Source organism: Chelonoidis abingdonii, chromosome 13 (assembly GCF_003597395.2).
Source record: "Chelonoidis abingdonii isolate Lonesome George chromosome 13, CheloAbing_2.0, whole genome shotgun sequence".
Taxonomy (NCBI): Eukaryota; Metazoa; Chordata; order Testudines; family Testudinidae; genus Chelonoidis; species Chelonoidis abingdonii.
In genome coordinates, this window is record NC_133781.1 from 28,369,499 (window position 1) to 28,513,677 (window position 144,179).

Here is a 144,179-nt window from a genome sequence, read left to right on the forward strand (position 1 = left end):
CAAAGCACCATCATTAACAATAGGTCGGCATGAGGCTGAATCAAGTGTGTTGGTTCTGTGGTGCCAACACCAATAAAATATTGCTTTTGTCAATCAAATATATTGATAGGCTTCCATGTCTGTGTTCTATAGCGATATTGCCTCAACCCCGATCCAAAAACCACTCAAGTCGGACTCCTATTGACTTTGACAGGGTTTGAATCAGGCCAGTAGCTCTGGGTTCTGACTGTGAAGGAAGCAGGAGTGCCGAAATACAGCAAGAAGAGCTGCTCTTGTGCTTTTCCAGGGCCAGCAGGAAGTGCTGGTGATCTCACAAGACAGCCTGATCTCACAAGAGGTATAGTCCAGTTCTGCAGACCTCTCAGGTTTGGATAAGCACCAGACTTACCCAAAGAAGACTGGGTTCCCAAAGGGTCCAAGCGGTTTGAGGATCATCCTGTAAACAGAAGCTGGTATTTTTTTCTTTCAAGCTGAATGGAAACAACCTGCTGTGACTTGAAGCTCACTCTATTCTCAGAGCACGGCGCACCAAGAACTCCGAGATGAGTCTCAACATAGTTTTCTTTCTTGTCATCCCTTAATTTCCAGGACACTCACTGACCCAGGTTCCTTTGCTAACCCCACATACAAATTCACCTGGATAAGTTCTCAAGTCCTGTTGAGTTAGGACACCATTGCCTGCAACCCTCTGTGCTCTTTTTAGACTGAACAGACCCAAAAAGATTCAAAATGGTCACAGGTCAAGAGTATGGAAGCTAAAGCTCACAACCCCTATTAAATTCAGATAAAATAGTCTCTAGTCAGAACTTATCTCCTCCAGAAATGAAACATACAGTAGGAGAAGAAACAAATTGCTTGGCAGCTCATTAGCAATTGTAAGCAGACTCCATTTTCACCCTGGGGCCTCATTGGAGTGATTTGTGAGGTAGTTTCTCTCTCCCTCTCCCCTTCTCCTTAATGGCTGGTGTTTTGAAGGAGTTGGAGGCAACACAAGAACAACAGTGATTATTTGCGTCCTTCTGGGACGCCCATTTTGCTGTCTAGTGCCGAAGTGTGCCTCTCTCTGATGTTGTTTCTGGAACCTGAAGCCAGCTCCATGTTGCTTCTGTGTGTGTGGCTGATTGTTGAGAGGACGTAGTTGGTCTAATGTGAGACGGCCAGAGCTGACATTTTCTCCCATGTCGAAAAACTGAGCAAAGCTCAGTCTTCAAAAGAATTGGCTGGCTATGTGCATGAGTCCCAAAGGATCCTACTAACATATGCCCTTCCCAAAGGACAAATTCTGGGGACTTAATTGAGTAATAACTTTCTGCATGAGTAGACTCATTGACTGACTGATTTCAGTGAAACTACTTGAGAGTTAAGGTACTCGTCCAACAATGGCAGAATATAGTCCAAAGAGATCAGCACAATATAGGCAAATATCTGATTTGTTACATAGTTGCTTATTTTTAATTAAACACCCCAAACTTCCCTCCTTATCACCTTCCCTCCCCAATTTGACCCTCCAACCTTTTCCTGAATACCAGTTTCCAGGTTTTTATCCCCCTTCTTCTCAAAATTCAACATTCCCTCCCTTCACACAGATAAGGAGCTTAGTGGTGAGATAAATGCCTAGAGCTGGCCTGAATTTTTCAAATTTAGAAATTTTAACAGAATTTTTGATAAAAAAAATTGAAAAAACAATTTTAAAAATAGTTTGTGACATTTCCTCCTGTTTTTCAACCAATTCTAATAAATACATGGCATAGATGTTAGAGAAGAAGAGGGTCTTCAGAAAAGATGTAAGTGAGAAGAGGGCAGTGGCTTTGCAGAGCAGCGCAGAAAGAACATGCAAGAGAAAGTTTGGTGGTGGTGTGGGTTTTAGCATTTTTCTTCTAAATCACCAAGCTAAAGGTTCTGGTGTTCAGAGCCATGGAGCCTGACGGAGCTCATCTTCATTCTATCTGGTTCCAACTGGGTGTGTGTAACAATAAAAAGACCTTCATAGCACCCCACCCAGTCTCTCCATCTGGGTAGCTCAACTCATAATGGTATGCAGGTAGCTGTCTTTCCAGGAAAAGAAAATTGTTGTTGTGTAGTGTTGTCTGGATTTGGATATCTTTGAAGTAGAAGTAATTAGAAAATAAGACCAACAAATCCATCCCTGTACACACAGAGAGAAACATTTTCAGTTCTATGTTTCATCAACATTTGTTTTTCATTTAATTTTTCCAACCAGCTGTGCCTGAGAAGAAGGAAAAACCTTCCCGTGTCCTCTAAAACCCAGTGAAGGAAGATGGTTTTCTGGGTTTAAACACAATCTTTGGAACTGTAGCAGATCAGCTCCTGCCAGATGTCTATTTGTCATAGCACACAGAGCTCTGAGTGGTGCCTTTTTCATGCTAAAGTAAAGCAGTGTGTAGTGACCAATGTTACAGGTCATCATTTGAACTGAACCAAGGATCTCCAGTGCTAAAAGCATGTTTCTGTATCTCTTGAGAAAAGAAGCAACTTCTTTAGTTGACAGCTGTAATGGACTTCCGTGGATGCTACCTAGTGAAAGGAGATATATAACATACACTGATATATAACATACAAGAATATTCCCTGAAAGAGATTTTTTAATTATAGATAGATAGATAGATAGATAGATAGATAGATATCTTGTTTGTTTGATGGTTTGCTTCTTTAAATGCTTCTCATCATGGTAACTCAAGCTATGTCCATACTGCAGTGTGTAATGTGATTCCCCTATGTACGTACACATACTTACACTAGCTTGATGACAGCTAGCATGAGTATAAATAGCAGTGTAGCCACAGTAGCATTGGTAGTGGCAACAGAGGCTCCCAACCTACCTGAAACCAAAGGGTATGTACTTGCCATGCCATGGCTGCCGCGATTCATGCTACCATGGTTTGGAGATATTTATCAAGCTAGTCCAAGTATGTGAACCCGAGCAGGTGAATCATATCCGTTGCTCATAATGTAGAAGCAGTGCTGTGTAATTCAACCTTGCAAACAGTAACAAACTCTCTTGTAAGAATATGCATAGAACAACATGATAGATTGTGTCTCCCTGAATTCTCTGTTTCTCTCCATCCTTTCCTCCTGCCGTTTAGCTGTAATGTGATTCCACCATTAAAATAATTTCTTGAGCAAATAGAGAAATGTTGCCTTGGATGAAATTCAACCACACAAATGTAGAGAATTTTCATTATGTTAGATGTGGCATAACACAATACAGATAAACACACTAAATATATTTCATCTCTTTAAATACTCTCAAAGATGGACTCAGGATCGAATAGACTTTCATCTCTCAGTATTGAAAATGACCAGATATATATCTCCCATCTGACTTGAATGAGAATCAAATGCATGCATCAGAGAGCAAAATTTGGCCCATACCTATTTTCATTTCCATCCCAGTCTGACTGTTTAATACAGCCTGAAACAAAGATGGTATCTAAATGAAATTCTGTTTAGAAAACAGAAAAGAGTTTTCCAGTTGGCTTTATTATATTTTTAAACAGAACGAGAACATGCCCCTGGTTCAGATAAGACAGATACTGGGTGATTTTTAACAGCCCTAAATAAAGTAGGTTAGAACTGAAGTTGCAAAAAGGTTGATACAGCAGCAAAAAAACAGCAGTGCTATGAATATATTAGCCTGGGATCTAAGGCAAATGCTTATTGTATTGGATACACTGTTCAATGTAAATCCATAACATTGAAATACTGCATATTTTTATGTACCCCAAAGCTGAAGACAGCTTCTATTTGATGGATTCCTGGTGATGAATGGCTTGTTTCATATGTGTAAATGAACTGTCAGAAACAATAGATGCACAGTACGAATTCTCTCCCTTTCCCCAAAGGGCAGGAAAGCTCTGTAATCAAAATAAAGTTGTATTTTTGGTTAAGTCTAGTGAAAGGGCCGATATGGCTAGAAATTCAGAAGGGTAGATGTGGATGGTCTGAACGTAATATTATCCTTTTACTGAAGATATCAGTACTGTGGGCAGATATGGTTAAAATCTCTGAAGGTAAATTCAATCTAGGCTTTCCAAGGGGAATAAGCTTACATCAAGATGCTTTCCAAGGACTTATAATGCTAGCCGAACTCCTGAGTGGGCAAGCAGGAGTGGAAAACAGGGGAGCTTGGGAGGGATTTTAGGCAAGGAATGGGGTTCCTTCCATTTAGGTTTGGTTCTATGCCTAGTAGCAGATATGGATGATGAGGAAACTACTGCTGTGACTTGCCTAGGGTGTGCTATTGTATTTTAAGCATATTAGGAAGAAAAGAAATCCTAGCAATGGTATAGGCCTATTACTAGGTGGAGATGGTAACATTGTTAATAATCATGCAGAAGTTTTCAATAAATATTTCTGATATGTATTTGGAAAGAAGCAGGATGAAGTGTATGTATCACATGAGAATGATGAACTACTTTCTAGTCTATCAGTAACCAAAGAGTATGTTAAACAACATGGAATAGGAGTAAACATTTTTAAATCAGCAGACCCTGAAAATTTGCCTCCAAGAGTCCCAAAAGAGCTGGCTGAGGAGATCTCTGGGATGCTGTGGCTAATTTTTAATAAATACAGAGTAAATTTCAGAAGACTGGAAGAGTGCAAATGTTGTGCCAATACTCAAAAAGGCAAACAGATGACCCAGGTAACTGTAGAGTGGCTACCTGACATAAGTAGCAGGCAAAATAATGGAAAAAATGATACAGAATACCTACAGAATGCAGGGACCATATCCTGGAAAGCAATGACTCTAAAAAGGATTTTAACTATAGTGGACAAATAAATGAACCAAACTCCCAGTGTGAACCTGTGACTAAAAAGACTAATGCAATCCTTGGATGTATAAACGGGAGTAGTGAATAGTAATAAGAAGGTAATTTTACCTGTGTATACAGCATTGGTGAGACCAATACTACATAAATGATTCAAGGGCTAAACGAAATGCCTTACAATGAGAGCGCTCACTCTGTTTATCTTATCAGAAAGAAGATTGAGAGAAAGACAAACTCAGAACCAATGACCAGAAGCTGAAGCAAGACACACTTAAATCAGAAACAAGGCACAATTTATTGGATCAAACTGTGGAGAGAATTGGTGGAGTCTCCACCTCTTGATGTGTTCAGACAAAGACTCGATGCCTTGACGGAAGATAGGCTTTAGTCTGCCATGCACAGGAGGTCAGATTAAATGATCTAATGGTCCCTTCTGGCCTTAACCTCTATGAATCAATGAAACGGTTTGCCTCCACGTCTGATTGCAGGTTCTCAGAGCGTGCTAGGTGACTTCAAGTATTTATCATCTCAGTATTTGTGAGTGCATTTTTCTTGTGACATCCCTTTGATATCATGATTTACAGAAGATGGCCTATACATAATTGACTACAATGTTTACTTGAAACTGGGATTGAGGTATTGGAAGAAGGCGGTGTGGATTTATTCTTCATAGACTCATAAACAGAATCCAGTCCAAATGCCAGATCAGAACTCAAACTTTAAATCTCTTTAGAGTGCCTTTCAGCCAGAGTACTGTTTCAGAAGTCTAAGAGACTAAGAAGCCTCCTGAGTTGCATGTGTATGTGTAAGCAAAACTTTGAAAGGAAATAGAATGCATATTATAAACTACAGGTGGTTTGTGAGATCAATGAAAGAGAAATATTCTTGGAACCACCTTTTTGCAGTCCAGGATGTAAGGGACTACACTCTGTAATTTCCATTTATTACTTAATAGTCCCTTTCTGAAATACTTCCCTGGATGTATCTATATCATTACTTTATCTACAGGGGAAAAGAAAATCTAGTAGCAAGTTTATGTTCTCCTTCAGAGTAACTAGATTCATCTTTAATGAAGTGCAACAGGCAGAGGTTTTCTTTTTTTCAGAAAAAAAAATCCCACAATATAGTGAATTAGCCTGGACATTGGTGATGGCCTTCTAACATTTTTTCCCTAAATAAAATTAATGGACTAGGAAGAGCTCACTTGTCTATGCAGTCATCGCTCTGCCAATATGTTTATACACAGGGCCCTACCAAATTCATAGCCATGAAAAACGCATCACAGTCAGTGAAATTTTGTCTCCCCCTGTAAAATCTGGTCTTTTGTGTGCTTTTATCCTATACTATACAGATTTCATGGGGGAGATGAGTGTTTCTCAAATTGGAGATCCTGCCCCAAAAGGGAGTTGCGGGGGGGAAGGAGCACAAGGTTATTTTAGGGGGTCATGATATTGCCACCCTTACTTTTGCGCTGCCTTCAGAGCTGGGTGGCTGGAGAGTGGTGACTGTTGGCTGGATGCCCAGTGCAAAAGGCAGCCGCCACCAGCAGCAGCACAAAGCTAAGGGTGGCAGTATTATACTATGCCATCCTTACTTCTGAACTGCAGCTGGTTGGGCACTGCCTTCAGATCTGGGCTCCCAGCCAGCAGTTGCCGCTCTCCAGCTGCCCAGCTCTGAAGGCAGCGCCCAGCCAGCAGCAGTGAAGAAGTAAGGGTACCAGTACCGCTTGTGCCACCTACAATAACCTTGCAACTCCCCCCCCACACACACACACACAACTCCTTTTTGGGTCAGAACCCCCTACAACAGTGGTCCCCAGCCTTTTTCATCTGGCGGGCGCCAGAGGACAAACCACGGAGGACCGTGGCAGCAGACAAGCATCCTCTGAAATTCCATCGACAAGCGGCAACGTCAGTAGGCATCGCCACCGGAATGCCACTGACAAGCAGCGTCATCCAGAGGCGTAGCCGCCAAAATACAGCCAAAAATGAGTGCAGTTCTCCTGAGGAGAGAACCAGTAATGGGCTAGCATGGAGACTGAAGGGATCAGCTCTGTTACCTCTGCAGAAAAAGATCTTCCCATCTTTCTTGCTATTTCATTAACAAGTCACTGATCCCTCCAGATACCTTTACCATGAGGGTCTGGTGTGTTAATTTTGGCCTGTGTGGCTTTAAGCACTGACAGACATAAGCAGGGAAGTTATCTTTTCAGTTCAGAAACCTGAAAATGCTTGCCTTAGTGCCTGATGTGCTTTTTTGCAGCTCTCCATTCCTAGTTCCCAGAGTGGGTTTTAGAACTGCCCCTTTAAATCAAGCATCATGAAAGCAGGATCAAGGAGGCAAGCGAGGACAGCAAATAAAATGCGAGCTTCTTTGGAAACTCTTGAAGATTTATGGCCTCTCTACAGGATGACCAGGGCCCGTGCACGCCAAGATTATTCCATATTCATCCCACGCTGCTGGTGCTGCCAGGAGGGGAGTCCGGACGGATGCAGCCAGATGGGCTGATCTCACAGCTGATGTCTGCCCCTGCTGGTAAGCTGGCAGAGGCGTTGGTAGTGGGGAGGGGCTCACATTCCCAAGAAGTGGAGTGGCTGAACAGAATCAGGCTAGCTTGCTTAGGTCACACATGAACCCCTCCTCTCTGTGAACTGTCTGTTTCACTGGTGATTTACAGGATACTTGGCTTCTACACTGTCTGCACCAAAAAATAAGGTCAAATGTTGCTGCGTACTGCTGAGGCATGACTGTGTCTCTCTAGACTGCCTGTCCCCCTGGCAGCATTTTCTAAATTCTCTTTGATTATCACAGGGACAATACGTTTTTTTCAAACTTTCCCACATCAGTTACACCAGTACTAACGGAGGAGCATTTTACAGAATCCCACTGCACAGCCATCAGCACAGGTACACTGAGGTAGTGTGTGGCCTAGTGGATAAGCCACTGGACTGAGACTCAGGAAACATGAGTGCACTTCCTGGCTGTGCCGCTGCTTTGCTGGAGGACCTTGGGCCAGTCACTTCACCTCCCCATGCCTCAGTTTCCCCATCTGTAGAGGGGGATGTTTCTTTTTTTTAATAGCGTTTTGACATATATAGATGAAACACTACATAGGCGATCACTATTATTCATTGCTGGCCTCTGTTTTGTTGATCACAGTGGCAGCTGTGTGAGCCAATGGTGAGAGAGCAAAGGACCAGCAGGCTGGAATATCCTGGATTCTCCTTCCAGTTCCAGTCACTCATTTGCTATGTGACCTGGGGCTAGTCACCTGACCTTCAGCCCACCTGGATGGGAACAGAAGCCAGGTCTCTGAGTCAGACCCAATGACTGAAATCCAGCAAAGGAGGGTGCTGCAGACCAGGCTGGAGTCACCTATGAGGGAAGAGCTTAACTGCATTGGCAGAGCTGTGTGAGAGTACGGTACTGAAATAGTGGGGGCATACTGAAGGATTGAGGCGTGCTGATAGATTAGTGTCGGCATAGGAATCAATGGTAAAATAAATATATAGGAAACAAATCAACATGAAAGTAAAAACTGGGACGATGATGTTACATTGACTCACTACAGCAACAAGAAGACGGACTGATCAGGGAAGGAGAGTTAGCTCTCTACGGCATGCAGTGCTCACACACTGTGAAAATGGGAAAAGATTTTGTAAACCCAAAGTACAGCTCTACAGCTTATCAGTGTCCCTAAAGTGGGCTGTATTGTGTTTGTACAATTACAGTCCCGGAAGCCGTTAACATTCTGTTCTATATCGCAAAGGAAATACTTGCTTACTGACTGGATGCCCTATCTAAAGCTGTCTGTAATACATTTCCAGTGGCAACATGAAAATATCTGCAAGGGCTGCAAAGTTCTGGCAAGGGAACACACTGAGTAGGACTCATGGAGGAACTGCATTGCTGGTCAAGACAATCTGTGTATGTGCTACTAAAAAAGAGGAAAAAAATCCATCGTGGGATGACAAATCTTTGTCCTGTTTGCATACAGGCGGACATGGGGTGCACAGCTCAGAGCACTGCTGTTTAGAAGTGCCTTGATTTCAACTAAGCGATTGTTTCTTTACCTTCTTCTTTAACTTCAGGGAAGGAGGGAGAGAGTTTTGGATTCTAAAGCCAGAAGGGACCAGTAGGATCATTTAGGCAGATCTAATGTAACAAGACGGTGGTTGGGAGAGAGACAGAAAGAGATAAGGATGTTGGGGCAGATGCACAGAGAGACAGAGAATGAGAGGAGCCAAAAAGTTTGACTAAGGCTCCCTACTGCCACCTCCTAGACCACTGGTTCTCAACCTGTGGCCCAGGGGCTGCTTGTGGCCCAATTGGCACCCAGATGTGGTCCATGTGACATCCTCAGGGCCATACAGGTAATGTCTATCTATCTATCTACCTACCTATTGTGTAGATGTGGCCCACATAACACACAGAGAGATGTATATGAGCCCTACAGTGGTAAATAGGTTGAGAACCACTGTCCTAGACCTAGAAACCCTCTGGCAGCTCTTGGACCAAAGGACAGTTGGAAGAAAGTCTGCATCATTCAGGGTCTACTTTCCCTTTCCTTAGTCTGAAACCAGAGGAGTCCCTTGGACAATGGTTATGCAGCACAGCGCATTTTGCCCAGGGGCTGATTAAACTTCATTGCTCTGTCAGTACAAGCTAATTGTGTGCCAGTCGGTGTGTACTAATGTCTAAATATTTGCAAGCAATCTGCATAGGAACGTAGTATTTCAAGGAACCTGACAGAGCTGCCATGATGGAGCAGACTCTCATCCTTTGCAAATGATTCAAATGCATCAATCCAGCATGATGCTCAGATTATTATATTAGGGATATTTGAGTTGTTAGGGGTCCCTTTTCCTTGATGGAATATGAAACCCAGGAATAGACTTAAACCTATCTTCTTACCTACAGGAAGGGTTCCTTCACATTTGGGTGGTGTCACATTGCCAACTGCTTTATATATGATATATCAGATGTAATTAGGATAACTATTAGTTATTAGTATCAGAGGGGAAGCTGTGTTAGTCTGGATCTGTAAAAGCAGCAAAGAATCCTGTGGCACCTTATAGACTAACAGACATAGAATATTCTATATTATATATTAGATAATAGGTATGGCTAATTTAAAATGAGTTATAAATGTATGAAGTACATTAAAAAAGCAGTATTGATTGATGTACTTATCCAGTCTTCAGCACCCTAATGTATGAATGCCTCACAATGGATTTATCCTCACAACACCCCTGAAGTTAGGGTGGAATTATCCCCATTTTACAGATGGGAACTAAAGCACAGGAAAATGAAGTGACTTGTCCAAATTCACCATTCAAGTCTGCAGCTGAGCCAATAAAGGAGCCATGCTCCTAACTCCCAGTCCAGTGCTCTGTTCACTCCTTCCACTCCCTCCGACCAGTAAGGAATGCTCCCATCTACTAAGAGCTTGCTGTTTCAGAAACAGACATCTGAACTCAGGCTGATCCATGGATCTAAGGAAGCATGTCTAGTTCACTCCAGCACTTGGATGTGCATGTTTGTCATTCGGGTGCATGCCTATTTTGCAGATGCTTTCATAAGATTTTTCATCCCTTTCTTTCTGGAGAAGCAGAATGGGGCTCATGCTTTGCTTTCCAGAAAAAAGAAAATCCGTAGTGGAGTGCGCCTGGAGTCTTTGCACTGCTTCAGAGACACAAGCCCAGAGAGGTCTCTCGCTGTCGGAGGAGCCATCTGAATAACATATATTCACCCTCTTTCCCTTTCCTGCTGCTGCTGGCTCCCTGAAACCTGCCGGGCTGTCATTGGCTTATAAGGGGGGAAAGGTGAAAGTGGGTGGAAGGGAGGGAGGGAGCTTTTCTCAACTTCTTCTACGGGAAGAAGCTTCTCCTCCTAAGTTTCTCCTCAGCTCCCAGTTGGGTTTGCACAGCCGGCTTTTCAGAAGCCCCAGACCCTGTTGTGACTCTCCCTGATGAAAACCCACCTTGCTGTGCAGCAGGAGAAGCTGGAATGCTAGCGTGGAGCAGACACAAGGTGGAGATGCTGCCTGGTTTATCTCCTTCAGCTTAGATCATGCACCCATCCCCGGTGCACACTCACTCCCACACACACACACACACTTCGTTTGTAGTTGTGGTTTTCTTTTTACACCAGGGCCTGAGATCAGGGCTCATTCTGTTGGGACGCCTTCCAGTTTCCTTTCACCCCATTCTCTCAGCTCTTTGGTGCGACAGAGACACTTATTCTCCCTGGGCTCAGAATAAAACTGCACAGAGGCATGAAACACAAAACGCTGACTGGGCTGGGTTGAAACGTTCAATTATCGCTCTGGCAAACTTCAAAGGGAGTCTATATTCATTTATTGCGTTTCCCTATCTTCTCATTTCTTGCTATCAGTTTCGGGGCGTGTTATTATTTTATTCTTCCTCCTCCAGTTTTGCTGTAAGCACAGCCTATAAGTGTTTTCAAAAAGCACCTCCTGCAAGACATGGAATGATCCAGTCCCCCTAAGAAGAAAAGGATTTGCCTTCCTCAAAACCCCTTCCTATTGGAATCGGAAACAAACAGACCAAACCCATCTCAGGTGCAAATCTGTTGACTTCGCAGAATTGCAGCAAGGTTGAATATGACCCATTGCCTCCTAGGCCAGCTCTTGGTTGCAGCTCCTTTATGGCAGCTCAGCCGTCCTACAGAGGCTGCAAAGCTGGCTTCGGTGGCTCCCAGGTTAAACATCCTCACAGTGTTGGGCTGGTAGAACAGCTGTGCACTGGCACCTGAGCAGCCAGGGACAGAGTCGTGTGTTGGGGCAAAGCCTATGTGTGAGGAAGGGTGTGCCCAGGGGCGTCTGTTTCCTTCCATTCCACAGGAAGACTTTCAAAGCGACCATAAATTAGAACAACTTCTGGAAGGTGCTGACTGGCTTTGGTGCCAGGCCTAGAATTCAGGAGGTGCACACTCTGGGTCAACCCATCGCTCATAATCAGGGCCAACAACCTTCAATACTGGTAAGCCTAAGAAAACAAAGGCTGAGAGGAGATCTGATTCTGCTCCCTAAATGCCTCAAGAGGGTAAACAGGAGGCAGGGAGATAAGGTTGCCAGGCATCCAGGTTTCGACCAGGTCCAGTCAGCGGCGCAGCAGGGGCCTATCTCCGCGTGGCTCCCAGAAGCAGCCACCAGGTCCTTGCAGCCCCTAGGCACATGGTCGGCCAAGGAGGCTCTGTGTGCTGCGCCCACTCCAGTGCCGGCTCCGCAGCTCCCATTGGCTGAGAACTGCAACCAATGAGAGGTGTGGAGGTGATGCCTGCAGAGCCTCCCTGGCTGCCCATGCACCTAGGGGCTGCAGAGACCTGGCAGCCACTTCCTGGGAGCTGCGGTAAGTGCCACCTGGACCACAATCCCCCTCCTGCACCCAAACTCCCTCCCCGAGCCTGCCGCCTGCACACCCTCCAACACACCAATCCCCTGCCCCAGTTCTGAGCCCCCTCCTGCACCCCAACTCCCTCATCCCCGGCCCCAAGCCAGAGCCCGCACCCACAGCCAGAGCCCTCATCCCCCCACATACCACAACCCCATCCTTCACCCCAAACCCCTCATCCCTGGCCCCACCCTAGCACCCATATCAGCAACCAGAGCCCACACCCCTTCCCGCACTCTGAACCCCTCAGTCCCAGCCTGGAGCACCCTCCTTCACCCCAAACCTCTCATCCTCAGCCCCACCCCAGAGACTTCACCCCCAGCTGGAGTCCTCACCCGAGCCCAGAGCATTCTCCTGCACCCTGAACCCCTCATTTCTGACCCCACCCAAAGTCTGCACCCCCACCCCAGAGTCCATAGCTCCCCCACATCCCAACCCCCTGCCCCAGCCCAGAGCCCTCTCCAGAACCCCAATTACTCATCCCCAGCCCCACTCCAGAGCCAGCACCCCCAACCAGAGCCCACACCCCCTTCCTACACCCCAACCCACTGCCCCAGCTCGGTGAAAGAGAGTGAGGGTGGGGGACAGTGAATGACAGAGGAAGGGGGGATGGAACAAGAGGGGTTGGGGCCTCAGAGTAGGGGTGGGACAAGGGCAGGGCCTGGGGAAGGGGTGGGGGCAGAGTGTTTGGTTTTGTGCCATTAGAAAGTTGGCAACCTTACTTGAGGGAGAAGAACTATTTAAGCAAAAAGACCACATTAGCACATGGATATGAACTGGCCATAAATACATTTAGGCTGGGAACCAGAAGAAGGTTTCTCATTGTCAGAGGAGTGAAGTTCAGGAACAGCCTCCCAGTAAAACTAGTGGGGACAAACAACCTAACTAGATTTAAGAAGGGGCTTCAATCTATGAAAGGGATTATATGACAGGCTTGGACAGGGATAGATCAGGAGCTGGACTCAATAACGCCAGAGTACACTTCCGGTCCCCCAGGTTCCTAATTACTCTTATTGGCTGCGTTATTTTTTTTTACCTCTCACTAATCAATTCAAATGAAGAAAGAGAAGGATTCACATCACCAGAGACTGAAGCCCTTTTAGAACTTGCCTCTTGACATCTGGCTTGTGGAACTCTCCCTTCAGCTGACCCTGGAGGACCACCCAGGGTTACGGTCTATCTTCTAAAAACCCACTGTAACAAGGTGTGTTCACCTCGGAGGTGGATTCCCAATTGCAGCCTGGGCTGACGATGGTAACTCATCTCCCTTGTGACCTTCCTCCTCACACATTGAGGCTTTCATCTGGCTCCTGGGATATTTTGCAGAGCTAAATGTCACCAGAATAAAGAGGGAGGGACCCCACCTTTCTGAAACAAAATAAATAGGCTGTGTTGGCATCAGCGAGGATTTTCCCCAGCCCTTTAAAATAAAAATGTGTTTTTGGAAAGCGTCTACCAGGATAACTCATGTCTTCATCAACAGAACAAATTTGTCTCTAAGAAAGAGAGCACAGTGAGCAAGAAAAATATTGTGGTCCAGCAAATGACGTACCGGTCTGCAGGGTAATTACAGCACCTATAATCCTTCTGCTATTTGAATGGAAAAGGGGGGGGAGGGAGAAAGGTTGGAGTTAATCGGAATTTAAGGTAGCTCAGTCAAATTACTTTTCCTCCACTCTCCCTTTTGTTGGTTGGAGGTGTAGTGTGAATTCCTCTCGCCCACCCCTGACCACAAGAAGAAGAGATCTAATTTTGGCATAAAGTAGAACAAAGAGCTAATTTTTATAATTTATTAAATCACAGGGCTTTTAAAAAAAAATCTGTTTTCTGATGATGCTGTGGAAAGCCCAGGTAGACAGGCAGACACTTCTGCAGTCCATTTAGCTCAATTTGCACCAAATTTAGTTTGGGCATAGATTCATAGATTCCAAGGCCAGACGAGACCCCTGTGATCACCTATTCTGACCCCTGTAGAACTTCCCTGAAACAATTTCTGTTTGAACTAGAGTGTATTTTTAGGGGGAAAAAATCCCAACTAGAATTTAAAATTACGAGTGTGGAAGCAGGGGCTTCTTTCTGTCCCCCCTCCCATCAGGTCTTAATTTGGTCTCTTGCATGAGGTTTTCATGCTTATAAATATGAGTTTACAAAATCCTTTCAAATATTATTTTTAAAAATACCAATATTCCCCTGCTTATTACCATGCTGTGGGGCCCCATGTGGGAAAACATTCCTTTCTCATAAAATTATTCAACAATTTTTCAAAAGTGTAGCGTTTTATATTAAAATATATAAAATGTGCCTGTCACTGAGATTTCTGGGCATGCATTCAAATATAAGAGAGCAGCATATTGACCAGTGCCAGTTAAATTACACTCCTTCAGCACCACTTCAGTGTGTTTTACTATCAACCTTCGTAGGCATAAGACTGCGGATGTGAACTTTACACCTGATGGTCAAGAAACTCCCTGGCTGTGCTGGACCAATGGGAGAAGCAGTTCCAGAGCCAAAGGCCCTTCCCCGGGGATGATATATCCGTTGCTAATGCCACCATCTTCCCTGCCAACAAACATGTGCCTGTATGAGGACTGCATGGCTTGGGTGACTGAAGACTTGGGGTGGAATCCTGGCTCCACTGAAGTCAGTGGCAACCCTCCTGTTGACTTCTGTGGATGTGTCCACACTGCAAAAGAAAATCTGCTGCAGCGCATCTCAAAACTCAAGTCTACCTACTCAGGCTCATGGGAGTCATGTTATCATGCTAAAAATAGCCATGTAGATATTCCCATTCGTACTGGAGCTCAGGGACTGATACCTGCGAAAGGGATGGGTTTCAGAACCCAAGTTCCAGCCTAAGCAGAAATGTCTACATGGTTATTTGTAGCTCAAGCCCTGCAAACCTAAGTCTGTAGACCAGGCTCTGAGACTCACAGCTCTGGGTGTTTTTGTTATTTTTTTTTACAGTTTAGACATTCTCAGTGAGGCCAGGATTTCACCCATGGAGCTTTCCACCTCACCAGGTTTGCATGCTCAAATCCAGCCTGGGTTGGCCAGTGAGTGCCAGAAATCAGGATAGCTATTTGGTAGCCTATATTAAATGATTTATTTTAAGTCTAGTTTCTAAAAAACAAGGGTCCACATCACCGCTAGTTCACAATACTGACACTTTGGGGCCTTTGACTCCCATAGAGTAAACGTTTTGCAGACTGTTTGCAGAAGGATCCCTGCTGATATCAGCTTCTGCAATGATAAATAGGGAGTAACATGGAAGCTGAAATTTTCAAAGTTTTTTCTGGAAATGGGGTACACAATTCCCACTAGAAATTAGTTAAACTGGTGCAAACTATAGTGTGGGCACATTTATATCAGTTTAAAGTTGTTTAAATTACTTTAAACAGATATAAAAGTGCCCAGACAGGGTTGTGTTCCCGTTGAAGTAAACCAGTTGAAAAACGCAGCTTGAGTTAAATCAGTAAAACTTCATGTGTAGACCACACCTAAGATTTCCAGGACTCAAATAATGAGAGGCTTTACCAATCTAGATACATTTGGATACAAACTGGAAACCAATACAATCTTGGGACAATTGTTCCCTACAGCTAACACCATTGAGGAAGAAGATACCTACTTTCTTTACAAGCTTGAAGCTTCTGACCAGTTCCAAGAGGTCTCCACACAGAGCACACTGCAGTAGCATAACCTTGCGAGCATAAGAGCCAGACAACTGTGGCACAAGGAGTTTTCTTCCTTCTGGTCAAATTCAGATGCCAAATGCACGAGGACCCAGCCATCGATTAGAAGATTCATGCCCAGATGATCACAGCAGACAATCCAAATTCCACGCTGCTGTGGAAGAGAAAAAACTCCAGGGTCCCTGCCAGTATGACTGGAAGGAAAATTCCTTCCTGATCCCAAATCTGGAGACCTGTTGGATCCTGAGTATGTGAGTTAGACACACCAGCCAAGCATCTAAGAAATCATCTGATGATACCTCTTTCTCCCTCCAATCTTCGTGGCAATTCTCTAATAGACAACCCCCACCACCACCACCACTAGCTACGGGTGCACACAGTTTGCCCCAGTCCTGCAGTTCGGAAATTGGGGCCTTCAGTGGTATTGGGGGATAAGCAGTAACTTTGGAGCACACCTGTCATTACTACTTCCCATGCAGTGAACTTTCACCTGCCCCAGGGAAATGAATTAAGTTCCTTCTGCAACAGAGTAGGCGTAATTCTCCTTTTTGACCCATGGCCATATTGCACCCAAGTACCGGAGAGACCAGGTGGGTGAGGTATTGGACCAACTTCTGTTGGTGAGAGAGAGACAAGCTCTCTAGCTTAGTCTGTCCATAGCTACACCCCTGTCACCTAACTTTCTACCCCCATTTCCTCCTGCCAGATGAAGTTCTACAGGTGTGAACCAGGGGCTCAGCAGCTGCAGTGCCTCTTTATTAGCTAGGATTAGTACAACTTCTCTGTTGTGCAAGATGGGACCAAAGAAACCTGAAACTAGGCCACACTCACCTGTGTTAGTTTCATGACAAACCCAGACCCCATTCCTCAAAAGATTCACTAATGTCCATGGAGATCTTGCAGATAAAGTCACATGACAGTTAGTATTGACACTAGACAAATGTGTGGCATTGCTTAGTGCTGATGAGAAACAGCCTGAGGGAGAAACTCAGTGGATTGGGGTCTGATATCCAGCACCTGCACATCCCATGTACTTCAAGTCATCGGCAGATATGGGATTAGAATCAGGGCACCCTGGCTCCCTCTCCCTGGCTCTAATCTCTTTTCACCTAGGGAGTTGTTCAAACCTAACCCTCATAGCAAACCTATATACATCAAAGTGGACTGAAGTGTTTTCATAAACTCTTGCAAAGTGAGTGCTGAGTGCAGCCCACCAATAACTCTCTGTCCCCTTTCTCCAAGGGAACCATTTTTTACAGTGGGGTCCATTAAAGGAGAAGCAACATGCAGATGGCCCACGTCCTTAAGAGCTCAAGTATTCCACAGGAAGGCTTAATCAGGGAATAAAAGTGAGGAGTTGAGAGTTCCTTGCTATAAACACATTAAACAGTATTAAACACACACTTGTCTCTTTAAGGAGATGAAATTGATTGAGCGTGTTTATTTTCACAGCATTATTTAGCTGGGTTGGGAAAAAGAAATACTTAGCATTGACGCCAGGACTACATATCAGAAACAAAGCCGAGAAAAGGATATTTCCACTGTGATAATTTTTTTTCCTAATAACTGTCTCTCCTATCTGTCAATCTTAGGTCAACAAACATGGGCTGATTGACAAGTTAAAATGTTTAACTTAGCCTGCAACTCATATAAACCAATTTAAAATGTCTAGTGCGGGAGGGAGATGTAAAAGAAACCAATAATATCCCTGCCCCCTCCCTACAGCTGCCTCCCAGAACGTGATCTAGAAATGTTCTTGTCATGCTTGTTGGTTGATATTGTGGGATGCTCATGTTTTCACAATTCCACAGGTAGGAAGCTCTTAGGTGGGGTAAAATGTTCTAGGGTATGAAGGAATATGAGACACTCAAACCACTAATCACCAGTAAAACTGATCTTTTCAGAAGACTGGAGGACTCATGAGATTCTGAGGATGGTGTTTTTCCACGTTCCTGGATTCCTTATTCAAATCCAGCCAGGATGAGTGGGTGGTGATCAGATGTCATGCTGGCTACTCCATGACTCTTATGAAAAGAACTGGCAGTTGTGAGATGGTTGCTTCAGTAACCTGCCCTCACACCACACGTTCCATCCTACGGATCTTAGTTACCCACCTTTTAAGGCATGCTAAGTATTTAACTTCATTTTGCAGGTGGGGAAATTGCAGCACAGAGAGGTTAAGTGTTTTGTTCAAAGTCTCATAGTGAATGAGCTGGGAATCGAAGCCAGGTCTTCTGATTCCCAGACACTTACTTTAACCACCACAGGCAAAGAAAATGAACCACCTTAGATGTATGCCCCCTAGTGTAGTGTCAAGGCATATTGGCTGTTTGGTACATAGGAACTGGTTCTGTTTCAGAAAGTGCTGTACTTGTTCTTTAGATAGAGGATTTTAGTCTCCAGAGCTGTTGATTTGAGGTCTTCCGCAAGCAATAAATGCCTTAAAATAAAACTGGGAAGATGTTAAATAAAAACAACAACCATCTGAACACCTAAATAGGGTTTTATTTCAGAACAGATTCCATCTCACTCTAGTTCAAGTAGATGATCTTAGATGAGCCTCACGGTGCCTGTTACCAGGTAGAGAGATTTCTTATTCTGATCCGGTTTGCTTTTCTCTAGCAGGTGAGCCCAGGAGTTGACATCCCATTAACGCACCTGGTGGAGCTGTGGATATGACAGTCCCCTGGTCCATCTCAGCTGCATGGGGTTGCATTATGCAGGAGTCCAAATGCACAGTCAAGGGCTGTGTATGCATAAAACTATTCTGCTAATTCAGCAGTTCACCTTGATGGCAAATGCAGCCAGCATGGGCTTTGAACAGCAGTTATGTGAATTCCCACAGCCAGCTAAGAGACTCAGCTCATCACTGCAGTGGGTGGATTACTTTAGCTTCTTACTGTAAGGGAAAGCTGTTCTTTAACGTAGGTTCTGATAATTGAATAAACTTAGGTTTTGAATGCTAATTTTCCCTGATACCATGTGTGTCTCCCCTGTAGTTTTGTAATATCTGCAGATCCTGTTTCTGTTATGCACACACACAGTATTACAGCAAGCGTCTTAAATAGAAGTTCCTGGGCCAGATCCTCAGCTGATCAATGTAGCTTATCAATGGCACAGCACCATTTTCACCAGGTGAGGATCATCTGGTTCATGATGGTTTTTGCACCTGTATTCCCGTTCTCTGTAAATACGTTAGCCGCAAAGTTGAGGGCACGTGCATCACTGTTGATCTGGCCCCCAGTTGTGATTCTTTTAATGAGAATAATGTCTTTAAACAAATAAATCCTGCATCATAGCTGGAAATCCATGATGGGAGAAAAATTACTTTGTTCTGGGGGCATCAGAACAAACGGTGCCACATATGGAGCCTTTCCACCCTTTCTGTTTTTGATGCTGTTAGTTTGTTTTATTTCCTCATTGTTTGTTTTTCCACAGGGATGAGTTGGCTGGAGAAGGCAATTATCTCACATGGGGAGAACTGGACCTCCCTTTATGGCTCAGCCACTGGCATGGGGGCCTCTTGAAATCACAAGAGAGAAAATGTGCAAATAGAGCAGCTTGTCCAGGATGAGTTAGCGAAACATACAGGGTCTCTCCTCCTTCTGTACCTCTCTGACCACAGAAAGAACAGGAGTACTTGTGGCACCTTAGACACTAAGGTGCCACAAGTACTCCTGTTCTTTTTGCGGATACAGACTAACACGGCTGCTATTCTGAAACTTGACGACAGAAAAAGTCCTTGCTGAGAGGGATGAAGAAAGTGATTTGGGTGAAATGAGACCCAACATAAAGCTTTGCAGAGAATTCTAAGTCAAGTTGTTTAATTAAGTTAGTTTTTATTATTAGGCCTTGGGGCTTCCTGATTCCAGGCATGGTCAGAAGCAAAAGGATCAAATTGCCATGATGGAGGCCTGGCCTGAAGCAAGGGGACACCAAAAATCTAGCCAGAGAGTTTGCTCTTGTCAGATTTCCATCACATTTTTGCAAATATAGGAGGTTCGGGTATTTCAAATAAACATCTACATTTGGGGATTGATACAGTAATGCCACTGATCGGTATGTGGTCCACACCCACACACCCATCCCGTTTGTCTGATCAGGTTACAACAGCCCCTAGCTAGAGGAGTTAGCTCTTTCGCTGAACTCATGTTCTTCACTCTGGAGATCTTGCATTCAATACTTACTGACAATCATTGCGGTTATGTTGATCTACCCTTAGATTTTGGGGTTTTTTCCCTTCCTTGGTACGCTCTAAGGACTCAGTTGTGAGAGGGACCGGGGAGTTCAGTTGGAAATGGCAGTGACCTACACCTCTCAGGGTCTGTGTGTCTCTCACTTGTTCACTGGTGTGCTTTTCTCTTTCGCTCCATTCCCTCGAACTCACAAAAGTTTGTGTTCTATAGCAGCCAGCCCAATGATAGCTGGACGTGACTGGTAGCTGTCATCAGTCTCTTGAAATGTCTAGGGGATTAACTACTCTCCATTGTCCCTTCAACTAGGGGACTAGAGATGGGCTTGCACCAAAATCCCCAGAAGTGAAAGGCCTCTGAAAAAGCAGCAGAGAATCCTGTGGCACCTTATAGACTAACAGACGTTTTGGAGCATGAGCTTTCGTGGGTGAACACCCACTTCGTCATGCATCTGACGAAATGGGTATTCACCCACGAAAGCTCATGCTCCAAAACGTCTGTTAGTCTATAAGGTGCCACAGGATTTTCTGCTGCTTTTACAGATCCAGACTAACACGGCTACCCCTCTGATACTAAAGGCCTCTGAGAAATGCAGATCTGGAGCTGAACTTTCTAGCTTAGGTCCAAATGCGATTAAATGGGCTGACTCCAGCCTGGTTCAAGAACATTCCCCAGTCCAGAAGAAGATGACCAAAGCCTGCACCAGAGACCACTGAAAAGCACAGGAGTTCTTTAGCATTTTCAACGGCCTTTGGAGCAGGACCTGCGTTAGCATCTCACAGGCAGACACTCTGCATTGTTGGATGCTGCCACTAGACTGTTGAGCTGCCTAAGGAGATTTTTGAGTGCAGTGTTTTATCCGTGTCAGTTCCAGGATATTAGAGAGACAAGGTGGGCAAGATACTTGTACCAACTTCTGTTGGTAAGAGACACAAGCTTTTATTGGACCAACTTCTGTCAGTGACAGAGAGAGAAACTTTCAAGCTACACACAGCTCTTCCTCAGGTCTGGGAAAGGTACTCAGAGTGTCACAGCTAAGTACAAGGTCAAGCAGATAGTTTAACATAAGTAGTTAGCACATATTCAAAGAGACCATTCAAAGTGAAGTGGTCCATTAGCACCCCTGGAGTCATAGGGCAAAAAGGGGGATTAGTGGGTTACAGGTTGTTGTAATAAACCCTAAATTCCATGTCTTTCTTAAGAACAGGATTTTCAGCGTCTAGCAAAGTGATGAGCTCCCAGGCTGTCATGCAGGTTTTCTTTGAAGAGGAGGACTAAATGCTTTCCAAAGACAATGTTGCTTCTCAGAGCTCAGATTGTGGACTGCACTGAATGCAGGGAAGGCTAAGCTGGCTACGATGGGGTAATCAGCTGACAGCCAACCCACCACCCAAGAGTCAGTCGCTAGTGTCAGAATAAGGTGCTTCCCTTTCCCACAATAGACTCTTTACTTGCTTGCCCCCACGCCTTCGTCTTTTTTTTTTATGGAAGTTAATAAATTTGGAAGCCAAGATACATTGCCCTACTGTTAGAGGCTGCCTTGTCGTAGAAGGAATGGCCCTGCTATATGGGAGTGGTTTTTTTTGTGGGGAAGGGGGCGGTCACCCATGCTTCATTCGTCTCTCTGCTGGGTGTGTTGGACAAGGCAGTTAACTGTGGTTTCCTCAGCCAAGCCAATACAAGCAAGCCGTATACCACATGGATTGCTGGAAGGTCCATGGGTCATTTCATGGTATGCAGTGAATCAGAGGCTCACCAGACTGATGCATGGATTGGCCAAGTCAGAATGTACAAGCACATCATATCAGGTCTCATGCACTTTAACACAAAGACACACAAACAACCCTCTTTACCCTGCTGTGGCATGCACAGAATATACAAGCAATTGTTAGGGTGTCACAAAACATTTGTTAAATTGAGGGTTAGCAACCTGCGACATAGCAACCTGGCTTTTCCAGGCCATCAAACAAGGCTTAACTGTCTTATTTTGGGTTGATATCCAGAGAAGTGTTTGCTTATTAATTTCTTTTGAATCCCGGGGCCTGGATTTTACGTAACTACCATTGTCTTTTTTAAAACAAATTACATTATAACATATAGGATGCTAAGGTGAGCTTAAAAAATGATAGCAGAGACTGATGCACGTGCATTGGCAATCCTCTTGCTACCCCAATGTTTATGATAATACAGGTTTGCTGCTTGTGCTACAACTGTTAAGATCTTGTTAGGCTGTCCGCTGTGAACACCTACTTTAGGTGATTCTGACACACACATTAAATAATTGTATCAGTTCTGAAATGCTGTACAGAGATCTTAAAATATGGGGCAGTTAGACGCAAACCTCTTTGTTTTTAAAGAACTGAGGAGAGTGAAAAAATCTCTTGGGCTGTTTCTCAACTGTAGGACATCATAAAAGGAAAAGAGGAAGTAACCAAAGACTTTTTAATCTGAATAGACAAACCAATATTTATGGTCACTGTGCAATACTCACAATTCACTATGCAAGCCATAAGATTAGCTACGGCACAGGTTTGGATTGCTCAAACTTTGTAAACAGTGCTGGGGTCAGACAAGAATCATAGATTTGATACAATACTGGATGGGAAGCCAATGCAGGGATTCAAAGAGGGATGTTACGTGATCAAATCGACAGGCAAGGAAGATGAATTTAGCAGTCAGATTTTGTATGGATTGAAGATGTGTAATGAATTCTGTAAGACTTCTCATGCACTTAAAGTTAGGCACATGCATAAGGACTAGGGTGGTCAGACAGCAAACGTGAAAAATCGAGATGGGGGTGGGAGGTAATAGGAGCCTATATGAGAACAAGACCCAAAAATCAAGACTGTCCCTATAAATCGGGACATCTGGTCACTCTAACAAAGACATTGTTGTTACAGGGTTTTGTAGTGTATAGAAAATGGGTAGTATCCCTTTAAATAGTTTGTGAGCCTTCTAGCAGGAATCTCTGTCTTCTGTTGCAGAAGCCACCTGGCCAGAACCTAACAGAGGATCAGTGTATATATGTCACTAGGGTTCATATGTTTGTATATAGTTAGTAAACTCAGTTATATGAAATGTAACTGCATCCAGTCAGTTTCATTATATTTTTAATGTAGTGTAAAGAGCAAAGACTAATCAAAGCCATTTCTTTGGGACTAACCAAATCTCAGTTGGAAGCCTGGGCTTCAATTTCCACAACTACCAATAGGCACAAAATGGTTCTCGCCCACATGTTCGTGAAAAGCAAAAGACTGAAAACTCTCCACCCGATAAGTCTTGGCTCTTTTGCTGAGCACCCTGGTGTGTTAGATGGAATTGGATTTTTCCCTGACTCCAGGGTCTCAGACACATGCTGTGAGGAGGGAAGGAGACAGCATTACTTAACAACATGGAAGAACTGGTGAATTTGCCTGTGATTTAGTTGGTTTGAGGTTTACTTCCTACATAACAAATGTCTTGTTTTGTGGCCTGACAATGAGAGATACTCAAAACACAGTTTGTTCCTGCCATGTGCTTTGTGGTCAACTGGAGGGAACCCAGCCAGAGAGCCACTCTGTAATCAGATTGCCTCCTACTTACGGTCATTGAACATGATAGCATGGTCAGAGCTTCTAAACTGGCATGTTTCATAGAGTTCTTCATTAAGTTACAGTCTTCTGCATTTATTCCAAGACAGTAAAACTGCTAGTAATTTCCTCTATTAACATGCTTATCTGTGGCTAGACATGAGCAGCTGTGCAAAGATGGAATGAAAGCGGCAAAGCCAAAGGAATTGCTCTCATCTGAAGAAGCAGCAGCAGCTAAGCCATGTGCTACACTGCAGAACAGCAGTGGTTCCACTCAGCCTAGGTGTGTTTTTAGCCTTTTGATGGACAGGACAGCCGTACAAACTGTTTACCTTCTGGCACAGGACAGGCAAACTAGTACAAAAATGAATACTCAGCTTGCGGATTTCACTCAAGGTCCCCAGCTGTGGGCTGCCAGTGGGTGACCTCAAATTTAGTGTGAAAAATGGAAGAGGAAATGGCCTTGTTTTTCTAACATTCAACATTAGCTAAAATTGGGATAATCGTCAGCTGCCAAAAAAAAAAGTCCCCTCATTAGACTACGTTATGGACTTGTATTATGGTAATATCGACAAACCCCATCCCAGGCGGGGGCCCCTGAAGACATTGCAGTGTAAATAGACAAGATAGACAAAAACTACCAACTTATTCATTACAGCTATATGGTAGCAAAGATTTTTAAAAAGAAACAGGGTACCCCGAATGCTGGGAACGTCACATTCCAGGCTTGCTCGATATCTTGATGAGATCCCCTCCATGACAGGTTCAGGTTCTGCAGAATGCAAGCCATTATTAAACCTGAAACCCAAACAATGTCTATCCCTCAAGGGTTCAAAGAAAACCTTGTGAATTAGAAAATAGACAATGCTGTCTTTGACTGAAACCAGCTTCATTAGAGGTGTGAATTTTCTCTGTTCTTCTCAGTAGGTATCTACTCTGAAGTCTAATGATGAGTACAGGGGTCATGATTTCAAGAAGTTTAGGATTATAATTTTGGAACATGCACCTAATCTGTAAAAAGAACAAGAGTACTTGTGGCACGTTAGAGACTAACAAATTTATTTCAGCATAAGCTTCCGTGGGCTATAGCCTACTTCATCAGATGCATAGACAATTGAGTAATTCAACACAAAAATGACAAACAAAATGCAGAAATAGATATGAAGTTACTTTTCCAAAAGTGCCTAGAGAACCAGATTTTTAAAGGTATTTTGATGTCTTTAAAAATCAGTCCCTAAGTGATTTAGAAGCTGAAGTCCTACTGACTTTCAGTAAGACTTGGGTGCCTAAATATTTGGGTCACTTTTGAAAATGGAACTTTGAAGACCACAGGCAAAACTTGCAAAAGCACTTAAGTATTCAGTTTTATTTTTGCCCACAAAATGATACCAAATATAACAGTATCTTAATTACCCAAAAGTTTAGGCTAGGGCTTTTAAAGGCATTTATGGGAGTTAAGCATTCAAATCCCATTAAAATTAGGTGGGAAAGGGTCTTTATAATTTCCTTAAGCTTTTCTTTCAACAACTGCAACTTTAGTCAGTGGATACAATATAGAAGATTTTAGTTCAGTTCCTGGTTCTCCCACTGCTTTGCTGAGAGGATCTTGGGCAAGTCAAGTTTCCCTGTGCCTCAGTTCCCCATCTGTCAAATGGGAATAATGACACCGACCTCCTTTGTAAAGCACTTTGAGATCTTTAGATGATAAGAGCTAGGCTTTATTATTATAGTGGCCTCATTCTATCGTTGATCTGTGGGCAAATACCCTGGTCACATCAATAGGATATATGCTTAGGACTCGGGGTAGTATATAGCCCTGTTTAAATGATTCTACCCCAGACTAACGTAACATTTACCACAGGATGCCATTGACACCACTGCTTTGTGAGGAAGAGGGCAAACTTTGCAAGGGGAGATATTTAAAAATCATAGAATCATAGGACTTGAAGAGGCCGGTGGAGAGGTCATTAAGTCCAGTCCCCTGCACGTATGGCAGGACTAAATATTATCTAGAAGTGTCCAATCTCCCTTCTCCTCCGAAACCAATGGGATTTTCCCAACACTTTCTGGAGCTGGCACTGTCTTGTTGATTTGAAGCCTGATCTAAAACTCACCGAGGTCAGTGGAAAAACTCCCAGAGGTTTCAGTGGATTTTGGATCAGGCCCATTAGGAACATGTCTTGTTCAATGACTTTCATGCTTTGCTGGGACGTAGCAAGCCTGGAAAAACCCAACCACTTTCTTGTGCTCACCCGAGAGCTCCAAATTGGATTAATATCCTTATCTGATCGGGGAGCATTTTTCCGTGCCGGTAATGGAACCAGAGGGGGTTTCAGCTTCAAGGCTGCCAATCTTTTTATAGTTTAAAAGTGATACTTTTCATATTTTATTACTTCCTAAAGTGGGTTAAACTAGATTAGGAAAAATTAGCACCTTGCAGTTATGAACTCTGATTTCACTGGGATGCTTGTTATTCCCCTTTCAGGAGTCATTCCTTTCCAAGGTCAAGAGTGCACGGTAGCATGCTGCAAGCGTTGGATTAAAGTGTTGATACAGTCATAGAGTTTAGGACCAGAAAGGAGCCACCAGCTCATCCAATCTGAGCTCCTGTGGAGCACAGCCCACCAGCCCCACCCAGATCCTCATCGTCTCTCAGAGCCCAGGCTCCAGCCTGAGCCAAACATCTATGCTGCTGTTGTTAACCCCATAGCCCAAGCTCAAATCAGTTGATCTGGACTCTGAGATTCACTGCCATGGGTGGGGGAGAACCTTCTGCAGTGTAGATGGACCCTTAGATCCCTATGTGCCTATGTCACTTCTGAAAATGGGAACTAAGCTCTTAAGGCACTTTTGAAAGTGTTACCCTACTTGTCAAACAATGTCTGTGACTATTTCTTAGCCTGCAGGTGGTGTGAAAGCAGTTCCTTGCCAGCAGAGCTGGTTGGAACATATAGAAAAATTTGACATTTTGATGACAAATAAGAAAAAAAAATGTTGTTGAACTTTTTTATGTCATTCCCCTCCTTCCCCCCAGTTTCTACCAGGTCTAGTAACAAGTATTTGGAGTTTGAAACGGGAAGCTGAGTTTGTTAGTGTAGATTGGATGCAAACTGATTCTGATCTGATTTCTACTAATATAAGAGACACATTACCATCAAAATGTTGACATTTGCAAATACTTCCCACTGTTGTGAGGATGTGTGTAGTGCCCTTTCACAAGAACTCGGTTATTCAATGGAATGCCCATGGCAGGGCTTCTGGATTTTAATAGTTAGAATACCTTGCAAACCACATGGTATATTACTTTGCCCTGGTATTTGCTATGAAATACGCTGATTACTATGTGAGTAAGAAGAGCTTGAAGATAACTGATGCCTTACAACTGAAATTTTGACAAAGGCTCCTTAGAACGCTTGAGACCCTTAACCTAGAATCCATCTGAGATCCTTGTAAAGGAAAACAAAAAGTGGGCAGGGAAAAAACATTGGGTGATTTTCTCCCCTTGCCACAGATTGAGACTCAAATAGGTCACCATGTTCCTACTGGAAACAAAATTAATATTCGTATATGTTTATTCAAAAAATGCTGTTCTCGGCATTTTCATAAAAGCCAAGCAATCCGTCAACCTCAAGGGCAAAGGCAACATTGTTTTGAATGTTTTATTATCAATCTCCACCAAGGGAAGTAGCCTCATGCTGTTATCTGCCCCTGTTTTCTCTTGCTGTAAGGAGACTGCTGTGGATGACTGTGGTCTCTGCGCTGCCTTTTTGGCTGGCCAGGGCAATACTATGGCTTCAGAAAGGCGTTCTTGTAGAAACTGGCCAGTTTCTATTGTTTGCATTTGGTCCGTGGCCTGTGGTTGTCAGACATCTGCCTATTGGGGCTGTTCAGTGGGCACGACCTCAGTGTCCCTCAGACATTTGGGTTTGGGAAAGCTTTGCGGGGTGGAAGAGTAGCAGGGCTTTCCCATGTAAAATCCAGATCACGCCATTTGTACATTGCGTGTTACTAATGGCAAAGCCAAACTGATGTATTTGATTATTAATCAGACGTCTAAAAAATCAGTTGGTGACGAATCATAAAAATTATTTTCATGATGTTCAACGCAAAGGCAGAGATGATTACATCAGCAATGCTCAGCACAACCTACTGCACAACTGACTCAGTTTGGAGTTTTGGTTGCTCTTCGCCTCTACCTATCTATTTTAGGCATTTCTGAAAATCAGGAACTAGGTATTTTTGCAGCCTGGTTACCATACATAAGAAATCACATCAACAAGCCTGCAGGCATAAGTGGGGCTCAAACTCACAACCCTGAACATCAAAAGCTCAAGTCCTGAGCTAAGGAAACAACTTTGCTAGCTATGCATAAATAGGTTGCATTAACTTCACTCTGGTCAACCACTAGAGGGAGACAGGATCTCACACGTTATCATATTAGATGTGCAGAAACAGCATAAATAAGAACATGATACATAGGAACAGCATAATTATAGATGCAACAAAGTGTGGTCAAAAAATACAAATTTGAATGAACTGGAGATTGAAATTCGCGTCTGAATTTCCTCAAAGTTTTGGATGATTGAGATCCAGAGTTCCAGTTCTAGGCCACATAAATTGCAGGTATAATAAACCAGACTATCATTACAGAGTGATGATAAATGGGTTTGTGATTAAGGAGCTCCAGGGTCTGAATTTCACCCTTGGGTTCTCTGAATAGCACAGTGACATATTATAGCAGCAATTGCCCTGAAGTCAGCAAATGGAATGATTGATTCTTTCACCTGTCGCATCAGAGGATGGTTTGTTGAAGGCTGAGGGCTCTGATTAAGCCAAAAGAAGAAAGGGATTTTCTTAAAATCTACTGCTTGTAGTAATGGACCTAGAAAAGGGCATGCTTCTGTTATTGGGGCTCTTCCATGTGAATGTAGAAGAAATCAGAGCTGTAACAAACGTTAACAATTGTCCCTAGCAAAGAGTGGATTGTCACCCAATCTCTTTTAGGGTTTTATACACCATCCATCACCATAGCATGGACACAGCTTTATGTTCTTGTTCTACGTGTCCATGTCATCCTTTTTATGGATGCCAAACACTGGAGTCTGCTCTAAGTTGCAGCAATGTTAAACTGACTGAAGTCAGTGTAGTTAATCGGGAGTTCCGTTTCAGCTGAGATCAGAATCTGGACAAAAAAGTCACCCAGACCTTAGTCATGCCGAAAATGAACCTTCCCTCTTCTCAACTATCTTCCAAGCCATCTCATCTGCCTCATGGGACCCTTTCAATTTTCTTCCAGTTTGTATTGCCATCTTTCTTTTTACTTAAATATATCTGGTTTAGGGTTTGGACTCAGAGCATTTCCCTCTGTTCTTACTTCTTCTGTTGCTACATGGGACATGGCATAAGATCTGTGTCTGAGTCAATGCACTGGCTCTGACAACAAGCGTCTGATTGGCTTGTTGAGCATAAAGGAAAGTATCTTGGGCAAGGAATTTTGATTGACAGGCAATGTGAAACACTAGTATGTCAGGAAAGTTGTTCTACCATTATCAGCAGTATATGGGTCATGCTGGCTGCATAATTCTCTTTCCATCCACCTGGCAAGGAATATTAAAGTTTCCCTCTAGAGCTGGCAAGGGGCGCTTTTTCCATAGCATCGTTTGACCATGGAACAGTTGGCAGGGAAAGCGTGAAGAGTGATGTGGCTGAATCCTCTCTTTCAGACAGCTGAATAGGTCTTCTTCAGTGGCAGGCCTGGCGATCAGGCACTAAAGATATGAGCATCTGAATCAGTGGCCTACTAGAGTGCTAATCTCAGGCTTTTTCTACAGGAAAGCAGCAAACCCAGACTGTTTTTAAAACTGAGATTTGTTTGCTTATTTTGGGGGAATACATTTTCGATTTTCGACCTACCGCATCCTTAGCAAAATGACTGCAGATTGGCAGCTTTAGCTAGTGGAATCACAGACAGTAGAGAACAGAAGGTCCCATGTGTCATCCAGGCTGAGAAGTGCATTTCAAAGGACTACTTACTAATACCTTGTGTCATTTTTTCTTGTGTCTCTACCCAGTGATGGTATCTCAACCCTCTCCCTTGGGATCCTATTCTATTGCCCAATCACTCTTACTGTTGAAGGCATTTTTTCTCACGGGTAGGCTTAAGTTTTCTTTCCTTTGTATCAGGCCAGTTACTCCTCAGTCCATCTTCTGAGATTGTGACCCCTTTCCTTCCGCTATTTATGTCTCTACTTTGTAGGTTTGTATAGACTGTGAGCATGTCCTCCTGAGTCATCTTTTGACTAGACTAGGCAAGTTCATTTACTCAGTCCCTTCGGACTTTATGCTAAGTAAAGCTAGAGTGGTTGTTAAATAAATGTCATATTGAAGCAACAACCCAGGCTTGTTTTTCATGTATCAGAGCCACGTGGGACAGGACATAATTTGCAGGGCTGAATAAATAGCTAAACACAAATATATTCAGAGTTGGCATCTTTCCACTGCTGTTTGTTGGGGTGATCATTGCTGAATACACAGGCAAGTGGCGGGAATTCATGACAATAGATTCAAATCCCAAAAGATTCAAAAATTTTAGCACAGATGATTATTTTATCTGAATGATCCTTTCAGAAAATGTGTTCTTCATTAGCCAGCATGGGTGCAGAGGGCCTATGCAACTTTTATTACTGATTTGTACAATGGTGGAATCCTGTTGTGCTTGGTGCTGTACATACACATAGTCAGAGATGGTTTCCTCCCCAAAGAGCTTACAGTCCACATAAACAATAAGGCCAAATGGTGTGAGGGGTGAGAAGAACATATAAAGGAGATGTAACCTGACAAAGGTTATACACCAGGTCAGTGGTTTAGCCAGGAAGATACATCTCCTCCCTCGTATCTGGTGCCCTATCCACTAGACTATGCTTCTTCCCCAGTATAAGGCTAGAATGAGACTTAAATAGTACATAGGCCTTGGGCTGAGCCTCCACACAGGGGCAAATTTCACTCTGTGTGAGTAACCACATTATCTTATTATCATGGCCATTGCCCTTCTCCTACTTTGTCTCACTGTGTTACTTTCAATTTCCTCTATAGGACAGGGATTGTGTTCTTATTTGTTTTAGTGTGGAGCCTGTGCACATTTCTGGGAGTAGAAAAATAAATAATAAAAGTTTTACTTTGTCAAAAGTTTTAGCCATTCAATCAGGGAGCAGAAATAATGCCATGTGAATCGAGTGATGAGTCACACGCCAGCAAATAGTCCAACAGAACAGTTCACAAACCACTCAGAGTCTGAATTGCTTCTTCCAAACCAGGTGGCAGATATATAGAAATAATGATAATGGCAAGAACAGTCAGAGCTCATTTGTGAACAATTCACACATAAAGAAGGTCTCAATTGTTAACAAATATTATTTGCAACAAATAAATCAACAAGTACCTAATTATTTGTCTTTGCAGTGTAGCAACACATTATTCTGCTATGAAATAATCATGGATGAATCACACAATGTTCACATTGCCAAAATATGCACTTGACTCTGTAAAACTAGATCATCAATCTCATAAAAAAGTGTTCTCACATAAGATTTCTGGAAATGCTGTAATAGACTGTCTCGCGGTAGTGGCTCATTCTTTGCATTTCAAGCGTATGGAAATAAAACGGAACCGCTGTCTTCAGTTTGTCATTGCACAATCAGCAAGATAGGGGTATTCTCTTAATGGACTATTCATTGCTTTGTCACATGGTCTTTGGGGTGAACCACTGCAGTCTGGAGTTCTGGGTTTGATTCCTGGCTCTGCCAGAAATTTCCTGTGTGGCAAATCATTTAATCTCTTTGTGCCTCAGTTGCCCATTTGCAAACTGGGAATAACAACACTTCTTTTCTCCAATCCTTCATCCATCTTGTCTGTTTACAGTGTAAACTCATAAGGATAAAGATTGTCTTACTTTATGTATGTCCAGATTAGTGCTGGGGCACCAAAATGCTATTCTAAGATACATAATTATCATTTGAATGTTTCCCATCCCAGCATGGAACAGAATAGTGCATAAAAATGAGGAAATAATTGGAGGAGGCAAGGGGACAATATTATCAAAACTTTTCTAACATTAAACTACCTTTTTCATATACCAAAAGGTTTGTTTCAAGCTTTAGGTAAATGTTTTATTTCTTTTGAAAATAAGTTTGCTGATCCCAAGTCAGAATCATTTGTAACAAAAACGATGCTGTGCTGAGCAATAGAAGTGTGAATACCTTGTCAGGTTAAGTGTTGATTTATAAAACTGTATCACCCTTGGTTTTGTAGCGTTTTCTTTTTGCCCGTCTGTACTCACCTAGAAAAGATGAATATTTGCATGCACAGCTATCACAAGACACGGCTGCTTTGCTGGCTTTCAGGAAGTGCCAATGTAAAATGGGTGTAACCTTCTTCTCAAGCTTGCCTTCAGAAAAGTACATGAAACACATCAGCCCTTGTTGCTTCCATAAGCTGGATGGAGGTTGTGATTCCAGGTCTACTCCTCTCACAGCACGACATGCCAGCAATTATGTTTTTAAACAATATTAGGTTATTCTTGGCAATTGATTGCAACATTTTCTCCCAATCAGGATATGAGACAAACATCTAATAATAAGAAGTAATGCAATAACAGAACTGGAGCTCAAAATATTCTCAAGTGCAAAGAAGTCTAGTTACTCTGTGAGTGAGGGTGGAAACTGAGTTAGGTCCCAAGTACGATTTGTCTTAAGAGTTTAACCCAAACATACTGTTAATTTCACACTTGGGGACCCCAAATCTAATTGTCATGTATTCAAGGGGGACTTTGTGGTGGTAGATGAGAGAAATGTTGCCAGGATATTTTCTCAGCTTCCATCCATTATCAAATTATTGCCATTTTTTTTTAATTTACCTCCAAGCTAAATGCACTCTCTCTCTGTAAATAAATGTATATATTTAATGTATATCTTTGAAGTACATATTAGCTGACAAACTCATTTAGTTCTGCTCATTGATACAGCATCTGTATATTTTCTTCTACAGTGCAAAGAGCCAATCTGGCTCTCATTAACGCTTTTCTTTCTTTCACCCCTAGTGTCTTTGTTTATTTGATTCCTATGTCTATCTTGCTCCAGATTTTCCCCCCTCTTTTCCTTGCTCCCATTCCTATTTATTTTTCCCCTCCACTTTCTTGGTTTCGATCTGCTTTTCTCTGCTCAGATTCTACTTCCCTCTACTTTTTCCTGATCTGGCTCTCTGACTTCTGTTTTGGCTCCATTTTTCTTCCGTCTCTTTATCTGCTTTTCTTATGATCTCTTATTTGTATTGTGGCACCCAGGAGCCCCAAGCATGGACTAAGACTCCTTTGTGCTAGGTGCTGTACAAACCTGGACCAAAAAATGGTCCATTTCCCAAAGAGCTTCACATCTAAATATAAGACAAGAGACGACAGATTGATACTGACCAATAAAGAGATGAGGGAGCACAAGGAGGTAACTCAGCAATACGGGTCAGCATGACAGTCCATGATTTCAGCACACTGGCTGCCTGACCATTAATCTGTCATGTGTTACCATGTAGGGCAGGGCTGATGAGAGGGGGAGCAGGGGGACAATTGCTCTGGGGCCCTGAACATCTGTGTAATTGGAGTGAAAGAGTACGAGTGGAGCCCCAGCAAACGTGATGTACTGGGGTCACAGACTTCTCTCAATAGGCCTGTTACCAAGACCATCCTTCCTTCCTATGGGGGCTATTTTTGACAGGCATCATGGAAGCAGAGGCATCTGAAGGAGGTGGTTTGGTGCATTCAGAAAGGAGAGACTGTGCCAAGTTTAAAGGACATCGTGGAAGGAAGCACAAAAATACGTGGGAGAAGAATAAAAAGGGAGCATGTCGGAGAGTTGAGTGAGATGACTGATGGGCACAAAAGGGGAAGCAAGAGGAAATGAGTGCTGAGAAGTCACAAGGGCTGAGTCGTACCGTGAAGGTGGTGACAAGGAGTTTGAATGCGATGCAGAAAGCAAGAAGAAGCCAGACTTTCTATGTATGTATCTTAGGAATTTTTAAAGCACCAATCACTCACTATTGCTGACAAACTGAGGGGTTCAGAGCGGCAGGAGAGGAAGACAATTTCAGCTAAGCCATTCAGATGGACTATAAAATTTTGGCCCTGCCAGTGCAGACTTGTTCCTTACAGTATATTTTCCAGTGCTTTGTCCGGCTAAGACTGAACAATAATAAGCTTTGCTCCCAGGCATGTGGATACAGAATGATTTCTGCTGCTCGCAGACAAAAAACCAGATGATATGGGAGTAGAAAAGGGAACTATCTCAACAACTCCTGCTGTTCCTGCTTTACCAGCCTCACATGGTTCTGTTCCACTGCAGCCATTTCAGATTATTTTTTAGGATTTAAAAATACCCAGACATCTGCACAGAAAGCGTCATCTGGTTCTTCAGAACCATTTCCAGCAGGTTTTTCCCCCAGTTCTTTTGTTGTTGTTGTTTTTAATTCAGAAATGTACCTTATTCTATGTTCTGTCCCCTAAAGACTAAAATCACTCTCTTTGGCCAGCCTGCAATTTAGTGCGGCGTACAGAGCTTGCACAGAACAGCAGTTAATCATTTTCGCAGTCATGATAGGGAAGTGACTGCACCTACAGAGCGTGAATGTTTCCAGTGGTGAGCTGGTCTGCAAAAACCAAGAACTGACCCAAACTCAACCAGAGGTGGAACGAGATTTAACGATTTGAGCCCCTCATTGTTTCTGCTCTACTCCAGGCCAAAGTCTCATTTCCAGTGGGACCCTTTGCGCCACTTTGGCATGTAAAGGGGCCATAAAGCAGGTGTGAAGAACACTCTTTGTAGGCCACTAAAGCCTGAGTGGTGTAAAGGGACCTCAGTGTAACAGAGGATAAAACCCAGAGCCTGTCGTGATAGTGCCCAGAATTGTTCATTCTCCATGAGAGACTGTTCTCAGAGCAACCCTGTCACAGACACTCTTGAAGCCTCTAAACCACTCCAGTCACTCACAGGCTAAGACAGGGGTCAGCAACCTTTCAGAAGTGCTGTGCCGAGTCTTCATTTAAGGTTTCGCGTGCCAGTCATACATGTTAACGTTTTTAGAAGGTCTCTTTCTATAAGTCTATAATATAGAACTAAACTATTGTTGTATATAAAGTAAACAAGGTTTTTAAAATGTTTAAGAAGCTTCATTTAAAATTAAATTAAAATGCAGAGCCCCCCGGACCGGTGGCCAGGACCCAGGCAGTGTGAGTGCCACTGAAAATCAGCTCGTGTGCTGCCGTCGGCACGCCCACCTTAGGTTGCCAACCCCTGGGCTAAGGGCTGTCAAACTCCCAACAGTAATAAGTCTAGAGGCATCACTGTCCTCGGTGCTGTGGAAACTAGAGAACACAGATCCAGCAGCCAGAGAAGCTTATGTGCTGAAAGGCAGCTCCAGGGAAGTGCAGACTCCAAGCAGCTTCTGCAATGTGCTGATTAAAATCAAGGACACTTGGTACCTTGCTGAATCATCTCAGTTGTCTTGGATCACACTGCAGTGCCTGATCCAGCCTCTCCCATTTTCTCTCTTCTTTTTTCCTCTCCAGTCTCTCAAGCTCCTTTGTAGTCCCCCACTATTTTTACCCATAGCTGATTAATTATGTCTGGCTGAGCACTTGATCTATCTTAAACACTTACATGGCTCACACCCTTTAGGTCATTTTTCCCCACAACATCCCTGGGAGGCAAAGTAGTGTTCCTATCCCCATTGTGCAGATGGGAAACCAAAGCACAGATGGACTGAAGGTCACATGTGAAGTCTATGATAGAGCAGGGACTTGAACCAGGGTCTCCTGAGTCACTGGCTCATCCCTTAACGCCTTGATTCTTTTGAAGAACCACAAAGTGGCCTGTGAATCACAGATTGAAGGATACTCTGGGTCCCCCCAGAACCACTCTGGAAGATGTTGATGTTTGAACCATAACCCCTTTTATGACCATATGTGAGGCCCCCAAACAGAAGAGCAGCGTGAGATGGTTTCAATTGGAAGTCAATAATGCTACACATATCAGGATACCCTGGTGTAGACTAACGGCTTTGCCACTGCAGAGCTCCAACCTGCCCCAGTGTATAACACTGGTTTTGTCTCGGAGAATACATTTCAGCAGAAGGCTTCAGGGATGAATCATTGCATGCGCGGGTTGATGGCTATGCCTGGTTTGCAGCCCATTATAAATTTTTTCAGTGCCAAGTTGGCAGAGATTTATGCTAGGTTCCCCTCAAACTCCCTCCAGAAATATCAAATCTTTCAGCAAAGGCGACCATTCTGCTTTTCACACTCACTGAAGAGAGGAAAAATCAGGCCGTCCTCCTCTTCTGGTCTGCCATTGCTTCCCCTCCTCCCTCCCCCCAGCACCTCCTTCAAACATTTATTTAAAGAAAAACCCTTCCCTCCTCTGTTGACTGACACATCAATGCTAAAATGTAGCTTGCTCGTAAAAGGGGAATCAGAGAGAGAAGCACTCACCCCAAAAGACAACAAATGGCTGTTTGCAACAAAAATGATGCTTAATTTTAGGAAAGGGTGGATTCCGTTTTCCAACAGCCTCCACCTCTCCTCCCTTTGGAAAAGAGTTTGCTCTGAAATTAATCTAAATAAGAGAGTGCACAGAATCTAATCCATTTGTTTTGGCTTTCTACCTTAGGGCTTGTCTCCATTAAAGGGAAAAGTCAATCTAAGCTACCCAATTTGAGTTACGTGAAAAGCGTAACTCAAATCAACGTAGCTTAGATCTACTTACCGCGGGGTCCACACTCGATGCTCTCCCGTCAACTCCCCTTACCCTTCTCAATCGGGAGTCGATGGGCAAGTGAGTGGCAGTCAATTTAGCAGGTCTTCACTAGACCTGCTAAATCAACCGCCGATACCTCGATCGCCGCAGCATCGATCCTCCAGTAAGTGTAGACAAGCCCTTAGATATGGCAACTGACATGTGTATGTGGATTATTCCAGGGCAGGTCTACACTTAAAATACTGCATCAGTGCAGGAGCACTGATGCCGCTGTGCTGCTATAGCACTATAATGAAGATGCTGTATGCTGATGAGAGAGAGCTCTCCCGTCAGCGTAGTTAATCCACCTCCGTGAGAGATGGTAGCCATATCAGTGGGAGAACCTCTTCCCGTGGCATAGTGCTATCTACGCTGGCACTTAGGTTGGTATAAAGGCCACTCAGATGTGTGGAGTTTTTACACTCCTGAGTGATGCCGTTATACCCAAGTAATTCTGTAGTATGGACGTGTCCCCAGTCTATTCAGGATCTGAGGAACATCTGGCTGAATGAAGTGACATACCTAAGATGATAGGAAGTGGCATGCCATCATTTTTGCCAAAGTTAAGCACATGTGGTTTTGCAGAATCCGGGCCATTTTATGCTGTACTTTAAATGCCACAGCAGAATATCAATAGATGTTTTCAGTATTTAATTCCCACCTACTCGGTTTTGCAGGTGCAAATTGTGTTGACATTTTAGAAGCAAATTATATTCTCTGTTCTAATATTTTAGGGCATACTTTACTCATTAAAGATTATTTTGTATCCAAAATGGCAGGACTGTAATATAAATACAAAATAATAATAATGACACAGATGTATTTTCAAAGCAGCCTGATGAAAACCCCTGTGTAGGGCCTGTTAAGAGATGAACAACTTCCACTGATGTGAAAGCAATCTCAAGTGAACAGAGCATGCCCTGCATGTCCCATGGAGGACTCAGCACCTCTCAGGACCAGATTGTAAGGGGGAGTTGAGGGTTCCTTTCTGTTTCTTATCATCCCCTTTATAAAGCATCTTCCCTGGATGTAAACATTCAGCACATGTGAGTAGTTCAGTTGGCTGGCCAGCCAGAAAGCTAACCATGGTGGTTGGTGGTAGTGATGTATTTGACTAACGGAGGTTAGATTTCTCTGCCTCTCCACATCTCTTTGTCTTAGACAAGAGGAGGGGAAAAGTCCTAACTTCCAGACAGCCATGAAAAAAAAATAAACATGCATGTAAATGAGAGGTTATTTGGAAGAGAGTTTGTGGATATTGGCTGGAAGAACAGCAAAACTTATGACTTTCCTTTTTTTTTTTCATCATCATCATCTTTTCTTTTTCTCCTCTCAGGGCCAATGGAGATATTTTTAAAGGCAGGAGTTTATTTTTTTGACCAAATTGTTATGGCAAAATGAACTTTTCATTTAGTTGGGAGGCATCACATGATTGGCAAGTGCGAACGGCACAGGGATCTGGGACTTGAGCCATGAATGTTTTAAGTCATTTGTGGGAGGTTGTTGCCCCTTTTACATCTGCCAACCTTGTAGGCAGAAAGTCTGAACGCTCCTTAAGAGGTGTGGAACATGTACCCTTGTCTCTTGTCTGTCAGTGCTCACTGCAAAGAAGGCTTCTTCACAAACGTGGCAGCAATGCTCAGGAGCGTGGGCTCTCTAGCTCAAGCTGCATCAGCTCATGAATTGGTGGTAGAACTAGGAGTTCCTCTGCCACTGAGTTCATGCCACTGGACCATGCTTCCCCAGGAATGACTGGTGACAGGTCTAGGGTGAACGGCTTCATTTCCCAGGCTACTGCCAAAATAATCATATTGAATTGGATCATTGGCCTGTCTTCCTACATCCCATCGGGGGGAAAAACAGCAGTTGAGTATTTGGTGCCCAAATCGACTAGCACTCTCAGAAAATTCCCACGGGTGTGAATAAAACCATTCGTAGTAGAACTTTGTTGACCAAAGCTAAGGCTCTCCATCCATTTGCCAGATAAGCTGCACCTTTCATTGTGCAAAACAGCAATGAACTGTCAGGACTGATAGGTTTGTGTGGAATGGGGGCAAATTAAGGTCAGTAGCAACAGAGCTCCTATGCACTAAGGCACAGTGGAAAGGCTCACAAGGGTCTGTCCTTTAATGGTGAAGCTCAGCCCTATGTAGAAGACCAGCACAAGACCACCTATGCATCATCTAAGTGGTACACATAAGTCTTGTGTTGGCTCTCTGCATACAAGTGAATTTCATCATGGGTCCTCGGAAAGCAAGTGGGGAGTGGTGGATTCCCCCTCCTCCTGCAGAGTTTCCCATCCATACAAAGCACCTTGAGATGCTTGTTATGAAAGATGCTCTTTAAAACTAAGAATGATTGTAACAGACCTGAGCAGAGACGTCATCATGTTCCACACAATGGCTGGTTGGGGAGCGAGTAGCAATAGTTATGGAGGGCTTTTTTAACACCAGATGCTGGTTTCTCTTTCGGCTGCTCTGAGGGTCTCCATTTGGGAACAATCGGCTTCTTCCTGCACCAGTGAAATCAATGAGAGCTTTGGCATTGATTTCAGTGGTCAGCTCCTATAATAATACTCAGCTTTTATATACTCCATGGTCAATGCACACTCAAGCTCCGCCTCTGTGCCTGATCCACATCTTTAGCTCAAGCTGGAGCATGTCCTGGGTTGTGGAGTTTGTTTTGTGTTTTTGCCTCTGGAAGTCTCCAGTTCAGTCCCTTGGTGTGTCAGCCAAGATGATGGCCATCGCACATGTGCACAATGTCCTTCATCCAAGCATCTCCAAATATTAATTATTTAAGCCTCACAAGGCATCTGTGAAGTTGTTAATCTGCTACAAACAAGTAGAAAATAGGATAGTCAGGTTACTAAGCAAGTTATGTAGATTTTCTCACGTCTCCGCTGTTCAAGTGACTCTGCCTAGCTCCAAAGAGAACAGGCTCACAGATAAATCCAATCTGTTCTAAGCATCCATCGTATCCCAACTTAAGTAAAAAACAGACATCAGGACTTGGGCAAAACTTTAGCACTGTCCTGTGTCAGTCAGGAGCTTATATCATAGGGGCTGCTGGTGGGGAAATTTTTTAGCATGACTTAATTTTCCTGATTGCTGCCCCTTAATTAAGCTTTTTCAGGCCTTGGACTTTACATTGCTGTTCAGAGTATGTGAAAATTGATTCATTCTCTAATAATGGTTGTAGCTGCAGCCCCCAAAATGTTTATTTTCTTTTAATTTAGTATTTGGATCAACTTTAACCAGCTTCTCTTTCTTATTTTAACCTCTGTATACATTCTGAACGTAATCTTAAAAGGTTTAATTCTAGCTTTTCTTATAAATATACGTATCCATGTACATCCTGGCTTCTGCTCTGTTCCAGCTTTAAAGCTGTGGGTGTGAGAATCCTCTCTGGAGCTTCTGTGGTCTGGAAAAGCCTTCCTGGATCCCTGTGTCATTTGATCCTTCCATCTCTCTTCAGATTGAGTACCTCTTTACTCCCCTGTCTATAACTCTTAACTTTTCTCCGCTTGCTTTTGCTTACATCTTTTAGTGTATTATTTAACTCTGCAAAGTCTTTCCGGATTCAATACAAATTGTAGCGTGTGAGCATGTGTGTCAGCCCACAAATATGTATATGTCTATAATTTAAGGGCAACAAATGAGAGACATGTCAGAATAATTTATTGTAAAACTTAATGAGTCTCTTGTTAAAATCTGGTTTATTGGTGGAGGTACAAATTCTGGGCTAATATAAATCATAGAGGGAAATAAAGAAACAATCTATTTCCACCTACAAGATAAACCAACTTCACATTTAAAGTGCTCGCCACCCTGATCCACTATTTCAGATAAGCTAATATATGGCACTCTTAAGTGCCCTTGTCTGCCTTGAACCACTGATTAGCTGATGGAGCTGTGAGCCATCTGTTAAGCTCTCAGAGATGCCTCCCCCATTGAGTCTGATAGCTTCCAGTCTGATGACTCGATCTCTCGCAGGAATTTCTTTGCCCCTTTCCCCTACATGCAAGATCCCACTGCATTTTAAATTGACTCATAACCCAGCAGGGTTCCAAATGGAGGAAGCAAAAACAGGCTGAGGGAGCTGTTCCCATTAGGTGACATCCTTGCAGGTATCCCTGAAACGTGCCTTAAACTGTGTTGAGGGCTTCCAATTTTCACCATATCTCCTAAAGCATAAATAAAAGCCAAATAAAACTAAACAAACAAATCCAAGAAAGGCTCAACGATCAAATGAAAGCAGCACAGGCTATGGTGGAAAAGATCGTAGAACAAAAGTGTCTTTAGCCCTTGGCATATCAGCTGCCTCGTTTGTGCATGCAGCTTTGGTAAAATGCACATGGAATGGTGGCTGCCCTTTCACTCAGCAATCTCAGGACACCATTTGTGCATGGTTAGCCCAAAAATCAGAGACGGACAAGGCCCATTCATCTGTGCACAGCCACGAGTGTTACCATAGGAACTGCTGGGTGCTGTGCTGGTTTAAATTTGGGTCCCAGTTGTGGGTGCTGAGCACTTGAAACATTGGCCTTCAGCACTTCTGAAAATCTGGCCCCAAAAGTTCATCCCCCCTGAAGCCGGTCCACAAAGCTCATCATCTTGTAACCTTGCCTCCAGGTTTGTTTCTCTAGTTCAGTGGTTCTCAAACTTCACTGCACTGCAACTCCCTTCCGACAATAAAAATTCCTGCTCAATCCCAGGAGCGGGGACCAAAGCCTGAGCCTGCCTGAGCTCCGCAGCCCTGCACGAAGGGGATGGAAGGGGGAGGGCATCAAAGGCAAAGCCCGAGCCCTGCCACCCAATCTTCCCCTTACTGAACAGCTCTGAGTCACACAGTGCACCTAGTGTGTGTTATGCTCTGTTGTACCAAGTGCAACTGCCCAGAAGCAGAGCTGCATTCCCATTGCAAGTCCTGTGTTTATAGTGCACTGTGGAAGGGGCTTGGGATATGTCTTTCCAAGACTTGCTTTGCAGATCTCTTCCAATCATCTTCCATAAATCACTTCCAACAACCGAAAGAGAAACCATATCTATAAAACCACCAGAAATTGCCCCCACCCTCGCAGACCTAGGAGGGCAGGCAGCAGTGACTGTCACATGCATAGGCAGTCACTATAGGTTTCCCGGTGGGTGCTTCACCCCTGCTCCACCACAAGACCTCCCTTCTGCTCAGCCTCTTCTGCCAAGACCCCACCCTTGCTCTGCCTCTTCCCGCCCCCTCTGCCGCCTCCACAAGGCCCCACCACCAACAACCCACCACTAGCTCCTCTCCATGTCCTCCCCCAAGCCCCTGCTCCCCCCTGCCCAGCTCTTGTTTCTCTCCACCCACTCCCCCAAACACCTCCCGCCGCTTGCTGATCCTGGCCAGCCCCTCCCAAACAGCTAATTGGTGGCCAGCCCTAGGGGCCATGGCACCACTGTGCCTGGTGGGTGCTAAGCACCCCCTATTTTTTTCCATGGGTGCTGGAGCTCCAGAGCACCCACCGAGTCAGCGCCTGTGGTCACATGCCTGTGCTTCTGGCCTGGCTTTTTCTCTAGGAAAACTAGGGAGAGAGCGTCCGAGAGGGCCCCTGCTGGTTTTCTTTCTTCAAAACATTGCAGCGTTTCGTTCCAAGATCAGTAGCACAAGCGGCGAGTACAGCCTATTAATGATGCGACTGAATGTAGAGCAGCTTTTTTGTGTGTGCCAGAGTCATAAAAGCCCAAAAGAGAATCACACCAGAAAAGAGAGCCAGCTAATAACGAAAACAAGGAAAAGGAATAAAACTTGCTTGTGGTCCTGATTTTTCAGTAAGGATTGGAGCATTGCAAGCCAGTGCCACTGAGCTGCAAAAATAGTCTGGGCGGGGGGGGTGGAGGGGGAGAGACAAGAGCTCAGCTTAACTCGAGTATGGAAGCCCCACTCCCAAGCCCTGGACCTGGTATCAGGAGTTCTGGCCTTTCCTCTTTAGCAACAAGAACAGCCAGCACAACAATCAAGCTGTGACTGGGAACAGAGCGCAGTAGTTAATTAAGCCTGCGTCTTTTATTCTCTGGGGCAATTCAGCCTGGCTTGAATAAGCCTGAGTGCCAGGACATGGTGGGAATCTCTCTTCATGCAGCAGGAGAATCAAGTCTCATGGTCTGGCTCATTAGCATAACAATATCCCCCAGGATGCACTTGGAGTGATGTAATGCCTAGAGTTAGTGAGGAGAGATGAAAGTTCTCGTTGCAGGAGCCGGGAACATTTGCAGCCAACTGGGGCTATTTCAGTGCATGGAATTTCTTTTCTTTCTCTCGCAGTTTTTTAAAGGGATGTTCAGTAATTGAGGGAGCTCAAGGAAACAATGCACCATTAGAGACCCCCTCCCCTACCTTCCTTCTTAAATTCATGTTATCTCGCTTTGCTGGCAATTTGCTTTCTCTGCGCTTCAGAAAAGAGCTAATGATGATTTTAGCTTTAAGACAAAAGCACAAAACGGGACTAATAAACGGGAGAAACATGATTTGCTGGATAAAACTCAGTCTCCAGCTTCCCCTAGGACAGACTTTTTAAAGTGCAGGGTATTCTCCCATGTGGGAAAAATATCCACCTCCCTGATATGTTTGCCCTAACCTGTTGCAGGAGTCTCATAAGTAAGTGGGTAAGTTGTATATAGGTTGCTGATCTGGTTGCTTGATTCCAATTTATTATTGCAGAAATATTCAGAATGGAAAATTGAAAGGGATCTAAAATAATATCACATTAACTCAGCGGGGCTGGTTCCTGTCTCACTTATGCAGCTCAGTGTAAATCAGGAATGACATTGTTAACATGGGGTTCCACTTGTCATAGCGATGTGAGGGAATCAGGTAACAGGAGATATTTCAGGGGCTAGGTAGGCCACTGAGAACCTTGAATACTGGATGATGAGGATCTGCTCTTCCCCTGTATGAATTCTAGAGGCATAATATACCTGAGACCCCTTGCAGGATCAGAGCCACCAGGCTGCCCCTTAGAAAGGCTTCCCTCTGTAGCCAGCCGGATAGAGTGACCATATGTTCTGTTTTGGCCAGGACAGACCCTTTTTTAAGTCCTGTCCTGGCCATCCCAACTTTTTTAGCAAAAGCGGGCATCAAGGAATATGCCAGGGGGGGTGGGGGCGATGTCAGCCCCACACAGGGGGACGGCAGAGCTCGGGCCAGAGGAGGTAGGGCTTGAGCGAGCCTTGCGTGGGGAAAGGAAGGCCTCAAGTGAGCAGCGACACCAGCCCCAGTCTCACATGGACGGCAGGCAGGGCTCCAGTGAGCAGCAATGCCAGCCCCGCATGGTGAGAGGAGCTCGGGCAAGTGGCTTGGGCCAGCCCTGCCATGTGGAGGTGGGGGAGGGCTCAGCCTAGCCCCACTTGGTGTCCCTTTTCCCTTTGGGAAATATGGTCACCCTACCTTTAGAGCCATTGAATTCGGTGCTCCTGAAAATAGCAGATGTGACTGGATAGACCCCAACATAAGCTGTGCAGGGCTGTGCAAGCTTTTCCCCTTGCAACTCTGCCATAGGACTTCTGACATGCAGCATCTTCTGTTATTGTCTTTCTGAGCTCTGAGAGGGCTGGAGTTTCTTGGAGATGCCCGGATCCCCCTACTCGGTACCAAGTGGAGAGCCGTCTACATTCATCTTTGCCCCTGAATTCTACTATGATTTGAACAAGGGGCTCAAAGTGCATTTTATTTATTATTCTATGTCTTTTATAAATGTGTCCCCACCAGTAGGGATCGAACAGGGCACCTCTAGGTTGAAAAGAGCCAGCTCTGTTAGCCAACACTGTAGAAGCCTCTTCAACCACTATATATATATGGCCTGGTTGCCCCCAGAGTGGCCCAAGGCATACTGCACTGAGCAGGTGTGGATTACATAAACAAACTAACAAGCTTTATGTGACCAGAAATCATCTCACTGGACCCAAATCTGATCTTACGTGTTAAGTGTTCTCATGGCCTTTCCTTTCAGTCTCGCTCCCACTTCCACCCCACTGTGTGTGACTTTTCTTTGTTATATTGTGTCTTGTCAGATTGTTTTATCTTCCCGTGGGTTTTTATATGCTGAAGGGGTTATCCTGGGCCTGATAGCCCAATTAACATACCTATCAGCACCTGTGCGAGACAGAAAACCAGGCTTAACTGATGATGAAGCCCAGCTGGGGTGGGAGCTGGGTGGAGCTAATAAAGCGAGGTAGTTTGTAGCAGAAAGAGGCTGCAGGGAGAGAGGTTGCCATCACTCTCAGGAGGACAGAAGACATAGGAAGCTGTCCAGAGAGGCAACAAGAAGTCTGAGGGAATAGACCTTGGCTACCAACTCCAGGGTCCCTGGGCTGGAATTCAGAGTAGAATGTGGGTTGGGTTCCCCTACCAGCCCCTGAGAAAGGTGGAGGGGGAACCCCTGAGATAAGGGGTGTAAGGGCCACGTTGCCCAGAGACAGACAAAAGACCTGCTGTAAGATCATTGGACTACAGCTGGGTTAGATTCTCTGTGACCTCGGAAGGGGAAGACTAAAGCTTGACCTGGTTGGAGGGCCATATTGTGGGAAAAGAAACCACCACAGTGACAGAGTGACTGTCTTCAGAGGGCACTGTATGGGGTGACAGCTACTATGCCACACCTGGCCACCAGGAGGCGCTCCTGTGGCAAGTGAACCCTATCACAAACCACAATCAGGATTGAAGCCTGAAGGTGCCTCCCTAATAAACATTGCTATCATCCTGGAAAGATCATACCTGAAACCTTTCATTGTCTCATGTCTACCTCATTTTTCCTTCTCCACCTCCTATCCCTTCCCTTGTCTTCCCACCCATATCAGTTACGTCCCTAGCCCAAACCCAGTTTTCCATGGCTCTAGGTGGTCAGAAAACTGGCAAGAATTGTAACACCCTCTCTCATTTGCAATATAAATAAAACCATTCAAATAATTACACCTCTGTCTCCTACCTGTTACCCACCCTTCACCCCCTGGAATCCTAGGTGAGGGAGGATGATCATTTGATGCACTGTGGGTCTGTGTCCTCAAACTGTAGGTGAATTACACTTATCAGGGAATAAAGAAAGAGACTCGGTATTGCCTGTGCCAATGAGGGAAGGCAGAATGGTGCTGATGATGAGTCAGAGCTTTATAAATCAGGAGCACAGCTCCATGCTACCAAGGCAAATGCTCCCATCCATCTCCAAAAGTTCTTTGTAAAGCTCAGATGTTGGCTAGATCCTCCTTACCAACATCCTGTCTCAAAATATTCAGGCTAATTCATTATGTATGTATGGGGTGGTCACAACTGGAGATGGGGTACTGGGAGGGGTGGACCGGGGCTCTGAGGTTGTACTGAGCATTCTCTCTCTCTCAGGTACTTGGCTGGCTGGTTCTTGCACACATGCACAGCATCTAACCAGGTCAGGATCAGGAAGGAATATGATCCCAGGTCAGATTAGCAGTGACCTGGGCAGAGAGGGGCTTGCCTTCCTTTGCAGCAAGTGGGTGTGGGGTCACTTTCTAGGATTATCTGAGTATATCTCACTTAATCATTCCCCTGCTACTGTGGGGTCCATGCACTTCTATTCTCAGCCTGGGACACATAATAGTGTAGTCTCCTGGGGGCTGTAAACCTTTGGTCTCATGTTGGTTGCTGAGTTTAGTGTGCAGGTACTGGGTGATATTGATAGCCTATGCTATCCCAGGGGTTGGAGCAGATGATCTATGTAATTTCTCTAAGGAGAGAATGTGCTGTGAAAAGAAGGAGCTCTGCAAATGTAATGCAAGTATTCCACCATGTAGGCATCCTAATATTTTAAGGATCTCAAAGTCCTTTGTGAAACCTATAAGATGGGAGGGAGAGGATCATCCCCTTTCTGATCCAGCAGATTTGCAGAAATCCAGAAGCATCCCTGGCAGTAGCATCTTCAGCATTAGTATCACTGCAGTTTCTATTCTGGTTATAAATATTTTTAATTCTCTGCTGCTTTGAGTGCCACTATATGATTGAATGAACACTGCATTTTTTTCATTTATTTTTTAATGAAAACAATAAGAAAGCACTTTCTATTGATTTTTTAGTTTCACAGATGGATCATTTCCAGGCATTTAATGGCATAGAAATAATAGGAATTTTAATAAACCTCAGATTGATAGCTCCACTCATCTTTGTGTCCTCTTTCATGTTTTGTCTGTCTTGTCTATGTAGACTGTAAGATCTTTGTATTAGGAAAGTGCCTAGATGTATCAACCAAGATTTAGGTCCACACAGTGAGAGATATTCCTGACCCAAACAATGATAGCAGCATGCAGCTAGGATTCACTTTGAGCCAAAGAACAGCCGTGCTTGTGTTTGTGCTCATCTAAGTTTTATTTTCACTCCAAACATTGCTCTGAACGTTCTTTCTGGTGGACTCTTGTGTTGTGAACAAATATTTTGTGGTTTAAAAGGTCCATGCCACTAAATGGTTTGACTGATTAAATGAAAAAAACAGGATATTTCAGGTGCCCTGAAAGTAATCCCTGGGACACAAGGATATCATATGAAAACCTATGACTAAAAACAGCATCTAAGCTCCCTTTAGTTTCCTGTCCAATCAGCCAGGACAGGTATATAAAAGTAATCCCCTCAGTAACAGGCAGAGGGGCGCAGAGCTCAGGGTAAGAGCCATTGCAGGGATTGGTTTCATTAGAAGAGATGGCAGGCCTCTTACAGCATTAAAGCTGGTTCTGAAATGTACCTTTGGCAGGACTTCTGTCAAGTGCGAGAATTCCTTGATATAGGGAAACACAAGAAACATATCCTCGCCACCTGTCATCTCAGTATGGCCAGCACTTGACATCTCTGGCATCCATTCTCCTTTTGTGTCTAAGATTCCCCCTTCCACCCTCAGGCAAAGTCAAACATTTTGCTTCCACTTTTGCAAGAGGCACCATTGCCTGTACATCTCTCAGCACATGTAAATTAGCCCTAAATATTCCCAAATGTATGCACCCTTTTGAAGTGATAACAGCAAAGCCATTTAAAAAGAATGACAGATCCTGCAAATAACAAACCCAATCTTCAAGAGTTGATCCTCTTTTATTGGATTCATTCCTCTCCTGATTTTGCTAGTTAGCAATTTCCCTGGATTGGTTAGAAGGCTCAGACTCGGGGGCAGAGTGCTGGGGTATTTTTAATCGAATACAAATCTTCAGTCTAGACTTAAACACCTACATATATTCAGAGCAATGGTGTTCATAGCTGCCTAAACCAGATAGGCATAGAGCCTTTCACACTGGATCTGCCATCTGCTCACGCAGTCCTCCTGGAACTTTGGGGTTGAATTTGTTTATAAGCAGAGAAAGCTTTGCCTCCTTTGAACTTATGCCTTTATTTTCTAGAAAGTCCTTCAAGCCAGCAACTGATTAGACTCAGGGATTTACTTTGCCAGAAAAGGTCATCGTCCCAGAGGTGTCCACTTCCTGTTTTCCTTAGAGATCTTCCTCCCTTTTCCCCCACTTGCCCCCAAGTAGTTTTGCAGTTTGACTTGAACACACAGGAAGTTTACTTATGAAGCATTTCTCCAAAGGTTGAGGTTATTGCCGGGAGCAGTCCATCTGTTAGCCCTGATCAATCCAGATTGCCTGACAATAACTCTAATATTACCCAGCTGGCAAGTGGCAATACATAGGCTTTTCAAGACCAGATTCATGGTATCCTGGTGAGAGATCAGAAGTGTAAACTGGACATAAAGGTGTATTTCTAGGTGAAATTTCTATGCGACAGCAATTTTAATACTAGACACTGTTTAGATGCGCTTTTGAGATGAGTAAACCCTACCTCGGAGAATGTAGCAAACAATATTTCTGCTTTCCCTCTGAATTATTCAAAGTATGATAAACCCTTTTCCATTCTAAAATATTGTTATCCATACAATTGTACGTATCTATTTATCCTTAGAATTTTGAAGGGCACCAATCACCAAAATACCTGGAGCCCAACATACTGTGTGAGGAGCTGATCCTGCAAAGACTTAAGCGCATGCAAACTTTACACATCTGAAGGACGTGAGTGGGACTATTCAAGGACATAAAATTATGCATGGATGTGAGTCTTTGCAGGATCAGAGCTAACATGGCCCAATCCCATATGGTGCTGAGTAGCCCTCGGTGCCCACCAAAGTCAACACAAAACAATGTTTCTTAGCATCTCAGGATATCAAGCCACTAACTATATAATGTTGCAGGATAATCATTCAGTAGATTGTCAAAGGCTCACATGACACTTAAATGCCTAGTTTCCATTGAAATGGGAGGGTAGGTGCTCCAGTGCTTTGGGTGCTGATCTAGGGCTTGCAACACCTGGGCACAATTCTCTGCCCAGGTACACATTTCCCATGTGACCTTGGGCATTTCACTTAACATTTTAGTGTCTCATTCCCCATCTGTAAAATGGAGAGAGAAGTGTTTCCTTGCAGGAGTACTGTGAGGATAAATACATTAAAAGACTATGATGTGTTTGGATCGTATGGTAATGGAGGACATATGAGCAACAAAGATAGTTAAGCACCTGTATGTTTTCAAAAATCCCCCTCCAACACACTCCTGACATTCCAGCCTAGAGCCAGTTACCTAGAGTTCAGAATATTTGGACCAGGTTGATATTTTACCAAAACCATGCAGTTAAATCCCACTGAAATTACCTTGCTTTTCTATCATGGCTAATCATTTTTTCTTACAGTACATTTCCCTGTCACTTATTAATTTTTTTGGTCCTTTTTTTCAAACGGGAGAGTTTGACTGATATTTGGATTTTGTGACCACCACACAGGACTCTGTTTTATAGTTCATAAAGGGATTTACTGCCTGCCCCATTGCTTTCCCCTCTTTCGCATACATTTTGTTTTTCATCTGTCCATTCTCAGGGCTTCCAATCTTCTTCCAAAAAGCTATTCTGCAAAAAAAAAAACAAGACCAGAGCTGTTCGGGTCTGATATGTAATTGTTCATTGATTCAGAAAGTGGCAATTTTCACATGTACAGTTGCTGTTTGTTATTATTAGTAGAGGTATTACATTAAAGCCTAGAAGCCCTAACTGATAGTGAGACTAAAGCTGGTTGGAATCTTTTGGGCAAAATGAATTTTCACCAGTGTTTTGTGGATACATATCAGTTTCAAGGAGAGCTCCGACTCCCCTCCTGTAACCTAGTCGCTTGGACACTGCTGATGATGGAGAAGACCCAGGTTCCTGTTCCTGGTCTGCCTGATTCAGTGTGATCTGTGATTAAAAACTTTCTCTGAATCAGGCAGAGCAAGGATTTGAATGTCGGTCTGCCACATCCCAGGTGAGTGTCCTAACCACCCCACAGGTTCCAAAATGGACAACTGGACACAATTCTGGTTTGGCAAAAACATTTGGAGGGTTCTGTTTTAATTCCAATGAGGAATGAAAACATCATTCAAAACCTCTGAAGTGGCTGCAAAACACAATTGTCATTCTTTGGGCAGCTCTAATCACAACTCATTGTGATACGTGGTGTGCAGACACTTCGGTAAGAGACAATTCCTGCTCTAAAGAGCTCATATCTGAAATGGACAAGTCAAAAGGTGGGATGAAAAACAAAGGAGTAGAGACAGGAAGGGACTTGCCCAAGGTCACACACTAGAGCAGAGGCAAAGTTGGGAACAGAATCCAGCTTTTTGACCCTTAGTTCAGTGCCCCGTCCATTAGATACTTTCATATATTGCTTAAATGATCAGGAGGAATTGACTTGGAAGAGACTGTTCCCACCAGGTTATTCCAAAATCTAGAACCTTAGAGTTGTACAGTGTTGCGCTGCTGTTTCTTTTGCCAGCTCTCATTTCTACAGCCCCTTTGGAGGATCCCAGCAGAAATTAAAAGTAAATTGAGCCTCTCAGCACTCAAAGAAGGAAGGAAATTACACTTGTTTCAGAAATACTGGCCAGATTATGCCTTGGATTGAGGTAGCCTCAGGATGCATCAATGGTGCAAAGCTATTTGAAAGATGGCTTAGCTGGCCACAGAAGGAACATCCCAGTGAACTGGATCTTCAGGCAGAATTGAGTTACAATAGCATCTCTTGCATCATTCCCTCTCTTTGCACCTAGCCAATGTTCAAGGAAAAGGATGTATACCCAAGGCACTCAAATACTCCAGCAATCACCGGCTAACATACTGGTTTTGCAGCTATTACCGGCCAAGACAAAAAAGAGCAGCCTTCCAACTGCTCTAACTTTTGCCAGTGGATCCAATGCAGAGCAGCACCGGGCTTGGGGGTGCACTAAGATGGTTTTAAGCCAACTTTGCACACCTTGCCCTGTCAGGAGCTGTTGAGATAGAGACAAAGTTCAGGGCTAGTGTGAGAGCCACAAGCCACAACAGTTAAATGTACAGTATTATTTTCCAGTATCACAAATGCCCCAATAAAGGAAATACTAGCTGCAGTAAATGTCCATTTTTAACAGTATCCAACAATGGCAAACGGAGGCAATGAGCGATTAAGAACCAGATGTACAATGGTATTTAGGCACTTAAAGAAGGAGATGGGTGCCTAGTGGAACTTACAAAAGTACCTAAGTAAGTTAGGCTCCAAATTCTCATTGACTTTCAATGGGAGTTAAGCACCTAACCTGCGTAGGCGCTTTTATAAATTCTACCTTCTACATCTCAAGGTGCCTAAATACTTTTGTACATCTGGCCCTAAGTGATTTGCCTATCGTCAGGTACCAGTTTTGAGACATGCCCCAAAATATTTCACTGAAAAGTCAAAGGCGCTAATATTAAGCTTAACAGTAACAAGTGAGTGAGTCCCTTCAACACTCTAAGCATATCATGCTCTGTGTGGTGGCCTGTGTGTTGTATAATTAGTGAGAAGAGAACTTGGCTCAAGAGAAGAGACTGGTTAAAAACTACCTGGGGTACCGGTGAATGCAGAACAGTGGGACAGAGAAGAGTGACACCTTTCCTGTAAACACCCCTGATCAAAACCACATTGTATAGGCTCAACCCTCTACATCCATCCTTTCCGTGAGACTCTGTAAATCACTGTAATTAAGATGGAATATGTTCATCATCAAATGTTTGTTTCCATCTTCTAGTTGCATTTAGCAAATGTTGGGGGTGTTATTTGTGGTAATAACCCAGAAGGGATCTGGGAGGGGGGGGTTGAATTCCCCCATCTGGAAAGGGTTAGGTCAGACTTCATGGCTATTGTAGCAGAGGCTGGCATTCAAGGAAGGCAGAAGGTGAGGTTTAGAACATAGGATCCCAGCCTGTCACTGGAGATATCTAGGCTGAGGAAGTGAGCCCTGAAAGATACTGCTCTGCTATCTTAAATAGTAACCAGAAGTTTTATAAATATTATTATCTTACAAAATGAAGAGGTGGGGGAAAAGAAATAGTGTTTTGGCATTAGAACAATTTCTCCATTTCCTCAATTAGCTCAAATGATCTGGAAAGGTTCTCTCTGGAGAAATCAAACTAGTGCCCAGCCAGCGAAAGGGCTGGTAGTTGCTTTAGGTGTTGATATGAGCATTACTCAGCAACCCAGATTGCAATGAAGTAAGTCAATAAGGCTGTCATTGCAGTCTGGGCAGAGTCAGAAATTAATTAACTATATCACCATGGTAACCAAAGTCCTTGGACTCTCTAGGATTCTGATCTGACACCCTCTATGCTATTTCTGAAGCTGGCCACCCTTAGAAAGAAGTGTTTACAGAATGTTAGGAACCAATAGAAAAGGGCTAGACAATACGACAGAAAATATCATAATGCCATCATATAAATCTCTGATGCATCCAGACCTTGAATACTGCATGCAGTTGTGGTCACCTCATCTCAAAAAAGATACATTCAAATTGGAAAAGTACAGAGAAGGACAACAAAAGTGATTAGGGAAATGGAACAGCTTCTCTAAGAGGAGATTAAAAAGACTGGGACTGTTCACCTTAGAAAAGAGATGACTAAGGAGAGGATATGCTAGAGGTCTCTAAAATCATGAGTAGTGTGGGGAAAGTGAATAGGGAAGTGTTATTTACCCCTTCACATAACGCGTGAACCAGGGGTCACCAAATGAAGTTAATAGGCAGCAGATTTAAAAGAAACAAAAGGAAGTACTTCTTCACACAACATACAGTCAACCTGTGGAACTCATTGCCAGAGGATGTTGTGAAGGCAAAAAGTATAACTGGGTTCAAAAAAGAATTAGATAAGTTCATGGAGGATAGTTCCAGCAAAGGCTGTTAGTCAAGATGGTCAGGGACACAACCCAGTGCTCTAGGTGTCCCTAAACCTTTGACAGGCAGAAGCTGTGACTGGATGAAGGGATGGATCACTCAGTAATTACCCTGTGCTGTTCATTCCGTCTGAAGCATCTGGCACTGGCCACTGTCAGAAGACAGGACACTGGGCTAAATGGACCACTGGTCTGACCCAATATGGCCATTGTTATGTTCTTACTGAAGGCCAATCTCACTCAGAGAGCTGGATACTGAGATTATTTCCTGCAAAATTTAGACTTTCTAAAAGATATTCATCCTCATTCTTCTCCATTATTCTCGGGAAAGAAAGCAGAGCACAGAGCATATGCCCTGGCTAATGAACCCCGTTTTCCATGTGCTCAAACAATGCCTTTTCCTGTAGACAAAACAAAGATGGCCTTGTGGGTTAGGTGCTAGAATAGGACTCCAGAGATCTGATTTGAATTCCTGTTTCTATAACTTTGGACAAGTTACTTAATCTTTCTTTGCCTCAATTATTCGTCTGTGAAATGGGACTCATAATACTGCCAGAAGCTGGGAATGGGCAACAAGGGATGGATCATTTGATGGTTACCTGTTCTGTTCATCTCCTCTGAGGCACCTGGCATTGGCCGCTGTCAAAAGACGGGATACTGGACTAGGTGGATCTTGGTCTGACCCACTATGGCCGTTCTTATGTTCCCATATATTCATTAATGTTTGAGGTTCGCAGACACCACAGTGGTGGGCTATATAAAAAGACAGATTACTGCAAATGACCTAAAGGCTACTCCATTCTATGACAGGGGAGAATGAAATTGAACTTAAAAAGATAACAATGAGAGATAAGGTGGGAGAGGTAATATATTTTATTGGACCTGAAGAAGAGCTCTCTGTAGCTCGCAAGCTTGTCTCTTACACCATCAGAAGTTGGTGCAATAAAACATATTACCTCAGTCACCTTGTCTCTCTCCTAGTCTGGGACCAACATGGCTACAACAACACTGCAACCAATGCTGTGAAGCAGAGATAGCCAAGTAGGTTGAGGAAAATACATAAACCAGATCCTGATATAAATTGACATAGCTTCATTGACTTTGATGGAACCAAGGCAAATTTCACCCACTGAAGGTCCAGAATGAATACACCACCTATGAAAAAAAAAAAGTGTTAAGATACCTTGGTAAAAGCTGGGATTTTTGCAGTATTTCTTTTTAACAGGGGCTCAGTCAACTTGATGTTAACTTGAACATTTGTACTGCATAGTTGACTGCGGTTGAACTTGCTTGATTACTAGTAATTTTATCAGGTGTCCCATATTCAGCGTAGGGAAATATGGTCACCCTTCTCAGAAAACAAAAGGACAAAGACAAGACCCCAAAATGTTTTTATTTAAGTGCATGTGTTTCAAGCCAATTTCATGATGTTTGAGGGGCCTGACTCATGATCGTTGAATAGTTGGGGTCGGCAATACCATAGAGCCAACATTCTGTATAGCAGATAGAAAACAGATTAAGAAAAACCAATTACTAGGATTTATTTTGAAGGTGCTTGATATTACCTCGCCTACCTTGTCTCTCTAGTATGGAGCCAGTCTGTCATCTACACCCTCTCTTCTCCCCCTCCTGCCAGTCAGTCAGGGCATGATCAAATCATAGATGGTCTAGGTGTGCAGCACGAGGAACCCCTAGGAGCAATGGAATATTTTTGTAGGCCTATAAACCTCTCAATTAACGCTGTAAATTGGGAAAATGGCTCTCAGTCTGGACACTGCCCAAGACCTAATGTGCTTTCACCACTTCAACGAGCAAACCTTTTTGCAACTGATTGATGTGGGGGTGGCGGGGAGGGAGGGATTTTGTAACCGTATTTAGTTCAAATTTCATCCAGCAGTTTTTATGGAACATTTTCTCAAAAGTCTTTACAGGGACAGAAACAAAATGGCCAAAGTAAATGGAAGGTATGTTTTCCAAAGAGCAATAAATAATATCCAACTATCATTTATTTTATGTTAGTACCCTGCAGCACCAGTCAAAACCAGGGCCCCAGTGTGCTAAGCACTGTGCACACACGGAGAGAAAGTCCCTATCACAAAGAGCTAACTATATAAATAGAAAAGGCAGAAAGGGAAACAGGCACAGAAAGGCAAAGTTACTTCCCCAAGGTCATAAAGCAGTGCCAGGAATAGACCTTTGGTCCCTTGACTCCTACTCCAGCACCCTACCTCGGAAGACTTTAGGTTTTCTTCTGCATCTCAGGCAGCATATAGCATGCCAGTGTCAGAGGAGTGCAGCAAGAGGATTGTTACTCAGAATCCTATATCCTTCCCTGCTCCCCCTAATTCTTCAGCAGTTGTAGCTTACCGTGGCCCCGAAAAGGATGTTGCTTACTTCCCCGCTTCCATCCAGTGCCTTAGTACTGGGCCTGAGCTCTGAGGCAGGGAGTTCTCATGCAGCTGCTCAGGAAGTTAGGGAGAGGCTTTTCTCCTCAGCATGGTTGATGGCACCCTTGTGTGTAGATAAAGGGCTAATCGGGGTTCAAGGACAAGAAAGATTTGGATGAAGTTAAATCTCAATGTACAGGGTGTGGTCGGGTATAAGGGTCTCGATCCTGCTTTGTGTAACTCTGGTTTCACTCCATCGACTGAGGTGCCTCTTCATTTACACTTAGGCCTGAGGTTTCTCTCACTAGGGGAAGGGGAGAGGAGAGTTTAAAAAATCATCTAGTGCTGAGCTGTTCTGCAGGAATCCGTTGCCTCTTAATTGTCCCAGTTTTAATAAGCTCACAAAAGGAGTGAAGATCTCATGGCTGAGCACCGCTGGGAAGTCCCAAACACTGAGGATGGGGAGGAAACAGCCTGTCCCACTGACTCCGTCCTTTTGAAGTCTTTTTTAATTCCCCAAGCATCCTGACTTCTCTATGGCCAACTGTCTGACCACCGCCCGGAGGCAATGGCCATGCCATTCTTTGGCTCTCTTTCCCCACTGGGAGAAGCAGGAGGGAGACAGAGATGCAAGGGAAGCTCCTGCCGCACAGAAATATCCCTCCAGGTTAGTCAAGTGTCACAATGTTTCCAGGCCTTTAAAAAGCCTCAATTAACCAATAATCAGCACAGCATGGCAAGTTGGGAACTGATAGTTACTTCTGCTGACTCCGTGGCCAAAGGCTAAAAAGAGCTCGAGGAGCTAAATTAGTCATCTAATTGGGATTGTTCCATCCTTACACCCGTACCCGCTCCTACATGCTCACAAAAATGTGCAGTTTGACCTCAGTAATAAGATTCCAATGGCCTCTATTTTCCTGCCTCTCTCCTTTTAGCAAACTCTTCTAATTAGCTTTATGAGGCCAAAGGGGACAGTGCATGCCAAGTTGTGACCTCAGATGCACATGCATGACTCCAAGGAAGGCATCTAGCCCTAAAGATCTGGGGTCAGATTCTCACCTAGTGTAAATTGCTGTAGCTTCTTTGGCTTCAGTTAGCTATGCTGAGTTATAGCAGCTGGAGATCTGGTCCCAAATTCATTCCCATTTGCATGAGAAAACTGCTCCTTGCAAATATTTGTGAGGCCCCCAGGGCAGAATGTGTGCCACAGAGACACCAGCCTAGGAAGACAGCAAGCCACAGCAGAGGAGGATGAGGGTTGGACTGGACAATAAAGACTGAGCACCTGGGTTAAATGTGCATAACGTTTTCTATCACTTCAGTTTTCCTGATTGGGCCCAACACATCTCCCCTTTTTTTTTTCTGGAAAAGTTCTATCGAAAATGAGAACTTATCTATGGGTGTTTTGAACCATTTGATAGAATTTTAATTTTTGTAAAGACCTATAGAAAAGTTCTCTATCTATAAAATGTAATAGGGCTTTAGAATAACTTTTATAAAGCTCTTCTAAATGTCCATGATTTCAGCCATATTAAATTCTATAGGACTTTATTGTAAAAGGAATTATAATTAAAACTAGACTTAAAAGTGTGAAATCTTTGCCAGGGAAAGTTACAGGCCCACCTGTCTGTGTAATGTGTGTCTGCTTGGTAATTTAGTCCTTCCATCCAATGTCTGAGCAAAAACAAAATTAATTTTGCTGGCAGCGTTAGGTTTTCTTGATCTTGTTTTGGTTTTCCCACAATGGCTACCTGAGGACAAAGAAAACAATACATTAATTCTCCCTGTATACCCCAGCTCCTCATTTTCGGCCTGATTCACCAGCACATTGGAATCAAAAGAGTTATACTAGCAACAAGCTGGAGAATCAAGCCCTTTGATTAGAGATAGGGCTGAACCAAAACCCTAGACCCAAACTCCCCTTGCAAACTTTGAGGAAGCTGAATGGGGAACTGAATTTTCAACTCCAGCTTCACATTTAATTGCTCCTCAGCTTTTTTTTCTCAAAGGGAGACACATTTCTATTTGGTATCCTTGAAATCAGTGGAGAGACTCCAACTGACTTCACTGAGCATTAGAGAGGGTCCTCTAGGTGCTCTCTATCCCAATAGATCATTACCCCTTGGGAAAGGGATGTGGCAACTCTGTTGTAATTTTCACTTCTCTGTCTGATCTTATTGAAAGCTTGAAGGGTACCCAGGAGAATTCCAGTCACCTCTGACCCTTCCACACTCTGGGTTGCCTACAGGCTGTTTCCCATGAAGATTTCTAACTCTTTCCTCATCAGAAGCTGCAACCTCTGTGATCATCCAGGTTAGGTTAAGACCAAGAGCTCCAATAACAGGGCTCCATATATTAATTACAGGCCTCACAAAGTGCTGACAGAATGGTGGCTATACCTAACAGCCCCAGCCCTTCTCACTCAGATGGAATGACTTCTGGGAGCGGATAAAGAGTTAATTTCCCCCCAGATTATCTCTTCCTGATTTCCAGCATGCTTCCCCTTGCACCTACCTAAATTCCTGGTGCATTGTTCTGAGAAGGGTTATGTTTCCATCTGACATGGAGTTTGCATACAAAGGGGCTTCCACTAAAATCAATTATAGCCAGATCTTTGGCCCAGGCTTAAGGAGCAGACTAATGGAGTGTAAAGCTGCCCTAAAGGAACCACGGAGGTTTCTGGGAGTTGACATGACAGAAGTTGGAGGTGCCAGGGTTGGAATTTGCTGCATTCTTGATATCCTGAGTCAACAGAATCCAAAATCTGGCAAATGAGGATTATCTCTAAATTGTGTGAATGGTTCATCAATGTACCTTGCCTGGCAAATCTGATGGGCTTTGCAGGGTATTAACTCAGCTGAATCAAGGACAGAGGAGTTATATCTATTCTTTAGGCAATGCTGTTCATGCCATTAACGCGCCGGTTGTGTTGTCACATATAAACCCCTATTTTCAGAGAGGTTATAACTCCTTTTCTGTTTGTTCCATGCTAAAACTGGCACATAGAATTTCCATCCACCAAGAGTTATTCCTCTTTCAAGAAAACTGTGTTCTGCTCTTCTTGGACTACAGCTGAAGCAATAGGAGGGTTCTGTTTCCATTAGCACTGATTAAAAACTGTGTTTGTTGTTTTGGCTGATAATTTTGATTTTTCATTGGGAAAAAAAATGATTTTCAGCAGTTGAAAATTTTGTCCAAAAGCTGCCAGAGATTGTTCCATTTTTGGCCAAAAGTCAAAAAACTTTTGGTTTTCCTGTTTTAATTTCCAAAAAAATGTAAAGAATAGCAAATACCACATGAACAAAACCAGTGGGGAAAACAAATTCCAATGGCACAATATTTAAACAGCTATCTCCTGGGTTTCCATACACAAAGAGCAAACAGGTACTTCCAGTCTAAAATGAATTTTAGGTAGCGGGATTAAAAACTAAGAAAAATCAGAAGCAAAGTCTTTGAGAGAGATTACAGTGTGTGCATCTCTTCCATAACAGACTGCAGCGGTTCTGGGAACCAAATAGCTGCCGAACTCTGAAGATAGGGAGAGATCTTAGATCTTTAAATCTACGTACCCAGAAAAGAAAAGACATAACAGTTTCATAGCATCATAAATGCCTGGGTATTCTGCACAGAAAGCAGTTACAGGATTGAACCATTCCCCTGCCAGAAATTTGCCATCAGTTTAGGGCCTGCCTTGAAGCATGAAGATTAATACAACCTTACTGATTTTCGTCCACATTAGTTTTACTGACGATACTGTTCCTTTTCATACAGGTCAAGAGAAGGGGGTTCTAGTCCCACCTCTGCCACTGGTCATCTCTGCGACTTTTAGCAAGTCACTCCCCCTCTGTTTCTTCTCCCAGCTTTTGGTTTTGGCCCAGGGGCACTCTTCCTATGTGTTTGCACAGCACCCAGCACCATGTGGCCCTGATCTCCGTTGAGGCCTCTCGCCGCTACTGTAATACAAACAATATTAAATAACACTGCTAACATCCAGGGAGAGTCCAGATCTACCAGCCTGAAACCTGTGACATTTCACTGAGAGCTTGTCTCTGATTTCTGATCCATCTGTCTCTTCTGATAATCTGAATTTGTCTCCCCAGACTCTGTAATTAGCAAAATCTTTGTAGCTTCAAAAAAAGTGAAGCCTCAGCATTCTTTGAACTCAACATAGTCATAGTATCTGGAGCCAATAAAGAACTGCCTTACATTTAGTGCTGGTGGCTTTTGCCTACCCAATAGATGTTTAGTCCCATTTCCTCCACGCTAGGTTTCCCCTGAGTTCTTTCTTCCTGTGCAATAACTGATAAGAGCGAGCATTCAAGCCACAGAACCATTTGCTACTGGCTCTTCACATTACAGTACATACTGCAGCAAAGCGCGCAGAGTTTGTGAAGGGGCTATTTTTTTTTATTTTATTTTTTTGGTGGTGAAAAGATTGCATACACTTTTTTCTTTTTCTGGTGCAAAGGCTCAGAAAGGGTGGAAAGCAAAATATTTTGATAATTATTCAGGCCATCAGGTTACATAAAAGGTTCCATAGCCCTGTGCATCAAACCTTAACAGTTAAAACCACAAATTCTGTTTTTTCAGCTATAAAACATTCAGGGCAAAATATATATATATATATATATATATAATAAAATCTATTTTCCATTCGCTTGAAACTTATAAAATTTAATGTGGTGAAAAATGACAGTTTACTCCCAGAAGGAAACTGCTCAGAGAAGCTTGTTTCATATGTACACTGGTACAGAGAAATATGTCTATATTCAAATAAAAGTAATTAAATGTTGGAAGAGGATGTCACACATAAAATGTGAGAGCTACGAAGAACATGATGTTTTAAATCTTAATGGGAAAGTGTTCTTTCTGGGATGATGGTTCAAGAAGAAGTCAGTTTTGAAGATCTCTCTATCCCAGTATTTCCAAAGTGGTCTCAGTTTTGATAGGACCCATGATTCTGCCATCTTGAAGCCAATGGCTAGATCCTGTAAGGTGCTGTGGACCCACAACTTTTTTATCACCTGGAACTCCAATTCATAGATTCATAGATTCATAGACTCTAGGACTGGAAGGGACCTTGAGAGGTCATCGAGTCCAGTACCCTGCCCTCATGACAGGATCAAATACTGTCTAGACCATCCCGGATAGACATTTATCTAGCCTATTCTTAAATATCTCCAGAGATGGAGATTCCACAACCTCCCTAGGCAATTTATTCCATTGTTTAACTACCCTGACAGTTAGGAACTTTTTCCTAATGTCCAACCTAAATCTCTCTTGCTGCAGTTTAAGCCCATTGCGTCTTGTTCTATCATTAGAAGCTAAAGTGAACAAGTTTTCTCCCTCTTCCTGATGACACCCTTTTAGATACCTGAAAACTGCTATCATGTCCCCTCTCAGTCCTCCTTTTTCCAAACTAAACAAACTCAATTCTTTCAGCCTTCTCAGCACTTCTCAGGTTGCATGAGACATTAAAAGGCCTTCCGATCATGGACATAGGAATGGCCCTATTGCAGGGTTTCTCAAACAGGGGTTGCAGCTTCTGTAGGGAAAGTCCCTGGCAGGCCGGGCTAGTGCGTTTACCTGCCCCGTCTGCAAGTCCAGCTGATCGCTGCTCTGGGCCAATGGGAGCCGCAATCAGCCGGACCTACGGATGGGGCAAGTAAATACACCAGCCCGGCCTGCCAGGGGCTTTCCCTACAGAAGTAGCCACCCCTGTTTGAGAAACTCTTCCCTATTAGGTCAGACTCAATGCTTATTAAGCCCAGCATCCTGTCTCTAACAGTGGCCAGCACCAGACATTTCAGAAGGAGAAGTAAGAATGTTGCAGAAGCAGATGTGGGATAATCTGCCCCCCAGATAGATCTCATCATGATCTTCAATAGTATCATAGTGCCATGGCATTGTGACTGGAGCAAACCAGAAACCCAAGGCCTGATTGTCCTCACACAGCAGTGACTGTAGCAGAGACACCAATGGATGCTCTGAAGGTACACCTGATTTATGCTGGATTAAGTGTAAGCAGAACCTGGTCCTCTATGTTAGACATCCTTACCGGAGCCCTATTTTGGCACAAGACATTCCAGTGATGGTTTGGAATCCTGGTTTCAACCATGCTGAAAATATAGCGAGAATAACATTTCTTGTGCCATTTCAGTGTTTCTGTTTCTGTTTTAAAAAGACAAAACATTTATGAAGCGCTGATTGTCTAAGTTTCTCTTACTTTGGTTTAAGTTCTGCGGCTAAGGCTTATGTAAACATTATCTCATGGACTATTGCACCCATCCCACCCATAAAACAACCAAGGTTGATTGATAATTCTCCTCATTTCACTAGCCCCCCCAAAACTCTGCCTTAAAGACTTAGTTTGAGATGATATGTTCATCACCTGGTATGCCCAGACTCCACATACAGCACCGGGGAGTCGGAAGTTTAAGTTCCCTTCACTTCCAATGAGTAAAGTATATCTAAGTGTGGTAAATCACATTGCACTTCCACTCAGGACAACAGAGTGGCTGCAGGATGCAATATTCACTAGGGGAAAAAAGCATCCTGTATTCTGTTAAATATACTTTCAGCCTCATAGCACCTGAAGACATGGGGAGTCGGAGAAGGCAGCCCCCAGGAAATCAGTCTAACTTTTTTAAGCCCAAAGTAAATATCTTTGTGGAAATCCCAGATTTTCTTTGACTGGCACATTGTTGCATCTGATTGCTGTATCCTGGTGCCTGAAATATCTGACCAGAGCTGGGTGACTTTTGGGTGGCAAATAGTTTATTCAATGTTTCACTGACCCAAAACTATTTGCAAATTTGACGTCGTTACTTTCATCCATTCACAAAATGGCCAGAAGAGGAGAAGGAGGTGGTGGTGGTGGTGCTGCTGTTGCCACTACCACCTCTTTTATGTCTTCCCCCTTTTATAATTTTTAGCGCAGTGGTTTGGGCACTCACGTGGGAGATTCAGGTTCAAATCCCTGTTCTGGAATAGCCCAAGAATTGACATTTTTAATCCACCAAGAATTCCAAAAAATGTTAGATGTGATTTGACCCATCAAACCAAAAAATCAATTTTCACCCAGCTCTACATATGATGTTATCTTGTGTCAGCTGTGCATCTAAGGCCCAAAATTGCAGGGTGGTAAACATTCTGGGAGGTGAAGTGCTGCTTTCAGCTACCATTAGCTTCATCGCAACGTAAGAGCACTTTCCAGGATTGAATCTGATCTCGTTCCCACTAAAGTCATTAGCAAAGCTGCTGTTAACTCCAAATGAGAGCAGAATACATCTCATAATGAAGGCCACAGCTATAATGACATTAGGGCCACTCAGAAGTCAAGTCAGCTTTCAAACCGGTTGTGTTACTCAGTTTGCTGAAAATATACAGCTTAAAATCCTAGACAAAGCATACAAAACAGCTCAGAAAAATCCATAGAAGAATACATTTCTTTATAAACCTTTCCAATAGGATATGTATACATAAAAGATAAATTTGTATATGAAAAATCCACACTCACCAGACCTTTGGTTGCTAACTAGAATGAGTCCCACAAACATTACTAAGAAAGGGATATACTTTTCTTTTATGTTCTTTCTGCATGAGAACATTAAAAAGTCATCTAATCTCCTGAAACTACAGGATAAAGAAATATGTTAAAAATTTCCCAATAGTCAGCCACAAAAACACAGACTATTACCAGCTAAAAATCAACATTATTCCCTCTGCGTGTTAGAATTTGACACTTCTGGGCACCAAGAGCATTTTTCAAAAAAAAAAAAAAATTAAAAAATAGATCTGTATAAATGAAAACTCCCCGCTCCCCCTTTTCCTTTTCAGACACAGAAAAAAAATGACTCTTAAAATACTAATGAGCAAACATGAGCTGTGGGAGGAGACCAAAAGCCATGAACAGGGCATTATGGACTGTGTGAGTAATTCAAATGCATGGCACATTTAAAGCTATACCGAGATGTTGATCTGATATGCTGTGCAATCAGAATGTTGAGAGAAATGCTCTCAGCTCACCAGCGAGCTAACAAGTGGCCAAATGTGTGTCTCCATTTTTAACAGGTAATGAAAATTCAACATTGTATTACAAGAGCAGCTAGAATTCTCAGTCAAAGGTCAGGGCTCCATTGTGCTAGGGCTCTTTACAAACATGCATATTAGTTCTGTCCATATAGTTATTTATGAAATATCTAATCACCATGGTGACTATGCTTCTTGGCCATGATTTTCAAAGCTAGGAGCCTAAAACTAAGCTCCTGCATCCATATTTAGACTAGGATTTCAAAGCCAGCTAAGGGATTTCAGCATCCAATTTGTGTTAAATTCTACTGAGATTTGGACAGCCAGGGTCTTAAATAAGTAGCCAAATTTTCAAAAGGGCCGAGCAGCCAGCATTTCCTTCTGAGGTTAATGGATGACCATCATTTTTGGAACATCAACCATCTTATTTAGAAGCCTAAATATTGACTTGAGAGCCTACGTTTTGGGCTCCAGGTTTTGAAATGTTGGACCCTACTGTAATGAGAAGCACATTTCAGAAGAGCTGAAGATTTGGTTCAGACAAGCATTCAGCAAGTCTGGTGATAACAGAACAGGGACAAAATGCCCGCCTCCCAGTGTGAAGCCTGAATCAACAGGCTTGGTACAGGGCTTCCCCCAGGGCTTGTAGTTTGCAATCCTCCTCCACGTTGTGAATCAACAGCTGAGTACATCCACGGGCAGTAATTCAGCATCAGGGATGCAGTTGTATCCATGGTCCATGCGCTTCCCCTTCCCCATCCGCACCCCCAAAGGTTTTAGCTGCTTGATCCATGGAGTTGTGGATCCACTGGCTATGCTGTAGTCTCATGTCAACGGTTCAGAGATGGCCCCTGTAAAGCAATGTTATACAGGAGTCCTCACTGTGCCCCCTCCACTGGATTTCAGAGGATTGGCTTTTGCTGTACTCTGACCAGGCCTTTTACTTACTGGTAAATAGTGCTTAACAAGGTTTTAAACAGAGAACACAGTCTCCTGACAATAAGTATTTAGAAGAAACATTCTCTCTGGGACAGAGATTTTGCTGCTAGACTGTTGATTACATTTGCCAGCTGATGGTTGTTACCCACAAGTCAATGGAAGGGCCAGGCACAGAACTCAGTCCCAGACACTAACCAATAGGCGACATTCCTCCCAGCAAACATGCTGTAAGACAAAGCAATTGTGTAAAGAGACAGAAAGACAGTCCTCATGAGAGTAGATCTGAAACACTGATCTTCATAATTAATGAGAAGGAAACCCTGTCCTGGCTGAAAGTGCAACTGACAGGTAGAGAGTCCCATTTCTGATACCCTAATGTTTCCTAATCACAGTCTTGGGCTTATGGGATAGGCTTTGCCATTTTCCTACATCACAGCACCTCTGAAATTATAGTGCTATTTTCTCTGCCTTAAACCATAACATGCCTCTTATGAAAATATTTTAGTAAGCCTCTTTTCCCAGAGAACTTATGTGATATTTCTTTCATAACCCTATCATGCCCATCATCTCTTACAGTAGTTCACATGCACAGCACTCCTTCAGGCTTGCTTTCAACTTAAATGAAGGGTTTCAAATGTGACTTGTGATTTCAGATGCCTCAGATTTGGGAAAGAGGCAACTTGCTACACTGAATGAGCTCCCGTAAGATGTCTCGAGCTGGGAACCCAAAATCTTAAGTCACCTTTGAAACTCTTGGTCCTAAATCTTACGGAAAACTCCTATAGGGCTTAACAGACAATGAATGCCTTCCTATGGAAGCTTTAACCTAGCCAGAACACTGAGTGGAAAATTTGATCCCACTTATAGATTCTTCAGAAAGGTTCAATAAATGTAAAAGAAGGATCTGATTCTCTGTTATATTCCATAGAACTGTAGAATCATTTCAACAGCATGCTATTTAACTGCCATTTATTTCCCCATCCATTCATTTCCACAGGACCTTTCTATAAGGAAAGGGTGGGAGGTGCACACCGTTCCCTGAGGTTCTGGTTAAAAGTCTGTGAGGGTGGGGCAAGGGGCATATGCCCCATTGCCTGGCAAGAAGCCAATGGAAAGCACATCATGCCGGGTAGTACCTGAGTTGTCAGGCAATTTCCAGTCCCACCTGAAGCAGAGAAAGTGGCTGATATGCCACTAAAGGAGACAAAGCACAATGGTAACTGTCTCTGTGTCCATCCCGCAAGGTATGATCACAGGACCTCAGCAGTATGTGACTATCAGAGCAAGAGAACACAGATAATGTTGCAAGTTGCGACTTTAGAGATGGTAATAACAGGGCTGCAGAAGCACAAACAACTCCCCCCCTTCTATTCCCCCGCTTTGCTGCACTTTTTCTCTCCCACATCTAACCTGCAGACACTCGATCCCAAAGGCTATTTAGTTTCTGGCCCTTCTGAGGCCACTGGAGGCTGAATGATATGTGTGGGAAATTGGCAGCCATCTTTGGTGCACCTGTTGTATGGGCTACCCCCCTCCTCCACTCCCTTCTCTTCTGCCTGTCCCATTGTGCGCCACCTTATTCTGTTTCAGCAAGAGCAGAATAGAAGCCTAGCTGCTCACATTCAGCACAAATACACACACACAAAAACTCCCCTGAAAGAGCGCAGGAGAGCCCTCCCCTCTTTCCCTCGGAGGGGCAGCCCAGTTGCATGGTTCAATAGCCAGTTTAGCAACACTATCCCTCTTTCAGAACGACAGCACAGCAGGGTCACTAAATAGCACTAACCAGGTCTTTCTGAGCATGTGACCATTTTAATGGGCCTATGAACAATAGGGCTCTGGAGCTGACTTTAAAAAACATAACAAAGCAAAAACCCCTTGTATCTTGTATCCCTCAGAACAACAGATCCATTGCTTTTTTGTGCAAGGAAACAGACTGGAGATCAAAGGCAGCTAAGATTTCTAACTTCCAAGTGAAGTGTCTTCAGATCAATAATTATGCCCAGGAGCCTTTGAAGAATACACTGTTGAGCGTACACTGGGCTCTAATAATGCAGCATCCAGGATCATGCTAAAATAAAAAAGATCAGAAACCAATCCCCCCACCAAAAAACAAAACCCAAACCCTAAACCAAGAGCAACCCAGCTCTAGAGGGCCATGTCTTCTACTGGCATAAACGGCTATAGCTCCACTGACCTCTACTGATTTCTTATACCATCCTATAGAATTTAATAATTATTTCCGGACTATAAAATCCTATAGGATGCATCAGAAAACCTAGAGATAGGAAATATGTCTCCAGCAAATGCTATAAGTCTTCAGAGTAACTTCTATAGGTTGTATTACATTTCTTTAGTACCCTATTGTCTGTAGGACTTTTCCATAGTGGCTGGGTGGAGTGGGGTTACTGAGGATTGGGTACTGACTGGCTTATGAGAACCATGGATATTTTAATAGTCTACAAGATGCTAAGGAATTTGCATGTGCACACACCTGAACCCAAGCACTCTCTTTCAGTTCCATCACTTGGTTTAGTCCGGTGTTTCTGAATCAGCCCTGCTTTTGTAGAAATGCCTGGAAACAACGACTTCTTTTCATTTTCTAGTCTCCTCAGCACATAGATTCCTTTATAGCACACACCTTATCCCTGTAGGCAAACTGAAATTGTACAAACATAATAACAATAATGCAACCTAAGCCCAAATGCAGCCTGAAGTGGGGCATCTGGTGAAGATGCTCTTTTCCGACAGGAAAAAGTTCTCCCATCAGCATAATAAAACCACCTCCCCTAGAGGTGATAGCTATGTTGACAGGAGAAGCTGGCCCACCAACATAGCGCTATCCACACCAGCGCTTAGGTGGGTGTAACTTCCATGGCTCACACCCCTGAGTGACATAACCTGTAGTGTAGACAAGCCCTGAAGAGACTTCCAAATTTACACTCATGGCTTCCTTTGTCTTCCAAAAGTCATAGGATGAGGGCGAGGCTGGCTAACTGCATGGTTTGATTGCTACTGAACTCCTCCAACAAGCAATTTCTATTCATCTATTAACAGAAAATAATGGGGAAAGGTTTGTTTTTTCATTCGAAACATTTTGAGCCCTAAATCACTTTTTGACTGTTCTCAGCTGGACATATTTTGATATCTAGATTTTTGTTTATTTTGACAAAAAATTGAAATTACCAGTGGAAAAGTTGGACAACAACAAATTTAAAATGTAATTGAAATGTTCTAGGGGCTGGCGGTGGGAGCAGGGAAGGAAAACGTCTTCCAATCAACTTTTTTGATCTAATTTTTAAATTCCCCAGACACATGCAAATGACATGTGACTCTCAGGCTCATGACCTCTGAAACTGAATGGGGTCTTATAGAAAATACTTTACAAATCAGTATCAGTAGAGAATGCGGCTTTCCTAAACCATGCTATAGAATTCTATACCAGAGCTATAGCTTTCTGCTAAATTCTGTAGGACAGGTCAGAAAACCCCATCCTTTTCTATTACATTCTTTAGAACTTTTCCAGTAGGATTCACACGGAAAAAAAAATGGGTTTTAAAATTGCCTGTTTTCATATTGATGAGAACAGGGAAAGAAAATGAAATTATTTTAATCTTTTTTTAAGGCAGTTAAACCACCAGGTTAATTTCTAGTTCCTGGATAATTATCACTCTGCAGTTTTAAATTGTGGTCTCAGAGAATGGTGGGAACAGCCAGGTGCAGAACAATCAGAACCAGCGTATCTCAGAGAGGTTTTATTATTTTTAGCATTACTATTATTTCAAGTGTGCCTCTGGCACGGCTCTCCAAAACCTCTTCCCTATCTGTCCTGCACTGAAGTGAATTCTAGGAACAGCAACAGAATGAAACATATGATGTTTCAAGACGTTTTTAATGAAAATAAATAATAATTCTTCCATTGTCAATCAATTGATCAATCAATCAATCAATAAATCAAATTACATAGTTTGCCACCTATTTAAAACAGGGTATTTAAAAATAACAAGTGTTAGTTCATTGCTAGTTCTCCTCACCCTCTGCTTAAAAAGAAAACCCACCTTTCTACCTACATTTACAGAAGATTGCTCCTATTACCAATGGGAAGAGCAGAATAACAATCTTTATTTCAGCGACAACTACAGTATGAAAGCAAGAGAGGGATATTAATACTTTAATAAAAAAATTTTTCCTTTCAGATTATTTTTCCTCTTTCCTGCGCTGCTTGTCAAACGATGATTGATAGGTGTAGAAACGGACCTTAAAAACACCAGCCATTGCCTGGGGTCCTTCCTATAATCAAAGAACATACCCACCCATGGCTAATTAGACATTAGGCTAATGTCATCTGATTGATTTAGAACAGTCATACCACCCACCAGAAAAAGCCCTAAACCTTGTTCAAAGAAGCACCGTGCCTTTGGCAATCAGTGATGGAGTGAAAGTGGTACCCAGAGGAGACAGTGTTGTTACACCTTGAAAAACCATGAAGAAGAAGGTATTTCATCTTATTTATGCAAGGGGGATGCAGGAAGGTTTCTTCTTACTCCCTAGTTTAAAGAAAGGAAATAGCGGGAAACAAGGTAAAGTGCATCCCAGCAATGTCATTTGGTTGTTTAAAAAATGAATAAACAGGGACATCACCCTCATAATATAATGCAATATTTTCCCACCTGTATTGGTTTCTTCATCCTGAGTGCTCACAAGCATTTTGTGGTGAGATAAGGAATAGGGAAGGAATGCCTTGGGGGTGCATGAAGTGTGTGAGAGGAGACACTGCATGCAGAGACATCGTGACAAAGCAAAGATGTAAAAGCAGCAAAGGTGCAAATCATTTTTTTTTCAGGGTGAAGGGAGTAGACCAGGAAGCTATGATGGGCTTAAGGGATGGTGAGTAAAGGAGGGAATTGCAGGGAGCGGGAACTGGAAGGAGGCAGAAATTGGGGGTAGGGGAAAGAGAGAGGAAGTGACTATTTCGGTGACAAGAGAAGGACAGAAGCAGAAATGGGGGATCTACACACATAGGAAAATAGATCATGAATTTAGAGGGCATATTCTCAGCTGCATGAACTTTTAAAAACTAGAACACTCAGAGGTCCTTAGCTGAGCACAATATAAGAAATCCTGGCTACACAAGGAGCCTGTTAGGCAGATTATCCCACAGGAGAGCAGCTGTGACCAAGAAGGTTATTGCACTGCACTATGGCAAGCCCTGAGTCCATTTTGCTGGTATTCACAGTAGGCTAGCAGAGATTCCTATTCATTTGGCTACAATTTAGCTACAGTTTTTCCAAGTCCTTTGGCCTGAATCCTTCCTGCGACCCTTCATCTCCACACACACACACACACGCTCTGAATTTATTGGCTGAGAAAACTCAATGTTGTCTTGATGGATTAAGCAGAGACAAGCCTGTACTGAGTAAATTAAAAATGAAATTGTTACAGCTGTTGGAATGGTCTTGGGCCCAGTGATGGTAAAAGCCTTTCTATCCTCCAGGGGCAGGGAGTAGTCCATGAAGCACCAAGCGCTTAAACAAAGACAGCCCAAGTGAGAGCCCGGGCTGGCACTGAAGTCCTGTGAGACCTCATCCTTAACTGTTGCTTAGGGTAACCCAAAAGGCTAGAGAAAGTTGATCTATTTCACATCACTTTTCAAAAACTGTCCCCAAATTCTTCCCAGACTTACACTGCGAATAGCAGAGAGGGGACAGCGGGAAGGGAGGTGACCTGGGTATTCTCAGACAAGTGATTTTAGGGACTTCATTTGTTTATTACTAATCTTTTCCATATGCCGCTGAGCTACCAGGGCTAACGTTCAGAGTTGTCTTGTGGGTTTATCCCACACAAGGCAACATTAGGCCATCTATGGAAATGAATGCAGGAAGTTTAAGGAGTGAGGGAATTAACTACCTTTTATGATACAATGAGTAATGCTATGCATTTATTAAAGTTCCTTTCACCACGGAGGGACCCAGAATGTTTTGTAAGTTGGATACACAGAAATACAGCCACCTCTGGGGCAGGAAGCAGCTGCAGTGCACAGCAGGAGCTGGGAAAAGTTTGAAATAAGATGTACAGGGCAAACAGAACCTTTCTTTTTAAGATGTCCTCTGAAAGACCTGTGTGCTGTAAAATGCAGGGAACTCTATGACTCTAGAAGGGTGAAAGGCTGAGTCAAATTTTGGGATTCTAATCGGTGGTTCCAGATCTGATGTATAAGCTGCTCCTTCGGCCCCAATCACTGCTTTTGTGTGGCTGTCTCACAGCTTGTAACACAGGTCTTCAGGGCATTAAAGGGTCCCAAGGTAACTCTGGGAGTCTCTGCAATCGTGCATCACTGTTATGGTGTGTCTTATAATGTAGTGAGCTTGACTCATTGTGACCAACAGCACAGGCTAGCCACTCCAAGTATAAACCCCTGGATATGTACCTGGCTTAATTACCCATGCCGCCGCTGCCCAGGCTGCCACATCTAATCCTTTTAGCATGCTACCTCAGAGGAGAGCAAGCTGGGAATCACACCCCTCATTGGTAGTGTAGAAGTAGCTTAAGAAAACGTGCTTGCAATTGGCATTGGTTGCAGGAGGGTGGATTCACTAAGTGGAATGCTCATCACTTCATCATGATGCCCTGAGAGATGGACCACGAGAGCAAGCACTTTATAATACCAATCACTAATGAACAGCCTTACTAAATATCCCCTAACAAACCTTTGTATTTCCCTAGCACCATACAGAGCGTTAATTAATCCTCAGAGCAGCCCCCACAGGTGTTGCTATTTGGATTGTACAGATGGTGAAACAGCGGGCTGGAGCACTGGACTGGGAACCAGGAGATCTGCGGTCCAGTCCCAGCTCCGCCTCTCACCTGCTGTGTGATCTCTGTAGCCTCTGTAGCCTTGCCCACCCTCACCTTCCCTGCCCCCATCTGCTGGTTTATGTAGATTGCAAGTTCTTTGGGCCAGAGAGTGTCTTACTATGTTTTTAATGGTTTCAGAGTAGCAGCCATGTTAGTCTGTATCCGTAAAAAGAACAGGAGTACTTGTGGCACCTTAGAGATTAACAAATTTATTTGAGCATAAGTTTTTGTGGGCTGCAGCCCACTTCATTGGATGCATAAAATGGAACATATAAGAAGAGTATATATAGCACCTATGACAATGGGGCTCTGATAACCGCTGGTGACTCTAGGAGCTGCAGTAATACAAAGAAATGATAAGAAATAATGAGGCATAGCTAGGTTAGTGACTTAGTCACGGGCCCACGCTGAATCAGTTTTAGAAGCAGGACCAGAACCCAGAATGTTTGATTCCCCCACTCTGACCACTAGAACACAGTCTCTCACTCTTCACTGTAAATCTCTCTCACACACACACACACACACAGACAGACACATACACACACACACACACACACACAGTTGCACAGATTCTGCAGTTGGAGAAAAATTCTTCTCCTCCTCTCTCTCGCTCTCTCTCACACACACACACTCTCACTCACTCTCTCTCTCTCTCTTATTTTGTCTGCATACTGAGAGATGTACAAAACTGTCCCCTTCCTAGCACAATAAGAGTTTCAGAATGCTTAATTGCTGAGGGAAACAAATGCTTATTATAATTTTCACCCATGAGTTTGTAGTGAAGATGTTAGGGCCAGTTAAAGCGTTAATGGAGCAAAGGAAGCAGAGCCATTTGGAAATAAAAGATGGAGGAATTCTCCTTTCTACTCATCTTCAAATAGCACCCAGGGGTGTCTTTGCAGGATGGAGGGCATTGGACCAGATATTTATTCTGTAACATTTCCCCCATATGCACACACCAGCATACCACCTAGGTCCCCAAATTACTGTTTTACAAGAGTTTAAGGTGGAATTTTTTTCTGTGGTTGAAATTGCAGAATTCCACGTGCATCACAAGGTCCCCTTAACTCATCTCCTTACAGAGGAGAGTTTGTGTGAGAGGAGACAGGGGATTTTTCTCCAACTGAAGAATCTGTGCAACTTAATGTTTTTCAGCTATAAACCTTTCAATACCTGGAAGTAAATCCTTCAGTTTTGTAACAGAGCTCAGCCTTTGCAGCTGCAGATTTACTCACCCAGCAAAGAATCAGGCCAAAAGACGTAAACATGAAAGATGTGATGGATAGCGCTAGGACATAACTCATGCTCTCTCTGCCCTGCACTGCAGGGCACTTCCCAGGGAGAGACTCTTTTTGCTAACTGCCTGCTGGAGCTGTAGATCTCATACTAGAAAGTGAGGAAATTCCTCCCTTGGAAGTTAAGGGAGAGCATAGGCCAGGTACACACTAGAGGCCAGTATAGTAACCATACGCACTTGTTATTGTAGGGTTGCTTGTGAAGGCAGCGCTGTACACGTTTGTTTGTGAATCACAGGCACGGATCAAGCCCTTCTCTAGGTTTCTTTGGCTCCCAGCGCTTAACACACAATAATATTGTAGGTTTGCTTGCGCTGAGCTCATGTTATGGGCCTGGAGTTTTAGGGTTGCTAAGGGCTAATAGGCACATGGAGTTTGAAAAGAGCTAAAAGACAAAAGATGGTCCTGCTAAGTCAAACGTTTAGATGCTCGACCTTGACATGAACCAGCAAACTCTAAAGAGGCTTTTATATAAAGAACTCAAAACCAATGGCATAGCATTGCAACCGTTGCCTGTGATGTAATGTACAGTCCTGAGAAAAAGAGCTTAGGAAATTACCTAGATCCACATTTCACAATCCAAGTCATTAGGGAACAACTCCCTTTGAGTTTTCTACAGGGTCTCAATTCCTTTTCTTTCACAGAACTGGCACATATGTCCAGCTATGGCCCTCGCAGCTACCAGCAGCGTCGCAAGCTGCAAACCAAACCAAATCACATAGATACTGAATTCACTCAGATCTCCAGCCCAGCTCCAGTTGCCAGGCAGCTCTGCAGGCTGCCCGGTCTGCAGGTGCTTGGGGTGAGGGCAGCATGAGAAGCCCCCTGGCTTTGTCTTACCTGGAGAATCTTACCCAAACTGCCTCCTGACCCCTAGCATAATGGCATGTCCAGAGACCATGTCTGGGCTTGCCATAAACCCCCTGCCCTCAGTCATCCCTGGCTGCCAGAACAATCCTTTGGGCAGCTGGGGTAAATGAAAGCTGCCCTAAGGTAGCATAAGAAAGCCCCAGCAGCTCAGACCCAGGAAGGTGGTTTAGAGGCATCTCTGACTCCCTTCCCTCCATGGCCATCACCACTGCACAAGCTTCTGGTCTGCCACTAATTCAGCTCAGCCAGAGCAGAGGATCTAACCAGGTTGGTGAAGTTTCAAGTTTACCCAGATGTGGTAATGGTTCTTGAAATCAGCATAGCCTGCTCCAGTTCACCTGTCCCTAAACTGGGAGCCGAGGAGGTGGAGTTTGTGAGGGCAGTTTATGTCTGCGATGGGCTTGATGCTTGAGTAGAGTCTCTTGGATTTGAAGGTTGGCTGCATGATGAAGTTCTGTGTTGATAAGCCTCGTGTAAGGCAGGGGAGGAGTCTTGGGGGGTGAGAACAGAACAAAGACTAAATTTAAATAGGACAGCACAGCACTCCTGCTCCTAACTGTCACTGGGAGTTGCTAGACTAGGGATTGGTAAACTATGGCCCAGAGACCGCATCCGGCCCTCCAGATGTTTTAATCCGGCCCTCGAGTTCCCACTGGAGAGCAGGGTCAGGGGCTTGCCCCGCTCTGCATGGCTCCTGGAAGCAGCAGCATGTCCCCACTCTGGCTCCTACGTGCAGGGGCAGCCAGGGGGCTTCCCACCCCATGGGCCTGCAGACAGATCAGCCTTCAGAGCTGCCTGGCTGCGCCTCCACATAGGAGCCGGAGCAGGGACATGCCACTGCTTCAGGTAAGTGCTTCCCAGAGCCTGCACCCCTGCACCCTTCCTGTGCCCCAACCCCTTGCCTCATCCCTGATCCCCCTCCCATCCTCCGAACCCCTCAGTCCCAGCCTAGAGCACCCTCCTGCACCCCCAACCCCTCATCCCCAGAGTCAGCACCCTCAGCCAGAGCCCCTACCCCAACCCCCAATTTTGTGAGCATTCATGGCCTGCCATACAATTTCCATACCTAGATGGGGCCCTCAGGCCAAAACATTTGCCCACCCCTGTGCTAGACTCTATCAAGCTTCAGTCACAATGGGCCACTCACAGATACTGAGGCCAAGAGAGGCCATCTGCAGTCCTTGCCAGTTATTATTGTCTGGTGGCTCTTTGGTCATCTGAATGTGGTGTCAATCCAGTCCCTAGCAGCCAAATGCCCACAGCAGCAGAACAGCAGTGCTCCTAGTAGCAGTTTGTTTAGAGAAGTCACGGATTGAATGACTCAGAACTGCTCTCAGACATCATGCTCAGAGACGATGAACCTAGCAAGGTGGGAGAGGGAAGCTAGCGTATGGGTCAGAAGCTGGATTTTTGAATCTTTAGCCTCACGGTCCTTTTACACTTCAGATCCATTGGTGAGCAGCAGTAGTAGACTGTTATCCTTTAGTGTACCAACTACTAGAGGGGGAGACAACATGCACTCTGCCAACGTGTTACCCTGAGGGAGGCTGGCTTCACTTTCTAGACCTCCTGGTCCGGCAATGTGCTCCAGCCCAAAATTTACTTTAAAGAAAACATAAAAACAGTAAAGCTACAGTGAAATCCAGCCAAGTAAAGCAGAGCACTTGGGTTTTAAAGGAATAGCTCAAAGGGGAAGTTGCGGCAATGTAGCAGATCAATATGATGGCTTTAATGACCTCTGTGCCTTCCCCACTTACCTTGAGGTGTGTCTGAGGCTGCACCAACTACTCTGGAATGAGTCTCCTGATTTCGCCACGCTTGGGCCACTGCGCACACCTCCCCGAGGCCATTGGAACGGCAGACAATAAGGATGCAGTTTTACCCTCAGGGATTTGGCAGGACTCTCAGATGCAGGGGAGAAGTGGTGCCAGCACACACACGCACACATCGCGGTGGAAAATCACAACATTAGGCCAGGCTTAGAGAGGGGCTTTAAGAAATACATCAAGATTCTCTTTAGGGGTGTGGTCACCCCTTTGAAGAGTTCTAGTACCAGTCTCGAAGCCAGTTAAATTCTGCAGAACAGGGGTTGAGTTTCTCCATAGCAGACTAAGGTCTTGTCTCTACTATTGCGGGAAAACTGCAGTAGAGGCTTGTTCCCTAGTGGCCAGAGCACCAGACCGAAGACTTGACTTCTATTCAGGGCTCTGCCATTTGATGAGTGAACTTCGGCAAGTCATGTCCCTGCCCTGTGCCTCAGTTTTCCCAACTGTAAAACAGGGATAATGATACTGCCCTCCTTTGTAAAGTGCTTTGAGATCTATGGATGAAAAACACTGTATGTGAGCTAGGGATTATTATTATTCATATAGACACAGTTTACGCCAACAATAAAATGCTTTTGACAATATTACTTACACTGGTTCCCCAAGCAAAATAAGCTATACCAGCAAAAGCACTTTGATGCCTGTGGAATTGTGTCTACATTAAGGCTTTTAATGGTATAAAAATAGTCATCAAAAATCACACCCAACCAACATTATTATAGTGGTAACATTTCTGTGTAGATCTGGTAGGGGTTGTAATAATAGGCAGAAACCACCCAGCTCGGCCAATTTAAAGAGTCAGGTGGAAATACAATTTGTCTTTCCTTTCTAAACAGACAGTGAGATAACTTTTTCTTTAACCCCCCCGCCCTCCAGTCCCCTATTTTCCCTCTCAACAACCCCTAAACCATCTGACATTGCAATGTGCTGTGCAAAGGTCATTTTGCGGTGTTAAGTGCTGTATTTTGGCTTGGTTCATGGGCTTCTACCCCCCAAATCTAGTGGCAAAAGCACGACAGGGCTTTTAACTCTAAGGCATTGCTGCCACTCGCAGCACTCTGCATCTCGGTGAGCAAACCCCTCCCCCTTCTCTCCTTTCTACCCCAGGCTCCATTAACAGGGGAAAAGCTAATAAGTCTGCTGATAAATCGGAGTGATCAGGATCATGCTGACTTGCTGAGAGAGAGAGAGAGAGAGAGTGTGTATTTTCTTCATGGTCCCTGACTAGCATTTCATCTTCACTTCACTGGCAAGCAACAAAAGGGGAGATTGTTTCCTTCTTTAACCCATAGGAGTGCCCCTTCCTATGTAGCACATGAAACACTCAGCACTCAAACTCCATCGACAGCTGTTTGGTGCCAGGGGAAAGTCTTTAGGAAGGGGGCTTCTTTTCCTTATTAAATAAATGGGGCATCCATTTCATTAACTGCAGTCGATGCCCTGCGATGAAAAGGATTTATGGAATCAGACCCGGCGACGTAGGAGAGAAGAAACCGGTGCCAATACAAGCTGGGCTCATTACCAGAAAGACAAGAACGAGAGTCCTTATGCAGCATGGGCAGTGCTGTCATCTCTTGTGAATCTTATGATATATGGTGGCTTTCATAAAGCTCCAGCTCCAGGAATCATTTGACTATATGAGAATCTCAGCTTTCATTAAAAAAAGGAGAGGACGCGTCTAGCTCTCGCTGTTGGAGAGTAGAGCTTGAAAATAAATAAAATACAATACATTAGAAATGCAGATTTACTCATAATGATTTGAACAGAAGGCAAATATAAAGACCTCCAAATGTATTTTTAATATAATCTGTCAGGGGTTGAGGCGGGGTGAGGTTAAGCCAGTCTCATCATTTTCAGGGGCCTGATGTGTCTTCTGAGGTATGATATGTTTGGGGTTGGCAGTATTGTCAATGCTGGATTAACCCTTGGCATAAGCAGTGCAGAAGACTACTTGGGGCCTAGTATGTTTCAAGGCCCCGTGATCCTGCCTAATTGGCAACTTATGGTTCAATTCGAGTTTCATCTTTGGCAACTGGACTGAAGGCACCATGCTAATTACCCCAGGCTTGCGTCACTATGTTTGTTTGTTAATATCATCCAATGCAATTCTGCATTTTGGCAGCACCGGCTGACTTCTGCAGTGTCTGGCCAATCAGTGCAGCAGCAGCACCTCATCCTAGGAGCAAGACCCCCTTGTGCTAGGAGCTGCACAAACACAAAACAAAAAGATGACCCCGCCCCCAAAACACTTATGATCTAAGGAATATTTTCTTCCCACCCGAATTTTAATCTTATTTTATTCTGAGCCACTTTTGCGGGCATCTTTTGTTGGCCTTTCTGTTTAAGGTCATGTTGTGCCTATCCAATGTTGCTTTTCCATCCAGATTTGACCACGTCACATTGAAAACATGCCAAATCTAGAAATGTCTGTTTTGAAAAGGGGCTTTCGCCTGGATCGGGCCCAGGCTTACTGGAAAATTGGTTCATCTGCACTATAACAGGCTTGGGTATGAGCTAAAAAAAATTAACACAATGCGGGGGTCACAGATGCTAAAAAAAAAAAGGGCCTATTGTTAAGCTTGTAACAAAAGATGCAGAAACGCTAATTCTGTGCAGCTATACTTAGCTCTCCCAAGGCTTGGGTCCTCGTAGTCAATTTAGTATTTCTCGGTATATCTGGGTCCGGTCAGACTATCTTCTCCTATCAACTCTTGGGTTCTGTTTGCAGCACATTGACTAGTTTAGCAGTAGGACGCTCAGTGATGCTGCAGACGTTACTCATGGCTGCATCCTGGAACCCAGACGTGAACACTCATTTCACACTGCAACCATTCCCCTCCCCTCCACCTCCCGACATTTTCTTTTATCGAGTTTCAATATAATAAACAAAGGACACGATGTTACTTCACTGGCAAAGAGTCTGACTAACGCAGAAACAGCTTTAAATCCTGGCAGACCAAGGGGCTTTTTCGCCATGCGCTGGCTAATCTGTTCGGAACAGCAGCAGAGCTAATGGCTTCGAGAAATGGAAATTCAGATCCCTTACCTTAAAGAACAGCCACAGTTCATGCATTGCTAGCACTTTTTTTTTTTTCTTGCAAACACAGCGAACTGACTCATCACAGTTGTTTCAAAGGAAACTTTTACAAGACGTTCACATACTTTAAGGGGGCTGCCTCTTGCGCTTTCAGATTTAATTGCTGCAAAATGTGCCAATGTCTTTGGATGGCAGTGTGGTGTACCAGACAGGGCACTGAACTGTGGGTATGGAAACACTGGGTCTATTCCTGCCTCCACTACTGACTGGTTGTGTAACCTTGGCTAGTTACTTTACTTCCCTGTAGAGCCGGCTGAAGTTTTTTGGCAAATAGTAAATTCACCAAAGTGCATTTTTGGGGGGAACCAAAAAATAGTCATGAATTTGGGTTGAATTTGGCAAATAACAGATGAAAACTTTTTTTAAAAAGTTCTTAATGACTTGTTTCGACTATTTTTCGCCTTCCTCTGCAGCATGGGGCACTGGTCACTTGAGGGAGTTAAACTAGAGTAAACGGTGAAGTCTCTGTAACATGAAGTCTTTAAACTATGACTCATGGATTTCAGTAACTCAACCAAGGTTAAGGGTCTATTCTAGGAATGAGTGGGTGAGGTTCTCTGGCCTGCAATGTGCAGGAGGTCAAACTAGATGATCACGATGGTCCCTGCTAACCTAAAAGTCTCTGAGAACTTTTTGACTCTTTGTTTCAAAATAATGTTTTGTTTAGAAAGCACAAAATTATAGGACTGGAAGAGGCCTCAATAGATCATCTAGTCCAGTCCCCTGCACTGAGGCAAGACTAAGTATTATCTAGCCCATTCCTGACAGCTGTTCATCTAACTGGTTCGTAAAAACCTCCAGTGATGGAGACACCACAGCCTCCCAAGGTAATTTGTTCCAGGGCTTCACTAGACTTACAGTTTTTTCCTAATGTCTTAATGTAGATCTCCCTTGCTGCAATTTAAGCCCATGCAGTTACATCTATTACAACAAGGGGGAAATAATAAAACACCCAGAAACAAAATGAAATTAAATGAAAAACCCAAGGGAAAAAATGTCAGGTTGAACCAAACCAAAACATTGGGGGGATTTTTTTGGTTTCGGCCCCTGAAATGGAAAATCAATTATTCACTCTGCTTTATTACTCTGTCCCTGTGTTCCTTCCCTATTTAGACAGTAAGGTCTTCCTTATTGGGTGGGATCTATGTTTTACTATCGGTCTGTATGGGGCTGAGCACTGTGGGTCACTGATCTCAGCTGGGGCTCGTCTGGGCTAATGTAATACACAAATTAATAATAGGAATGAATATCAAGAATGTGCTGTGTGTTTGATGGTATTTTTGTATTCGCACAGCTCGTCAGTCAGGCCAGATTGCACAGCAGTAGGGCAAAGGAGACCAATGGCAAGGAGGCTTTCTCTTTCGGCAGTAACTCAAGTCAGGGTTCAAACCCACATCTCTGGAGCCAAAGAGATAATAAAGTTTATAACAATTTGTACTTACACGGCAACTTCATTAGAAGGTCTCCCAGAACCTCACCAAAAGTTCATAATGTCTCACTCGACCCCTCTGGTGTGAGCTAAATTTCCCCATTTTGAGTGAGCTTCGCTGTGTAACTGGGCCCAAGTCCATCAGTGTGTCAGCAGCGGTTCAACCCTCCCCCAACCCTTGTAGGTGCAAGACGAAACAGAGCTAGCACCAGCACCACTCATCCCAGTAAGTCACCCTGGTGCAAGCGCCATTTTGCACAGGAGCCATGTACCTCCATGAGAGGTGTATCGACACAGTTACACCACTGCAAATTTCACCAGTCTAAACAAAGTGCAGCGAGAAAAAGCTGTTCCTGATCAAAGAGCCAACAACAGACTCGTGTACTGCTTAAGTGTGAGTGAGTGAGTGATTTCCCTAAGATTGTATTGCAGGGCAATTGGTAGAGCCAGGGCTAGCGGTTTGAAGTCCTGAGTCCCAGTCCTACTGCTCTAGCTATGAACTGATACATCCTCCACAACCCCTCCCCTCCACCTGGTTGCCCTCATGCCATTTTCCATAGGCAGGGGAGTTTTGGGTTACTAGGAACACAAATCATTATGACTAAAATGGCATTCCCAATTTATTGTATTTGTTTTATTTATAATTTTATTCCTTGCTCCACATTTTCCATGTGTCTCGTCACTCGCATCCATTCAGGACTTTACATGGAAACTTGGGCTCCTCTCCGCTGGCTAATGTGTTGATGGCTTTATAAACAGTCTTGTTTCATTGTTTTCTCTGCATGTTTCTATCCCAAGGGTGTGTGACTAACGTTACGTTTGGTACAAGTCCGAGCATTCTGCGAGATGGGGGAAAGGGAGGGAGAGAGAAAGGCAGTTATTAGTGTGATAAACTGGAGAAAATAAGGAACATAAAATTATTCAAGCCCAGCTCCAGTAAAGGAAAATCTTGGAAGTCCAGTTTAGAAAAAAAAATCTGGCCAAAGATAAAAGGCCAGGTTTTCCATGAGCTGCAGACAATGCAAAGAAGTGCTAGATAAATCACCTACACATAACAAGATTTTCTATCAGCTCCTGAAACACAACCCTTTGAATGAAAAGCTCTCCTTCTGCTGGCGGTAGTACATGGTTCTTTACTTTCACTAAGGTCCAGCCAATAGAGGGCACCATCACATGCATGGATGGGACACAATTGCTCACATTCTGCCCACTAAACTGCCAGAGCAATTTTTTTCTCAGGCTAAAAACCTGACCACAGGTATGCCTGCAAATCAGGAATGCTCAATGACACCGTTTGCCCCTATACATTCAAGGTTTCGGGTGTGCAAAAGTAGGGGTGCTGATTTACTGGCAGCTTTTGAAGATTTGCTGCAGTGTGTCTAATTATATTCAGCGATATTACTTAAAGTGACCTCATAATTCAGATCCTCAGTAGAGGGATGTTCATTTACACCAGCTGATCTCATACATTTTTAATAATCCTCTTGTGAGTTCTTAATGACTCCTTCATTAATTAATGTTTTTGTTCATTCTGTGAACAAGTGTTTTGTTCAATGTACCTATCCCACACCTGCAGCACATGGGTGGAACACACACACACAAGATTATGATCTTTTCCTCACCCTTCCAACCTAGTAAGGACCAGCAATTGTTTGCAATGTGAATTTTGCCAGAGTAAGGTCTACAGGCTTTTCCCCTTAACATTTTTCCTTAACTTATATGCTATCAGCACCAAGAGGAATATCTCTTCTGGAACTATGGAAAAATGGACTAAAATAAAAGCTGGTGGGGGAGGATGATGGTAACGCTTCTGTAGCCTAGGGCAGTGCAGTGTTAAATCAGTGCTCAGCTCCTATGAAAACCTTGCTGTCTGTGAAGATAGATACTGTAGTTAAGGTGATTTTCTGACATTAAGAAAAAAGAAAAAATTAGTATTCTAAGGCAATGACGGGGTGAGGAGGGGAGACTGAATTAGCACATCTGGTTACGTAATTACATTCACTAAAAAGTTTACAATCCAAACTACCCATACGTAATTGATCAGACTATTGTGGTGTGTCACTTTCACTTACTCATATTAAGCAGTTAGTTTCACCTAGCTTCACCCTGGGCCAGCCTTCATTGTTGACCTGCTACAGTACACTTATTAAAGCTGCAATTACGGGGTGACTCTTAATAGCAAGGTCTTGGTTCAGAGGAGGGGAGAATGTTTCTGTAGCTCACATGTGACAATTAAAGATAATTTAAAATGTAAGTAATTGAGCTGGGTTTCTGGAAACTACTGTAGAGGTCTTGTCCCAGGCATCTGACAGGCACGGTGGTGTATTTTGACAAGTTGTGTGCAGATTTCTATTAAATGCCAAGGAGGAGTTCTATTTTCTTTGGAGTCACTGGTCAGGAAATGGTGCTTGTGAAAGGTCAGGCCTGGAAGACTCAGGAGGGGATGAAGGTGTTACTCAGATTCTATACCCTGGGGATTTAATTTCAATCTAAATCTTAAATCCCTCTCAGCCTCATGATTCTTGCCTCCAGCGTAATCTTCAAGCTGAAGAGAGATAGGGCCTGATCCAAAGCCAATGCAAGTTTTCCCATTGACTTCCATAGGTTTGGTTCAGAGAGGCATCAGGAATGGTAGACCCGAGAGAAATTGTCCTCAGTTCTCTGAAGTCCTGGTACCACTGGCTTTTTTAAAATGAGTAATCACCGATGTTCATAAAGTTTAGAGGTTTGGCTAAACACCCACATGTCTGGCTGCTTTGCCATCCCCTCTCTCAATTGTCCAAAATCCTCAAGCCTGCAGAACTGGATGGGAAATCTCAGTGGTCTCCAAAGATTTCCCCATGTTGGAATCGATGGCTGAACACTCCCGAAACCACACCCTAAAACTTTTGGAGGTTCACCAGCTGCTAGCAAACAGTTATGTGTTGTCATCAATCTCCAGCACCTCAGGCTAGTCAGTGGAAGTTAGGGACTAATTTAGGGACCATCTTTAATTAAGGGACTGCCATCTGATGATGGGGATAGGAAGTATATGCTTGATCGACTGTTGTGTACATCCTTGACTCCTTTCTTCTCTCTCTTTCTACAAAGCCCTTACGTGACCTACAGGTACCCATTTAAGAAACCAGAATTGTAAGTGTGTAATGTCTCTCAAGATATAGGGGCTTGGATTTGTTATTATGTGATGAAAGATCATTGACATAAGGTGTTATATAGAAGGCAAAATTACAGGATTTTTTTTTAACTTTTTTTTTTTAGATTGATTTCAGGTATGACCCAATCACTGCCCCGTTTTCATTAAGTAGCCATAGCTATGTGCATACATAACACAAAGCATGTTACAGGGATCCAGAGAGATATGGAACAGAGCCTGTATCATGAAGTGTCATGCAGACAAGACTATGGCTTCCCGCAAGTTATTCCAACAAATGCCATCACATTGAACAATGCAGCAGCACTCGCTGGAAGCAGCATTCCTACAGCCACATCACAGTGTCCCTACAATCTGACAAGCAAGGTTTATAGTAACATCATGTGGCTGTCTCCACGGTGGCTGGAAGGGGGTCTTAGAGACACAGATGTATTTATTAGAATTGTACATTTACAGATCTTCCAATGTTGTGCTACACTGGTAATGGAAGGAGAAAAGAAAGCAATATGTAGCTAGGTTTTAACACCAGCATTTGGATAACTAGTGCTGATTGTGGCAAGACTGATCCAACCTTCTCTACTTTTGTCTGTGCAGAACTGTTGTAGACTATTTTGGGGGCAGCCTGTTTTATGTTTTTTAAACACATAACACATAGGAAAATAACGCACTATAGAAACTTGGCAATGGATTAGTTTGGAGTAGCCAAGTTGGGCATGGAAAAAAAAATTAGACAATAAAAGGTTGTTTCTAGCCAAGTTTTAACTGAGTACACAATACATACCTTTTTTGCCATACTTATTGGCCAACTTGGCTAAGGGCTCATGGAAAACAGTGAAATGGAATTATTTTAATTTTTGCATGCTCTTTTTTGACCAAGCAAAAGTTCTTAGGAGCAATAATTTAATTATGGCAAAAGAGGAACATAGACATTGCTTTAGGGATGTACCATGCAAAACCTATTTTATATACTGTACTCAAAACCAAGGTTCATTTTCAAGCCCAGATGATCTAATGCTATTGCTATTTATGATTATTTTAAAATTATTTATTATAAAGCATATTATAAAGTGGGAAATCACTGGTGCCTACCACATTTCCAAACAGGCTAATTGAAAACTGAATATTGAACATTTGCTTACTAAGGCTAGTGTGTTTTGTTAGGCTAGGATCAAAGGGGATACTTTCAAGTTAACCAGTGGCTTCTGAAACGGACAGACATACCTGCCTCTCTTCCGGCGTGCTCTTTGCATGACAGGTATTCTCCAAGATGGCTTCAGTCTGCCATAACATGTTTCCACAGATTTTTGTCTTTTCCCTGAGGTATTCCAGGTGGATTGTTGATTAAGAGCAAGTTCCTTGCTGAACGTAGGTTGGGTATTTAACATCCCTGGCATGGCCCTTACTTTTGGCTTGCCGGGTGCTTTGGAATTTTTATGAGGACACGCAGTTTAAAAAAAACCTGTTTTTTTCCTGAGCAGATTTCTAGACTTATGTAGCTTGGAATCAGGTATTCAAAAGACCCTGGGTTTTCTGTGCACCAACGCAGCTAATGCTGATTGAAACTTCAGACTGGATTGGAGGAGAGTTCAACTCTGCAAATAAATAGCTACAGAGCTAGGAGCTGACACAGGAAAGTGGTCCCCTATTGAGGTCAATACTCCAGGACCTTCCTTCCTTTTGAAGACTCTGGGCATTGTACCACAAGGATTAGAGATCTCCTGAAAAGCTTGATGTAGGAATGTAAGCACTGCCAGAGTGGATCAGACCAGCACTCCATCTAGCCCAGGCTCCTCTCTTCAACAGTGGTTGGCATGCAATGCTTTGAGGAAGGTGCAGAAAACCCTGCTCCTGAATAAATCCTGACTTTCAGAAATGTTTTGCAGGTTGAAATTTCCTGATAAAAATGCAGCCTTTCTTCGCATTCATTTCTGTTAGGACAGAGATTATAACATGGCAGCAGATGTAGAGGGGAAAGCTAGTGCTGACCAATTGCCCTTCCAACTGAGATAAAGATAGGAGCCGTGGGGAGAAGGACATGGCAGTTAGGGTGACCAGATGTCCTGATTTTATAGGGACAGTCCTCATTTTGGGGTCTTTTTCTTATATAGACTCCTATTACCCCCACCTCCTGTCCCGATTTTTCACACTTGCTGTCTGGTCACCCTAATGGCAGTAGAGGGCTGAGAGAAATAGGTGGAAGCCTTTGAAACTGTGAGAGAGAGAAAAATGGCACCGAAACCTAAGACAGGAGAAACCCTGGAAACAGCACAGAAAGAGAGGCTACAGTTTATACTACAGAATCCAGTTAAATAAGCACAATCATCTCCTGAGCTGCCACTTGCTGACACAAAGCCATTCTTTTTGACAAGCGCTGGTCAAAAAATTTCCATCAAAAATAATTTCCAAGGGAAAATGGCCTCTTCTGACTAAATGAATATTTTAGTTTCTTTTACGTTTTTCAAACTTTTTGCCAAAAACCCCCAAACCCCTCAAAATTATCAGTTTCCATTTTGCCATTGGAAAAAAAAAAGGGGGGGGGGGTGCAAAAGCCAAAAAATTTTCAGTTTTGGCTTCTTTTTTTCATAGAAAAAAATTCAAAGGCAATTTTGAGACCCTCCCTCCACCCCACCCCCCAAAAAAGTCTCAAAATTTTCCAGGGAAAGCAGTTGGCATTCGTAGCCCAGCAATATTTAATACCAAAGCACTACAAGTAGCTTAGCCCACATCAGTTGTTACACGCAAAGGGCAAGTTAAAGGAAACCCTTTCTGAGCAGATGAGAATCCCCCAGCTGTCTGTCATGACTGTTATGCAAAAACCCACAGACAGGCATCTCCAAACCTTGAATCTGGCCCAGGATGGAACACTACATAAACTGAGCAGCCAGCCCTCTGGGAAAACATCATTGCCATCTGTTTACTTGTGTCGGGGGGGGGGAGAAATTGCAACATGGCAAGCCTTGTCAGGTTCCACATGTATAACGCAGGTGAGGTCATTCCTAATTATACCCTTGGTAAGGCTGTTCATGAACTAACATACCTAGCACCTGAGAAGGCCATTCTGCGTAGTTTATATAGCATTTGTTAGCGGGTATGACTGGTTAGACATCGTACCCAGACCCAATGGTTTGGATGGGAACAGTAAACATGATGAGTAACTATCCATTCAGAGACATTGAAGTCATGTTTAATTCAGCAGGTAGTAACTTGATTTTTGACATATGCAGCAATGATATGAGTTAAAATGACATAGCTGGCATGAGACACCATATTCGATTTTATTAGCATTTTATGTGTGGTGATGTGGTATTGCGACTGCATTTGCATGTCATGATAATAACTCAGATGAATGCATTAAAGGAAATGCCCCCAGGTGAGACCACTGTATCTATCTGGCCCCTTTGCAAAAACACAGAAGAGTGGGAACTTCTTGAAGAGAGGGAGCGGACAGCACATTGGACAGGGACTCAGGAGAAGAATTGGGGTTGCCATTGACTTTGCCCAAGGTCATTCACCCTCTGTTTACTCTCCTGCTCTTTGCCTGTTTGCACTGCAAGTCTATGGGGAAGGAACCATCCCTTATTATGTGTTTGTACAGGGCCTAGCACTAAAAACAGCATGTAGGGATCCACTAAAAATAAATCAAAGTATTAGTGACACTTTTGCACTCTTCTTCCCTACACACTGACTAGCCATGATCTGCCCTCAATTATCTAAGCATTACACTACCGCTCAGAGGTACATACGCATTTTACACCAAGGGCAATTGAAACATACTGAGGCTAAAATGACTTTGCCCAGTATTACACATCGACCCTGTGGCAGAGCTGGCACTGGGATCCAGATGTTCTGACACAGCATCCTCACTTTAGCCACAAGACCCTGCATCCATTCCTCCCTTAGCGTCTCCAGAAGTTCTATAAAATCCTCAGATGATTATGCAGGAATGGAAGGGGACTCACCCTGTTTGTGGGGTTTTTTTACAAAACCCAGAACTCATCCCTGTGCTGCACTGTCAAGCCCTATTCTTAGTCTTTGCTCCTCCCTTGTTTGTTTGCTAATCCCAGACAGGAAACCACCCAGCAGCCTTTCAGGGTTTGGTTTGATCAGACGGGAAGAATCTCATCTAAGTGTGAGAACCTCATGACATCAGTGGGACAGGCTATCCTGTTGCAAGGATTCTGGCACCTTCCTGCTCTTAATTGTTAATGAAGTTACCTTAAGCAACATGCAGGCGTAGAGAGAAATGGCTTTACGACGTGGTCCCACATGTTTGATGGCATTTCTTTATAGTTCTGGTGACTTTCCTACTGCTTTCCTTTCTGTGCTGTTGTTACGACCCCTCCGGTTGTGTTACTGACAGGGAATGAAACTGGGCTCCCTAGCTCCAACACACAGACCTCTACCACTTGAGCGAAACAACTAACTCCACTAGCTGGGAACAGTAGCAGGCGGCCATGCTCTGTGGATCAGTGACAGAAGGGGATCCAGACATACTTGATGAGTGTGTGCTCTACAGTCCTGCTCTCCTGCTGCACATGTGTTTCTTCAGCCTGCCTGGTCTGAATGTATAACCAGGAGCCATGTTCAGCTTTTCCAGACACCTGAGTTTGACGCTTCCTGTACTTGCCATACAGGGCTCCATCTCACGCATAGCTAGACGCAAGGCATTCCCCCATGTCTTACGACATGGCACGCCACTGAGTTACCTCTGGCCTGCACAAGCCTGCTGTTGGCTGCACTTGATAGTCCTGGAAATTAAGCATTGCTTGGGATGTGAAATTGCAGAGCTGATGTTATGGCAAACAGTGTTAAAGGGGAAAAGAACGAGGAGTCCTTGTGGCACCTTAGGAGCCACAAGGACTCCTTGTTCTTTTTGCTGATACAGACTAACACGGGTACCAGTGTTAAAGGGGAGAAGGCTGTGTCAAACTCCTGCTCACTTGGTGTCCCTGGCACATGGGTATCAGAATGTTGAGTCTCTCCCACGCTGGCATCACAGAAGTGGAATAAGGTGGGGCAGGATGTGATGGGTGAAGGACACTCAATTTAGAGTAAGCTGTAGGGAAGAATCACCCTTCCTTTGACAGTGCTAGTCCCAGAACCAGAGACTCAGGGCCCAATTCTCCTTGTGGCCTCATTTACACGCCTGAAAACTACATGTAATATGCTCCTAAATCAGATCAGAGTCACTTTGCCTTGGTACAAATGATTGTGCAAGGTGCAAAGCAATGGCGTGTCAGGCCCTCTGTGTCTCTGATGATGGTGACGAGCTCAGTATAAATGTGGATAGGTCTGAGAGAGACAAGCAGATGGAGAGAGAAAGAGACAGACATAGATCTAGTTTATATTTTCCCCCTTGGCCTTCTGCATTTAAGGTCTGTCCGTGGAGGATGCACCTAGCATTCCTCAGCGCGAGTTAGGGGTGCTCAGCATCTCCCAGGAGGCTGCCCCTAGCAAGAATCGGAGCCCTTAAAAAGCAACGGGACACAAACCAGTTTGCAAGGTGCTGTCTAGGCTCTGCTGGAGGGGATTTTTGGTGCCCAGCCACAGCTAGGATTCACTAAATGCAAGGCCCCCTCCTATGGTGTTTTCTGATCACTGCACCACCCAGATCCCACAGCTCCATGCTCATCTGCAAAATCAGCAGCTAGAGCTCGCAGCTCGGGGCCTGTTGACTCACCAGGACAGCTCAGGATGTGTAATCTTGTCATCCTCTTAGCAAACGCTATTTTTATCTCCCAGACAAACACACAGCAACTTTGGTGACGCAGATGAAAAACAGCTTTGTGGCATCCCCGAAGGGAAGACTTGTTTCAGTCGGACGTGAGGCGGCAATCCGCAGCCCCTCTCTTCGATTTGATGGATCCTAGAACCGGCTTTATCCAAAAGCTACTGAACAAACACTCATGTGCTAACCTCAGGAAAACTAACTCAGAAAGGCTGGCTGAGATCCTAGCATAGCTGAAAGCATCTTGAGGCCTGGCCAGCCTGAGCGGAGCATTCTGTTGTTGTTTCTTAAGAGTGCGATTCAGTAAGTCCAGAAGTTGGGCAAAGTTCCTTTCTTTTCATCAGGCCAGTGTATGCCTTTGCTATGGCTACTATGGAAGCGGGGGAGGCAAGCAAACCTTGGAAAATAAAACTTATTTGGCATTGCTGCATTAAACCACTTTGCATTTCGTTGTAGGAAATTGGGTTTGCTCAGATTTTATTCAGCTCTGATCTCTTCTAGCCACATAGGGTTTGTTTTAAAGAGAGGGGAGTTATAAGGACCTATTTTTTTCTGATGGTTTTATAATATCATTATTAATAATAACAACAATAATAATAATGTTTAGTTCATATACAGCCCTTTCTATCCACGTCTCAGAAGGCTTTATTAAGGAAGACCTTAATCAAGTAGTATCATCTCCTACTTAAATCTGGGGAAACTGAGGCACGGATGGTTACAGTGATGCGCCTAAGGTCACCCAGGAGGTCAGTGGCAGAGGCAGGACTCATGCTCATGCACCCCAATATCCTCTTAGACAGAAACTTTTCCATCAACTCTAGTTCGGCTCATAAATAAAATCCCTGGTTCAATAGCGACCTAATGGCTGAGAAGAGAGAAAGCAGGGAGCCTAAAAGATCCAGTGGCAGGCGGGTCCAGTAGTTAGCGCTACAACCTGGGATGCAGGAGACTTGAACTCACGGATAAATACATTGAAGACTGGAAGCCACGCAGCTGCGGTGTTGAAGGGGGGCCATACCAGAACCTAAGCCAGGAGTTGCCAACCTTTCAGAAGACACGTGCCACGTCTTCATTCATTCACTCTAATTTAAGGTTCCATGTGCCAGTAATATATTTTAATGTTTTTAGAGGGTCTCTTTCGATAAGTCTATAATATGCAGTATAACTAAACTATTGTTGTATGTGAAGTAAATAAGGCTTGTAAAATGTTTAAGAAGCTTCATTTAAAATTAAATTAAAATAAAGAGCCCCCCCCACCCTTCCCTAACCGGTAGCCAGGACCCAGGCAATGTGAGTGCCACTGAAAATCAGCTCGCCTGCCGCCTTCAACACGCGTGCCATAGGTTGCCTACCCCTGGCCTAAGCTATCTACACAGAGACAATGAGGCAAAGGTGTAATTTGACAGTAGAAATAGTAAAGTGAAGCTTAATAAAAATTATCTTGGGCAGCTGGCATGAAAAGTGGCTTTGCTGCGTGACAAAAACATAGAAATGACTCGACTCCCCCCCCTTTTTCTAGACTAGACCTGAGAGCAGAATAAAAATAAAAATAATAATAATAACTGGAGATATTCCAATCTCCTATAACTGGAAGGGACCTTGAAAGGTCATTGAGTCCAGCCCCCTGCCTTCACTAGCAGGACCAATTCCTCGAGCGCCTAGTCTCCTTAGTGCCAGTCTCAAGAGGGGAGAGGGTGAACCCAGCAAGTGACTATAAAATCAGCTGTGGGGAGGCAGCCCACTCCACTCTTCTCAGGCTTTTGCTGATTTCAGAATGGTTTGGGAAAAGCCTGCCGCAACTGGAATCATTTGGCCTGGATTGGGAGGGGGAAGATTCTTTGTTTGGCCTTGGGTTCCTCCCCCCGCCTCATAATTCAGTGTATTCACCTTTAAAAGAAAAGTTCCACATACATTAGGAAATGATACAATGCGTTTTGCAGGGTGGCTGTGGTGGCAAAGACAGCGAGGCTGAGACAAAGGCATCTGGCTGGCTCCATCTCTAGAGCTCCCAGTGGTAACAAGCAATAGAGGCGATCCGGCTGCCGGCATGAGCTGGCTGTCATCGTGATCGTGCTCTTGCTGAACTCAGTGGTGAAAATCCCAGTCACTTCAACAGCAGCAGAGCCATGAGCTCTCTGTTAGTGTCTCTTCCCCTGATGTCTGGTGCGGGGGGCCAGGCACGTTTTGCAGCAAAAACCTACTTGCCCCGGGATAAGCAGTTCAGAGGCAAGGAAATCAAAGCAGCCATTGGGGATGGGCCCAATCCAAAAACTCAGCGTGAACATACCAGGGGAGCAGTTGTGTGCTGCACTTTCAAGTGGCACAGCCCAGAACTCACAACCCGGGAAGCTCAGGAAGTTATGGTCATTCTAAGCTAATTTTGTACCTTGCAGAACCTGGGCTGCTCTGAGGACCAAAGAGAGCCCCAGCATAACTTAGACAGTTCTGGGCACCTATCCAAGTTAACAGTAGCCTTGCTATGGGCATCAGTGCTGCCCAGGAGATACTTAGTGTCCCACCCCCAAAATGCCCCCCTGCCACTGGCCGCCCCCTTTCCCAGGGTTTATGAGGGGATCTTTGCAAATGGGGCTTTTGTTCCCTTTTATACCATTTTACCCATTCACCTAGCAGAAAGGGGCTGGAGTGGGGGTGAAGATCTGGACCCTGGGCTTTGGAAACAGTAAGCTCCAGCTAGAACCTTGTGGAAAGAGGGAGTCTTTTCATTGGTTTCAGTGGGTATTGGAATCTCACAACTTCCTTAGGAACCTACCTTATGTAACCGGCAGATGCTCAGAAGGATCCAGCTGGCAGGGAAATTTCAGGGGTAATCATTTGTAAACATTTTTAATTTCTGACAAAAGAACATAAGAACGGCCCTACTGGGTCAGACCAAAGGTCCATCTATCCCAGTATCCTGTCTTCCAACAGTGGCCAATGCCAGGTGTCCCAAAGGAATGCTTTGGTTTGTTCTTCCAAAACATTGAAAAGGAAAAAGCTGTCAGGGTTCAAACTCCAGGTAGAGAAATGGCCGAAAAATATCACTGGAACCTCCTTTTTTCACCTCTCTTAACCCTAACCATTTACTAGGGCCATGTGTGAGGCAACAGGAAATGTAATATACAGGGAATATTATATTATGAATATTATGTCTAGATTAAGAGGAATCAGATTCCAGAGACATGAAATAATTCCCTTCTCCCAGCTCAGGTGCTAGAGGGGAGAGGTGTGCATATTTTTAACAAGTGGACTGATGCAAGGCGAAGCACTGCTTACCGAGAAATAAGCCCCAGGGGAAAGCCACACTGACTTGCAACCCAAGGCGGAAGGTGTGAATCTGGCTAGTTCGTTTAACCCGCAAAGTTGGTAATATTTTATGTGAATTGCTATATGTTAAACCAATAAGCAATTTGGTCAGCAATGCAGCCAGCATGTGGGAAATGACAGACAGTGGGAATCCTGCAATCAGAATGGATTTGGGAAAAACCTCTGTTTGTAATAGGAAAGAAACATTTCCAGCACGACAGGAATTACTGTGTACAATTCTATGGCCTGAGTCTCACAGGAGGTCAGACTAGATAATCCCAGTGGTCCTGTCTACCCTTAAAATCTCTACACCCAGATCCAGAACACAGTTGCCTCGTTGCCTTCCAGGAATCCAGAGGAACCTGGTCCAAAACCAGCTCTTGCTAGCTTGCACAGAGGAGAGTGATGAAGCGCTGCATTTTGCCAGGCCTCCCAAGAAGAAACTGCTCACGCAACCAGAAATAGGCAGCGTGTTATCCTGAGTTCTCTCTGGCTAATGGCAGACACATGGACCTGGAAGGAAGGAGCCAGAGCAGGAACAGAAAGGTGGAAAAGGACTAAGATTAAAGAAGATTGGAAAGAAGAAGTCATATTTCACTTTGCTGCTGTTCCTTAACCTGCCTATACATGATCCCGTATGTTCAAGTTGTGCCTCTGATTCCAGCTCTCCATATGCCCTACCCCAAACAAATCCCTGCACCCTGGAATCTAGCTCTCTCTTCATTGTGTTGGTAAGAAAGATGGAGAGGAAAAAGAATAAAGGCCTCGAAAAAGTGCCTGCTTTCCCCCCACGCTTTATTTTCTAATGATCTTTCTAAATGTCACTAGCTGATAACATGTGGGTCTCATTTACCAGTCTATCCCCTTCATCTTTGAACTAGATGGCCGCTAGAGCAGTATTGCATTTGGAAGCATGTTTGTGACTGCTCTTCATTTTAAAAACACTTGAATAGAATGAGTGAAAGATCCAGAATAGCTCCAGATACTCCATCTGCCACTGGGTGATTTCAATTTCAGGCGGCATGTTCCACCTTCTTAAACGTGCCTCTCTCCTTTCTTGAATTGTACGGATCAGTCCCTCAGCTGGCGTTTTTCGACATAGGTAGAGAAAATTGCTACATTGAATTGCTGAGAATCTGTCCCAAAAATCTATAACCACCCTCTGGAAAATGTTGTCTTTCAATTGTGCCTCACCTAGAACTTTGAATTGTTTCAGTATTTAATAGAAGAAATGTTTGTAGTGATGACAGTGCAAGAGGTTGGCATGTTTTTATTATCTCCACTACTACAGCTGGTTGAAGTTTTTTCAACAAAAAAGCTCCCCCCCCTTCCTTTTTTGACAAAAAACAGGGTTCCATCAAAAATGAAATTTTTCACAGAAGCAATATTTTTTTATCAAACAACAAACCCAAACATATTTTAATTTCTAAAATCCAATTTTTTATGGGGAAAAAAATGATGAGTGTAAAAACTTTTTTTGTTTTGGTTGAAATTTTTCACGAGGGGGGCGGAAATCCCATCCTGCTCTAACCCCACAGTGGTAATGCAAGCTTCCTCCATGTCACTCCACTGCTACCACTGCTATGTCTCAGCCCTGTCTGGGTGAGATCCTGTCTCCAGACATCAGAGGGGAGTTCAGTTTCCACGTTCTAGTCCTTGGCCTCCTCACTGAGATGATAGTGGTGGTAGCTTTGTGACAAGCTTTAGTCTATCCAGGATTTGAGTTGAGACACCAGCTCATGTCAAACTGAAGTCACCATGAGATGGTAACAGCTTCCATTTACAACTGTCTGGGGTTAGAGGGAGGCTGACGATTTAAACAAGTCAGGCTTTGTATCCCATTCTTAGACCCCTCAGCTATCCTGTCTACTTCTGCCTCCATAGTTTATGGCTCTGTTGGAGTTCCCATTCAAAATCCCCTACTTGCCAGGCTTTCTAAAGCAGATATACAGTTTTGTCCCATTGTGCACTGGGGCCACAGCACTAGAGAAGCTGCAAGGAGAGGAGACTGTTACATGGGATCCAGAACCACACCAGATGAAGTCCCTTCAGTGCTATAGGATTTGCCATCTCTGAATGGGTAATGACTCTTCAGGAGGGCTGTATTAGTACAAATTTGACACTGTTATGATAAATTACATTGGTCCAAATTTGAGTGAAGCAAAAGGGGAAAAAAGGTAATTTCCACTGCAGCTTCCTGTTCCATCCCAAGAAGAGATTCCATTGGCTGTAGAAATTCTTATGTTTTTTTCTTTATTTCTTGCCACCTCACTGTGTTTCACTCCATTCCCTCCCTTTCACAACGCTCCTATTTCCAGATTTAACAAGCCAGAGATTATATACCAACTAGGCAGCTTTTTGCAAGGTTTCAAGGCCTGGGCTTTATCCCTATTATCAATATATACTCATTAGGAAGATAAACGGCCACCCTTACGGCCAATAATGTTGTCCAACAAAAAAAAGGGATGGGTATTACTCACATTGCCTGTGAATAATGGCCAACTTTGCAGGCTCAGACACGAAGACACATTTTGCCGTAGGCAGTGGGATGCTAGGGCTAAAGGCATGAGGATCAGGGATGAGAGAACTGGACACAGGAAAAATGGCATGTTTTGTCCTTTTTTTGTGTCCTGTCTTTCATACAGATTTTGAGCTTCCTTGAGGAAAGAAGCCTTTGTTCTAGGCGTGCAACAAGGCCTTGCACAATGGGGCTTTGACCCTTCATCTGGGAACCAAGGTGCTAGTGACATATAAATAATAACTAAGGATAAGAAATGGAGAAAGAAACTGACTCCTGTTTTTGCTCCATCTTTTCTTCTAAGAGCCACATCGAGAAAGAGAATAAGGAAAAAGTGGAGGAAAAAATAGAATCTGTCCAGAGAAGAGGAACCGACTGAAACAAAGAAAAGTGGGTGGAAAGAGAAAAGCTAAGGAGGAATGGGAGACCATGGCAGCAAGGAGAGGACTTGGGAAAAGCTGGAGAAAGACAGAAATGAAACATAACAGAAACAAAGACACTGCGGAGGGAAAAGAGATGGTGAATGGCTAGAAGAGTTAATGAGAGCCAGAAACACAACAGGTTGGAGAAATGTTGATTTTATTTAGCATTAATTGCAGGAAAGAGCCTATAAACTGTGGTAAAAAAAACTGTGATGTGACCCATGCAATGCCAGCTTTGTGCCAGCCACCCCTTCGAAGCAGCTGTATTGTTACAGTTCCCTCGCTATAAATCAATATTTGCTTTTCCATGTCTCTTGCTGAAGGCATTTCATTATTTTTTACTGCTATATAGTTAAAGGTTCTGATTCCTCCAGAACAAATCTGGAGATTAGCCGGTGTGCATGTAAATTAGGATGTAGGAGAGTGATGGAGTAGTTCTGCACCTGATCTCTCTCCCCTCCAGCATGCACATGATAATCAGAATAATAATTCCTAGCTCTTATCTAGTGCTTTTAATCAGTAATTCTCATAGCACTTCACAAAGGTGTCAGCATCATTATCCCTATTTTACAATAGGGAAAGTGAGGCACAGGGAGGCGAACTGACTTGCCCAAGATCTCCTGAGTGCCAGTCCAGTGCTCTAGCCACTAGGAAATACTGCTTCACTTCCACATACACAGAGTCATCTCTGCATCCCACTGACTGACTCATGTCTGCAGCAATTATGAAAACTCTCAAGTGACCATACTATAGTTAAAAACAGTGTTTCTGTTGCTCTCTGTCTTTTCCTCTTGCTCCTGACTCCTCTAGCCAACATTCAGATTAAGGGGAAAAAAGGTGTCTGTACTTTACTCAAGCTCCATTCATACATTTCTGCTAAAATGGTGGTGAATTAACTGGCACTGCCATTTTTAAGCATCAGAGTTAACATTTTTTCAGTTAAGCTGAATGGAGACAGTTCACACTTGTCTTGGACATTGTTTATGTCTGTATCTGCAGGCTTGATTTAATCAAGTCACATTCAGAAGACTTTCTTCACATCCATAAGGGCTGGACACGTTTTCCCCCACAATGGAATCTTAAAATCTGTAGAGTCAGATGGGATTACCAAACAGGCGCTAGGAAAACGTGATCATCTACAATTGGCTCAATCCAATTCCTGACCTGGGATGATGGTCTGTACAACATGATCATAAATTTTAAACTTGTGGCCAATTCACATCAAGGTTTGCTGAGGGCCACAAACCTTTTGGTGGATCTAACCTCACTTTGGATCAAACCACAGTTTGATTTATGATTTTGAGTTGAAAACCATGAAGTGGTGATTCCGGTGCAAAAGCAGGCGAAATTCTGCTGTTTCAACTAAGAAGCTGTACTGGTTAGGTGGGTTGCAAAACTCAGGATACTGCAAACCATCTGTGAAATTAAACAGGGCAGAGATTTTCATGATGTATAAACAGGGGAATCTTGAGTAGAAATAGGAGGTTGTATTAAATCGGTATTTGGCACTGGTGTGACAGTCAGTGGAATTATGTGTCTAGTTCTGGTGGCCACAGTACAAGAAAGATGTTGATAAACTGGGGAGGGTTCATAGAAGAGCCATGAGCATAATTAATAATTGGAAAACATACCTCATAGTGATAGACTCAAGGAGCGCAATCTATTTGTCTTAATTAGAAGATTAAGGGGGTGACTTGATTACAGTCTATAAAATAGCTATATGGGAAACAGAAAATTTGAAAACACAGAATCTAACAGATAAAGATGTAACATGATCCAATTGCTGGAAGTTGAAGCTAGACAAATTCAGACTAGAAATAAGGTGTAAATTTTTAACAGCGAGGATTATAACCATTGGAACAACTTACAAGATTTGTGGTGAATTCTCTCGATCACTGGTCATTTTTTAATCAAGATTGGATATTTTTCTAAAAGATCTGCACTGGTTCACACAGGATTAATTCAGGGACATTCTCTGGCCTGTGTAATTCAGAAGGCCAGACTAGATGATCAGTGCTTGTTCACCGAGTGTTGGGCAGAGCTAGCCCACACACAGGGATCTTCAACTCAATCCAGTGTCCACCCAAAGACACCGAGAAGAAAGTGATTTAAGGTTTTCAATCAAACAGCCACAAAAATGAACAATCACTGCAGTGAGCAACAGCTTAGGAACTAGCATTTAACTAGCTTCACCATTTTTAAAGGCTCTGACGCTAGCCTACTCCCCAGAATGTCGAAACCTGGAGTAGCATAAGGGACATATGCATTGGCTGTATAATTTGTATGGCTCTTCCAAAGTACCAACATAAACTGCAATACACCCACCCTTAGTCTGCAGTGTCTCTTAACCAAGAGATCGGGAATGGGTGTGTGTTTGGGGTGTGGGGGAGAATTATGGGTGGGAGGAGGGGATTTCTGCAGTGTTAAGACAGTAAAAGTCAACCATGTAAAGCTGTTAGACTCCCTGAGCCTGCAAGATGTTTAAAGTTTATAGTCAGTGTTGATGTGGGCTCGACTTGTGACATCTGTATCCAGTCATGGTGCCAAGTTGGGCTTTTTTCCACTGCTTGGTCTCCCCTCTATGTGCATGTAAATCTCCAAAGGGAAACACTACATCATAATTTTTGACCAAAAAGGTAATCCTGGGCAGTCTCTTATAGCAACACCTGCAAAGCACAGAGTCTTTTCCAGCCAAGACTACTGTTAATATGGTACAGGGCTTCCACTGCCCCCTCAGGGAATCCACAGATCAACGTGAGCTAATAAGCCACGGGGCAGACCGTTGAGATCAGCCAGCAGGTTTGTGTCAAAGACACTGAAAAGAGGGTCATGTGACCAGTGACATATGTCATGAGGAAGGCAAATTGCAACTGCTGAGATTGTAAATCGGGATGTCAAGAGAATTGAAATCAAGGTGAAATTCACCCCAGTGCAAAGGGCTCACACAAGGTGAAGCATGACCTCAAATCAACGGTGCATGGGAGTGAATTTCAGCTTGCTGATTAAACACTGCTGGGGATCAGACTCCATCCTGCATCTTAAAAACAGCAAGCAAGTTCTTTGGATTGTCTGCAGTTTTCATCACATCTTTATTTTAAAGATGAGTTTACAGTTTGGGAAAGGTACCACACTGGTATATCCTAGTGCTTGGGGTCTAAGCGTCACCAGAACTTTGGGTGAGTATGTCTTAATTAGTAGTAGATTAGTTGAATTTAGTGCAGGGTGACTGACTGTTTCTGAAAGCAGCCATTGTGAAAGCTTTTCCCCCCTTCTTTTATTAAAATTTTCCTTTTATTGCCAATACATTTTACTCTGCAATACCCTATTCCTGGGCATACACGACCCTGCCAACATGCCTTAATCCTGACCTGCAGCACCTCTTTCTTTGCCAGCCCAGAGCTCACATACAGCTCTTCTAATCTTCCTCATTATTAATCTTCAGAACCTGCTGCACTTCCAGCCTTTTGCCCACACACAGAAGGCCAGGAATGAGGTACATTGCCTTACTTGTCACCATCCCATGACAAAAGCTGCAGGGTTGCAACCACCAGTTATGTCCTAAGACAAGTGTGACCCCAGGTCTCTAGAGGGCTAATGCATTTACTCTGACTGAGCTAGCTTTTTCATGACTTGGATAGCATCAGTAACATATTGCTGATCTCTCTCGTTCTCTCTGTCAAGGTCAAAGAGGTTCCTCCAAGTTTTCTGAAGCAATCTGGAGAAGGTGAGTTCGCTCAAAGGGTTTATGCAAGACTTACCAGCCCTGGAGATGTAATTGGGGCAGTAGAAACACAGCTTTAATAAAGAGAGAGAGCACAGGTATTAGCCATCTGTCTGCCATGGAATATTTCTGCAGTACTTGGGGCTGTGGTTTATTTTACTGGTGGTGACTAGTTCAAGCCACATTTAGTCAATAAATATGAGCTATGAGGTCACTCCACCATTTAGCCATTACCCTGTCTACACATTTCACAGCTGGGTAGTAACCTTTTAACTAGCGTCTACCTCGGTGGGGAGTCTACATAAAATAAGAGCCAGGATCCATTGGTCTTGGTGTGGGATCAAGAAATAGAAACGCCAGCAGGATTTCTGAACAGGGAACAAAAACAATAGGTAAGGGTGATCTCTCCATTCTGTTACGTCGGTGCGACTTCCAGTGGAGTTACAGGACCTCGGAAACTCTCTCAGAGATGATGCCCTCCTTGCTTTTTAAAATGGAAGCAAGGAGAACACACCACTTTGAGGACGCTGTGGTGTCCAGCTTCTGCCGTCCATTTGGAAACATGGGCCAGGACACAAATAATTCCCTTCAGTTTCCATCCTCATGGAACAGTCCTATATGATTGCATACAAAATGGTAGCCTTCCATGGGGTTATTTTAAAATAAGTGTAAAAAATGGATCTCTTAGTCTAGCAGATTCTATAGAGCCCTATTACATTTCTCTAGAACCCTACTGACTTCATCCAGTTCTACAGGAGCCATCCATGAGGCCACAGTTTTGATTCAGTGTATTATGTAGATTCCCAAATCCTCTCATGCCACGAGACCTGAGACCCAGCTGGAGAACCCAGGGTCTTCCCCCTCTTTGCAGTCTTTCCCCCCCAGCTAGTTAAGGCCTTCAAAGTTTCAACTGTCCAGCTACCCAAGGATGAGTGGTGGGCCACAGGTCCTTATTAAATGGCACTGTTTATTCTGCCACAGGGTGGTTGCTGCTGAGTGACATGAGGTTCTTCTCACTAAAGTCCCTTAGCACTGAGTCAGGTATATTTCCAGAACCCCTGCAGTCAGGGCCAGTGCAAGGAATTTTCATGCCCTAGGCAAAACTTCCACCTTGCTCCCCACCCCCTTCAGCCCTGCGGCAGCTCCCCCCCCCCCCCCCCCCCTGAGGTGCCCCCCCCCCTGCAGCAGCTCCCCCTCTGCCCTGAGGCTCCCCCTCCACAGGAGCCGTGCAGCACCTCCCCACCCCAGCTCACCTCTGCTCCATGTCCTCCCCGAGCACGCTTCCCCACTCTAATTCTCTTCCCAGGCTTGCAGCGCCAAACAGCTGATTGGCGTTGCAAGCCTGGGAGGCATGAGAAGTGGAGGAACGACCACGTGCTCGGGGAGGAACCACTGTAAAAAAAAATTGGGGGCACCGCTTTTTGGCGCCCCCAAATCTTGGCACCCTAGGCAACCGCCTAATTCGCCTTAATGGTAGCACCGGCCCTGCCTGCAGTCATGGCGACTGAGACCACTTGTCAGAGCTGAACCTGATTGTAATCATTACAGCAAGTCCTGATCCCATGTTAGCTAAAATTGCATCTAGAAACAGCATTAGCTGAAATCTACCCATCTGAGACTAAATGAGTTAGATTTGAAAAAATTAAATTCGTGAAAGTCTATGCTACAGGGACAGGGTGGGCACGGACAAGGACAGAAGAGACTGTGCCAAGAAATTCATAAGTGGAAGGATCTGGAAAGATGCCACAGCTGGAAAATACCAAAAAGAGGGGAATAAAAAATTTATGGGTCAGATCATGGAGCTAGACTGATTTAAGGATCTGGCCCTGTAAACCAGAGGTTCAGGGGTGCAGCTCAGAAACAAAAATGCATGAGCAGGAGGTGTGGAGATGAACAAACACCTGGAGCTCAACAGAAGTTGGGGCTCCTGTCCACCATCCTTCGGCAGACTGAAATGAAACAAAAAGCAAAGCCAGGAGAATTCCATCAAGGGAGGGCTCTGTTCCGCCACTGTGACGTGAGTAAGGTGATGGCAAGTCCCTTCCAAGCATTCCACAGAGTCTCCGTAGAGGCAAGCCAGAAAAGCAGTTCGCTTGGGCTGCTGGCAGGGTTAGAGGTGATGGCTCGGGTAAGCCTGTTGCTCCCGCTCTCTGGCACGCCGAGAATTCCAACCTGTTTCTCTCTCGCTGATGTCAGGACGGCACATCAGTGCTGGCCACATGGCACCAGCCTCTGGAGACAGCTGCAGGCCCCACCCAGCTCAGCTGGAACCTCCTAAAACAGGACCAGTTCAATAAGCTGCCTTTTATAGAACTATAAAACCAAGAGTTCACATACGAGGAGCTGGGCCAGTGCATGGGAGAGGTGGTCAGACCTGACCGCTGCTGCTGCTGCTAGCCCCACCACTGCTGCCTGGCAGCGTGTGCCACCCTGCTCCTTGCCTGAATCAAAGGCCCCATGACATTTTTTCAGAAGATCAGGGCACTGGAGTGGAATAGCCAGTGCTGCATTTCCTGGACCTTCAGCCAAGATTCAGAGCAGCAGACAGACAGACTGATGGTCTGAGGGGTTTATATGCGTTCATCTTTCCAATACGCCTGTATTTGCTTGAGATAAAAATGTTTCACTACCTTTTTCTCCTCCGACAGTGGTCTCAGCTGCCCAGCAATACTCAATAGTGTCAGAGGGGATACACCCCCTGAATGGCAATGACTGAGAGAGGGATCGAACCAGACACCTTGTTCCCCAAGGAGAGCAGAATGCTGCCCACAGGCTCCCCCTGACCCCGACGAGTCCCATGCTCTGCGCTGGGAACAAGCCCTCCTGAGTACATTAGTATCAATGCAGTTAATAAAGTGCACACTTGTAATGTTGGGCCCAGAGACAAGAATAACATTAAATAACACTACACCCACCCACTAAGAACACCGAATGTGTCACACTCCTCTGTGTCATGCTTTTAAAAATATCTTCACCAAACTCTTTATATTTTTGAACATTTAACTCTGCCAGGTGGAAAATGTTTGCATCAGAGCCCAAGCAGAGGCCGGTGATGGATGTCTGCTTGTTTTACGTTAAATGGGAGGAAAGGAACAAAAAAATTTGCAATTACATGTTCCTCACAAAGAGGTGGGACTGCTGGCACAGAGAGCAGCCTGAACTTAAACCACATAGACAGATGCAAAGGGAGGTGGCTTTTGTGGCCAGTGGAAATACACAAACAGAGGCAGCCTGTAGCTGAGATTTTATGGGTGTGAAGGGATTACAGGCTAAACGAAAGGCTGGAGGATTTGGTTCTCCTGGGGGCTTCCACTTTGTGTTGTTCATTTTGCCCAGCCCTGTGGAAAAACTTGGCAGAAGAATTTGAAATGAGAGACAGGCCTCGGTGACGGGGTTAGGTCCCAGTACCAGTTTGAATCTGGATCCCATTCTAGGGGATGTCTATGGTCCTAATTTCCCCCAGGGTCCGAGACCATGTGCCTATTTGAGCTCATCCTCTCACTACATAAAGCCAGGCCAGACTCAACTATTGTGGAATGAAAAGAAGAGCACCAATCCAGCCAGTCACAGGATGAACGCTCAGTGTGGTCAGTTTCCCACTAACAGCAAGCCGCCCCTTTCGTGACTGGTCTCCCTGAAACCCTGACTGCCATCATCAAATACTTATTTTTAAATTGCCATTTTCCCCAAAAAAATTTACAAAGCAACATTTAAATGTTACATTTCAGTTAGCAAAACATGCAGCTCATTTCAATCTGAAAACAATACGATTCAGGAATAAATACATTTATTATAAATGCAACGTAATTCAATTAAATTAGGCTATTACTGTTGCATTAAATGCAAATTGAGATGGTACGCTCTTAGGGGCAGGTACTGTCTCATTCTGTGTACAGTGATTAGCACAATGGGTCCCATTCCCCTGGGCATACAAATAATTAATACTATTCACCTATGAATCTGAAAGACAACAGGGCTCAAGAACTGTCATCTTAGCAATCGTCTTGGCAAGAGTCTCCATTTACTACCTCGTTTGGACACCCCTCATTCTCCTTTCTTCAGCGGTCACAGCAGCCATGATACCCAGTCCTGTGTACTGTCCAAGTCAAACCCCCTCCAAGCCTGTGCTTCAGGCCAGAATTATATGGCTAGGTTGGCACAAAAAACAGCACAGTTTCATATAAGACTAGACTGGGCCTTGCAAAATTTTCAGAGAACCTCCAAGCAACAAGGTTTTGTTGTTCCCTGCTCTCACTGGAGATAAGACATTCCATCTCCAGGGCAGATTTAGTCCCAGGGCTTTCATTGGGGTGGGAACTGTGGATATGTCTGCACAGGGATAAAAGACCCATGGCACAGCCACGGCTGGCCAAGATCAGCTGACCTGAACTCAGATTGCAGGGCTAAAAATCACTGTGTAGACATTCAGATTCAGGTTGGAGCCCAGGATCTGGGCCTCTTCACCCTTGCAGGGTCCCAGAGCTCAGGCTTCAGCCCAAACCTGAGGATCTACACAGCAATTTTTTCAGCCCCCAAGACCAAGCCCCATGAGCCCAATTCAGCAGACCTGGGCCAACAGCGGGTTTTTTTCTCCCTGCATAAACATAAACTGTGGTGGCTAAGATATCCCAGGCATGTTGTGAACTACAAGGCCGGGATTCCATTATGTTGCTCCTGGAAACTGACTAACGCAGCATTTTTATATGCAGTAATGACTTTATAGTGACATAATGGGATTGTCTGGGATTGCCAAAGGCGGTGGGAAAGAGAAAGGCTGAGTTATCAGAATACCCTCTCTTCCAATGCCTGCTGTAATCGCAGCACTCATTTCATTGTGTTGAATTTGACTTTCCAGGCCAGCCTGCCAGATGCTTCTAGCTTTGCTATTACCTCCAGACATGACCACAATGGGCAGTAAAACTGAGGTAGCTCTTACTCAGCCACAGCAGGTTCTCTGTACGGAGTCTGCAGCTTCATGGAGCGTGCTTGCATGCCCTCAAGGGCTGAACTGGGAATTTGAGGTCCCACTCACTAGTGTGCTATGTGTCATTGCTGTCAGTTTTCCACTGGTGCCTCTAGACCTGCCTCAGAGCGGAGCTGAATAATCAAATGACAGTGCTCTGCCTATGCAGCTATCAAGTACATATCCAGAGGGGAACGCAGCATTGACCGTCTTGTGGTTAGGACACTGGCAAGAAAGGCCAGGGGCCAATTAGTGTGAATGGCAGTGGTGAGATTTCTACTTTGGGCATTTCTCCACCATTAAGACTTCCAAAGCCACCCAACTGCCATCAGATGCACAATAACTTCTGGGCAAGCTCTGATTTAAAACCTATAAATGGCTCCCTTACAGAACATACTTAGAAGTCCCAAGACACTCTAGGAAACATGACCAGGTCTTTACTGCTTTAATGAAGTTTAACAGATTGGCACTGAAATGCATAATGTATGCCACCACAATTGAGAGCACAAACCCTGGACTGAGTTCCTCACTGGAATCAGTCAGGATCTTTCTGGCTTTTAATTTAATTTGATTTCTCCGTTTCTCTTGAAGTTCCATGGTTTTTGGCTGGTGCGCTTTTGGAGTCATTTAGAGGTTGCTGGGAAAGCATTACTTTGTAGTCCCCCCACAAACGCAATTATCATCCCTTTTTTAATTATTCCTTTTAAAAACGGGATGTAGTGGCTTGTGTCACTAGCTGTTACTTTATTTTAAAAAATTTAAAAAAATTTGCAAGATTAGTTAGTCAAAACACATCACCGTCTTTTTCCTCTTACACTGATTTCCCACAGACATCTCAGTCAGAATCTGCTTTATTTTTTCCCCTTGCAAACGTCCCCTGCGCATCGCAACCAATTTGTTTACACCCTCACTTCTAGGGACAAGAAGTCGATGGTCCTTTCACACTATTGCCTCCCTTGGTGAGAAGGTTTTGCTGATGGTGCTGTAGCTACTTATCCACAAGGAAATATGCTCAGGCCACTTGAAACCAGGGAAATGAAAAAAATATGAGTATGAAGTTTAGCTCTTACTTATGTGATTATGGTGTTCTGTTCCCCTGTATTATCTTTTCAGCATACAAAACCTCAGCCACATAGCTTCAGTCTGAAACCGCTTTTATTTTATATAGAGTAAAGCAACAAAGAAAAAAGAAGTAAAGTATCCATTAGAGGGCCCAATGTGTGTCTCTCTTCTGTAACAGTCTGCAGCAGATCTGAGAACAAAATGGCTGCACTTACAAATGTAAAGGTGCAGAGTGCCAAACAACAAAAGGCAGCATGGTTTCCTAGCTATATACACTGACCCTTGCTGTACGGAAACCTGCTTGCAACTCTTATTGAAAGACTCCTCAAATTCACAAGCTTAAGGCACCGAAGCTACTTTCATAACAAGCCTTCTCGGCCTTTTCCAGTCAGGTACAACTGCCTCGTGACTTGGACAGTGTCGTTTCTGTCATCTATTCAACCTTAATTTAATTGTGTAGAAAAATGGTTTCAGATTTTGTTTGGTTTTGTTTTTCCATGAGGGGATGAGGATAAAAACAGTTCAGCAGAAGGCCTTAAGCACTGAACCTCTCCACATTTTTCCCCTTCCCTATTTCTTCCACAACAGGAGGCTGAGCCATCAAATCAAATTTCTGACCTAATGCATCGCTGCTGCAGGATAGGAAAAAAACAACCGAGTGGTGTATAGAATTGCCATGTTGTGGCTGTCAGGAGACTCAGCTGCAGACTAATTTGGTGCAGCTTCCTGTTTTTCTATATCCAGGTCTGAAGAGAAACAGTGGAGAAGCTAATTTGAGCTTCTCGAGGCATTCACTTGCTGCTGTTGTGTTTTTCAACTGACAGACCCAATTCAGCAGGGGTCCGACCAAGCTTCCAGCATCAGCCTCAGCCAAGGGACATGGCTAATGTCAAACCTGAAGCACTTTGTTTATTGTGAGGTTGCCTTTACACAATGTACCATTGGTATTTCCAACTCAAGTCCCGGCCATGGCATTTTTTCATGGTTTTTTGGGCAAGTGTTTGGCTTTTCAGGCCTTTGTGAACCTGGGCTAATCAGCCATTAGGAGTTCGTGTAATTCCCTAGGGACTGCAACTGAACATCACTTTAATCTCTTCAGCATTTGGAGAATCACAATCTACTAAGACATGAACCTGATGTTTGAAAACTAATTGCATTCCTAGCCTTTAAATACAATGATGACATTTCCTAATTAACTTCTCCAGGCCTCTGCCAATTTAGACTACAATAAGCAAAGAGGTAGATTCCATCCCCTATCCCCTCCCCAGTGCACAGGACACTGTTGCACTAGCATTTATAAAGCCATTTAATTGATCATGATACAGTTTGGGTGATAGGGCTCATTTCACTCTAACTTGCATCTCAAACATCAGCATCAGTTGAATTCAATGGAGTTGTACAGGATGAGACAGAGAGGAGAACTGGGTCTACTGTGTGTTAATAACCCTTCACTGTGCATTCAGTTTGCCCAGTTGCTCCCCATTATTGCAAATGCACACCTTGCAAAGTGCTACTGGAAACACCAGATGGGCAGAATTCCATACACCCAGCACAGAGTAGATAGGAATGTCCTATTGTGAAAAGCTCAAATAACGTGACTGATTTCATCTGGAGCATTGTGTTTGCTAAAGGAGCAATATTACACCAGTGAGGAAGGCCCTGATTAATTGGTCTGGCCAAGGTACAGTTGGCACAGAACCAGGATTGAGGGCTGTAAAGTTGTACCACTTTGTGTGTCTTCAATTCTGGGGCCAGCCAGGGGTCAATCTAGTCTGCAGCATAACTTAGAGCAGCCTCAGGACTTCCTATATCCTACATCCAGCTGCCTATAGCCCCAAGAGGCCATTCTTGCAGCCAAGAATAGCCAGGGCACAGCAGCACTTTACCCATGCCTCCTTTTCTCCAACTCCACACTAGCAGTTGTAAATGTAACTCAAGGGTTTTCTCCTGCAGGATTTGACTTTGTTTCTCCAGGGGAGGGGCAGAGAAGCATCATGAAGGGGACACAGCTCTTAGCTGGATGCTCTGCGTCTCAGATAGAAGGACCCTGAAACATCCCAAACATCTGTCTTTGAAACTGACGGGGGACTAGTCCCATCCACTTAGCGCGGTTTTACTTACAAGAGCCCATAGGTCTTACCCTGTGTAATACTTCTGGAGAAGTCCCGAAAAGACTGAACTCTGGCCTATTCTTCAGCAAAGCGCTAAGCTGAAGTGCAGGAAGAAGAGAAGTGTTTAGTTATGCAGAATACTGAGAATCCTCTGCCCCACATTGCACAAGGAGGGACAGCAAAGCGCTAAGCTGAAGTGCAGGAAGAAGAGAAGTGTTTAGTTATGCAGAATACTGAGAATCCTCTGCCCCACATTGCACAAGGAGGGACAGCAAAGCCCCTCTATCTCACCAGGGATTTCCTTTCTGTGGAGCAAATTCCACAATGCACAGGTCCTCCAGCTTTATGGCCCCTTTGCACGGGCTTCTTTTCACTTTCTGCATCAACAGTGACAATGCTAAAATTACACTGTGTTGCCCGTTTCATGGGAAGATCTCAGAGTGTTTTACGGATGGTGAATCTGAGGCAAAGAACGGGAACTAGAACGCAAGTCTCCTAATTTGCAGGTGTGTGCTCAGATGAGAACGTGAAAGATCATCTATACAAGAGATGGTTAAGAGGAGGTTTGATCATGGGTCTATAAGTTCGTATGCGAGGAGAAGAGTTCCTATAGCAGAGGGTTCTTTAATCTAGCAAACAAAGGCTTAACGAGCCCCAATGGTTGGAGGTCGAGCCTAGACCAATTCAGAGTAAAATACAGAACATATTTTTAACTGTGAGGGTAATTAACCACTGGAACAAACTAAGAAGAAGTGTGGTGGATTCTCCACCATCGCAGTCTTTAAATCAAGACTTAGTGTCTTTCTAAAAGATCCACTCTAGTTCAGCCAGGAGTTACGGCCTTGAAGCAAGAATCCCCTGTCCCGTGTTACACAGGAGGTCAGACTCAGTGATCATAATGGCTCCTTCTCTCCTTAAAATCTCTGAAGCTATGAAAGGCCTCTTTTAAAACATGTTTCCTTTGGGAACCTTGCCTGAGATGCCTTGCCCAAAATCTCTGCACACCCTCCCATCATCCAATGCATTAGTCTGAGTGAACAACTTTAAGTAGCTTCAAGCAGGGGCTTTGTCTTCTGTAACAAGCATGCAGTCAGTACTTAATCAATAATAGGAGTAAGGCCATGCATATTGTGGAGACACCTGCCAGAATGTCGGCTATCCACACCGGGCATAGCCATGTATGGCAGATGCTTACTCCTAGCATGTCTGTTGTGGGAGGAACTGAAAAAACACGTTACTACCCCATGTCAATGACGAAATGTAGAGCTGCCAGTTGGTTCCATCACTAGCACAACATCCATAGTTTAATATTATATGACGCTGCCGCAGCTCGGGGGGGACAGGATTATTGGCTAATTGGATTTCTGTTCTCAATTAGGGCCGAGGAAAAGCCAAATCCAAAGCTGACATAGAAAGCTTTAAACATCTGTAACAACAAATGGGTAATTTATGACCAATCCATCAAGTAGTTTGTAATCTGAATGCAGGCTTTTACCTCAAGATGCACAGTGCCTACCTTTTCCCATATGTTCATGGATTTGTTTCGCAACGTAAAGGAATGCCGAAGTTTTCCAAGTAAAATCTCCATTCCTGCTCCCCTATTACAATTATGAAGATGGTACCTGGGAGGATTTGGGTTTCAGAAAGTGAGTGCCAATCTCTTCCTGCTTTGAGATGCAAATTGGATATTTAATGGCAGGCATGATTATTATAATTTTTTTTTTATTATTATTATTTTCGGTGGGGATGGAACTCTCTGCAGCTCAATTGAGAAGCCTCAGGAAACTCCAAACGGTTTCACCTTCAAATCAAACCAAGATTTGAAACTAACAAGCAGGTGAAATATAAAATTGATATTGGCCACATGTTGCAAATCAGAGGCTAATTAATCCAGGCAAAGAGTTGGAGCAGAAGTTCAAGCATTTCCACATGACATTCAAGTAAGCAACTAACCCTGGAAGCCCAGAAAAAAATTAGGAACTAATTGATATGAATTCAAATATCAGCCATTGGATTTCTCCCATAGTGTCATGACATAATACCAACGAATATATAGCAGATTTCAGTAACAACATGGGAGGGGAGAAGGAATTCTTTGTAATTTGGGCAGGAGACATCATGCGAGCAACTCTGTCCTATTATTAGAGGATCTCAAAACATTTAACCAACATTAAGGGCTAAATTTTGGCCTTAAACCACCTTCCTGTATTGGAGACAGTATGGCACTGCCAGGGAACATACCTGTTGTGCTACAATTAAGGTGTACTCCCCTCCGTCACCACTGGCTAGTGAGGATGGAGATGCGTCAAAAGCCCTAGCATCATTTGAGATGGGTAGCATGTCTAGCAACACTGGCCAAGGACCTACAAGCACTACAGCTGTGGTGAGCCCTTGCACCCAAGAGGAGCTCCTTGCACCCACACACCCCCTTGCACTTGCTGATCATAATCTAGCTCTAGTCAGTTAAGACATGCAAGGCCTTTTCAAGGTATGTAGGAAACATCATAACTATGTTGTGGCTATATGGTGTGGGTAACTGTCTTGACAAAATCAATGCAAACAAATCCATCACAAAGGCAGGAACCGAATCGAGAAGTCTAGTCTCTGCAGGGGGCTGGACTAGCTGAGCTCTCAAAGTCCCTTCCAGTCCTACGAGTCTAACTACATTCTCTCTCCATGGGAATGTAGTCACTTACTCATCAAAGACAAAGGGATACTCATCCAATGAAGGCTTTGAAATAGCTGGTCATGTGCATGTATCAATCAGCTGCGGAATTTAGATAGAAAAACAATATTGTAACCAAATTGTTCTGTCTTTAAAGAGACATCATCGGGTTAGTTTAGGGTCCTAATGCTTCCTTACAAAGGCTTTAATTTAATGGGGAAATACCTTCCAGATAAACAGTTTGTAATATTAACATGCATTGTTGCTGAGAAAAAAAACAAAAATATAAGTGTGACATATCAACAGATCATTAGTTAGTGTTCTAGCACTCTGCCTTCTGGCCTTCCAGCAGCAGCTAAGGAACAAAAGGGACATCGCCAGGACCTAGTCTGGTCTATGAACAAGGAAATGAAGTAAGAGATGGACAAAATTTGCACACACAAATGGGAAAGTTAGATGAACAGCTGCAGATTTGAATATGCAAATGAGAGAGAAAGCAATATTCACCTGCGCAAAAACAAGACCATTTTGAACATGTCTCTCTTATGTTTTCCAAACCGTGACTTTGGAGCCCCTCAAAAATTCAACACAATCCTCTCTCTCTTTTGATAAGTCTGTTCCTTTAGCTACCAGCAGGAGTAGGCTATTATTTGTGGATGGAATAGCCAGTGGAGAGGAATATGACACTTTCTGACGTGGTGTTACCTTGATTCAGCAAATAAAGCTGTGTAAACCTATTAGTAGAGAATTACCTTTTACCTTAGGGCAACAGGTTACATTGTTTAAATACATTATGTCGACTGAATTAAAATCTTGGTTTACATGCATTTGCATGGCACATTTACATACCCCTAGGACTAAATAACACTCAGAGCTAGAACCAAAGTAAAGCTAGAGAAACCCTGGCAGCTTTTACCAAACCAACAGCGTTACTGCAGATTCGGAAAGTTAATGATGCTACTCAAGGCTTAGTCAGAGCAGAAATTGTCCCTTGCTGTGTTAAATATAGAAATCAGACAATATAAAGTATTAATATGGCCAGGTTTGCTCCTGCACACGCATGCACTCACTGTCATGTGCTAGCGTATCACTTAGTTGAAAGGAAAGGACACAAGAAGCTGTCCCAGCTTCTGCCTTTGTACCCAGGCTGGCCTCAATCATATTCCTACCCTGTCTATGGTCAATGTCAACACAGACAGCAGCAACAGCTTCCCAAAAGGCAGTGGTGAGGGGCAGGGTGAAGCTGTGGCCAAATGCTCATATGTTAGCATTCAGAAGTGGACTGGTGTGGTGGGGAATACATGCCACATCATCTCAAAGGGGCTGTTCTTGGTCATCATTTCTCCCACATGCCCAGAAGCATTTTTCTTCCACGGTCTTTGGGATCGCCAAGTTGCGTGCACAAACCAGCTCCCAAAGCCTGTGGCTGAAAAGCCACTAGTGCAAAGTCTGCACACTTCATTTTCCATGCACTACAGGATAAGGGCAGTTATGCTGATTGGCAGTGGCACAGGCTAGCAGCACGCTGCTGGGCAACCGCATATAATTTATGACACAGGTTCTAATAATTAGCTGCAGCAACTGGGGAACTCCCAGCAATTTCCACCCACAGTGCACACAGGTTTTTCAGTGGTGACTATCTTTGCTGCCACAAATATTTTCATTGAGCTGAATCAAAATTGGACATAGAAACTGAGTGGCCAGATTTTTCAGCTGGTAAAAATCATTTTAGACAATGGACGGTACATCAATTTACCCTGGCTGAGAAGGGGGTCTGTGAGATTATTGGTTGGAATATTTTCAAGCATCCTGTGTTCTTTCCTATTTGAGTAGCCCTTCATTTTTACTTTCCTATGTTGTGCAGCTTTACCAGGGATGGGAGGGTTGAAATGCTCCATATTCGTTTGGCACCGTTGCCACTAAACAAAAAAAAAGAAGCTTGGTTTGCATGTTAGCCGCATGCTTGTGAAAGGAACTCCAGGGATCCCTGAAGGATTCCAGACAGTTCTCCCAACTGCCACTGACATGGGGGGGAGGGGGGGTGAAAGAGTTTCAGAAACAATGTAAAGAGCAAATTGGGCTCAACCAACGAAAGCTGCGGGGTTTTGCAGTGGGGGAGGACCCACAGCCCTCCAAGCAAAGTGGCTATAGAAAGTTGATGCAGGTTAAGCGTATGATTCCTTAAGACTTGTCTCAGTGTCAGATGTTCAGCATTCAATGCCATTGCCTCCAATTTAAATAATTTTTAAAGAAGTGCAGAGAAAGGCGATGAAAAGGCCCTAATGCCGTTCCCTGGTCTGAGAAACACAGCCTACTTGTGCACTGTGGGCAATTTTTGCATTTTGGCGAGACATCTCGTGCAGGGTTGTGCTGAAGACTTTGCTTATTTTTTAAAAGTTTAAGTCACCAGTGAGCCATAAAACAAGAATATACTTTTCCTTTGAGGAAGATTCTGGAGGAGTAGCATCTTTTCAAGAAATGGGGTGTTGCCTGCCTCCTTTCATAAGGGAGTGTTCTTCCCAAAGCTGGGTACAAACTCAAACTTTGGATCGGGAAGCCACTAGGTTCTCTGGCATGGGCCCCTTATCTCTACTTCTCTTTGAAACAGCGTTAAGTCTCTAAATCACTGTTTCCAAGTGTCTATCACAGTTTGCATACGCACTATGCTGGGTTTGAACTCTGCTGTGATCGGGTGAGTTGGGGCTAATTCGCACTCTAGCCTCAAGTAGCTCTGTGCCGCTCCATAAGCTCAGAGCAAAGTTTTCAACACAGATCTCAAATGCACTGGACATTTGGAGCTGCAGGTCCTCGGACTGGACTTAATGTGTGCAGTTCATCATTTTATTATTTTTTTATTTCTGGATTAGTACCTAGGGGCCTGGGAAAGCAATCACTCCAGGATTTAAGACTCTGTGTGCTAGACCCTGTTCCACCACATAATGAAAAGAGAGTTCCTGCCCAAAAGAGCTTACAGTTCTATGCCTTTTCCTTCCCCACAATCTTTAAGACAATTTTTAATTTTGCCAGTGAAAGAGCATTCTTCCTTTAATTCAAAGCAGTGAATTCATCCATCACAAGGCACTGCAAAGAGGCAAACTTCAGACATGACCGTAAACATGAGATGACAATGAGATCAGGAAACAATCTAAACATTACAATGAAGCATTCAAATAGGTTTCTAGAAGGAAAAGCCAACTCTATGTGTAGCATGTACAAATCATTTCTAACAATAGCTAATATGCTGGGTTTATCTTCATGCTGAAAAGCAAAGTGCCCCCAATCCAATACATCCTCATTGACTGGCTTTGGCTGATCCAAAGCCCACTGAAGTCAATGGAAACACTCCCGTTGACTAAAGTGGGGGTTGGACTGAGTCCTGAAAGAACATTTTTTTTCCAGTGATGAATGGAATCCATTTTATTCCTGAGTAACCATAATGCTAGCCCTTCAGAAGTGCATTTTGCATCCTAAAAGGGACGGCTTAGAAACACGAGCATCAGGTTTCGACATACCTACCCTGGCATCCAACCTAGCTTAAGGTTCCTGGTAGAGTAGATTGAGCCCTTCAGACTTTCCAAGAGAAATAAACTGAGTTCCATGAAGTTTACTCTATGGAGGCCTTTCAGTGATGCCTGTTTGCTCTGCCTAGACACTAAAGGTGCCGTGGCAGATTGTACAAGCCGACAATGCATAGATCAGCATGTGAGCCTCTCCAAAAGGTTAGCAGTCTCCTTCGGTTTTCATTGTGGTTCTTCTCTAATCACCACGTCTGATTCTGCATTGCATTATTCTCTGTTATAGTCCCTGTTGGCCCCACTCTATTCCATTAAAATCAATGGCAAAACTCACACAGACGTTGTGCCTTTTCCCTCATTGTGCAGCTAGGGCTCAAGCCTGCAAATTGCTGGGAGCCCACAATTCCCAGAGAAGGCAGTACAAGTTGAGGCATTGTTACTCCACAGGGTGAAACTCATTGACTGTAAGAATAGGAGTTTCCAAAATACTCAGCAGAGACCTTACTGTAGCACCCAGCTATCTAGGTAGAACCGCAAAAAGCGGACTCCAAATATTTGTGATTTTTGGGTCAATATTGAAAAGCTCTGCAGGTTATGTCAAAAAAAAAATAATCCTCATTTCCTTGGATTGCTCTAGGTTCCTGCTGCCATTGCGTTGCCCTTAATAACCTAAAACAAGAGTGAATTGCCTCTTTTAATTCAGTATTTCCTTGCACTGATTAATTGATTGATGGATTTTAAGGCCAGAAAGGTCAGTTATGATTATCTAGTCTGACTTCTGTGTAACATAAGCCATTGAATTTTCATCAAGCCCTTACCTTCTGGTTGAGCTACAGCAGATCTTTTAGAACATTTAAATGAATGTCTCTTTTTGTCTTTAAAAAAAAAGTAGATGAACACATAAAAAGCATCCTTTTGTGATGCTGAACTTCTAGATTTACTCTCTAGAGAGCGTGTGTGCATGCTTGTATTGAAAGATAAGTTTAACAATGGTGTGATTTCAATTTTTCTTCCTGCTTATGCAGAGTTACTAATATTCTGATTGGAACCAGATTTGTGAGAATTAGACATCGAAATTGGAGCAGTAACTGCTGTGCAGAGGATGTAAAGGGAATAAAATGAATGGGGTATTAACCTTCAACCACTGAATATTAATCAGTGTTTCACAAAAAAGAAAATACAGAGCCTGCCACACTAAATATTTTTAGCACTTATTGACGGGCTTGATTTCCTCTCTCCCTAGGTCCATTAGCTTCTATGAACCAAAAAAAAAGAGACACATAAGCTTCTGAGGGGGAGACAAAATATTATACATTTTTAAATACTGTATGATGTTTGTGAGTTATGCAGTACGGAACCCCCTGTTAACAAACAAAACACCTTATCCCAATAGAGATCTGTTCAAAGGATCATTTCTCCAAGCCTCAAGCTAAACAGAAATCTAGACTGGAATATGGTGAAGCCCTCAGAAATGAATGCACAATAAAGAAATAAACTTCCTTAAAAAATAAACTTCCCATGTGCCGAAAGGTAAAATGCAACTGAAAATAAGCCTAATAAAAGAATTGGCATGTTAAATGAAGACATTTTCTGTGCACCAAGCTAAAGTCTGTTTCATAAAATAGCAGCATCTTCTGAAAACAAAGTCATGTTAAAGGATTTGCTGGAATAATGAAATCTGGCTCTTTATACACTGATAACTTAAGTCTAGCAACCCCCCAATTAGGTAAGTGTTGGCTATTATTATTCACCACATATGGGGCAAATGAGAAACAGAGGGCCTGATATTTAAAGGTATTTAGGCACTTAAAGATTAACATGGGCACCTTCATATGTGCCTAAATCCCAATGATTTCAATAGAATCAGGTAGTTAGGTGCTTTCGAAAATTCCAATAGGCATCCAGCTGCTTCTTTAGAGACCAACACACCTCTAAAAATCTGGCCCAGAGACCCTAAAAGTGTCCTCTAGTCTGGTATATCTTAACTTCTGGATGCTGACTGAAAATACATAGGGTTTGATTTCCAGAAGTGCTGAATGATTTTAGAGGCCATTTTTTCATAATTTAGGCCTTAGTGAATTGGCTAAAATCATATATAACGAAATATGGCAGAACTATAAATGGGTCTCAGGAATTCTTGTTCTATTTTAACTGCTCAGCACTACTCCACATCTCCTATCACTGATAAGTAGGGATAGCTAGGATGGACTTTTTACTGGCTTAAATTTGGGGTAGGCAGTGTTACTTAGCTACTCCCCTTTCTTGAGACCTGGCCTTAACATCTATGAATGACTCTCTATCTATCTAAAGATTTTTGCTAAATTAATTAAATAAAATCTCATAGTCAGGATAGTTCAAAGAAACTGCAACTCCACATTGTCAGGAACTTATTTCAGGGCTTTCATGACATTGTTTATGGAATCTATTTGCTAAAACACACACACACACACACACACACACACACACAACTACGGCAGTTTTGGCAGTAGCCTAACCCATATTATGTATATTGTTGTATTTTTATTTTAAATGCCTGCCTTGTTAGACCCTTGTGAGAACTGCTGTCTACACAGGGAAACTGAAAGAGGCTGTAGACACTTCTCAGGTTTAGCAGCATGCCAATGTTGTCAGTGCTCTGATGCTGCTAGAATGGCTCACGTTTGATACATTTCAACAATACTTTGCCCTTCTTTAGCACCTTACTAAGGGCATCAAAGAGGTAAGATCCTGAACAGGCTGGTAAGTATCTTCAACCCCCATCAATTTCATTTGGAATTGTGGGTGCCCAGCACATCACAAGGGTATACACACAGGGATTGGGCCCAGAGTGATTTACAAATACTGATCAGTCTTTGCAACCCTCTGTGAGGTGGACAGATGCTATTATGTCCATTTTACAGATGTTTAAACTGAGGCACAGAGTTTAAGTAACTTTCTGTAAGTCATAAAAGTCCATGGCACAGAAGGGAAAAGAATCCATGAGTCCTGATTTCCAGCCCTGTGTTCTAACTATTAGGCCACCCTGCTTTCCAGAAACCACTGGCTCCATGTTACCTGTACATGCACATCAAGGGAAGGATAGATTTCTCATGACCTTGTGAAAGGGACAATGAAAGAGTCTGATTGCCACTGTTCAGTACAATATTCATACAGCATAATCATCTCTTGATTTTTTTTGTCAGAAAAACAATGAGGTCTAGCAATTGCACTGTCCGTACTTTGAATGAGGACTCAAATTTCACCAGAGATTAGGCAAACTATCTCAACATTTTCAATGAAAAACATATCCTGTTAGTAAAAAAAATAAATGTTCCAATAAATTTCATCCCACCGTTTTCACACAAACAATGTTTAAAATAACGACACACGCACAAATGGAAAACTACAGAGGCTTCTCTTTTGCCTATTCTCCCCCACAAAATTTGGCACAGCAAGACTCCGATGCTCCAAACTATAATGCCAGATGGCCTTTGAAATCCCTTTTCAGCAGAGACAACGATGCCCCTCTCTCACAGACTCTGCTGCCCTTCTCCTTAATGCATCTTTGCAAGACAGAATTAATTTGTTTTCATTAACTCCTTATCAAGTTACCTGGTTTTGAGTCCATGCTCAAAATGTATTTAAAAAAAAAAAACAGTGGTAGGTTTTCAGGAAATAGCAAGTTCTTTTTCACTAAGATAGAAATCATTTGGCAAGCAACGGTGAAATACTTCTGGTTTCCAGTAGAAGAAGGGGGAAGGAAGTTTTAAAAGAAAAATCAAACCTTACATTTGAAAACTCCTCTGTTTGAAGCCGATTTTTTCAAGTACTATCAGGGTTTGTCCCCAAGAAGGTAGGTGATATCCTGGCCGTGTGATTATGAAATGAAGTGATTAAGTTAGGGGACTTTAAAGTCCCACATGTAATAATGACGGATGTTTAGCTAGCATCCTGTAGCCAGAGAACCTAGACACTGGTTCAGCAAGCACTTAAGTATATGCCTAACTTTGACTTCTGTGGGACTTAAGCATGTGTATAAGTGCTTTGCTAAACAGGGATAGATTTAAGCACGTGTTTAAGTACTTTTCTGAATAAAAGCCCTCAACAAACAAATTACATACAAAAAATTATGGATCTGAGTTATCCTACTGCAACATAAAACTGCAGGTTACTGAAACATAAAACTGAAGCAAAGTGGTCGCGAATCAGGCTCATTATACATAGGGATCAATTTGACTCATTTCTGTAATGCAGCCACTTCGTGGACAGACGGTAGCTGCTTTTACACTACAGAGCAAGGAACACCCTTTTTCTAGGTTATTGCTACTTACCATACAACTCAGAATGGGTGTCACAGGAGGGCTGACGAGAGACCGAGTGGGGGGTAGCTATGGCCTTTGGGACTTTATACACACATGGGTTGATCTGGATTTTCTGGCCTTATACAAATTGAAATGGCAATGTTTTGTTCCTTTATTCCATGCTTTCAGGAGATTGTCGTTGACTTGGCTTTTTTTACTCAGAAGCAGGACTGCATTCTAATTAGTTTGCATTTAGAGGCTGCATAATGGTAACATGATCCTTACTCTAACCTTTATCATCTGTTTCCCATCTTCAAAGCAGCACAATCCTCTTAACTCCTGGTGCACAGGAGCAGTTTTTAGACTTTCTGCTTTGCTGAGCACAGTATTGAAACAGGAGGAGGAAAAGGTACCATTCTCACTTGGGGAGGGTGTCACCCTCTTTCTGATACACGTCCCTGGGAAGATGCAGGCTACTACCTCTGAGATAGGTTCCCATGTTATCGCACAATGGCTGAGTTCATTTAAGGCACAGTGATCTGTGCAGGTTTGTCCCCTGCTGTGCAACTCCAATGGTTTCTCGGAGCTTAGTTGTACTGACAGTGGTGCAAGAGATGTCTGTTGGGTTGAATATTTGCTTGACTCCAGACTGATAGTAGTTTGTTTAGGGATGGCACAAGGAAAGGGCTGCTAATACTGTCTGTTGTAGGTGGTTTGAGTTAATGTCAGGTGGTGTTTAGTCTAGATTAATGCACCACATGCTAAGGTGATGGGCACACCAGTGCATAAATGCATGCATTAAAATAGATGGGTGTTTTCAAAAGTTCTCACTGATGCTAACTCTGCTTCCATTGAAGCCAATGATATAATTCCCAGAGCATTTCCGAAACCCCTACCCTAAATGTTTTGGATTTCTTTAAATTGTAATAAACCACGTGCCTGAATAACGTCTTGTAGCAGTGAGTACCACTGGTTCTGTTCCATTCTGTTTGTTTACGTAGCCCCTTTGATCCAAAGGTTAATTGTAGGCTACTATAAAAAGCTTTTCTTCTTATCCATTTAAATCCATTGCTTTTGGGTTCCACCATGTGCTGCTAACTCTGGAATGTCCTGGGGAATATTTCTCTCAGCAGAGCAGGGGGAGTCATCCTGAGTCGTTCCTCTAACATGTTGACCTTCAAAGAGGAGGGGAGGAGGAACCTCCTTTGAACTCTTCCCTGTGATTCATTTCCAGGCCCTTCCTGTCCCTTCCCACAAGCTGACCTGACCTCCACTCCTTTCTGCCTCTGTGTCAGATGCAGGGAAGACCAAGTGACCTTTCAGAATCCTGAGTCAGGGAGTAAATCTCTCCCTCTCAGCTGACTGTCCTGGAGAGACAGGACCCAATTTTCCTTTTACTCCTGGTGGATATGTACCACTGCAATTCTGTTGACTTCAATGTAGTTCTTCCTGATTTATATCAGAAAAGAGGATGTAAGTAAGAGGAAGATCAGGCTCTTAGTAAATATATTTTTCCCTATGAATCATTTTTGATCCGACCTAGAGACCGTATATATTCTACTCCAGCCTTTCAAAATAAACGTTCTAGATAGATCCCTCCTTAGATGCTGAAAAAGATGTGAGCTGAACAGAAAAATCACCCTGAAGTCTGTAGTAAATACCATCTGCTCAAACCACCATGCTAGACTCGGATATAAAGGGGGAGCTTCATCCTTTCAAATAACCTCTCTTTTGAAAGGGTTTATTAGGATCTCTTTCAGCAGTAATGTTGGGAAGTTTTGTCAGCAGCAGATGATTATGGTAGTAAAATGCACTCCAAACAAAACGAAAGGCTTATTTGTTGGAACACTGGAGTCTCTGCTGTCTTGCTTTGATAACAGACGAGTGCCAGCTAGATTTTTTTAACATGTTTTCTTTCTTTCTTTTCAAATATAACGTGTTGCTTTTTTACTCATTGTTCTGTAGACACAGTTCAGCATTTTACAAAAACAAAACAAAAATCCCTTAGGTGTGCGATGATTAAAGTTTTCTAGGTCTGGACGTTTTAAAATCGGAAACATATGTTTAAAATAAATTGTGCTGGCTGAGGGCCACTGCTCTTTACATCCAAAGGGCTGCTGCATTAAAAGGATCGGCAGTTAGCATGAAGAGAAGAGAGTACACGCTTCAACAGGTCCTCCTGTCATTCTGATGCTGCCAATGCAATTCCACATTGGGTTCCTATAGCATGCATTGCCATATACGCTGTGCTGGCTCTAGTCCCTAATGTTAATGCCATAACCCAGCCGTTCTCAACAGGGGTCCACGAGGGTACGTCAGGGGGTCTGTGAGTCATGTCCAGGGCCACTGGCCCCGTGGATTAACTCCTCCCCCTCCCTCCCAGCGCCTCCTGAACACTGCTGAACAGCTGTTCCATGGTGTGCGAGGGACTGGGAGAGAAGAAAAGGAGCAAAGACAGGAAACGCTCAGGGGAGGGGGTGGAAAGAGGCTAGGAAGAGGTGGGGCAGAGGTGGAGCAGGGGCTGGAAGAGGTGAGCGGGGGTGGGGCTTTGGGAGAAGGGATGGAGTGGGGGCAGATTCTGGGGCTGGACGGGAGGTTGAGCACCGCCAGGGAAAATTACAAGCTGGTGTAGGGGAGTCCGTGAAAATTTTTAAATCAAAATGGGGTCCTTGGGTTGGTAACGTTTGAGAACCGCTCTCATAACCAATTTCTTGAATAGCTTGGGTGATTTTCTTTGTATTCGCTGTTCATCCATCTCCTAAACTGGGGGTGGAATACACCCCCACCCACCCCACCCCGCAGCGAAGTTAGACAAGGCAAGATCCTCTCTTTTACTTAGGTCCCAATCCAGCGCCTGCTGACATCTATAGCCAAACTCAGACCTACACTGAGGATCTGGCCAAGCCCATTGACTTCCATGAGCGCTAGATCAGGGTCCTGAAGTGGGACCTACACAGGTCAGGAGCTAGGGTCCATTTAATCTTCAGAGCACAATGGGCGCTCATAACAAATTCCAGCCTGGATGTGTCTATATTGCACAGTGATTTCCACATCCTAGAGGGGCAGTGGGCTGTGTCTCCTACCTGGGGCACACATTGCCTTATTATTTTGCACAGCCTCCTTGGTCTGAACATGCAGGAATGTGAGTGGTGATTCCCAAACTCCAGGGCAGACGAATGTCCCAGTTCCTGCCCCTGACTCTGCTCCGAACTATCACCACTCTGTTCCTTTTTCCTCCCATCACTTCTCCCTCCCAAAACACACCTGGGAGTTTTGCACTTGACTCTGAAGCAGCCCTCATAAGTCTCGGGTGACTGAGAGATCAGATGTCAGATTAGATGGGCCTTTGCTCTGCTGAACTGGGGTGATTCAGATGTGGCTGTACAACATGGGATGGCAAAAAGCAGAAGCAGCATTTACTTTGGGAAGGAAATGAATGAAATTAACACATCACAATTAGCCACATTTCCTCTTTCTTTTGACACACAGTGTGTTTTCTCTGGCTTCATAGAAAATTATATAAAGGCATTTTTGACCCCTTAGGTCTCCTCACTCTGCAAGAAATGTGACCTAATTAGAGATACTTATTTGACCAGCATCATCTAATGATATTTTTCCTCTCATTTGCCTTCCCTCTATCTGCAGGACATGAAGGCCAAGATTCTCAAAAGTATCTAAGTGACTTAAGGGCACAAATCCCATTAACTTTCATTGTGATTTATGCACCTAAGTCATGCGGGCACTTTGGAAAATCTCACCTGCAGTTGCATCTACAAGGGTTAGTTGAACTAAATGGCTGTTTTCCTGATTTCCCCTTGATAAGTTTTGTTCTTTCCTCCCTGTTGGGTCAATGCGTTCAAGACCAAGGGGCAGCAAGAACCTGTGTGCAGAAGGATTGTTTTGCTGCAAATGTTTGTTTTAATCCTTTGCAATGCCACTGCTATTGCTTGCAATTCCTTAGCAATGCCTTTCTAGGGCCTGATCCAAAAGCCCGTTGAAGTCAAGGGAAAGACTCTCATTAACTCCCATTGCCTTTGCATCAGCTCCCAAATATCCAATTCCACAGCACATTAGCCTTTCTGATGATGAGCCATTCAGTGAAACTAAAAGGCAGAACATTTAAAATTAATAAAAGGAAACACATTTTTTAAAAAACCACAACAAACAAATTAAGCTGTGGAACTCATTGCCACAAGCTATGAGATCTTTAGCTGAGTCTCTGACCTTAGCAGGATTAATCTGAACAAAAAGAACATCCAGAATTATGAGGGTGAACACCTTTAAAAGCTGCGAGTTTTGAACAGAATATAAGACCTCTTGCTCCAGAGCATAAGCCAACCTCTAGCCAATATGACTAAGGAAGAAACTTTCTCTATGGGAGGATATTTCACATAAGCATCTGATACAAATCACTGTCAGAGACTGGATGCTGGACCAGAAATAGAATAGACCAGTTTTCATCTGATAGTGTTTCTGTGGCTACCGGATAGTGTCCCAAAGAAGTTATCATACAATTTATTTTTTTCTCCATTCCCTGTTTTTCTTCTGGTGTTTTAGTTGTATTGTCATTATCAGCGAAAGAATCCTCTAGGTCAGGAATATGGATTCACGGGCCTAACTGGTGGGGAGAAAATCCTGAAATAATTACATTGCAATGCCTGTTAGAAGCTGCTTTACTTTGAATAATATTCTTCCTCCTACATAAATTTATAGGATTTTTAACTCTTCCCTTTTTCTAGGTGGGTTTCTGAAATCTATTTTATTAGGGGAAAAAGATTTGAGTGTGTTAGGCAAAGTGCCAGTAGCCATGGCAACCTAGGATTTTTCCATCTTCATTACAAGCTCAAGTAAAACCTTCATATAAAATCTAAATGAAAGGGTACATTATAAGTCAATTTTCAAATGTTTGCCTGGAAGTAAAAATTTGGACTGCATCCTTTTTTTCTGCAGAACATTCTGGTTCTACGCAGAACACATTTTTAAGGTGAGATATTTATTTTATTTATTTTTGCCTTCACATTTTATTCAGCTTTCTCTGCAGAGTGCGGTGTTAGTTGTTAGACCAAGGTAACTGGACTCTTGGATTCCAGTCCCAGCTCTGACTTGGGCAAGCTATTTAATCTCTAAACACTTTGTTCACTTGTCTGTACAATAATGATGACAATAGTTATATATCTCACAGGGGGGTTGCAATGATCAGCTAATTAGCAAAGTGCTTTGAGATCTCCCAACTAAACAAGTTATAAGTGTGCTAAGAGCTCCTGGTCTGTTGATTATGTTTCCTCCTCCTCTAAAAAATCATACCGAAAGGCTAAGGAAATGTGTGGGTTAGAGAACAGCATGAAATGTCTATTTTCTTTTCTAATAATTGATTATCTGAGAGCCTGAGGAGGAAAAATAAGGCTGTTTGTTTGGGTTAAGGCACTGATGCAATGTTATTCAGGTAGAGATTCATCATACATAAAAATGTTCAGGTGCCATTTAAATGGATTAATTCCAACATTGTTGCATCTTAAAGTGCTTCCAGTCTAGGGAGGAGACAAATTTGTAGCAGCACTTCATTTCCAGCCACATGGATTGGACAACAGGGATCATTTCAAGGAGCTCCTGCTCAGTCATTCACTTCTGGGATATGCTGCTCAGCAGCTTCTCTGAGTTTGAACCAGGATGAGGCATCTCACCTCAGATCTCTGGTTGACTCTCCCTGCCTGTTCAAGGCATTCAGAACCACGGGTTTAGGGCTGTGTTTTATCTTCTACTGCAGCTTCCCCGGGAAAAGGCACAAGGTCTCTGAACGTTCAGTGCTCCAAAATGAAATCACAACCAAGCTCAGAGCTGCAGATCCAAACACGCATAGACATACTGTCTCAGACACACCTCAAGGCAGGAGCCTTGCCCATAAAGCACTCTGTATTTATTGTTTCTGAAGCCCCATGGGTGTGCAAACACCGAGGATGAAACGTACAAATGGGACTTTCTAACTTGCGTGCATAAATCCTGTTTGCACATACAAAACAGTGGGCTGATTTTCCAAATGTAACCCTTCATCTGGAAACACACCGGCTCCATCACGTTAGTGTTGTAAGGGCCAGAGCAGAACAGATCATGCAATGATATACTGGTATGCCAGATTGGAACCTCACAGCAATGATGAGACCATCTGGGGGCACTATGGGCCAGAAACGGGCACTTTTTCCTGGAGTTCCCTGGGAATCGTTGTCAGGCAGGGACCGGGCACAATCTGGCCTTTATGCTTTTCTTTGCAGTAAATTTCATCCTTCCTGGTGTTCCTGGAAAATATTTTCCAGCTCCACCATTAGGATGAAAGGAAATCCCACTCCTGTTGTATCTGATTTCCCTTCTGCCCTGTTACGGTTAAAGCTACAACCTGCTGCCTTCTAATATTGTACATTTCGGGGGGGAGAAGGATTAAAAATGGCAGGGGGTTTTTTCTTTTTTTTTTTGATACATCCTTCCTTCCGCCCCTCGCAATCAATTAGTGGGCAAAGACTTCCGAAAAGCTCTTTCCTCCCTAACCTTTCACAGACTGTAGCGATAATGACTCTGGAGAGCTCGAGCTGGGCCTTTGCGTGGGGTTTGTTACCCTCCTAGGGCAGCGTCAGGCGACCTCCATCACTTCCTCCTCTTCCTGTCCTACTCCTGCAGCTCAGATAGTCTCAGGAAAGAGGAGGGGGCTGCTGAGGGAAGGGATAATGTTCTCAAATTGGCTTGATGCCACCAGATAATGTTTCCTCTCTGGTGTCATTGCTGCAGTCAGAGGTAAGAGTATGGCTGTAGAGATTATATAGGCCCATTCTTTTTCCTGTTAATAAATAATAATTATGCATACCCGGAGTCAAGAAGTGGGGGAGAGAGAGCTCGTTGTTTTTAATTTACATTCTCTTTGTCCCTCTATCGAGTCAAACCACTTATTGGGGCCCAATCCCCATACTGCAGCAGCTCCGTCCCCCCTAAAACACACAGCTCATAATTATGGCATTACTTATTTTGCCAGCATTCCATGGTTCTCCTTTCTGCCCCTCAGCCTTCTCAGAGAGATAGATACGTCTGTATATACAGGTGTGGGATCCCACTGTACGCTTTTTGCTTGGCACCTGGTCCCCATTTCACAGCCAGTTCGCTTGTGACGGCTGTATCATGGTTAGGGGATGCTTCAGTCTAAAGTATCAGGGGGTAGCCTCATTAGTCTGTATCCACAAAAACAACAAGGAGTCCGGTGGCACCTTAAAGACTAACAGATTTATTTGGGCATAAGCTTTCATGGGTAAAAAGCCTCACTTCTTCAGATGCACTTTTGAAGAAGTGAGGTTTTTTACCCACAAAAGCTTATGCCCAAATAAACCTGTTAATCTTTAAGAAGCCATGGACTCCTTGCTGTTTCAGTCTAAAGTGTTTCTGTTTTGTGGTGCATGCCTCTTGGGTGTGTGCATGAGAGAGAGAAAGGATCTGGTTCTGGGAAGGACTTCTTAGAAGCAGGCAGGATCTGTGCAAAGTCTTCCGCATAATACTGACAATTGACCTCCAATCCTGGCGAGCATCATCTCCTGCTTCTCCAGCCCTGGGACACCCACAAAGCTCGGCTCAAGCACTTCAACCACTTCCCACTCTCCCAGCCCTATGGTTGAGGCACACACACTTCTGCCAAAGCACCTGAGCCTGGATCTGCAATGACCCCTGCTATTCCAGGGCCAGAGTCACTTCTGCACAAAGTTTGTCATGGGTGCCATTCCAGTGGTTTACTGATGCAGACCAGTGTCTACTAGGAAGTGACCTCCATGCTCATTTTCGCTTGTGACCTCCTCAGGATGTACTGATTGGCTCCCCATTCGCCTTCCCACTATGCCAAAGTTCTACTATTTGAACTATACACACAGCTCTCCTGGCATATCTGCCTCTCACGTACAGATCTGTGAGAAAAGGAAGCTAACCTATAAATAGCGGCTTAAACCATTCTGTGGCTGTTGTGCGCAATTTGGCATTTCACTTGGCAGGGATTCGATTAAACCCACTTTTTTATTTCTCTTCTTGGCGGGGTTTATGCCCTGTGAGTTTGGATTTGTGGTTTAGGTTCAAACTAAGCCCCCTCTCCCAAAAGAAATCCTTCAATGAAGAATTCAACCTAAACTATATCCTCTTTTCAAGCGAAAGATGGGGGAGATTCAGCCTTGGGGTCATTGAAAATTCAGCCCCGGTTCAGTAGCAATCTTGGCCTAGACCTTCAAAGATATTTCAGTGCATAACTCCGATAAGTGGGACTTAATAGGGCTCCATATGTCTTGTAGGATTAGGCCTATATCTCTGTCTCCATTTCTGGGTTTAGGTGTTTGGTGTGTGTCTGTCTGCTGTGTGTCCGGGCAGAGAGATCTGGATAGGACTCAGACTTTTGATTAAGTATTTGGAAACCAAGTCTTACTCCTCTCTCTCTCTCTCTCTCTCTCTCTGTTTAAGCCAACTCCATGACTTCCATTCCAATAAACCATTCCCCTTTGGACAATGTGTCTTCTTGTTAATTTCTCTTTGGTAGCTGTGATGATGTTTCAAAGCTCTCTTGACAGGAGACAAAGTGGCCTAATGCATGAGAATACTGATTTCTGCCTTTCCCTCCTCCTTTAGAAAGCTACTAAAATTTCCAAATTTCCAAGTTTTGGTTCAGCAAAAGATTCCATCTTATCAACATAATCAAGAGGCTAAAATTTTCAGTCCTAGCTGGCCATTAATAAATACAAGACGAATCCATCCAGGGGCTTAATTCTGCCTAAGATAGAGATAAGGGCTGTTAGTTATTAGATCTTCTTATTAAACCTTAACTTGGGACAGAAAGTCCTTCACTAAATAGTCTTTAAGATTCCAGACCCTTTTTTCCTTTTCAAAGCCCCATGAAATCTCATCTCTGACCACTAGAAGGAAAAGAGAAAGTCAAAAGACAAGCAGAGGACACAATTCCCATTCCCCCTACTCCCTCCCTCACCTAAAATCTAATAAAGATGATTAAATTACATGTCTTTTCCTCCCATTGAAATCACCGCACACTGCTCAAATATTAGGACTCAGGAAATAAAGCACGACAACTTCCCTCATGAAACCTTAGAAGGCAGAGCAGGGGGCAAGGGCTACAGGCCTGCAAGACTGGGCTGGTCTAATTAAGAAATCACCCTGCTGAGCAGAACCTAATCTAAATAAAATAGAAAAAGGAACCTAGTTCAAACCTCTGCCTCCTTTCCTTCCCTCCTCCCCTCCAGCACGCCTGCCCCAGCCCACCTCACCCCCATCCAAAACCCATCCAAGTCACAGAGCATTTTTCTCCTCTGGAGTTTCTTGGAGGGTAAGGTTGGCTCACACAGAGCTCTGTGTGTGCTTAGGGTGGCCAACTTCCAAAGGAAAAATCCACCAGCCATGTATGGCAGGAGACTGCTGTTTCTTTATTGGAGATTTTTTAAAATGCTACTTGGCCTGCTGTTTGCTAAGAAAAACTCTGGCGTCTCAATTGTTGGTAGGTAGGGCTGGTTGAAACAGTTTTTGGGTGGAAAATCAGGGGTTTCCATTAAATGACATTTTTCACTCTGTCCTCTTCCCAATGAAAATTTTGATTCTTTGTAAAAAAAAAAACAAAAAAAAAAACATTTTTTTTAATCTGACTGAATACCAAAATATTTCCTCCAAACCCTGAAATAGATTGATTCAACTATCCCGCCCAGGTATGTCCTGGGACTTGTAGTCTGGTGTCCTCATGTTCCCATTCCCGTCTATGGACCAGACTTCCTCACTGGACCACATCACCCATGTATGCACTGTAGTTGTAGCTGGGTTGGTCCCAGGACATTAGAGAGACAGGGTGCATGAGGTGTCAGGATATTAGAGAGACAATATCTTTTATTGGACCAACTTTTGTTGGTGAGAGAGAGAAGCTTTCGAGCCACAGAAGTTGGCCCAATAAAAGATATTACCTCACCCACCTTGTCTCTCTACATCTCCCACGATTCATCATGGCCGGAGACTTCTATAATGAAAGTGCCTCCCCTCACTATGGTACACCATGGGAAATGTAGTCCTTCCAGGGGCACCGCTATAGAGGAGAACAGGAGCATGAGGCACCCATTTGAGGCCAACTAAAAGTCCCATGAGACACTGCAGCAGTATTCAAACTGAAACATCTTGGTTTTTGACTGACATATTTAGGTTTTTGATTTTTCAATTAAAAATCAAAATTTTCTGAGGAAAAAAGCCTGTTTTCTGATCACCTCTGACTGTTGACCTGTATATAGGCTTGAGAAGCCAATGTTTTCAAAAGTGACTAGTGATTTTAGGTGCTGCTGTCAAGAGGCCTGATTTTTATGAGAAACATGCTGAGCATCTTTTGAAAATCAGGCATATTTAAAGGGTCTCATACTGGGCACTCAAAATCACTGGTTACTTTTGTAAAGCTTAGTCCAAAGCAACTTGGAAAATCTGTCGGAGATGGATTTGAGCCTTCCTCCCCCATCACCACCACATGAAAATTTTTTACAAAATTTAAATTTAAAAATTTAAGGGTTGGGAGTTATTATTTTCTGCTTCTTCATTATATTAGAAGGATCAGGAAGGTCAAGTAAAGCCGTCCCTGGTTTTGCTGGAGAACTCACGGGAGGCCTCAGATGCAGACTGGGGTATCTCAAATCCTTAAGTGAAGTGGTGGTGGCATCACATCTTTAACAGATATTTTCCTCAAACTGTTTTCAAGGTGTTTGAGTTAAATAGCTGTTAATAAAATGGGGAAAGGATATGTGAGCGCTGGACTGACTTGGGCTATGCCTGAACCTACAGTTACTCCCATGCCAAAGACCCTGATATTGTAACTTGTATCTATACCTATACTCTAGGTACACCTCTACCCAAATATAAATTGATCCGATATAACACAAATTCAGATATAACGCAGTAAGGCAGCGCTCCGGGGAGGCTGCGCACTCTGGCAGATCAAAGCAAGTTCGATATAACGCAGTTTCAGCTATAACGCGGTAAGATTTTTGGGCTCCCGAGGACAGCGTTATATCGGGGCAGAGGAGTATATATACACCCCACTGTATTTTTTTAAAACATACTTGGGTGATTAAGAGGGAAATTGTTGCAATTTGAGGGAAACATGGCCAAACCTGAAAAGCAGAGCAAACAACATATATTTTTACTTATTAATAATTCCTGACAGATTATTTTTAAAGGTGATTTTGCCTTCAGTGGAGGTAGGCCAATTAATACCAGCTGAGGACCAGGCCAACTGCTGGGGGTCTTTTACAGACATAATTAGAGATCTTAACATCCCTGAGAAGTTTGCTTCCTCATCCATACACTACAGTTTTGGCCCATGTCAGTGGGTAACGCAGGAGTCAGGATGAGAGACAAATCTATAATCCAGAAAACTCCCTTTCTCCTTCCCAGCCACAATCTGCTAAAAGCTGATCCTAGTAATCTATAGGACACTGCCAAGTTCCTAAAGATTCCTTGCCACTGATGTGGCCCTAAGGGACCAGCCTGATTCTTGTTATCTCTCTTTATTAATAAGTATTAATTATTATTATTATTATTACCTAATTAGGTTGTTGTTCAAAGAATATAACAGACTCCCTGGTTGCTCACAGAAGAGAGAGCTGCAGAAGGGCAGATCTGTCCACAAGATTGGGATGTCAGCATGAGTTCATTACCCTGCCTAAGTCAGATATTATATCTGTGATCGTGATGAAACTGAAGCAGACAAAATCTCAGGGGAATGGGAATGTCACAAGCAGCATTTCCAGGCTGAAGCCTAAAAGAGATGTCAGTGTAACTTCAGAACCAAACCTTCAGAGCCTGGGGCTCTCACCGGGCTGATTTTCACACTGTAGGACTCTACTGTCACAGATTATATTAAGTGGAGAAAAAGGCAAAGAATCTACTTTGACTGAGAGGATCACGTGAAATAATAAGATGGACAAAGCCCACCCCATCACACTCCACACACACAACTTGCTCTCCCAAATACCCTTTGTAACCTTACACTTGCTCCTAAGATCCCCACACAGCAGTGCAGCACGCTCCCAGACTGACTGCCATTTCATTTTCTTCTGAAACAATAAAACCGTTTCACTATAACTTGGCTAAAGCATTAACACTCTGGTTTCAGTTTCTTTTATGATAGCCTAGGGCAACTGCCAATTAGGGTCCCCCTAGCCACCCTGCCCCCTCAGTAGCAACTCCCTGAACTGTCTCATAGTGCAACCCAGACACATAACTCTCCTGTTCTCTGATGAAAAAAATATAAAATAATAATAAACACACCATAGAAAAGATTATTGGAGTTATTTGCCAACAGAAAATGGCAACGAGCCAATGTCTGTTCTCAAATCCACCCTCCTCATCCAGCATCACCACCCTTCCCCAAGCCATTTCAACCACCATCATTTCTTAAAGGGAAATACACATGATTTTGTGCATTACAGGACTTGTCATAAGATGGTTGTTTCAGGCTCCCATGTGTGCTCTTAAATGTTTTCAGTTGCAGACAGGAAGGATGTCCGAGGGGATAGGGCAATGGACTCAGACTCAGAAGACCTTATCGCCAATTTCTGCCTCAGCCAGACACTTCCTTTATGACCTTGGACAAGTCATAGTGACAGACCCTGTGCCTCAGTTTCCCACCTGTAAAATAAGGATGCTACATTTTTACCTCACAGAGGTACGTGAGGATGAAATCCATTATCAGCTGTGAGGTGCTCAGGTACTATGGTGATGAGGGCCATACATGGACCTAGACAGATACATAAAACCTATCAAATTGTTTACTATTCTTATCTCCCCAGTGTGAAGGTGCTGAATCTTTTAAGTGCCTGCAATCAGTAAAAGCCAGGCATAATGCATTGGAGGCAGCTGACAACTGCATTATCCATGGGCATTTGCAATGAGATGTTATCATTTATCATCTGTGTAGTGCATGAGCAATGGTAGTGCATTATAATCAGTGAACAGCACCGAACATATAACATGTTTCTGCCCTGAAGAGCTTAAAATATATTTTAAATATGAGCATGAGGACAGAATACTGCTTGGCTTTCCACACACAGTGTTCAATCAGATACCACATTAGAATAAGGGGGAAACATCTTTTCCAATATTTTCTGATTGGTTTTTAGTATAGCTGCTTGGAACATTCTCCCCAAACATTTTTTTCAATGATAAAACTATATTATTCCCCCAACTCTATTTTTTCACTACCAAAGTTTTCTTCATTCTGCTGCTCGGAACAGCCGTTTTAGAGAGTCTCTCGCCTTTCAATGTGTTGCATGCCCAGGAGATTTTAATCACTATAACTTAAATCACTATTACACATGTAATTCCCTACACGCTTTCTCTCTGTTGCAGAGACTCCAAAGTCTTTTGTAATCAAATCATTAACTAATGAAGCCTTTCATCATCATCCCATACTCAGTATTATCTTTATACCTGTGGGGAAACTGAGACAGTGAGGAAAGTTAAGTGACTTGCCCAATTAAGACTGAACAGCAAGCCTGTTGCATAGGCAGGAATGGAACCTGAGTATTTTATCTCTGAGCGCTGTGCTTTAACCACTAGGCAACGCTTTCATAGATGGGCATATTAGCCCCTTTATTTCTCATATGGTGGCATATATTCCCAACCAATATAAACTGACTTCATACTGCTCTGACGGACAACACTAAGCTCCACTTATGTCACTGACATCATTTACACAGTAACTAATACACTTCTAAGGAAGAAGAAAGAGATGAGAAAGACTAGAAGAAAAGCTAAAAAGAAAAGAATAAAACTGGTGAAACAAAAACAAAGTGGTGGTGTGGACGGCTCTTGAAATTTGTTGCCACTTGAAGATTTGCATGTCTCAATACACTCTGACTCAGAAACACACACATGCACACAAATCTGTGCATCAAACCACTAGAGTAAACAGACAGATTCCATCTATGAACAACACAAACATTAGCATCTGAAGAAGTGCGGTTTTTTCACCCACGAAAGCTTATGCCCAAATAAATCTGTTAGTCTTTAAGGTGCCACTGGACTCCTTGTTGTTTTTTACAAACATTAGAATAGATCACTATAGGAATGCTAGAGAGAGAGAGAATGTTTATTCCCTCATATGCATATATATATATATATGTAAATATCTCAAACACACACACATATATACGTGTTGTGCAATATCCACACAGATAATACCTTACTCATCTCTTCCATGAACTTACTGAATCTTAGCCAGCCTTCTGGAAATTAGTCAAAATGTTAAGAGAAAATGTGGGGGGAGCCCACTAAGGACATGATAGCATAAGGCAATAACCTGGGAAACACTCAGCCCAACAAACATCCACGGCCTATTTTGACTCAATTCACAGAAGCTGTGCTTAAACAGAGTGTTTAGCCAATCGCATCGGGCATGGATGTGCAGGAAAAAAGGTGGATCCTGGGTCCTTTGTTGCTAAGTGCACTTGAGGCTAATTATTCTCCTTACCTTCCAGTTCTTTAAGCCTTCCCGATACCAGCAGACATCCTCATTTGATTCCCATTTCACCGATCCTGAAGCAAGTTGACTGGGGCAGAGGGCAATGGAAGAGTCTCTCGATAGTTTGACACTCTAGATCCAGGCCAAGAAAAGAAGAAAGGAATTTATTATTACACATTTTAAACATGGAGCCACTCCAAATTTTCATAACAGTTATTTTCATCCTCTTCAATAAATGGTAGTTTGGTACCTGGACACCATCTGCAAGTGAGCAGCAATGTAATCTCTCTGGACTAGCAGGATACCATCACATGGATCATTTTCTCTTCCTTTCAAAGGCAGACTCAGCTGAAGCCATCTGACTGCAGCTGCTGAATTCAGAACCGGCATCACCATCAACTGAGAGAGCCAGACATGTGTTGCAGCTAGGTGCATAAACAGCAATTGCACGTTTTCCACTGGGCAGCTTCTTAACTAGCTCATGGAGCCCACATGGCTTAAGATATATAGGACAAGGACACTTATCAAAATCCCAGCTCCCAATAAAGTTCTAGCTTTACCACCCCACCCTACCCCCATTGCTCTGTCTGACACCACGTTTACAGATTGTTTTCTGGTCTGGAAAACACAAAGCTCTGCTAACACTGCAGAGGCAGAGGCACCACCGAGCCAAGAGAGTGGGACCAGGTCCCCAGCCAGCCTCCAATGCTGCAAGGAATGACAACGATCAGTGAGCAGGTCTGGTCGCTGCAGCCATCAATGAAATGAGCTGTAGTGTCCACCAATCTGATCTTTTATAGGGCTTTGTTTATTAGCCGGGTGCCCCTATTTCATAAGGCAGCGTTAGCTAGCCTGTGCACGCAGGAATGATGAAGATGATGACTATTAGCAGGAGCCCAAGGACACCTTTTCTTAAGCCTCATTCATAGCGGCTGATATGGTAAAACAGCCCAGCAATTGTTTTCTCAAATGTCACCTTTCTGTGTAGGCCACTGTGCCGACAAAACCCTGCTCTCATCGGGGCTTTTTCCCTTCCCTCCCACCCCTCTTTTAAAAAAATAACTGTACTATCCTTTAACTATCGCCAAAGAAATTCAACCGACCAGGGACGTTTTTCTTCTTTTAGGCCTGCCCTGCCCCCAGCCTTTATTTTCTTCCCCTCCCTTCTGCACATTGCTTGAACAATCTGGCTCTGTTCTGGGCACATTCTTGCGGCCTATTCTTCTGGTTGCTCATGCAGGGTTCACTGTTATTGGACGGGGGGGGGCAAAACAAGGTCTGCATTCAGGTAGGGGAGGGCAGGAAGGCGAATCTAATGTAGTGGGGAATTGTTATGCCATCAGCTTAATACCTGAGCAGGGGAAACAAAGAACCTTTAGAGAACTTGCTTCTAGGTGGTGACCCTCCCCCTCTCCCCCTCTGAAGGAACTCAAAAGATAACTAGGACTGAAAGAAACGGCACCAATATAATTAAAGCTATCCAAGCAATTTCTGGGGGTATTAGATATGATGACAGAGAACCAAGCCATTAATTGTATTCCTGGTATTATTAACATCCACCAGCATGAAGGGACAGGTGTTTTTTTTAAAACGCCTCATCAAAATTATTCCTCTTGGGAGTGACTCAAAGCAGACGCTCCCAGACCACATGGTCATTTCTAGACTGATCCTATATATATAGTCAGCAAGGTGTTTAGTGACTGCAGAGCTGGGGTATTTTCCAGTTCACACAGGTGGCAAATCAGGGGCCTAGTGATGGGAAAGCATTTGACCTTGATGAGTTTGAGCAATAGAGTTTGACCAAGACTCAGCTAGAAAGAGGCTGTAAGTTGCTGCTGTCTGACAGCTGTTTGATTGATTGTGGGAGATGATTTGATGAGGAGGAACTCAGTCCAGTTCTCATTGTGCAGGTATCTATCATTTAAACCAGCTCATTTGCTGGTAGAGTCAGCACAGAGGGATTGAATGGACCTTGGAGATAATGTCCATCTAGCAAGCCTAGGGATGAACTCACGCTAGAATAATTTTGGGGCAGCTGGGCCTAGTTCAGTGGCCTGCTCATTTCATCATTACATCCAGTTGGCCCTCGACCACATTTGTGGACATAGCAGTAGGACGCTTTATCAACACCTCATAGCTAACGTGAAGTGCCCCTGGTGTGGGAATGGGAGAGGAATGCAAGCCAAGAATACAATAAAGAATGGAAAAACATACAGTAGTTCAGTTCTAAAAAAAGGCTGGATACTTACATTAACCATAACAACATTTGCAGTTATACAGGTTAAAATGAAGATAATTAAATGTCATGCTCCAGGGCACAAACTGATTCCCACAAGCGTCAGGAAGGTATTTCCCCATAAGTACAGCATTGCTTAACTGGCTAGGTAGTTTACAGGGGAGAGGAAGGGCCACTTTCCTATGAGGTACTGGCCTCTACAAATCACAAAACATAGGACTGGCTAGATCATTGTTCTGCTCACAGATGGTAAATAAGCACCCAGAGGCTGATCCAAAACCCATTGAAGTCACTGGGAGTCTTTCCATTGACATCACTGAGTATTGAGATTAGTAGGGTTGCAATCTCTGCCCAACATGTATGGTAGTTCCTGTAGTTTCCCTTATGCTATAGCCCTGGGTCTCCAAGGCTATGACATGCAATGCGGACTTTGAATGAAAAACATTAATAACATTAACTTCTCTGGGAGTTTTATCCCCAGTGGTATCATGTCAGTCTGAAGTGATTCAAGCCAGGGCAAGATGGCTTTGGAACAAGGCTAAATGAGTGTGAGAGATTAGCTATCTGGCCTAACCTTTTGTTCAAGTGAAAGGACGTCAAACTCCCAGCTAATGAAGTCCAGAATCAAGCCATTCATCACTTTATTAATCAGTCTCCTCATCAGTCCAATTTAATTTCAGATCAATACATTTCAAGCTAGCAGCATAGCTCTCTCCCACCTCTGTTCTAGGTGTCGATCCCCACTACCTTCCCCAATGTTCTCTAATGAAGAGATCCCATTGGATTCCAGACTATTATAACAGGGTAGACACAAAAGCCTTCTATCTTCCTGACTGTCTGAGCACTGCTTGTGCGCCTGGTTCAAACCATCTTTCCTGTGTGCTGCCAAAAGCATTATAAGCTTTTTCCATAAGGCCTCACCTTAGTTTCTGAGCCAGTGTTTAAAGGGAAACGTCTTTGGGAAACGTAACTTGAACAAAGCATTTCTGGCCCAACTAAACTGAGCTCCTGAGCCACTTACAAGTTGTCTGTGATTCTGTTTACTAGTTAAACAAATCTCAACTACAGGCTTGAAAATGGGCTTTTTGCAACAATCTCAGTGTTACTAGCTCTCACGTTTTTATCATAAGTCTCATGGCTGGATGTTTTTCTTAAAGCTCCAGCTGATGGAATCAGATTCTATGAGAAGCTCTGCTTTCATTTAAAAAAAAAATGGTTTCTAGCCCGCTGGCTTGCAGAGAAAAATCTTGGAGCTATGAAGCAAATGCAGCCTAAAGGCTCACCCCCTGGAAGGCAAATAAGAAAAATAACTCAACATTTATTGTTTTTTTAAAAAAGCTCATGATTTTCAAGCTAATCTCATGATGTGGGGGTGCTCAAATCATAACTTTTGAATATTTGGGGTTGATGATACTCGTACCAGCACATTTCCCCGCTTGGTCTGAAGCAGCTTTAGCTTGTTAACCTGTCAGATTCATCAAAGCAAGGCTCGTGTTTTCTGCTTGACCCACAGGGAGTCAAGTGATTGGGGAAATTCGGGTAGAAGATGTTGGGGAGCTAGTGTCATCTATAAGTAATCACTGGAGTCGGATTATGTATAACGGGTGCCCAAAGGGCACACTGGCCACTCTTTTATGTAGAATAGTACGAATCTAAGTAATTGTTTCTTGTACAGTAACGTTAACAAAAAAGGAGATGTGACCAATGTGAAGTAAAGTGAAATCCTACTTAGAGGTCACTAAAAACGTTTGCAAATAGTTTTCGTCACTCTTCACCCAGCTCCACTGCTACTTAAAGCCAAATTCCAATCTGGTACAGTTGCATAATATAATTAATAGTCAGTTAAGCTCATGTTGTTATGCAAGAAAATGAGGTACTTTCCGCTCCAGTTTCAGCTCTTCCTAATCAATGTTTTTCTGGACTGGAGTTCACACTGTTTGCCTTGCTGTGCACTCAGTGTATAACCTCATTAAGCAAAAGCATAAAGTCTGTTATTTATTTATTCCACATGATAAAACCAGGATATTACTCATAGTGATAACATGGGTTAATTTTCAGTGAAGTCTCTTTTGGCAGCAGGTGGTAAACTTTTAATACAATGAATAACATTCCTATCAGATCCAAGATAAAAGGCTGTCATATCATAAACTCATTTCGTTCTTTGGGCCAGAAACATTAGACTTCAAGGTGCTGTAATTATCTTCCATTGATTGTTATTTATTTATTTTTTATTGTTACTCATAAAAAAACGAAACATAAAATTCAATTAGTTCAGCAAGATTTGGTGTGAGCTTGGACACTAAGGTGTAATAGGTGTCTATATAATGTAATTTAAGGGCACCACCCTGCCAACTGACTATTATGCACATCCTACATAGCTATTTCTGCTGGAAGAAAGGGTGTTTGCAGGAGCTCTGGCTGGGGATGTCCGTAATGGGAGCAAAGTTCACACCACACCAGCAGAAGGGAACATCTGTAGTGCACTAAGACAGCAGTGATAAGCCACATTGACAACCCAGCATGCCTTGCTTCTCTTTTAGAATAGAAGTTACGAGCCCTCATGGTGGAAACCACTTGAGAGACATGACAGGTAACTAGCCCAGCCCAAATGTTTCCTCCAGTAATAACCCTCACTCTAACCTGTTATGGCAGAATGAAACATGGATGCAGCAGGGCCCAATGGATGGCTTAGGACTTAGGACACCTGGGTTCTATTCCTGGCTCTGCCCTTGGGTGACATTGGGCTACTTACTCCCCTTTCTGTGCCTCAGTTTCCCCAGCTGCCAAATGGAAATAATGACACTGACCTCCTTTGTAAAACACTCTCTTATGTGGTGCTTTTCATCAGTAGAGCTCAACAATGTATGATTATATTCTAGATATATGATATCTATCGATGAACAGCACTATAAAAGGGTTAGATACTATATATATACTGGCATAAGAAGGGATCAAGGATTCCTGCTGAGTGCTCCCCAGTTCAGCCCCTTTACAATACTGAGCCTTCATTCACCCTGTAATCAGGGTGTAAGTCAGAGCAGTTTTTGGCCCGACTTGTTGGTGTTAACTATCTTGGGTGAGTTTTCAGTCAGGAATGAAAGGGGTGGGATGTTTTTTTGGTCAGAGGCTCTGGCATGTGGTAACATTTCCAAAAGGCTCATGCTATGGGTTCATGGCAGGAGTTACACACGCAGCCCTGCTAGCCGCAGTCTTCCCCCAGAGCTAATTCCATTGGTTTTAAAAGCAGCAAGCATAGGGAAATCAGCAGAGGAGAAAGTTTAAAACATGAACAAGGGAGCACCAAAAGGCTTGGGGTCAGTGCAGAGAAATGCCTGAGGTTTCAATAAGAGAGAAGCTCAAGCTGCAAAATTCAGATTTTCAGTAGGCATTGGGTTTCCTAAGAGACCACCTCTAGCTCCATCCTCCACTGCCACAGCTGCAGAAGCACTGATATGATGTTCCTCCTCCATACAGTGGAGAGGGGGTCCCTGACAGGATGTTTTCTGGAAGAATCCAGGCTTTGGATTACCTTCCCATACTGGTCCAAAATAGCCTGGCTTTGCCAATTTACAGGGCATGCTCCAGAGCCCATTTACTGCATCTGGCTTTAGCGAGGGGAGACTGCTAATGTGCTGGGGTGTTTTTGTTTGCATTTAGAGGTGCTGCTTGTTAAAAGGAGCGAAATGGTGTTTGGTCTTGTCATTTTAAATCACTGACAGAGCCCTCAGAACCTTTGGACAGGTGCTTTTCATTTCTCTATATGAAATAAAATATATAACAACACGTCAGCTCCGGATTCCAAACTCCCTCAGCTGGGGGGTGTTTGGATCCAGCAGTCTGGTGTGGTATGCTGGGACAGTAGGGGCTATTTGCAAAATCAGGATCTGGCTTCAGATTCACAGCACTCGCAAAGCATGGAGCTGGAGTTTGGGTTTGAGAGCAAAGTGTTAGAAGGAAGATGCTCTTGTAGTTGAACCACTGGAGCAGGATTCTAGAGAGGTGACTTCAACTCCCTGCTCAACAGTAGGCTTCCTGTGTGACCTTGGCCAAGTCACCAGATCTCTTTGGATATGTCTACACTGAACACTGAGCCTGGGCCTTAACTCAGGTTTGAGTCCAAGCCCCCCTTCCATCCACACACAAATCAGTCTTGGGTCAGCAAGCTCCCAGGACCCGAGTCCTAAAACTCTGCTGAGGGGATGGGTTAGAACCTTAGTCCTGCTGTGACTCCGATCCAGGCCCTGCCATTTTGCAGTGTGGACACGGGTCAAGCCACAGACCCAAGTCAGAAGGTCTGTGTGTTGCAGTATGGATGCATTAGCACAGCTGGGAGACCCAGATCCAACAATTGTAAGCCGAGGTTTACACTGCAGTGTGGACACTCCAGCACAGTCTTGGAACCCCTGAGTACCGTGCAGTGTAGACATAGTTGCTGTGTCTCCATTCCCAATCTTCTGCTCACCTGTCCTTTTCTCCTGCCATGCCTGTCTTGTCTGTTCAGTTGTAGGTTCGCTCTTATTAAATGTGTGCACAGCGCATAACAGAATTGGGTTCTGGTCTCAGTAGAGGCCTCCGGTAAGAACTGGACATTTTCCAGAATTATTTGGGCTTCTTACCTATGCAAAGACACGTCAGAAGTAAAACCAGTCAACTGCATTCATTTCATTTCATTTAAAACGACATTTTTTAACAAGCACAAATTTTCATATTTTTTTTTTTACATTTTCCAAATTAAAATAGTTTTTCATAGTTCCTTCTCCTCTCTTTTTCCTTCTTTCCATTTTGCCAAAGGGTGGTAGGAAGGCAGAGAGATAAAAAACAAAACACTAGAAATTCAGGTTGAGGGATTTTTGAAAAAAAGGAAACTTTCATATTTTTAAACTAATATTTTCAGAAACATGTAACTTTTGTGACCATTCCTCATTAGACATTTCACAAGAACAAGTTGTCTTGTGTAATTTCTACTGTTATCTGCTTCTGATAGACCCAGAAATGGCACAAGAGCAACATATCTTTTGTTATTTGGCATTTCCAGTCCTTCCCAGGGAAAAAATAAAAAATAATATAAAATAAATTACCAAAAAATGTCTAAAAAATCAACAAGGTTTGATTAACAGAAAAGTTGGCCTGATTCCTTACAATGGTTTTCTGTAATTCCATTGATTTTAGTGGAGCTATTCCTGATTGATATTATATTGGTATAAGTGACAGCAGAATTAGTCCCATTGCTGGGTGGAATGGGGGTGTTTTAAGAGAAACAGGTTTGGATAAACGAGTTCGTTATTTTATAGAATACCTTTGCATACTAAGAAACTGGAATATGGAAAAAAAATTCAAGCAAGAGGTGGCATGAAACATGTTATTAAACCAGTGTAGCCCTCCAAAGGTGTGAGAGTTGTGATGATAAGTCCTGTTTAAACTTTACCCAGAGCTAAATACCAAATGTCAACAGGAGCTCATGCCCAAACTCTCTGATCAGGCCAGACAAACATCCAATCAGAAGCATCAATCAAAGCTGAGACATAGTCGAATGGAGGTGGGAACGTTTAACTCTCCAATTCCCAGCTGAGCTAGCCCTCCCCAGCAGGTTATCCTCAGCCAGTTCTTTCCCCTTCATCTATTTATACAAGACACCCTGCCACATGCATCTTTTTTTTTCCCCTTCAGGTAAACATGCACACTGAGCAATAATTTCTAAATGTACATTATGTACCAAATCCACACCAATTCAAAAGGGCATCTCCAGCATACTGTAGATGCAGCATGCTTGTTTGCCTTTCCTCCAGGTCCCATCTATCCAGCAAGCATCAGGCCAGGCTCCTGAACTGACTTTCGTCCTGCCACTTTCTTGAATACTAGAAGGAAAAACATCCCCTGCCTAAATCCTTCAGCTGGAAGAGGAGAATGGTTCAGGAGGAGGCGGAATGTTATAAACAGCTGCTGCTGCCTTAGCTCACCTTCAGTGCCTGCCTCTATCTGTGCATACATGGCTTATATGATTAAATGCAGTTGTTAAATGATCATATTGCTGAGGGTGACGTAGTGTGTTTTGTAACAATAGCAAATACATTTCAGATCTGTTCACAATGGCAAAAGTTCCACCTGTTTTATAACCTGTCTCCCCCTAGTTTGAAGCATCTAATCAGGTTAATACATATACTCATGAACATCTTATGACATAATATACTTTGATACGATCCACAGCCTTTTGAAGTCAGTGGGAATCTTTCCACTGATTTCAATGAGCTTCGGATCAGGTCCTTAAGTCCTCGAGTGACTTAACTTATTGCGGCTTTCAGAGTAGCAGCCGTTTTAGTCTGTATCTGCCAAAAGAACAAGAGTAATTGTGGCACCTTAGAGACTAAGAAATGTATTTGAGCATAAGCTTTCGTGGGCTACAGCTCACTTCACTGGATGCATAGAATGGAACATACAGTGAGGAGATATATATACACATACAGAGAACATGAAAACTTATTACCGTCTTGTGTCAATACAGCAAAGGTTTTTTATTATTGGGCTAAAGAAAGGCTAGAAAACACCATCTGTCATGGTAATGCCTTCCTTTTTTATATTTCTTTTTTCCCTTCCTCATTAGAAGCAGCATGCTCATTCGAAGCAGGCAACAAGTTTCATTAATTGATGGCAAATAATCCTAAGATAAAACGTGCAATCAACTTTTTAATGAAAACATATGGTGTGGGAAATTGAAAGGGCTGGGCCTTCGAAGTGCGAGCTTTCCTTGGGAGTACTGTTATAAAAGGGGATGGAAGGCTGCGTGTAGAGGGACCGGCATGGTCTAAGAGGAGGTGCAGGTGCAGACTAGCTTCATCTACTCTCAGGAGGTAGGGCTAGGTGGATAGATGGACCCAAGCCACAGAATTCAGACATGGACCTGTAATCCGCATACCCCAAAGTCTGGGATTTCAAAGCTTGTCTAATATGCAGTTATGATGGTTTAAACTGAAGCTGTTATTTTAATCTGAATTCGTTAAAACAGTGCTAACAACTTTGTGGACACTCTTATTCCAGTTTAAACCACTCTTAGCTTAAGTCAATTAGAAAGGCACTTAATCTAACCCGACATAAACGGCGCTTAAAATGAAATAAGAATGTCCGTGCAGAGCTTTGCAGCCTTTAACTGGTTTAACTGAACCAGTGCCAGTTTGTGTGTAGATATGCTCTTGGAGTCCAGCCTACAGTAAAGAGAAGGGCTAAGTCTGATCTTGGCTATGAAGCTACGTCCCCATTAACTTCAGCAGAATCCCTCCTGGTTTACACCAGGGCGAAATCTTAAGCTGCCATAATGCCTCACTCAAGACATAGTGGGAGACATCCTGTCCCAATGAAGTTGGGTTTTGTTGAAAATGGCATTGCATTTAGATGAGAGGGAATCTGCACCTGGCTCTGCTATGACTCAGGCCATGTCCAGACTACAGCAAGGGCACCGTAGCTATATCCGCATGACCCTGTAGTGCAGATGCAGCCTGCTGAGGCAGAAAGAGTTTTTCCATCGCTGTAGGAACTTTACCTCCCCAATGGTTGCTAGCTCGATAGAAGCATTTGTCTGTCAATCTGGCCACCTCTGCCCTGGTGGTTAGGTCAGCACATGCTCCGGGATGTAGACTTTTCACACACCCGAGTGCCACAGCTGTGTTGCCTAGGTCCCCCAGTGAGGCCTGGTCTGCACTTAAAATGTAGGTCAAGTCATTGTATTCCCACTGCCTGCCTCACTTTCCCTGTTCGTAAAGCTGAGAGAACAAGAAGACTCCTATTAAAAACCATGCACTTCGGGCCAAATCCTGGAAAACAGAGCCAAGCGTGAGCCAAAAGGAAATGCCCCAAAGGACACAGGGAGCTTTTCTTCCCAAGATCAACCCATATAGGCCATTTACCAGTTAAGAGTGGGATTTTTACAGTCTAAAAGGCCCAGAACCTCAATGGTATTTAGACGCCTCACTCCCTTTGGATCTGTGCCTAAGTGACTTAGGGCACAGGAGCAATAGATTTTCAGCAGGACTTGTGCTCCCTTAAGTACTTCTGAATATCTCACCCCAATAAACGACCCTAAATGGTGATGCCCTGAAAGCCAAACGTACCCACTGCCTCAACCTACTACTCCCAGCCGTGCCCGAGAAACCAGAAAAGTCTGGCAGGGAATGGTGAAAATTGATTGGTGTGGCAAGCTGCTCCCCCGTACCAGCTTTTGGCCCTGGTGAACGGGTTCTTTGTGCATGAAACACACTGTTGTGCCAGAACAACCTCCGTGTACCACTTGAGTCTTGCTTAAACCCTCAGAATAAGGGGGACTTGCACAGAGCATACTCCTGGTGCTGGCCCCTAACACATCTCAGTGCCGGCAATGCAGAGAGACCCACACCTCATGGGAGCAGTACAGAATCACAAATAACATCTGATTGCCTCCCCAGAGTCCCTGGATGCCACTTGCAGTATTGCCAAACCCAACCATTCAAAAATCATGAGTCAGGCCCCAAAAATCTTGTGATTGGCTTCAAAAATCAAGAGATTTAAAATTATAATAATAGATGTGTGGTCCTTCTAGGTTAAACTCGGGTCCCTTTTCAAGCTTTTCTCCACAACCACAAGGACTACAAACTTTCCTTTTAAAAACAACAAAAACTGACATTCACATGACTCCAGGAGCTGGAGCCTTAAGGAAAATATCAAAGAACATGAGATGTGTGATAAAAACACAGAATTGGGCAACACTGCACTTTTTCTACCCAATCATTGTTTGCTGGCCCTGATCCATCAGTCATAAGAGCCTGGTTGGGGGTCAGCGGTGCCGGTTGGCCCTGGTAATCTATTAACCAGAGGCACGTTGAGATATTGAAAACACTTGTGTTTAAAAAAAATATATAGCACAAGTTAGCTGCCTTACACTCAAAATTGCCTTATTCTTCTTCCAGGAACACTTCCTGGTGTCTTTAATTCCCTGAGTGTGGCATAGAAGGGAAGTTCTGGTGTGGGGAGTGAAGATAGAAGCCAAGATTTTGCATAGCCAGCCTGAGCCACTGTAAAGGGGCAGGCGCTCGGTACTATCTGAGAATCAAGCCCCTTTAAGCTGATTCAGGTTGAGCAACACAAAAATGGAGGCACCTGAATTCACTAGCTGCTTGTGCTGGCTTGTCCAGTCATTCATTATTAGTAAAGTTGTAATATTGGCACCAGGAAAAAGCTGAGTAAGACCCTCCATCTCAAGCCTTTCTTTCCCCGGCCTCGGGCAGAGTTACAGAAAGGCACTGACAGCATCAGATGGAAGCACAAGCCCCCTTTTGCCAAGAGGCTGTAAACCTCCCGGCTCCTGGTCTCATTTATCACCTCAGCGAAGGTCCTGTGGAATTCCACTCATTCTTCACAAGGACTTTCACCGCTCAGATCAAACAAGGGAGTGACATTCCCGGGCCAGCATGTGTAGGCGGGGAGGTGGGGGGGAAGGCTTAATCAATCCAGCAGACTTTCCCACACTTTTTTATCAGGGTTTTGACACAATAGGTCAAGGACCTTCTAATGGTGTCAAAGGTGCTTTTCTGGCCTAATAGGCATTGACATTGACAGTGGAGATTTTGAACCTCCCTACAGGTGGTCCCTCCACCACAGTGGTGATAGGGCCACTCTGTTGTGTCCTCTCTATCCCCTGAGTAGCTAACAGACATGCCATGCAGGAATACCCAAGTATTATTTGAAAGGGCATAGTATGGCCATCTGTTGGAATTCAGCTCTTAGAGCAAGTAGAACCGACTTTTTATCTGACCAGCCACCATGAGACACACCAGGGCTCCTTCTGCATTCCACACACAGGCATTGCGAGACCCTGGAACATTCTAGTGAAGAGCCATGAGTTCATGTTGACAAGAGACACTTCCAGGAAGATGAGTGGTAATTAAAGAGGTCCAATTTCCCTGTGATTACACAGTCACTTTTATGTCCCTTGTAACACCATTAATGTAAATGGTGTTCCTCCTGCTGTATGAACATGTACGTGAAAAATGGTCACATTTACATTTCCCAGTTATGTTCCAAAGCACCAGTTTAAGAATCACAGCACATTTATTTAACACAAACTATATCATGGTTTCAAAGACAGGCAGTGAGGTTTTGTTTTGCAACAGCAAACAAGACATGTGAGAGTATAAGGCCTATATAAATTGCTATGGATCAGATACCCTGGTGAGGGGTTGACAGATACAGAAGATAGAGACTGGAAAGAATGGATGCTTTTAGGTGCATAATATAATCTCATTATGACCCACCCCAAAATAACTGATGGGCAAACCTTGTAAGTTTCAGCGTTAGGTTCTGGATCAGATACATTTCTAAAAATTCAGAACCTCATCCAAACATAAAGAGTCTGCAAACTTCAGCTAGGAAACTCATTACAACCAGATTTCTCACCCACTTTCTTGGACTGGTCAGATTGGAGATGCATGGGAAATAGCTTGACTTATGGGTACTTGGCATTTCATTTTATACTCCCAGCTGGAATAAGGAAGCTCAGAGGTTGAGAGGGAACATGAAAAATAACTCCTGG